This window comes from Styela clava, chromosome 9 (genome assembly GCF_964204865.1).
Source record: "Styela clava chromosome 9, kaStyClav1.hap1.2, whole genome shotgun sequence".
In the NCBI taxonomy this organism is placed as follows: Eukaryota; Metazoa; Chordata; class Ascidiacea; order Stolidobranchia; family Styelidae; genus Styela; species Styela clava.
The window spans coordinates 15,441,000-15,585,178 of record NC_135258.1 but is presented as its reverse complement, the minus strand read 5'-3'; the positions used below and the strand labels follow the sequence as shown (position 1 = coordinate 15,585,178).

Sequence of the window (144,179 nt, the reverse complement as noted above, 5' to 3'; positions counted from 1 at the left end):
CCACTAACCAAATACCTCCAAATATAACTTGTGGATTTATTCAAACTGGATTTCCGTGAAAGGCTGGTAAATGATTAACTATTCTCGTAAAATGCTTATATAAACCAACCTACCTTCATTTGGCAGTCAGATGTGAAATTGGATTCATTCAAGGCTAGTAGCAAGAACGTTTTACAACAGCTAGTTAAAGCCAAGAGAAGTCTCTGAATTTATATTCCGTCAAACTGCTTTATTAGTTAAATTAACCTGTGTTTTGATGATAAACCTATAGCGGATCGAAAATCACGGGATTGTCTCAAAATGTTTCACAGTTAGTAGAGGTATCACAGTCTGGTCTCTAGATTATTAAGACTTGCCAGTTGTCAGACTTACTTACCGTAGTCAAGCTGCGATGGTGTTGCCAATTGTATCTTACCACATTATTTGGTTTATCACTCTTATTTTGTCTCTTGCTTTCGTAGTTCAACTTTTAGAGTGCAATAAGTTTTAAACCAAAAATTAAATAGCTAATACTACAGTACACTGTTTTCACAGTGTCACAGGTGTGAGGTATCGACAAACAAAATGACTTGTGCTACTATAAGGACAATTTCCCCCGTATTATTCATCGCGTGCATGACGTCACTGTCAGGTAAGTAAACATATTGTCTTGAGATTGTTTGTTCACTCAAATACTTATCTGTAAGATCGTCAGAACTCACTTTTGGAAATATCAGCAGTGGTAAAAATGATGAGGTGTCACTATGACGGAGTAGGTTTCTTACTGCAGTAGGCCTTTCGGATATTTTATTTTTTATTTCGGGTATTTTCGGATATTATTTTTCTGAACAAACAATATATAATCAGAGTTAGTGACTTATTCGAAATACTGATGAAAAAATACCCACAAAAACAATAATGTCTCTAAAACTTTGCCCTCACATATTCACATATTTCAACCTTACATATTTTGGTTGTGAAGATTGGGCTGTAATTGAAAATTTCTAATCCCTGATTTCAGGCTAGTTCCAGGTTTTCCGAAACCTTTCAGTCAGTGTATTCGAAGTAAACACCTAAAAATGTATAATCTGAGGTATTTAATCTTACCGAATGCTAGGAACATATCTGAAAAATTCATCATGAAATCTAAAACTATAAAAAGAATTGTTGACGTACCTTGAAATCTAGGCGAGTGAAAACTTGTCTGACATAAGGGCTTATCAAATTCCAATTGTTACGTCATGTTTGACTTCTCGCTGCTTGCTGACCAGTCATAGTTATGTAAATATAAATCTATTCTCTGGAGAACCTTCAATCTATTTTTCTAATAACTATATATATATATTATATAAATGATATTTCATTTTATAATGGTAAATTTTCAGATGGATTCGGAAAGCCATCCTGCACAAACGATCTAAAATGCTGGACTTCGTGTGCATTGGGAAATTGTGGTTACAAGCCATCTGTAACCGCCTTTGTGAAATGTTCTTGGACTTTTGAATCACCAGCGATGCTGCATAAGTACAACTATACCTTGGTTTTGAGTCGTCAAGACAGAAAACAATGGTAAGTCTACTAATACTATTGGATATAAAGTGCACATATGGATCGTTTTAGTAAATTCTCGTTGTTGTTGTTGTTGTTGTTGTTGTTGTGGTTTAAGTAAAAATCGCCTTCTTCCGCTACTAATGGACCAATCGATTCCACATTTTTAGTACTTGAAAATATACGTTAATCATTATTTTTTGAATTTCTTCTTTTAACTTATGTGTTATGGGACCCGAATTTCATCCAAAATTTTAATGTTCAATCAATGGGGAACACTTTCATATTTTGCTACGCTTGACTCCCACCGTCATACTTGTCTCGGTGCAAACTCGCTGCTCTAGGGCCATTGCTCTCTTGTCATTGAACGAATAAATTTTGGTATTCTTATGGAATTACCACACTTCTGAAAAAAATATTTTATATTTTTTCGAAATATTTTATAACAGACTTTAGATTGGAATGGGTATACATTTCAAAAAATTGCACTGAATGAGCTATCGCCTTGGTATCTATACCACATTTTTAAAAACATACAAAACGTATTTCGTTCCGGTACGTCTGCATTCAAAAATACTCGTCAAGTAATGGGAAATTGTTGATTGGACCCGTAACATTACTTACTGGATTCATTGATTCATGTGGGTGCCTATATATCTCGTGATGCCTTCATTACCACAATTTCTACCATATTTTATTTTAAAAATCCTAAGAACGTGCATTCAATATGATATATATATATATATTAAAGTTGTAGTACCTTCACATTGTAAATTCACTTTTCTATATGAACTTATCAAAATAATACGAAATCATTTACGTCATGCAGCAAACCATCGGTTTCAAAGTGCGACGAAAAAACTGGCTCCTGTGTTTTAACATTCCATATGGTGGATTGCTCTGACGACTCCACATCTCATACAGATTCTATAAGCGCATGGCTAAGATTAAATGATGGCAAAGTACACAATTGTGAAAACATATTTTCCTTTCAAATATGTAATTATGGTGGGTATATGATTTGTAATAAGATATTGGACAAATTTCATTGATATTGTTTCATAAATTTAGGTATATTTTTTTTCGAAATGTCGGGTCTAATTTGACATTTATTCATTTAATAGGTCCTCTTGATTTTAACCAAACTTTTTAGTGAATGAGGTAATTGAAATCTGCACGGGTATCATTAAGCAATATATCCTACTTTTCCCATACAGCAAAGCCAGACCCAATCAAAATAACTGGGATCAGTTGGAGCAATTCTTCCAAGTTGAATATCGAAATTGAAAAACCATCTTGTGCGACATATCGGCTGAAATATGAATTCCAATATACTTGGACTAATGGGGCAAGTTTGAACCTTTTTTTATTCTTTTCAAATAAATTTTTTTTTTATTACTCAGTGATAGTCTTGTTTATTGGAAGTTTTTAGAAAAACCAAGAAGTTTACTTGAATAATTTATTTGAAATTCAAGTAAATAGGTTACGAAAAGGTCTTTTTATTTTAATTAAATAGCATGTCGGAAATATAGAAAAAGTAGGCATATACAGTGATACTCCGGTAGTCGAACATATTTCGTTCTGGATTGGTGTTCGAATACCGATTTGTTCGAGCACCAAAACTTTTTTGACATAAAAAACAATGGTAATTATAGCTGTATTTGGCTGTAGTTGAACTATGACATAGGACAGGAGTCGGCAACCCCTGGCACGCGTGCCAATTGTGGCACGCGAGAGGATTTCTCATGGCACGCCAAGCGATTTGAGCCATATTCAAATATTTGGTTTCGTAATGCGACAAACATTCTACAATTGAACAAAAAATAACAAATCGACAAATTCATTGAAAAAACATGCAGTATTTAACTACAATCGACAGGAGGCCGAAATCTGTACTCAAAATCGGTGTATATAAGCGTGTGCAGTCAATCATCCCCCTTCTTTCAAATTTTTTGAAAACTGAAAAAGTCGCAAATACCGCGTGCGATTGCTTTTTGCTAAAATTCCTGATTGTTCCGGAACCGCTTACTATTCAAATCAGGTCGAATGTGATGAATAAGAACTCCTGGTTGAAAATATTATTGAATGAATAGGATAGCACACTTTTTGCAAACTTAATAAACAAAGATCACTGAGTTAGATTAAGCCGGAATATTGAATGTAGCATTGGATTTTTTAAAATTCTAATAAATGTTATGCGGCATCGAAGATAATTATGGGCTATGGCACTTTCATTTAATAAATAAAAACCATGTGCTGCAATGTACCTAATTCCATTTATAAAAACGAAGAAGGAAAATAGCTCGGCATGGTATCGTATGCGGATGAATTTAAAGAGCCAATCTGACACTTTATTTCAAGACAATCTGCTCTTTGATATACATACACGTTAAACGAGCAATCATAAACCTGATATCATTTTGTCAACTTTCAAGTTTGGTTTATACGTGGTATTGGCGGCAAATCCGCTATTCAAGGCTATCTATCATCCATGGCCCTGTGTTAATAAAAACTCATCTTTAACGTATTTGCTAAAGGTATGGAATTACTGTTTTCCAAACAATTGTGGTTATAAATCGGAAGGTCAGAAAGGTTCAGATTCTATTTACAGCATAGGAACAGATTTTTACAAGTGTAAATGCATAAAACGTGTCGATGCTTGCTATGATTGGTTGGGTGTCGCAAGCAATTGCAGACTGGTTAACAATTAATCCGATGAATCAATCTCAGAGGTCATGATTTAGCATCAGATCCAGACTTCGATTCAAAAGCGACCACATCTCCTAATTTTGACCGTTTATCATGCTATTGGTATCCTGAATAGAATTTTACTGATGTATTCGTAATGACAATATGAGCCGCATTCGCAATAATGGTAATTTTAACGCTATAGGCTATAAAAATAGACCGATATTTTGAGCTTAATTAATTAATAAGATCTGGAATATGTTGTATATGTTGGTATACGGATATTGGCAACTGAAAATATTTTTATTGTCACATATTGAACATTGGTATTATACATTGATGTTAATTGCATATTATTAAAATATCGGTATCGCAATATCGGCAATATGAAATCTGCGTATCGGTATCGGGCGGCACTTTCTCGCTGGTATTGGGTAGTAATCGGTATCGACAAAAAAGTGATATTGGCACATCTCCAATGCGAAATTATTAATATTCGGATCTTTTGTCGTGGCTGTTTATATTACAAAAATACTTATCATGCTAATGAGTAAATTTGCAAATTTGTAATTGCAATCAGCAGTTTCTATTCCTTTGTACTGATGAATTTGCTCGAGTTGTATCGAGTATTGTTAGCTTGATTTTCAAAAGTTCTTCGTCTTTTTGAAATATCTTGAATTTTATGCTATACGGACGAAGAATTAGAAATATAAATACGGATCATATCATTAGCACAACTAGAAATCTCTATCTTCTTTCAGTGCCCAAGTCAGAGTTAAAGAAATAGAGAAAGAATTCTGTACGAATAAGACATATAATACCCCCGTGATACATTCTTGAATGCATGTAGGTTACTTATCTATTTGGAAATGAAAATATCCTTAACGATATTGCAGATAAGAAACGGAACGAAGACAATTTCTGTTCTAGAAAAGAAACCGGAAATATTGGGAAGAGAGGCAACAGAATACAACATCACCGTACGTGCAACTACACATTCAGAAAAGGTCTTCAGTTCTCCTGTAAGCGTTCATCACGTGACAAGTGAGTACAATCAATTTTACATTTTTATTCAACGTTATTAGGATTTATGTATTAGTTTGAAGAAAGCAAAATCTGACATCGGGTTTATCTGATTATTTTTCACAGAACCACGCAAAGCTTTAGACAAGAAAAGTCTTCGGTTCAGCTGTTCCAAATATCATAGAGATGGGAATAGTATGAATGTCTCCATATCATGGAAGGTCAGTAGAGTGAATTTTCCTTTGAAACATTTTACTTGTTCCTTAAAATATCGTTGTGAAATGTCACCGCACTTATTGTCAAATAAATTATCGTTTTGCTAATTTAACCATATAGCTCATTGTAAGATGGAATTCTGGTTAGGGTCGAGAATGATGTACCTAACAGCTATTCTTGAATTCCTAATCCATAATTTATTTTATAAATATGAGGAGATCATATTATTTTGAGCGAAAACCCTTTATTGACGTTTTATGACTTTTGTCTTGCTTAACGGTATGTTAATTAAATTTCTTGGCATGCTACCATTGTTAATCAAGAAACACTACAACATATTTATTATTCAACAAAAAGCCATGGAATATTGCTTAACAAATAACTCAGGTCAGTCAAGTCAATGTTGTTTTGGAAATAGCTCATCAGGTATAACAAAATTTCCTAAAAACCCTTGAGAGAAATTTCGTAGTCTTTTTATTATGATTCTAGTGCAATTCTGTTTTGTATTAATTTACATATTTCCAAATCACAAACGAATCCGCGATTATAAATATATGGAACTCCGTTCTTCTTCTAGAAAATGGGCATCATTGACTACTTTGAAATGAAAATGTTTGATGAACACAAAGAAAAATTTATCACGAATAAAACAATCATTCCGAAACGAGGAAATTCACATCACAATGTGCACATTCAGTCCCTTCAACCAACGAAGAAATATTATATAGAAATAACGGCTCACAACAGCGGTGGAGTGTCACAGGCGGCAAGATTTCACTTCGAAAAGGAAAAATGTAAACCGCCAGGTCAGATCCCCTCCTGCATTCTTATTTGTTTAACTTGCAAATGTCAATTGTAACAGATGGCGGCAGATGGCCGCATATTTTTTTACAATATTCTTGTTACTGTTATCGTCGCCGAATAATTCCGGGTATGGTATATATATGTAATTTACAATAAAGATGTCTTGCTGACCAACGATCTATTCGCAAAGCGGATTTTGGTTTACGACCCAATTTGCGACTGCAAATCATGCAAAGGGAAATAATGTAAAAACAATTTAGTGACATTTCTCAATTTAAATATCATGAAACTGTAGATATACATTTCATTTTTTCGAGTCTTGTGTCAATTATCATATTCTGGCGCGTAATGCACCAGTTTAGGGTCGCCCGTAACTTTGCTGAGGGATGAGTCTTCCTTACTTCTAGATGAGTGCGCGTGACCTACTGCATTGGTCAAACTTTCTCAAAATTTTCTCAATCCAAATGTATATCTAAATGTTCCAATTCATATTCTACTCAAAATCCACTTCAAATGCAATATGCTGATTTCATTATAAATTGCAGAATTTCACAGGTGGTAAAATTTTTATCCGATAAATTTTATTGCAATTTATCTACATGAGTAAAAATCATTGATGTCAATTTAACAATTCGATCCAAATACATGCTGCCATATTATTCACAATATTTTAAATTAAAGAATAAACGTATTGACATACATATGTAACAAGTGTTTACATTCGTCGTTATAATTTATCGTAAAGATGTCATACATATGATAATCTATGGTGGGCAATGTACACAACGTTTGAATTCTACTAGATACTAAATTTTCCAATGGAATGTGGACAAAAATGTGGGAGGAGCCCAATGACCTCACCCATCGCGCGGGTGAAATTAGTTTTGTTACCATACGCTGGCGGCGAAAGTTGTTACTAGTATAGTATGGCTTAGATATGGACAAATATACATACCATAGTTCATAGTGAATTACTGCAGCCTTTGTAACAACCAAAGAAACTATCCGGTCACTCCCCTACCACCTTAATGAAATGAACTAAAGTATTAAACAACATAAATTTATAGCAATCAGGACCATTTTTTCTACACTAGTTCTCTGGTCTCCTTCATTTGATTACTTGTATTTCAGAATAAGTTGGAACAAGTAAGGGGAAACTGCCTGCCCTAGCTTATTTGAACTTATCCTAAGATAAGCATAATCGAAGAAAATAGAAAAGAAATGAGTGATGGGAGCGTGAGGCAATAACAGAGTATCCCTAATTAAGGCCAATTTATCAAAAAAAGGGACGTGTGATAGCTCGACCCACACACGTTTTTAGTGGCAAGTTCATAAACATATAATCTATATTTTGTTAACAAGATTTGCAAAATAACTATCGGTAAAACCCTTCGTCCTTTCATACCACCCTGTCGCGACAACAAACTTATTACGGTTCTATTGAAAACGAGTCACAGAAGACTAAAATTTATTCGAGATACCCAAGCAACCTACTCGTAATATACTTAACTTGCGATATTCTATGAGATTTGTTCGCATTCATTTTAGTGTGCAATCGATTTGGGTTTCACAATTTCAATAACTCGAACCTATTTATCTTCAGCGCGAAATATTTTGAATTCATTTGTTACCTTTTTAATCATTTTTATTCTATTTATCAAATTTAATATTTGGCCAAATACATCGTTGCTAACGGTATAAAGTGACACTTTGACCTTTCAACCTTTATATTAATTGTCGCTTTACACCGCGCAGGTGTGGAAATAACAAATTAAGAAAAATCCTTAAGACCAACTCGGAGCTTTAATTCATACATAAAGTTTATTTAGTCACGTTGCTGACATATGTGTCTCACAAATGACCACTCGAAAATATAATTATTTTTAATATTTATTGGACTTATTGTTGCTGTACAAAAATTACTGGTATTTCACAGTTATCAAATTTTATACACGCGCGTTATACGTTGAATGAGTAAGATATGCGTATTACGGCTCACCTGGTTACATACCTGCAGATCTTTCGAACACTCCTATTATAGGATCTAAACTACAAAAACGTAGGGTTTCTTTTTAAATATACTGAAACTTTTAACAGTATGAGGACTGAAGCTTACACACAAACTTTTATTTGTCGAATATCCAATGGAGAGCATTACAAATACCGGAAAAGCTATATCTTATCTCATTGCTCTTAACTACACATGCCAAAGAGAGTTATTGCTGTAAAAATGAACGACCATTATATATAAAACAATATTTCATTGTTATATTTTGAACCTATCATATTGCGAGAATGCAAATATTAATTTAAATTGTATATTCGTAAGATGCCTAGTGTTATACAGTCAATAAATTATTTGGTACTCTCGTAGTATATGTACCAGGTTAGGGTTAGGCTATAATTTTATTTCGATTTTCCTTATTTTCGTTATATTACGAGTTCGGGGACTGCCCATAGGTTTCAGTCCATTTATACAACTTGATGTGGAGAAGGCGAAGGCGCTTACACTTTTGAAGCGCCAATTATTTTTGTTGGGACATTTTTCAATGCCAATAGTTTTTTTTTTACCTTATCAAACACGGTGATATAAATACATGGTCTCGGAATTACTTAGCCTATACGAATAGCTAAGAATAGCGAGAATTTTTTTTTTTAAATGAATTGGTAGATAAAATATTTGTTCTCAATGGTCTAATCAAAAATTTCTACTGTTTTTGTTCATATTTTTAGAACCCGGAAAACGCCTATATATATATATGCGTTCTAATGGCTGTGTGCAATTTAAACCCAGACATTATATTACATATATTATATCCGGGTGGGAGTATATCCGGACTCATACCCCCCTTCAAAATCCCTTCACCAATTGGCTACTTGATCCAATTCCAGTTGGTCATCAAACCCGGGTGGTACCATTCTCAAGTTCAACGTATCAGATCCAGGATGTGAATTCTCCGTCTTCATGCGTTTCCGCATAATAAAGTAATTCGATAACAAAATCAATTACCATGAAATCCCATTATTTATTCTATTGGAGACGATTTCACTCCAATAATATTGACATACGCAATATTTCCAGGCACCAAAGGCGCTGGGCATGATGAAGCCACTCGGCCTGGCGCCATATGGTACATAGTGAAAATTTTCAATTTTTTCTTCTAAAAACACAATTAAATCCTATACAATTATAAAATACATGTACATTGCCCATGCCTACCGGAAATTCACAATCAGCCAATTTTGACCCCTCGCCTTCAGTGGGCACATGATCGTGGTCTTTTTGGCCTGGTATTTGGCTTATCATGTTATCACTCAGAAAAACATATATTTGCTTTATTTTATGTTGTTTAAATTTGGTTTCTTATCAGCCAAGCATTGCACACAAGGAATCCTTTCCAACGCCAGTCGATTCTGATAATCATTTCAAGGTTATAGTTTGTATGCTGTTGTTTTGATTTTCTCCGATCAGTCGTTCACAAAGAGCTTGACTTACAGATGCGTGATTGTAAATAAGAGCTAATACACCCAATATCGTAGGAATAACATAAATATTTTCATTGTAATGATCGCAATCTGATATTATATATATTTTTTATTATCACGTTAACGTTTCTTTTATTAAATATAGGAGTGGAATCCATCCATGTTCCTCTACTGAACAGCTGTATCCATTATTTTTTTTTATGACAGCTGAATGCTGTACCTCTTTTGCTGGCTGTTTCATGTTTTACTATGTCATTTTTTGCCAACTTCTCATGTGCAATTTATATAGTGCATTCCGGTACTTCACCTTACTGTGACGGAAACTCGTCGTCGTCTACTTTCCACATATAATAGCTATCAAATGGCAACCCAGTTGCTTGGGACGCTACTTCAGTCCTTTTTAGTGCTGGGTCGTATGACTCAGCATTATTTTATGTTTTGAATTCATCGATGCGCATCTTAAACACCAGATGTCGCTAATGAGCCTTCTTCTGAATGAATCGTACTGGCGGTTCTTGTAGTGTGGTTATTTACAATTAAATTTATTTCGAATCTATTGTCTTTCCATGATTTGTGCATTTTATTTCGGATCTATTGTTGTCTTTCCATGATTTTTGTATTTTTGAAGATAATTTTTCCTTTTTTGTTGTCGAATCCACTGTTGTCTTTCCATGATTTGTGTATTTTATTTCGAATCTATTGTTGTATTTCAATGATTTGTGTATTTCTGAAGATAAATTTTCGTTTTTTTGTTGTTCTATATGCTTCATTGCTATATTTGCTGCTTTAATACAGCACCAAGGTGTCGCTGACTAGATGACTCATTGAGTCTATTCGCGACCCCGCGTCAATTGCAATGAATCAATGTTTTTCGTTTTTTCAATTTACTGTGTTTTCTTTTGCTTCATATTGATTCTTGCATGACGAAATAAAATATCTGAATCTGAATCTGGAAATTTAATAACACTCTTCATTCAAAACAAGTTCTTCTATTAAAAAATCCTAAATAAAATTCTATTCAATGTATCTTTTTTGTAAGTGTTTTTTGTGAATTCCAATTTTTATAATGCATTTTTAATCGCCAATAAGCAGGACGATTATAAAGCTATACAATAACTAGCCACAACTTTGAGAGCCGAGACACCTCCATCCCATTTCAAAAATTCTTTTATTCGGAGTATAGGCTTGGAAAACCCACACAAAAAAAGAAAAATATCTTCTTTGGTACATATAGAAATATCAAACCATATTCAATGTATCTTTCTTGTATGTTTTTTTCGTGAGCCATAATTTTTATAGGGCGTTTATTTAACCCCAATGGCCGTAGTGATAGCCAATACGACCCCAGTTCAAAAATTCCCTTATTCCGAGTAAAGGGGTGAAACCCGCTAATAAAAAAGAGAAATATTTTTTAGAACACATAATTATATATCTCCATTCATGACGCGCCCCTCGTGTAAACGCAAAATTACTTTATTACAACTAGTTGTTATCATATTTTGTTTTATTATTCTAGCTCAGCCACGTTGCTCTTCGTCTACAGAAGGGAAATCATGGATCGAAGTTCAATGGGATGTTGATGACGTAGACGACTTGTATAATTATGACGTCAAACTACAGCACCATGATAACGTCATTGACAGAATACAGAATTTAGAGCCAAGTACGAGGAAATTGAACCTGACAAGACTCAAGGTAGAAAACATATATTGATTCGAATATTATTTTGATCTAACGTTTAAACTGGTGTTTCTCATCTCAAACTTTCATGAATACTTTCAAAGACTTTTAACACTCCGTGTCCAGATGCTTTTCAATAAAAGCACTATTTGCTTTCAACAAGTTTCCATCAATTATTTTTTGCGCCACATTGCGCCAAATAATAAATGCAATGTAGTCAAAGATATAAAGAACTCACAGGTAAATTATTTTGAATTAATGCAGTTCTCCCGAATGTTCACTAGAGAAATACTTTGCTCATAGTCATCTAAAATCGCTCCGTGGATTAGAAAGAAGTCCGAGGGCCCAGAGATACTCAAATTTGAACTAATGGGCTTCTATCACGTATAGTGAATATTCCACTATATACGGTGTTGTCAGCGGCTTCATTATTGAGGAAGAAGTGGGCCATTCCCAAGCCACAAGAAGTTCAAATTTGAAAACTTTTATTTAAAGGAAATTTGAAATAGTCTTTATTATTTAAAACGGAATCTTAAACAGATTTATGTTCCTTTTTGGTGATAGTTTTTATTTTTCGATTTGAGCGCAATCTAAAAAATTCCACACGCAAATATCGTTGGCGACCTAAAGAGGAAGTATTGACGAGACGCTTGAACACAAATCCCCTTTAATATAGAAACAGAGAAAAATATTACGCAACAATCTCTAAACAATCGCATGTAAGTATTTTGTAAATACTGAGCCAAACACATAAATTGAAAATCGTAGTAATCTTTGCGCCATTTATTGGTAGGATCAAATTTATCGTTTTATCGTTTAGAAATAACAAAGAGATTCACGTGTTTTTATTTACTTAAACTGCGATGACGCATTTTTCTGATGTGATTCAAGTCATAAAATATGATACGACGCATCAAGTGGGTATCGGTCGTTGACATTATAATTAAATCGAGTTTAAATGTGATTATACACAAAAGTATAGGAATAATTATTGAGGAGCACGATGTGTAAGTATGGATCATTTTGGTAATTATTGTTATTGGGGGGTTTGTGGATGTTGTTGGAAAAATGGCTGTTGTCCGCAATTTATGCACCAATTTATTTCTGGCGCAAATATATTGAAGAAATCGTCAACATACTAGTTGTGTTTTCAATTGCCCACGAGTTTATAAAACTCGAAATTTTACCCCAAAATTGGAACATATTGGAAAACCCCTTTTCGGAGAACTTTGCAGAAAACTTAATGATCAACTAAAATTCTACTGGTATCGGGGTTCTACTATATTTGACTTATATGTACAGTTATATGTATAGTTAAATGAAAACAATAACATTAGTCGTTTCAAAATTTGAAACAAATCGTCAACGAAGAATTTGCCAAAATTGTAAAATGGAAAATTATGTCAATATATTTGGACCATCAAAAAAGGGATGAACTTTATTACTACGAGAAAACCAGTTTGCTTGTAGAAACAGAGATTCCAATCATTCAATCATAGAATTATTTGAGACTTCATTTCGACCATACTACTTCAATTGGCCAACAATACATTTTATTGTTGATATCAATGAAAAAGTTTTTATATATTTACACAATTTCTGGAGAATGAAAGTGTTATTGACGTTCCCATGACCTTATCTTTCATTTGTTTGCTAGTCGTCTTGGTGAATGTTATTGGTGACGTTGGCAACCTTATTTATTTTCTATCGTTTGTGATATTCTTGTAATTCTGATTTTATGGCAAAATTAATATCAGTGCTTAACAGAACAGGACATACGCACATAACAGCTCAACGAGAGAGCATGCTTAAACATATGGGCATTGCAATATCAGCTAGATTTTTAGCGAATTTTCCATCTTTAAGAACTGATAATTCAAAAAATGACTTTATGACCAAAATAACACCAGCAAGAACAACAACAACAATAAAGCATAACGATCCATAGGTTACATTTCGTGTCCAATAAAAAAGTTAGGAAAATCTTCAATGTCACCTTCAGGATTCAGAACTTCTCAAAATTCAAAATATTATCATTTGCTTATTTATGTTCAGGAATGTATTTTGTACAAGATCACAGTATGTTCTACAATTTATAGTGTTGAACAAAGCTGTTGTTTTGTCAGTTCTTTCACAAGTGGGTCAGGTAAATACTAATATAATAGTAGTATTCATAATTAAAGTGATATGATTTGCTTTCATAATATGGAGTAAAATTCTTCGGAATTGCGTTTTTCAAAGAACACTCAATTTTAAGACTAGGCATGATTCTTGAAAGCATTGACTTTCATTTTCTAGAATTTTAGTTTTGAGTAAAGGGCATAGCAAGATATAAAACAAGTGTAAAATTATAAATATGAGCAAAATGTGAAACGTAACAATAGGCCCGTTTAATTGGCTACACTGCTATAAAACATATCTGCTTCTGACGTTAATTGTTTGCGTAATGGCGACCAGGTTTGCATAAAGTATGCGGTTTTCTTAGTAAATATTTGTTCGAAATATTTTGTATGATTTATGACGACAGATGGAACTAATACCCAACAAAGTATATTTAGGTAGCAAATCCAAAATGAAATATAACACTAGAATGATATTTTCATGTCTCCATGTTTTATAATCTGCCAAATAGGGTAAACAACATGAGGCCAATGAGCTCTCCTTGGCTGAATCTAATAGGACTACGTTTCACGTATACGAAGCTCCCAATGCCATTACACATTGCGGGTGTATTTTTTGTACAATCAATTTGTTTAACATATCACAGTTCCTAAATCACCACCGTTATATCAGTTCAAGAAAATTACATCAAGAAGTATTACCATGCAAGTGACATATGAAGGAATTAAAGACAAGCTTTCTTGTGGAAGAATACAATATTATACAATCGAATACCAGAAGCTTGAATATTTGAACCACAGCAAAAAGCATAAAAGTAAGTACCAAGGGAAAATACAGGTAAACCTGCTGTCACACGATTTCTCGTACTCATTACAAAATTTGAACTGGTAGAGAAAAATTGAAAATATGATTCACACCATACGGTGGTATTGGTTTGAGTGACACCAACTGCAATTAGTAGATTTCGATATCTCCGGTCAGTAAAAATAGACGGTTTATACACTCGAATACAAGGCGCAAAAAAAGACTATATATATAGAAAAGGTTGGCTCGAATTAACGACTACGGAATAGGTAAAACTATATGCATGGTAAAACCAAGTATGTTAGGCTACCGTATCCACTATGCCAATGTGGTAGACTTGAGTGTCTCGTATGTCACGATGATTTCTATCTTTTTACTTTTAGTTAGAAAATTCAACACAAGAAGCAGAATAATATCCCTGACTGATTTGACTCCTAACACTAGATATGCTATAAAGGTGGCAATGACAAATGAGGCAGGCATTGGAATGCAAAAAGAAATATATGTGAAAACGCTTCAAGATGGTAAGAAATAGTGTTGCTTTCAAACATCAGAACAGCGAATACCCGATCCATAATTTATGCCATGGCATGATGTTATGGATCCACATTCCATCTTCATCAGTTCCATGTTTCCCCAGAAATTGGGTTACTTTTCAAAGCTGGCTTTGGCACGAAAAATCATATAAATATAAAGTCCCCAAGCGGACTCAAAAGTTGTGAAAATTCATTAAATGATATAATCTTTGGCAAAAAAACTAATAGTTTACAAAAATAATAACGTAGTTGTTTTTAAAATATTTTGCATGCTTTACGAAAGCTCAATTCTGAAGCAATAAATCTTTGTAAGATCTATATGTTTTATATGAAAACTAAATTGTGGCAGAAATTGCCAATGTTAGCTGGATTTTCACCAGTTCTAGCTATATATTTTAAACTATAAATTGCGACACACTCGTAAGGGCGTATGTATGGAGAGTATTTTAAACAAACAATTGAGTGGTGGAATTGTTTTAGCACCTGATGATTCCCCGGAAATACGATCTGTGACAAGGACATCAAGTGAAGATATAAACGTTTCATGGAAACCACCAAGAAAGCCAAATGGGGAAATTGAAGTTTATAAAGTTTTAATCAAAACCAGGTAGTTTTGTAAACATTTTTAATAGAGCAATACAGAAAAACTATTTTTTGACATGATTCTTCTTCTTTTCACATCTCCAATCCGTGCAAAGCTCTGTACAGGCGGCCGGCCATTGATACGTAAAAAAATAATACTGTTGTAATAATCGTCTGTCCCTAAAAATTCTTCGATCTTAAAACTGCCATATATGATGGATATGTAGCCTATAACGTTAAGAAAATGGAAATTGAAATCTTTTCCAGACTCACATTCGATGAACTTCAACATATTAATGATAACTGTATTGCAAAAGATAACGATATTTCATGCAGTTACAATGGTACAAATACCTCAGTCCTAATCAAAACTGGATACGCAGGAATTATTCATGTGCGAGCGTGTACAAGTAAGATATTTTTTACTGGGCTAACTGCAACATTTGATGAAATGCAAAATTCAATTAAAATGATATATTATTCACCTTTTTCAGAGAATGAAACCGGACTAATGTGTTCTGATTGGTCAGATGCGAAGGAAATTGGAGTGTTTGGTGAGTTTATCATGTGATTTGTATTATACTACTTTGTGTACAACATATTCTCGAGAGAACATGAATTTTGTGCATAGCGTCCTAGATTACTGAAACTTTTGGGTACAGTCGCATACAAACAGAGATTCAAACTTGGTATATTTATATATATAGACTCACCTTACGAAGTTATGGGAAAGCTAGAACGTTGGAAAATAATTCTTCTTCATATTCGATTTTAATTATTCAATTAAAATGCAATCCGTGGGCTAGTCATTCTAGCAAATTTTATTGGGCACGAATGGGTCATATGAATTGTTTTGAAAGAAAGTTGCTGTTGTTGGTCGATAGTTGTTGTTATCCAGCAATCGCTTGTCTCCAAGTCCAAAACTATTCAATTTCAAATTTTCAGTCGCTAGAAGGGTATTACTGTTTTCCAAAATTAATCCGAGTTTCTCTCAAACTCTTATTTCGCCGTTTTATTCTAATTAATAGGAACGCTGTTTTTATTCCTGGCTTTAGTGATCGCGCCACATGACTGTTCTCTGCTCAGCCAGCCACATGTCCATTTGAGTCGCATAGGCCACCGATTCTGCAGTTAGTTATTAGATCTTCAAGCCCATATAGTTGAGCTATGCTCTCTTGTTATTTTATTTTGCGAGACCTTTATCTATTAATTGTACTTTTGTATAGTAATTGTTTTTATTTTCAGAAGAGACTGGATCTCTGCTGCTAATAATTCTCTGTGTCATATGTGGAATTTTGATGGTGATCGTCATTATAGTTGGGACAATTTATAGATGCAGGTAATGTGTTTGCTTATTTGTTACTTTTAATACGCTGACCACGGTGTAGCACATTATCGATATTTGGCAATAATACAATTTTTTAGGAATTTTATTATCAAACTCAGGGTCTCTCATACATTTACACCAAATGCATTTGCCTTCACAGGGAACAAGGGCCAAAACCTGCAAAGCCATGGATGCATCCAGTAATTTTGAGTGAATTTGAAAAAGATTTGTTAAGTAACAAAGAAAAACAAGAGGCAGGCAATGTGAAAAAACATAGCAAAGGATGACAATAAAGCCTGACTAAATGACACAATTTATTTGGTCACTGGTACCCAAAACAAAGCATGCCGGAGCAGCGCACTTGCCCTCACGTTTCTAAAACAAAAAAATAGGAAAACGTTTCAATCTAACTATCGTTGCATTAGCGTGGGTTACCAGATCGATGAAACGGAAACGTTTGCATCCTAAGCAAAGATCGTTATCATAAATCATTTCACTTGTTGAACGTGTATGGAACTTGGGTAGTCCCGTAGAATGTGCACCAAGATGGCGCACAACCTGAACATAGTATGTGTACCAGGTTAGAGTTATCAGGTTGTGTGCCATCTTTGTGCACAAACTACGGGAGCGCCAGGATTTGCATAATTGCAGGTAGTTCATCCGAATTTGGATATATTCAGATGCTTTTTTGCCGTTTTCCGCTACAAGAGAATGCTAAAAGCCTAATTACTTTTATTGGTAAGACAACGAAATTAATAGTTTTATACCTTTGAATAATTAATAACCCAAAACTACAATCTGATCCACAGAAATGTCTGTCAACCCTTTTTTATAGATATGTCATTGTATGTTGTATTTCATTATATACTTCAATAATCTTATTCTGTGTCTGATATTTTAACACGTTACTGTACTTATGTTATCGATATTATAAAAAAATATATTCTGCTTCCCAGTCAATGCCTAATTGCCTTTTTCTCAAACTGTTAAACAATTGATCAGTGGGATAAAATAGTTTTCCTGTACAAACTTCCCAAACCCACTTCGGTCAACCCCGAACTCGAAATAACTTTTAACGGAAAACTATAGTGATTGAATTCACCAACCAGTACATATATATTGACAATTTCCGAATCATTTTTATATGGTCTACTGCTAATACTACTTTTTCTATGTTTTTTTTTCCTTTAATGTGTGTGTAAGCGATTTCTATTTTTGAACGTATTTGCGCGATTTCATTTTCAAATAAATTTCGTACTCGTTTTTATTATTATTATTGAGTTTTTTTAGAAAAAAAGTGAAATTTTGCCTAAACTCACTGAAGAAAATCGAAAATGATATTTTCCAATAGGTAGCCTAATAGAGAAGTAGGTAAGTTAGGCAAATGTGTGTGTTAAATAATTATGTTGAATAAGTTTTCGAGTAAATATGTTAGTAAATAAGTATAGGTATGTAAGTATTTGCATGTTATGCAAAATGTTTACGGATAATATTATAATTACCTATCCTATCTTAATTAAAATTTACCACTTTACTAATATATATCTTGACATACAAAGCAGCCAATAGTATTACGTTTATGATGTTTTGTTAGATAAACGCTCTTTTTATATTCTTGAGAATTGTTTATTCCAAAATTTAAAAGGTTCCATGCTATATTTAAATGAAAATATCGCAATGGATAATTTGTACATCAATAAGATTTTAAACATTTAACTTTTTGACATGTTGTATCTTCTTTGGAGACAGCAATTCGCTTATCTTTTCGGGTTCGAGATCAATCGCTCTCGAAATGACAAGAGACAATAATGGAGGTGTCTCATAGAAAGCGTTTTATCGAGTTATCTTTTAAACACCTGCTCCACCAGTTACTTCTAGGCAAGCTCCGTTAACGTATGAACTCTCATCCGATGCCAGGAATAAACATGCATTTGCAATTTCCTCAGGTTTGCCTATTCGACCCATAGGTATTGTTTTTCTCACTTGTTCCAATAATTCAGGGTTGATTGAGCTAATCATCGGGGTATCTATTGCCCCAGGAAGCACAGCATTACACCGGATTTTATGTAATGGATATTCAGCAGCGATCGTTTTTGTTATACCTAGAACACCGTGTTTGGAAGCACAATAACTACCTTGCCCAAAATACGACATTTTCCCGACGAGGCTAGAAATATTGACAATGCTCCCATTTGAATCTTTCACATTTTCCAGTGATTTTAAAAATTCCCTCGACGTAAGAAATGATCCTCTCAGATTAACCCGAATGACATCATCAAAGTCATCATCTTTCATGTTGACGAATGAATCGCCACGTAATATTCCAGCACAATTTATAAGAATAGTGCATGTTTTTGACAATTCCTTCTGTGACTTCAAAAATGCCTCTCTAACATTTTCAACCGATGACACATCTGTTTCGATAAAACAATGTGTGTTTTGGTGGTTTGTTAACAGCAGTTTAACGGTCTCGGACGCATGTTGGCCGTTGATATCAAGAACGGCAACGCTAGCCCCTTCTCTTGCAAATACTTCACAAACTGCTCTACCTATTCCGCTTCCACCACCGGTAACAATTGCTGCCTTTCCAGTAAGTCTTCCGGGAGCCATTAATATAATATTTATTTGCTACTGAAAAGTTCTAATGAAACGCATATGTATTGAATAATTTATAATGATTTAAATAAAAACTGCCGTCCATATCGTTAATACGAGATTCATACGATTGATTCATTCACAGCCTGTAGGCCTACATTATACCTTGCACCGTTCAAATTCAGAGTGATTTTGATATTATAATTATAAATTTGTATTATAATTATGTTATTCTTTCCGTTGTCCTTCCGCATTAATTTTTCAAGCAATCTAGGTTTTGGACTATCTACGAATTAGTAGGTTGGGGTAATCCAGGTCATATCCCTGGAATATGAAGGACAGGCAAAGTAAAATCCTTCTAATAGCGACACCTTGCGCTTTTTCATTGCTTAAAACGTGTCGCGTGATAGAGCGACATATTGTGAAAGAACAAGATTTCACTTGCGACACATTTCATATTCAACTCAAAAGCATTAACATTGCTAAGTTATCGATATAATAAAAAAATGATGTTTTTCTGACGTACATACTATTTAATATATATACCTGAAAAATGTTCTGTTTAGATTGAATTGTGAGAGCCCTAATCCTGAGACATCTGGGCGTTGATGAGATCTTATGATACACCATCAGGATTTTTTGCTGTTTGTCCATCTCGCCCAGAAAATGTCTAACTTATTCCGAGAATTTTTAGCTATAAATCGCGCGTAACCTCCAATTTATTGCCATAGCAACAATGGTCAAATGTAGCAAAACAGCTACGGGGTGGGTGCATAAATCATACGTAGAACGAGTTAACCAAAACAATTTGTTAACGTGTTTGACTTCCCGCAAACCACTATATCATATATACAAAAAATTTGATGAATCGATCATACCTTATTTTGCTAGACCGCATTTAAATTGAAAACTCAAACAAGGTTTCTGTCGTCTATTATCCTCACCGACAACATACTTTCATTATTCAAAATGGCGTGGGCTGAATAGCTTCGATGTACGTTTTCAATGCGTAATTGACTGCGATACTGAGACGTTCAGTCAAGATCTGAAAAATATGCAGATTACTCTCTAAACTCGAAACGGTGTCTCTTGATTGCTAAACGTCAACATACAAAATGCATAACGCCAATAATTACGCTAGTCGTCAGCTGCCGTGCACGTAACCCATTTGCTGAGGTCATCTAACGTTTAAAACAAATAAACAAGAACGGTTTCGTTGATTATCAATAGTATTCCAAAAACTAATTTGAGCGAAACCCCTGCATCCCACCCCACAAATGCAAAATCTGCAAATTCTGATATATAATACATAATTATATCTGACCTACATCAGGTATCTGCTTCGATCGAACGTCCTCCGGCCGATATCGTCTGATGCCCAAAGTATTATAAAGTAAATAGTAATGAAACTGCCTTTTTCCTCATAGTTTACACCGTTTACTTTTTTGAAATCACGCCAAAATGAAAAGTTCTGTTGAAACGCATATGTATTGAATAATTTAAAATGATTCAAATAAAAACTGCCGTCCATATCGTTAATACGAGATTCATACGATTGATTCATTCACAGCATGTAGGCCCACATTATACCTTGCACCGTTCAAATTCAGAGTGATTTTGATATTATAATTATAAATTTATATTATAATTATGTTATTCTTTCCGTTGTCCTTCCGCATTATTTTTCTAAGCAATCTAGGTTTTGGACTATCTACGAATTAGTAGGTTGGGATAATCCAGGTCATATCCCTGGAATATGAAGGACAGGCAAAGTAAAATCCTTTTAATAGCGACACCTTGCGCTTTTTCATCGCTTAAAACGTGTCGCGTGATAGAGCGACATATTGTGAAAGAACAAGATTTCACTTGCGACACATTTCATATTCAACTCAAAAGCATTAGCATTGATAAGTTATCGATATAATAAAAAAATGATGTTTTTCTGACGTACATACTATTTAATATACCTGAAAAATGTTCTGTTTAAATTGAATTGTGAGAGCCCTAATCCTGAGACATCTGGGCGTTGATGAGATCTTACGATACACCATCAGGCTTATTTTGCTATTTGTCCATCTCGCCCAGAATATGTCTAACTTATTCCGAGAATTTTTAGCTATAAATCGCGCGTAACCTCCAATTTATTGCCATAGCAACAATGGTCAAATGTAGCAAAACAGCTACGGGGTGGGTGCATAAATCATACGTAGAACGAGTTAACCAAAACAATTTGTTAACGTGTTTGACTTCCCGCAAACCACTATATCATATATACAAAAAATTTGATGAATCGATCATACCTTATTTTGCTAGACCGCATTTAAATTGAAAACTCAAACAAGGTTTCTGTCGTCTATTATCCTCACCGACAACATACTTTCATTATTCAAAATGGCGTGGGCTGAATAGCTTCGATGTACGTTTTCAATGCGTTATTGACTGCGATACTGAGACGTTCAGTCAAGATCTGAAAAATATGCAGATTACTCTCTAAACTCGAAACGGCGTCTTTTGATTGCTAAACGTCAACATACAAAATGCATAACGCCAATAATTACGCTAGTCGTCAGCTGCCGTGCACGTAACCCATTTGCTGAGGTCATCTAACGTTTAAAACAAATAAACAAGAACGGTTTCGTTGATTATCAATAGTATTCCAAAAACTAATTTGAGCGAAACCCCTGCATCCCACCCCACAAATGCAAAATCTGCAAATTCTGATATATAATGCATAATTATATCTGACCTACATCAGGTATCTGCTTCGATCGAATGTCCTTCGGCCGATATGGTCTGATGCCCAAAGTATTATAAAGTAAATAGTAATGAAACTGCCTTTTTCCTCATAGTTTACACCGTTTACTTTTTTGAAATCACGCCAAAATGAAAAGTTCTAATGAAACGCATATGTATTGAATAATTTATAATGATTCAAATAAAAACTGCCGTCCATATCGTTAATATGAGATTCATACGATTGATTCATTCACAGCCTGTAGGCCTACATTATACCTTGCACCGTTCAAATTCAGAGTGATTTTGATATTATAATTATAAATTTATATTATAATTATGTTATTCTTTCCGTTGTCCTTCCGCATTATTTTTTCAAGCAATCTAGGTTTTGGACTATCTACGAATTAGTAGGTTGGGGTAATCCAGGTCATATCCCTGGAATATGAAGGACAGGCAAAGTAAAATCCTTCTAATAGCGACACCTTGCGCTTTTTCATCGCTTAAAACGTGTCGCGTGATAGAGCGACATATTGTGAAAGAACAAGATTTCACTTGCGACACATTTCATATTCAACTCAAAAGCATTAGCATTGATAAGTCATCGATATAATAAAAAAATGATGTTTTTCTGACGTACATACTATTTAATATACCTGAAAAATGTTCTGTTTAAATTGAATTGTGAGAGCCCTAATCCTGAGACATCTGGGCGTTGATGAGATCTTATGATACACCATCAGGATTATTTTGCTGTTTGTCCATCTCGCCCAGAAAATGTCTAACTTATTCCGAGAATTTTTAGCTATAAATCGCGCGTGACCTCCAATTTATTGCCATAGCAACACTGGTCAAATGTAGCAAAACAGCTACGGGGTGGGTGCATGAATCATACGTAGAACGAGTTAACCAAAACAATTTGTTAACGTGTTTGACTTCCCGCAAACCACTATATCATATATACAAAAAATTTGATGAATCGATCATACCTTATTTTGCTAGACCGCATTTAAATTGAAAACTCAAACAAGGTTTCTGTCGTCTTTTATCCTCACCGACAACATACTTTCATTATTCAAAATGGCGTGGGCTGAATAGCTTCGATGTACGTTTTCAATGCGTTATTGACTGCGATACTGAGACGTTCAGTCAAGATCTGAAAAATATGCAGATTACTCTCTAAACTCGAAACGGCGTCTTTTGATTGCTAAACGTCAGCATACAAAATGCATAACGCCAATAATTACGCTAGTCGTCAGCTGCCGTGCACGTAACCCATTTGCTGAGGTCATCTAACGTTCAAAACAAATAAACAAGAACGGTTTCGTTGATTATCCGGTTTCGATTAACGGTTTCGCATCCCACCCCACAAATGCAAAATCTGCAAATTCTGATATATAATGCATAATTATATCTGACCTACATCAGGTATCTGCTTCGATCGAACGTCCTCCGGCCGATATGGTCTGATGCCCAAAGTATTATAAGGTAAATAGTAATGAAACTGCCTTTTTCCTCATAGTTTACACCGTTTACTTTTTTAAAATCACGCCAAAATGGCTTCGTCCATAATTTTCCATTTATGGCTTCGCATGAAACTTTTACAGAAGGAGGCGCTTTTTGTTCTTTAACTTTGATTTGTCTAGGATTATGATACAAAGCGCTATTCAGGTCTTAGATTATATTTTGTCAAATTTTTCAAACTGATATTGCTAATCAGAATTTATTACGTAATTTCATTTCTAATAATATGTCAGCAGCATTATAAGATTGAAACTCGCTGTAGGTACTTGAACGGAGTTGTTTTGATATTTAGCATTTTGTCCATAGAGTCATGTTTGGTTAGTGCTGGTTTCTAATCTGAAAGTACCATAATACTAATCGTCGAATGCATTCATTTACCCGAATCCATGCTTGTTTTTCATTGTCTTCTAAACCAAGTCAAAATATCGTTTTAATGTTTTTATTTAATTCGTGTGAACACTCGTAAATGACGTCAGGTACACGATGTCATATGGCAGGGGTCGGCATTCGACAACCTTTTGTCGCTCGCGGGACAAAATTAAGGGTTGCAACCATTTTTCTGAGTTTTGTTGCCATTTGACTAATTATCATTAAATTATAGGCTCATTAAACGAGTAATTGTGAATTATATACTTATGAAGTCATAGTATAATTTATTTTACACGTGTCTCACAATAAACTATGTTACGTAGAGAATATATTCGTCAAAACAGCAGTTTTGGGGTCTCATGTACTTTCTTACCTGAATAACTTCTAGTGGGCGTGGCGTAACAATTTTTGGATATATGATTCCTGACCCCCCCCTGATGACGTCATCCAAAAATTACGTCACTGCTACGTCACAATAACGAAATACAACTTGCCAAAGTTTAGCGACGGTCACCCGTAATGGCGTCTACGAGTATGTCAACAAACTCAATACGTCACCGACCTCTCTCTTATCGGGGTCGTTGTGCAGAGCTCAAATAAACAAGCATCACAAGCGACTAAATTGTCGCCAAGGAACGTTCACGATATCCCATTCTGACCAATTTCTGTCCAGAAATAGAGCGTTATACGATACAGCTCTAACCAAGGCTTTAGACAAGCAGAAAACACATGTTATTTTACGCTATGGTTGAAGTTGGGTACCACACACATAAAGACTTGTTATTTTTTGTCCAGCTCCAGCAAAAGCTCATGTATTGTGCTACGATCTATCAATAGGGGGGTATACGATACCGCTCTACGCAAGGCTTTAGACAAACAGAAAGAACATTTAATTCACGCAATGATTGAGGTTGGGTACCGCATACATAAATACTTGTTATTTAATATCCAGAGACTGATCATGTATTGTGCCACATTTTATTAATAGGACGTGGAACGCTTTCACTCTATGCACGGCTTTAGATAAGCAGAAACCGACATATTAATTTGCCTTAGCGCAATGGATGTAGTTTCTTACCTCAATAACTTATACTTATCTTAGCGTAACAATTATTGCATATAATAGTCCTGACCCTCACCTGACTTCATGTTCCAAAAATTACGTCAATGCGACTTCACAATAACGAAATAGTGCTTGCCTAATAAAAGCGACCATAATGCAATCGTGATAAATACGCCTGTGTGTCCGGTATGGGTGTAGTTTCGTACCTCAATAAATTCTAGTTAACTTAGCGTAACAATTTTTGCACGTAATATTCCTGACCCTCACCTGATTTGATCATCAAAAAATTACGTCAATACGACGTCACAATAACGAAATAACGCTTGCCCAATATTAGCGACGATTACTAGTAATGACACCTATGGATGTAGTTTTTTACCTCAATAACTTATACTCATCTTAGCGTAACAATTTTTGCATATATCATTCCTGACCCTCACCTGACTTCGTCATCTAAAAATTACGTCAATGCGAATTCACAATAACGAAATAGAGCTTGCTCAATAATAGCGACGATTACTATTAATGCCACCTATGGATGTAGTTTCTTACCTCAATAACTTATACTTATCTTAGCGTAACAATTATTGCATATAATATTCATGACCTTCACCTGACTTCATGTTCCAAAAATTACGTCAATGCGACTTCACAATAACGAAATAGAGCTTGCCTAATAATAGCGACCATAATGCAATCGTGATAAATACGTCTGTGTGTCCGCTATGGATGTAGTTTCTTACCTCAATAACTTCTAGTTAACTTAGCGTAACAATTTTTGCATATAATATTCATGACCTTCACCTGACTTCGTCATCCAAAAATTACGTCACTGCAACGTCACAATAACGAAATAGAGCTTGCTCAATAATAGCGACGATTACTATTAATGCCACCTATGGATGTAGTTTCTTACCTCAATAACTTATTCTTATCTTAGCGTAACAATTATTGTATATAATATTCCTGACCCTCACCTGACTTCATGTTCCAAAAATGACGTCAATGCGACTTCACAATAACGAAATAGAGCTTGCCTAATAATAGCGACCATAATGCAATCGTGATAAATACGTCTGTGTGTCCGCTATGGATGTAGTTATTTACCTCAATAACTTCTAGTTAACTTAGCGTAACAATTTTTGCATATAATATTCATGACCTTCACCTGACTTCGTCATCCAAAAATTACGTCACGGCAACGTCACAATAACGAAATAGAGCTTGCTCAATAATAGCGACGATTACTATTAATGCCACCTATGGATGTAGTTCCTTACCTCAATAACTTATTCTTATCTTAGCGTAACAATTATTGCATATAATATTTCTGACCCTCACCTGACTTCATGTTTCAAAAATTACGTCAATGCGACTTCACAATAACGAAATAGAGCTTGCCTAATAATAGCGACCATAATGCAATCGTGATAAATACGTCTGTGTGTCCGCTATGGATGTAGTTTCTTACCTCAATAACTTCTAGTTAACTTAGCGTAACAATTTTTGCACGTAATATTCCTGACCGTCACCTGATTTAATCATCAAAAAATTACGTCAATACGACGTCACAATAACAAAATAGAGCTTGCCTAATAATAGCGACGATTACTGGTAATGCCACCTATGGATGTAGTTTCTTACCTCAATAACTTTTAATTATCTAGCGTAACAATTTTTGCATATAATATTTCTGACCCTCACCTGACTTCATCATCCAAAAATTACGTCAATGCGACTTCACAATAACGAAATAGAGCTTGCCTAATAATAGCGACCATAATGCAATCGTGTTAAATACGCCTGTCTGTCCGCTATTGGTGTAGTTTCATACCTCAATACCTTCTATTAGGCTTAGCGTAACAATTTTTGTATATATGATTCCTGACCCTCACCTGACTTCGTCATCCAAAAATTACGTCACTGCAACGTCACAATCACGAAACAACGCTTGCCCAATAATAGCGACGATTACTAGTAATGCCACCTATGAATGTAGTTTCTTACCTCAACAACTTATACTTATCTTAGCGTAACAATTTTTGCATATAATATTCCTGACCCTCACCTGACTTCGTCATCCAAAAATTATGTCACTGCGACTTCACAATAACGAAATAGAGCTTGCCTAATAATAGCGACCATAATGCAATTGTGATAAATACGCCTGTCTGTCCGCTATGGGTGTAGTTTCGTACCTCAATAACTTCTATTAGGCTTAGCGTAACAATTTTTGTATATAATATTCCTGACCCTCACCCGACTTCGTCATCCAATAATTACGTCACTGCAACGTCACAATAACGAAATAGAGCTTGCCCAATAATAGCGACGTTATTCGTAATGGCACCTATGGATGTAGTTTCTTACCTCAATAACTTCTAGTTAACTTAGCGTAACAGTTTTCGCATATAATATTCCTGACCCTCACCTGATTTCGTCATCAAAAAATTACGTCAATGCGAATTCACAATAATGAAATAGAGCTTGCCCAATAATAGCGACGATATTCGTAATGACACCTACGGATGTAGTTTTGTACCTCAATTACCTATAGTTAACTTAGCGTAACAATTTTCGCATATAATATTCCTGACCCTCACCTGACTTCGTCATCCAAAAATTACGTCACTGCAACGCCACAATAACGAAATAGAGCTTGCCCAATAATAGCGACGGTATTCGTAATGGCACCTATGGATGTAGTTTCCTACCTCAATAACTTCTAGTTAACTTAGCGTAACAATTTTGCTGACTTCGTCATCCAAAAATTACGTCAATGCGACTTCACAATAACGAAATAGAACTTGCCTGATAATAGCGACAATAAAGAACTCGTAATAATTACGCCTGTGTGTACGCTATGGGTGTAGTTTCGTACCTCAATAACTTCTATTAGGCTTAGCGTAACTATTTTTGCATATATCATTCCTGACCCTCACCTGACTTCGTCATCCAAAAAGTACGTCAAAGAAACGTCACAATCACGAAATACGGCTTGCACAATAATAGCGACGATATTCGTAATGGCTGCAAACTCCACACCCATGTAGAAATGATGGGCAATGACCCCAAGATGAATAATCACAAATAAAAAAAACTTTATGTCTGAAATCAAACTTGGGCCAAAAAGGTCCCCTTATCTGCCGGACTAAGACTTTGGATGGACTTTGGATAATGAGAAACAGGCATATTAATTTACGGTCCCCCAATGAGTGTAGTGCCACATATACAAAGGCAAATATTTTACGGATCTTGACATTCTATCCCTATAGTCGGATTCGGAAGACTTTTGGCACAGGGTACTCAGATTCTCAAAAAGGACAATGAAAATATTTGAGACAGACGTGTGAATAATTATGCACTACTTTAATGTGTGCTGTATTTGTGATTTCCATTTTATTCCCCTTTCTCTGCGCGACTATGACATAGGCATTTTACTTGTTCTGATTAAAATTTGGCTTTGTTTGGTGCCTATTTCAATTTTGAAAAGCGCTATAATTTTATAGAACACCCACGTTCTACCGAAGGACAAACGTTTAGACATATTGGGTTCCTATACATAGCCGTTGCTATCATTGTATTTAAAGTTTTCTTATTTCGGAAGTTTGTCAGAAGATGCTTCTGTGCTGAGGAAATTGAATAGATCATTTTATAAACATTAAAAACGAAATTGACAATTACTAATATAATTTACCTATTGAGCTCATTGATCATTACAATCATCCAATATGATTATAAGTTCTATTTAAAACGTAACGACAGATAGATGAGAGATGCATCCTGGAAATTAACTCAGGATTGTGAACGAATGCTTAATTATCGATTGCGCTTGAAGTCGAATCCATTCCAAGTTTCAACAGTTAGAAAATTGAAGAGCCTATAAATATGCTCTTCTTTCATCCTTTTTCACATTTCCCCTGAATTACTTGGAGATCAAATACTATACCACTTCCTCCACTATGTCAAATTTCTGTTAACCAATTTTAGCGAGCGAGTGTTCAAAGATCGGTATGAGAACAGAAATCATTTTTCTTAATATTTCGCTGTTAGTGAACCGCAAGATGAAAAAGGTCTGTAAACATTGTAGTGGTATTAACATTTGAAGGATCTTAAGCCGATGGTTTTTGTTGTAAACGGGTACATCAAAGAAATGGATTTAGATATAGTCTATCTGGCGATCATCAGACCTAATTGGTACTTTTTCTGGGTTGATTTACCGTATTATTCTTCAGTTTATTAATACAGACTGCTAAATTAAATATAGAATGACGGGATTTCAACATTGCTTTTATTGCGAAATCAACTTGAAAATATAAATAGTTTTTGGGACAATAAAAAATATACGGTAATCCCACTACGTGTTAGAAAATGACTCTAACAGAGATGTATCAGAGAACTAGCAGGCGATAGTGCATGCAGGAAGGATCTTTAAATGAGGCGGGGTTAAAATTCGAAATTTCCGAATCAATCTCCGTGATTACATGCTTGTCCTACACTTGCACAGTGTGTCCCACATTCGAGACGATTGTCTTACTTCCCGAACATTAAAAGAGTTGACTTTTCAGCGTATAACGATTTATCTGTCTAGTAAAATTTAGTTGTGTTCAACGTAACTCGAAATTGTATCGACTTACGGCAAAATGAAGTTATGGACATAGGAAACTACACGGACAACGTGAACTTAAATCAATATGTCCGCTTCTGCTTGTTTAAAGACTTGCTTGGAGTGATATCGTATACCGCCCTATGTGTAGATTGTAGCACATTACATAACCTATCGCTGGGCATAAAATAACAAATCTTTATGTGTGTGGTATCCAACTTCAACCATTGCGTGAATTAATATGTTCTTTCTGCTTGTCTAAAGCCTTACATAGAGTAGTATCGTAAAACGCCCTAATAATAACTAACAGCACAATGCATAACCTGTTGCTGGATATAAAATACCAAATCTTTAGGTGTGTGTGGTCGTGAGGTGGCGGGCCTCATTGAGTTTGTTAACATAATCGCCGACGCTATTGAGGGTGATCAGCTCTATTTCGTTATTGTGACGTCGCAGTGAGGTAATTTTTGGATGACGAAGTCAGGTGAGGGTCAGGAATGATATATGCACAAATTGTTACGCTAAGTTGAATAGAAGTCATTAAGATACGAAACTACACCCATAACGTTAGATCAGATTAATATATATGTCCGATTCTGCTTGTATAAAGCCTTGCTTGGAGTGAAAATGTTTAACGTCGTATGAATAGAGGTAGGACGAATACATGACGTACGGCAGGACATCAAATAACAAGGCTTTAGTTGTGTGGTACAAAAATACACTCATAGCGTACTCGCAAGCGCCATTATTACGGCTTTATTATCGTCGCTATTGTTAGGCAAGCTCTAGTTCGTGATTGGGAGGATGCAGTGACGTAATTTTTGGATGACGAAGTCAGGTGAGGGTCAGGAATCATATATACAAAAATTGTTACGCTAAGCCTAATAGAAGGTATTGAGGTATGAAACTACACCCATAGCGGACAGACAGGCGTATTTAACACGATTGCATTATGGTCGCTATTATTAAGCAAGCTCTATTTCGTTATTGTGAATTCGCATTGACGTAATTCTTTGATGACGAAGTCAGGGCGGGGTCAGGAATGATATATGCAAAAATTGTTACGCTAAGTTAACTAGAAGTTATTGAGGTAGGAAACTACATCCATAGGTGCTTTTACGAATAACGTCGCTATTATTGAGCAAGCTCTATTTCGTTATTGTGACGTTGCCGTGACGTAATTTTTGGATGACGAAGTCAGGTGAAGGTCATGAATATTATATGCAAAAATTGTTACGCTAAGTTAACTAGAAGTTATTGAGGTAAGAAACTACATCCATAGCGGACACACAGACGTATTTATCACGATTGCATTATGGTCGCTATTGTTAGGCAAGCTCTATTTCGTTATTGTGAAGTCGCATTGACGTAATTTTTGGAACATGAAGTCAGGTGAGGGTCAGGAATATTATATGCAATAATTGTTACGCTAAGATAAGTATAATTTATTGAGGTAAGAAACTACATCCATAGGTGGCATTAATAGTAATCGTCGCTATTATTGAGCAAGCTCTATTTCGTTATTGTGACGTTGCCGTGACGTAATTTTTGAATGACAAAGTCAGGTGAAGGTCATGAATATCATATGCAAAAATTGTTATGCCAAGTTAACTAGAAGTTATTGAGGTATGAAACTACATCCATAGCGGACACACAGACGTATTTATCACGATTGCATTATGGTTGCTATTATTAGGCAAGCTCTATTTCGTTATTGTGAACTCGCATTGACGTAATTTATGGAACATGAAGTCAGGTGAGGGTCAGGAATATTATATGCAATAATTGTTACGCTAAGATAAGTATAAGTTATTGAGGTAAGAAACTACATCCATAGGTGGCATTAATAGTAATCGTCGCTATTATTGAGCAAGCTCTATTTCGTTATTGTGACGTTGCCGTGACGTAATTTTTGGATGACGAAGTCAGGTGAAGGTCATGAATATTATATGCAAAAAATTGTTACGCTAAGTTAACTAGAAGTTATTGAGGTAAAAAACTACATCCATAGCGGACACACAGACGTGTATATCACGATTGCATTATGGTCGCTATTATTAGGCAAGCTCTATTTCGTTATTGTGAAGTCGCATTGACGTAATTTTTGAAACATGAAGTAAGGTGAGGGTCAGGAATATTATATGCAATAATTGTTACGCTAAGATAAGTATAAGTTATTGAGGTAAGAAACTACATCCATAGGTGGCATTAATAGTAATCGTCGTTATTATTGAGCAAGCTCTATTTCGTTATTGTGACGTTGCCGTGACGTAAATTTTGGATGACGAAGTCAGGTGAAGGTCATGAATATTATATGCAAAAATTGTTACGCTAAGTTAACTAGAAGGTATTGAGGTAAGAAACTACATCCATAGCGGACACACAGACGTATTTATCACGATTGCATTATGGTCGCTATTATTAGGCAAGCTCTATTTCGTTATTGTGAATTCGCATTGACGTAATTTTTAGATGACGAAGTCAGGGCAAGGTCAGGAATGATATATGCAAAAATTGTTACGCTAAGATAAGTATAAGTTATTGAGGTAAAAAACTACATCCATAGGTGTCATTACTAGTAATCGTCGCTAATATTGGGCAAGCGTTATTTCGTTATTGTGACGTCGTATTGACGTAATTTTTTGATAATTAAATCAGGTGAGGGTCAGGAATATTACGTGCAAAAATTGTTACGCTAAGTTAACTAGAAGTTATTGAGGTACGAAACTACACCCATACCGGACACACATGCGTATTTATCACGATTGCATTATGGTCGCTTTTATTAGGCAAGCACTATTTCGTTATTGCGAAGTCGCATTGACGTAATTTTTGGAACATGAAGTCAGGTGAGGGTCAGGACTATTATATGCAATAATTGTTACGCTAAGATAAGTATAAGTTATTGAGGTAAGAAACTACATCCATTGCGCTAAGGCAAATTAATATGTCGGTTTCTGCTTGTCTAAAGCCGTGCATAGAGTGAAAGCGTTCCACGTCCTATTAATAAAATGTGGCACAAGACATGATCAGTCTCTGGATATTAAATAACAAGTCTTTATGTCTGCGGTACCCAACCTCAATCATTGCGTGAATTAAATGTTCTTTCTGTTTGTCTAAAGCCTTGCTTAGAGCGGTATCGTATACCCCCCTATTAATAGATCGTAGCACAATACATGAGCTATTAATGGAGCTGGACAAAAAATAACAAGTCTTTATGTGTGTGGTACCCAACTTCAACCATAGCGTAAAATAACATGTGTTTTCTGCTTGTCTAAAGCCTTGGTTAGAGCTGTATCGTATAACGCTCTATTTCTGGACAGAAATTGGTCAGAATGGGATATCGTGAACGTTCCTTGGCGACAATTTAGTCGCTTGCGATGCTTGTTTATTTTGAGCTCTTCACAACGACCCCGATAAAAGAGAGGTCGGTGACGTATTGAGTTTGTTGACATACTCGTAGGCGCCATTACGGGTGACCGTCGCTAAACTTTGGCAAGCTGTATTCCGTTATTGTGACGTAGCAGTGACGTAATTTTTGGATGACGTCATCAGGGGGGGGGGGTCAGGAATCATATATCCAAAAATTGTTACGCCACGCCCACTAGAAGTTATTCAGGTAAGAAAGTACATGAGACCCGTCACGGTACAATTATTTCAACATTTGCCGGAATTTTGCTGACATTACAGTATTTGAGCATAGCTCTCGTTTTTGATGTTCATATAGGTTTATGTTTTCCGTATGGACCTAACGATCTGCGGTTAGAATGGAAATGAGTAAGTAATCAACTGAATGTCAAAATCGAAATACCCATGAATATAGTAGAAATTGTTATTCTCATTTTTTATTTCACGATTCATTTTCTTTCTGTTCGATTCCCATAAACTGACTAAACAAGAAAAAGATAACCCACAAATGATCGAATCAATATTTAAAGAGAAATCACATTGGATGAGACAGATATGAGCAGTTGTTCTGAGGAAAAGCGTTTCAACAGGCAAGCACATCAATCCGATGCATGTGCTATAATAATAAAGATATAATAATGAGGTTTCACCTAGCACTTTCATTCCTGGATTATCAACATTCAAAAACGGTAGAACAAAAGATCTTGGATTTGTTCTTAAGAAATTTACGACGACTACTGGTACAATATATATATATATATAGTTGTTATAGATATAAATTTGCGTTGAAACTAACGAGTCGTCGGCTAAGATATAGACATGTATTATCTGCGCCTGTAAATAATGTGGAAAACGAGCCACCTATATCTAAAACTCATCCAAGATGACCCGATTGCTACAGTATGCTGTTTATTATATAAACCTTAATCTAGGTTTGCGTGGGAAGCGCAATTTGAATTCCGAATGACGTTTTTAACAAGAAATCGAGAGACGTATTTTTAAAACAATATTCAACTGCCTTCTTAATTCGTAATGAAGGGTCTCCGGTGTTCAAAAAATATAACATCACGAGACCTTTTTTTTTAACAAAACATATAAAGGACTTTTGCCAACAATTTACGACACAAGAGCTTAAAATCAGGGCAGCAGATACGATTATAAAGCTTACTTCACTTCATAGCCCACTAACTAAGTAACTGGACCCCCTCAGGAAAGTGATTTCACACACCTGCTGGGGTAAGATAAACTACGCCGATCCTCTTAGTTCGGACCACCAACCTGTCAAGATATAAGCAATAAAAATTGATTCCCATAATCTAATCTCAATCCTTGTACACATAATATTATTCCATACATATTACGGTCTTAAACCGCTATTTGTAACCGCCATGTAATCAATAGAATTGCAGTCTTATAAAACGTAGTGAAAATATTGAGGTTTGTTGGAGCTTAGTGCACACGATTTTCGAGAGGAAAGTAGTACTAATGTTTATTGTTAATTGAATTCTGATTATTAAAAGGGCAATACTGTATAGATATTTACTAATTTCACACGACACAGATAGCCAACGGCAATATATGGAAGAGTAGAATGTACCTAAAAGTTTGTTTCAAGAATCGAATTTGATTGGGCAATAGGCTATATTTCATGCATTATAAGTGCTTTGTTTGAAGTATATATCTAAATAGTAAAATTGACCCCGCTAGTTATTAGGGAGTCTTTGTGGAAAATATTTGTGGAAAATATAATTATCTCAATTGTTTTTCTATTTATTTTTCATTGTAGCACTTACATAAGGCGACGTTAGATCTAGATTACAAGAATTAATGATTCCAGCCGAGTTTGAGCTAAAATGAAATGCAAGTTTTCCGTCTTCCACAGATTATCTGGCTGAGACACTCCATGCCAGAGTTATGAGAATGAATTTATCTTCATTAATATATATGATGACGATATGATAGCTCCATGGTAACAATAATCCGTCAGTTATGAGATATATATTTTCTATTTTCACCGGCTTTATATTTGGCTATGGGTTTGAAAATATACCATTGGCAATGGCAGTTGATTGAGCACAAGAGGAATTACATTTTGAAAGTGAATGTAGCTTAAGCCAAGTTTGTACAAGCCAAGCCAATCCAAGTTACAAAAATTTCACTATCCCCACCATTTTATAACTACCGGTACCCGCGAGTTACAGTGATATTAGCGTCTCAACTATTAATTGTACCGTTGGTTTTGTGCGCACGTGTTAGTAATGTACTTGTTATGCAAAGGCAACGTAATGACAGAATGAAACTTTCGTTGGCACGTTAGTCTGTTAATTGGGTGTTATTGATGTTGTACCTTTATGCAGAAAAAAAACAACTATATACAGATATATATAGTCACCAGCATGTCCAGATGTCTGTAGTATCTTGCAATCTCTGACTCGCATCAGTCCCTTCAATTTTTGATTTACAAATATTAAGCATGATGACGCTTTGATCTCGGCCAATAAACTCCTCTGTTATATCTATAAGCCACATTTTAAAATTGAGGGGACATGAGAAAATACCAGATGTCTGATTGCACTGCAGTATTCAGGTATTGGCAATACATATCAGAATACCTATGTTTATAGTATATGTAGGTATTTATAAGCGCGGCGGTGTGGCTCAACGGGCTAAGCGTTAGGAATTCGCTCGCCATCCCATCTTTAATTACTCTGCATGGGTTCGCAGGTTCGAATCCCATGCAGGGATGGTTATGTGCGAGAGGATTGCTAGACTCCTCGCCGTCGTTGGGTGGTTCACGTAACCGCTGGTCGGTTACGGCTTCCTCCACCACCAAGTCCATGCTTCCGAAAACAAACAATATAACTAATCCCATACCCGACATGGAATGGTAACCGGACGAGAGGCCGTGGTTCGCCATATGGATAAGTCGTCTTATCGGCTTTCCTTTCCCCCAGGATAAATATGTAAATCCTATCCTAAGTATATAATACACCTGTATGCAATGTAGTTCTGTGGGCTTTTCATTGTTTACCACACTTTTATCAATGATGCTACTTACTGATTTAGCTGTAATTCTAATCAATTTTTATATTTGTACTAAAAATTTCAGTTATAAAATGTCAGCTAATGACAAAAAATTGAATGGTTTTAATCAAATTGAAGTTGATGAAGATGTGGGTAGTGAATTCAGTGGGTTTGACCCAAAAGATTGGCAATTGTGGATGATCTCTACTCCAAAGGATTTTCCAGAAAGCAAATTGCAGAGTATAACTTTAGATGCCAAAAAGAGCTCAGAATTGGAAGTCTTGGATAACAATGGAAAACAAACAAACTATGTGTTTGATGGCATCAAACGCGATAAAAAATCATCAAAAGCTATTATAATTCATGGGGATGTTTCTACCTCATCGTATCAGTGTATACAAGTGACTAATACCATACGTGCAAGAGAAAACATTCCATCTTCACAAAATCCCAAAGTTAAGAAATTTCTACCACGTCCGCCTGCGCCGAATATGTCTGAAGATTTATGTGAGAGATGGAAGCCAGTAGGATGGGGCTAATTCACGACGATCTGGCATTGTCAGTACTTCAATGAACAGAATATTTATGACATCCCTCGATGTGGAAAAGAAAGTTCAATGGTTTTGTTTGGATAGCTGGTTATTTGTGATAATCCACGTTGAAGATAAATTTGAACTAGATAAAAATGAATACCACTATTTGGAAATGCTGGTATTTGTTCATTTGGAGTGGGTTCTTTACGAAGACAAATTGGTACCACTCATAACTGAAATTATAATAAATGATATATTTTCCTGAAAATCATCATTCCCTTTCGAGTTTTTCAGACTGATATACATCTGTCAGAGTCGGACCTTTATGAAGCTTGTTTTAACAGACTTCCCTAAATAGTGAATCTAAGTTCAATTTCACCAATTTTTGTTTTATGATTTGAATATAAGACAGTATTCAGAAATTATGCATCATGACTCCATTTTTGAGTTAAAAGGTAACCATTTTGAAAATCTCCAATATGTTTTCAGAATCTAAAAAAACTTCTCACCTCTGCAGCTTTTGAAATTACCAAATGTTTGGTCCTAGTTAGATTTGTCTGACAAATTTTTCAGAATACTAGTTGGTTGTTACCAAGGTTCAGCTTTACATGGCAATTAGGTTCATGATAATGTGGTGTTTCAATGGTTTATCAATAGTATAACTGTTAAAACTGTTAATATGCTATAGGCCTATGCATATTATCAAGTTATCCGGTCCAAAGTTAAGTGGTTGAATAATATTTTTTCAATATCGATTGTCCCTAATAATCCCTTGTTCTGGAATAATCATTTTATTTTTCACAAGATTGCAAAGCAAGAAGGCTAGACTTCAAACTGTTTGTTTATCACTGAAATAGCCAGCTCATCATGTTTGCTTAGTTAATCATTCACATAAGTGGCTCTGTAGAGTTGCTAACAGAGCAGATAATACACCCTTAACATAGTTTCAAATAGGTTACTGCAAGTAGTATTGCTGCTGTTGATTTGCTCAAAGCATTTATCAGCTCAATACTCTTAGGATTCTTGTGGAGTACAATATTTACAAACATTACAAACAGGACTCTGGGTTTATGTTGCACAAATTTATGTGATTTTTATTTAATTTTCTAAACGCTTAGATTGTAGTTGTAGTCCATCAAAATTATGGCGCAGTTGCTCAATGGAAAATCAATTTCTGCTGATATTCGAAAATCATTGTCTCAGAAAGTGAAAGACTTAGCAGAGAAGTGTGCAGGGTTCCGTCCAGGACTGGCCATTGTCCAGGTTGGCCACCGGGAAGACTCCAATGTGTATATTCGTATGAAACTTAAAGCTGCACAAGAGATTGGAATTCATGCTCAACATGTTCAATTACCCGGATCAACAAATTTATCCAATCTTTTGAATAAAATTAATGCACTAAATGCGGATCCTGATGTTCATGGAATAATTGTTCAACTACCTCTTGAGACTGACCAACCAATTGACGCCGATGTTGCAACAAATGCTATAGCTCCAGAAAAAGATGTTGATGGTCTCACTGTTCACAATGCTGGATTACTCAGTCGGGGTGATGTTGGAAAAGGCTGCAATATTCCTTGTACACCAAGAGGTTGCCTTGAATTAATAAAAACCACAGGCATATCCATTTCCGGAAAAAATGCAGTTGTGCTTGGTCGTAGCAAAATAGTTGGTGCTCCCATGTCAGAATTATTGCGTTTGAATAATGCTACTGTTACTGTCTGTCATTCCAGGACTGTAAATACGGAAGCAATTACAAAAAATGCTGATATTCTTGTTGTCGCAATAAGACAACAAGAAATGGTCAAAGCTTCATGGGTTAAACCTGGAGCTGTTGTGATTGACTGTGGAATCAATGCAATACCAGATTCTTCTAAAAAAAGTGGTCAAAGGCTTGTAGGAGACGTCGACTTCAAGGAAGTTTCAACTGTGGCTGGTTGGATTACTCCAGTTCCAGGTGGTGTTGGTCCTATGACTGTAGCAATGTTGATGCAAAATACTGTGGAATGTGCTGCTGGGGATCTGGATAAGCGACTCAATAAGAAGTGGAATATTTCTTATCTCCCCTTAGATCTCAAAACTCCTGTCCCCACAGATATTGCAATCGCTACAGCACAAACACCTAAGAACATAAGAGATTTGGCGGCAGAAGTTGGCCTTTTGCCGAGTGAAGTTAGTGCTTATGGCAATGTAAAAGCTAAAGTGTCTCTGTCAACTTTGTCAAGGCTACAGGATGTTAAGGACGGGAAATATGTTGTTATAACTGGCATCACACCAACACCGCTTGGAGAAGGAAAAAGTACAACAACAATTGGATTAGCTCAGGCACTGGGAGCTCATTTGAATAAAAACATCTTTGCTTGTGTGCGACAGCCTTCACAAGGTCCAACTTTTGGCATAAAAGGTGGTGCTGCTGGAGGTGGATACTCGCAAGTCATTCCAATGGACGAATTTAATCTTCATTTAACAGGGGATATACATGCCATCACTGCTGCAAACAATTTGCTTGCTGCTGCAATTGATGCTAGAATGTTTCATGAAAAATGCCAATCTGATAAAGCTTTATTCAATCGTCTTGTGCCAAAGAAGCAGGGTAAACGATCCTTTTGTGATATTCAAAAACGAAGATTGCAGCGCCTTGGAATCGAAAAAGATAATCCAGATGAACTCACAGAAGAAGAGATTAAGAAGTTTGCAAGGTTAGACATAGACCCTGAAACTATCACTTGGCAAAGAGTCATTGATACAAATGATCGATACCTTCGCAAGATAACAATTGGATTATCACCAACAGAGAAAGGTTATTCTCGAGACTCTCAATTTGATATAACAGTAGCAAGTGAGATAATGGCAGTATTGGCTCTGACAACTGACGTTACTGATATGTCCAAACGTCTTGGAAATATGGTTATTGGTAGTAGCAAGAGTGGAGATCCAGTCAGTGCTGATGATCTCGGCATCACTGGTGCTTTGGCAGTTCTGATGAAGGATGCTATTCAGCCAAACTTGATGCAAACTCTGGAAGGCACTCCTGTTTTTGTTCACGCTGGACCATTTGCAAATATTGCTCATGGTAATTCATCTATCCTTGCAGATAAAATTGCTTTAAAATTGGTAGGACCTGAAGGTATTGTTGTTACAGAAGCTGGGTTTGGAGCAGATATTGGCATGGAAAAGTTTTTCAACATAAAGTGCAGACAATCTGGCCTTCGACCTCATGTTGTTGTGCTGGTAGCTACAATTAGAGCAATTAAGATGCATGGGGGAGGACCAAATGTCACAGCTGGAATGCCACTGCCAAAAGAATATTTTGAAGAGAAATGTGACTTGGTTGAAAAGGGATTCTCAAATGTTCGGAAGCAAATTGAAAATGCCAAGTATTTTGGTGTGTCTGTTGTTTTTGCTTTAAATCAATTTGTATTTGACACACAGAATGAGGTTGAACTAGCATTGAGGCTTGCACGCGAGGCAGGTGCTTTTGATGCAGTTTCATGCACACATTGGGCGCTTGGGGGTAAAGGTGCCACTGACCTGGCTCGTGCTGTAGTGGCTGCAGCAGATGCACCAACAGATTTCAAATTTTTATATGATGTTAATTTGCCTATTGTGGAAAAGATTGAAATTATTGCGAGGAAAATTTATGGAGCTGATGGGGTTGAACTGTCACCAGAAGCAGAGCAAAAGGTAGAGCAATATACCAAACAGGGTTTCGCAAATTTACCAATATGCATGGCAAAGACTCATCTATCTCTTTCTCATAAGCCAGAGTTGAAAGGTTCACCAACAGGTTTTACATTACCAGTGCGAGACATTCGCGCAAGCGTCGGAGCTGGATTTCTTTACCCACTCATCGGGACTATGTCAACGATGCCAGGGCTTCCAACTAGACCATGCTTTTATGATATTTCATTGGACCCAGAAACAATGGAAATTAAAGGACTGTTCTAAAATTAAAAGGTTTTTCAATAAATAACTATGGAGTAATTGCCTAATCAATCAAGTTGCAATCTCATTTTCTTTACAAACTTAGCAATCAGGAAAAATATAAACCATTCATGGCTATTATTAATGCCGATTCCAGTGATAAAAAGCAATATGCATCAAGACCGTTGCTAAGTGAATAATTGCCAAGACGGGGATATGTTGATAATTCTTTTTCTTGATTTCTAATCATTCCGTCTGCCTTCTTACTTCCTAGCTGAAAATAAATGTTTAACAAAAGCGTGTGGCATTATCGTTAATATCTTGACCAAGGATCACCTTCGTTGTACATTCAACATCGCACCCCTGAGATCTAGAAGATATAAAATACTATTGTTCAGACTACAAACAGGCCACTGTCGTCTGAACTTTCATCTTCATAAAATTGGACTACACGAAAATGGATTTTGCGACACCTGCACGGAAAACGAAACCGTCGAACATTTAATATTAAATTGTCCCCGTTATAACTTCCCAAGATCAATTTTACTTAATCATTGCAAAGAACTGAATATAGGCCCCGTGAATATTATCAATTTGCTACCAAATCCCAGAATTATATCATTTGTTATAGAATACGTCCTCGTAACGGGTCGAAGCATTTGAGCACCAAACGCTCAATATCACAGTCCGGGTGCACAAAACTAAGCCAGTTATACGCACCATTAAAATAATAAACCCCGGAGTTTCAATTTGCTAACCATTGTTGATCGGCAGGTAATCACGCGAGAACTACTGTATAAGATGAATGTGTGTAGTCGATTACATATAAGATGACCAGTGCGTATTGTTGCCATGGTAATGGGCCGTCCCGTTGACCTTCCACGAAAGCCCACGTGTCTGTCTTGCCATAATGCATGACTAAATACCCGTTCAGTATCTTTAATTACAAATCACAGCGCCAATCTTTATACTAAAAGCGAGAGTTCACTCAACGAGGTGGTAGCAAGCCGCAGTATGTTCCCTTGATTTTTATTTTAGGGAGGGTGGTAGATATTTTGTTATAGTAATGTAACTTTTAAAATGTTCATCTTCACCGGCCTATGAGCCATTTTTTTAATTATACAAACACATTTTTATTTACGTTATAAATTAAAGTATGGTGTCACACCTGAAAATTATGGTAAATTTTAGGGGGGGATCACTGTAGCAACACATGGAACCGCTGACGCATTTTGAATTTGTTACATGACCGTCTCATCGAAACGTGATATATCCCGCGCTTAATCTTTCATCCGAGCAAGAAGACTTTCCCTTTCTTCATATTTATATTAACATCTACGGAGGAAGTTACTCATTTACAAAAGTAAGAATTATATCCTCTCATCACTGGCATGTTTTCTTCATTGAATTCAAATTGAAAGTCAGATTTTGTTCGGCACGATGCCTCCTAAAAACGGGTCTAATATTTTTCATTTGGATATCTTTGGAAAGTACAAATGTCCTTAACTAGTACTAGTGATGCTTGGCGCAGCAAAAATGAGCTTCTTGTTCTCTGCTAAACGTGCAAACCCAATGCCCATCTTTTGCCGCCGTTCAAATATTCATAATTTCCAGCAAGAGTTTATTTACACTACTCCTCCTTATTGCAATTGAACAAAGAATTTTATACGATTTTACGGAATCAATGGGTATATAATTCACCAGTCATATCAAAGCACGTTTCCAATGACCACTGGAATAAGCTTCTCTAACACAAGCTTTGGCGTCGATTCACATTTGACAGAAGTCGCTAAAGCAGGGCGAGATGCCGCATGAACATCATGCAGGACAGGTAGACCAATTTCACCAACAACCACTGGAAAACTTGCCCTAACACAAGCATTGGCATTTCTACATATTGGAGTGTAATGTTATACTGCTTATCAAAAACTCGCCTTATGAGATATCATAATCATATTATTCACAAATATATTTTGAGGAGAACTTATCAGAAAAGAAAACAAGTTAAAGCAAGTCAAACATCACAAGTCTGATTAGATATTGGATGCCCAGAAAATGATGAATAGTATTGTGTGATATATCAAAACGTACATATCAAAACTAATAACTAATTTATTCAGCCTGGCAACAATTTAAAATGTATAATTGTGGTTGTAGACTCCTGTGGCACTTGGCCTTACTGATTGCTGTGCCATAAGCCAATCTCTTTCCCAATCGCCAGGAGGAGGCACCATGCCTTCTATTATTTCAGCTGGAGCATAGTCTTTACTTATCAAAGGTTCGTCATTAGCTCTTCGTTTTTCTATCCATGCATGTGCTTCCCGAGCCTTCCATTTCCTATCATTGCCCCTGTGAGTAATAAAAAATCAAGTTTAACGACACTATTCATGCCAGAATAATTTGGTTTGCTTATTCAGGTATGTTAAATTCAAACAAGTCTTAGTCTTTATTAAAGCACAGTCTTTGGCCTGGCAAGCAATTAAAATTAAAAATTTAAAGCAGTGGTTCTCAAACGATATTGCGTGCACAGAAGCATAGACAATATTTTGAGGGGACGGAATAAAACTATTTGTTAGATTTGATCTTGCCCACCTTATTTGTTTTTAAAACTTTTCATTTATTTCATTATTTACGTTCCATCCACGTATTTTCAACGTTTTTTTTTATAAACATATTTTTACCTTACTATCTGTTAGTTGTATCTTGTTGTTAGATAGTTATTTTTGAGGCGGGGCACGAGACTTGACAAATTCGAAAAAGAAAGTTCGAATACCACCGATTTTAAGGTCTACTACAAGCCAATTTACGGAATAATGATTCACTGCTTTCTTTTAAATTGGGTCAGAGATGAAAGTTGATGCACTTGCCTAACCAATACTACTAAATGAAAATTAAAGCAGGAAAGTAAACCAGCCTTAACTCATAACTACTGGCTCAAATGTCCAGTGAGTAAGTGTGAGAATATGGTAGCATTTCTCATCATTTCATAGTGATTGAAAAACTGTTCATTTCGCCTTTTCACTCGAGCATGAAGAATGAATGAAATAATTACCGTAGTAAAGAGTATCACACAATTACGAAGTCTTACCTCCACATCGGTGTATAGGATAACACAGGAAAGAGGAACATGAGTGTCAAAGACCATAGAATCAACCAAAAAGAATGGTATTGCATTTTGTCAACATATGGTTGATCTTTATAAAATCCATAAAACTTTTCTTCAGGCTAGAATACAAAAATGAAATTGTGACACCATCATTAAGTTGCATGAGTTATTACATCAAAATGTAGATATGCCAATCTGAATCAATGAAATTAATAAAACAATGTCTATTGCGATACTTTTAAAACACTATCACAAACATTCAACATTTTTCATTAATTTGCTTAAGCTGACTCAATTACATGGCAGGCAAAGGCAAAAATTGTCAGAAAATACAGTAATCATACATCTTTCTTTTTCAGCCTTTCTAGTTCAATCTCATATGGTGTTTTTTCTGAAACAGTCACTGGTGCTGACGCTCCCTTTTTGCTTGAAGATGCCACTCTCCGTATCCCCAAATAGATGACTGGAGAGTTTTTACCAGCTAAAGTTATTAGGTTTGGTTTGCATCGCCTCACCATTTGAGGCAACCCATGTCTCAGTAAAGATGCCATGGGTCGATGGCAAGTGCACTGAAAAGACATAATATTACACAAGATTGATAACAAATTTACTCAGTCACAAATTATATTTATATAAGAGTATATAAGCCATAGAAGGGCCACATCCATATTGCCTGCTTGTTTTTTTCCCTATATTTACTGAAAGCAGACTGTTACGGGAAAAAACTTTTGTTTGAACATAGATAACATTCTCATTAATATTGGAAAAATAATTGACAAATTTTTCACGAATGACATCATTCCCATGTTCATTTATATGTAGTAACACAAAAACCACATTTCAAATAAACTTATATAAGATGAAAGTATGGCAGAGCATAATGAATAATTAAATCACAAAGCAAATATTATACAACATATATCATTTACATACAACATACAGTTAGTTATGAAATACAGTATTAGCAATTGTGAAATTTGAAAGCCAATTTTAATGTCCGTTATATTTACCAATGACTCAATATTCAAACACAAATATTAAAATATATATTTCAATATGCATGGGGTCCAATATAAATAGCATTTTGCCCACACCAAAATTTTTTTTTGCCAAACCAGTAATTAAAGACGAGGGGTCACATTTTTCTGTATGCATTAATATCTTGTACTCAAACACATCTAACATCAAATGAATAAAACTCGTAAATTAAGCAACAATTCTGCATTTTCGAAGCAAGATCTTCAACAATTCAAAATTGGCTCTTTGGAAATTACGGTATATCAAAAGATGATTAGAAATATTACATATTACACTGAAACCAAAGAAATGAGGCATGGAAAATGTGATCGCTATGCCTATAAGCACCAGTCTCTGAAGAAAATACATAAGAAACATTGATGATTTATTAGCTGTTATTATAATATATTAGCGATTAGCAAAACAGAACCTATGCATTGACATTCATTTGTAATGAGGAATTGACTGTTTGTGAATCACAAGTTATTATATTACCCAATTACATATTCACATTTTGATGACTCCAATTGTAAAGCAGTCACTGAATAATAGACATGAGGATTTGAACGAATTATAACATGGAACAATGGGGTGAATACTGCTGGATATTATTTACAATTACGGCAGTCAAACTGATCGAATACACTAAAAGCATATAACTATATGTTAAGCTGACTTAAATTAGAGCAATAAATTCAGTGATATTGATTAACCAATGTGTTTCCAAATCTAGTAAGAGAATGAATGTTATATGCCATCTTAATATTCTATTTTCTAGAAAATGGATATTGGACGAACTGTGCTATATTACTCAGCACACGCCAGACAAAAAAAAATTACCTATTATGTCAGACTGAAAAAAATGTTAGTTTTTTAATAAAACTGAAGACCAATCAGTTTCCACACAGCTAATCAAAGAGTATGTGAAAATTATTTAGAAGGATTAATTTAAGCAATTATCAAAAAATTAGTTGGTTTTTGTAGCAAACAAACACAAAGAATGTTGAATTCGACTAGGATTTTTTCATTGTCTCATCCTAAACACAAGAGAGAATGAAGCCTTCATAAGATTATACTTTAGAAAATCTCCTATTAAGAAGTACCATGTCCAACCTTGCTCATTCCTTGTCTAATATATACAATGCAAAAAAATTGACAAATAAAATCAAAATTCAACAAGAGAAACAACTAATACCTCTCATATAACAAGGTATACATTTACACATTGAGTTATATAGCCTGCAATGCAACAAAAGTGATTATCAAGATATGATTATTGGCTTTTTCATAAATAACCACTTAAGCTGAATTTCTCCAGCAAGTACCTGTACACGGGATGGAAATAAATTATCCTGTGATAAAAACGAAAGATGCTTTAAAATGTCAGGGTTGGAACCAGGGGTTGAGAAAATCAGATTATAATATGACTTCAATAATCAAATTAAATATTTGTATCACCTACATCTAGTTTTTTAAAGTGTAACTGGCGTTTCATTATAAAATTCAATTTAGACCTGCAGACATTTACGAAGATACAAGAATACTGTTAATTTGGTTATTTATGATACAAGTAATTTCATTAAAATTGTCATGTATGTCATGTCATAGATTGATAATAAAAATATGGTGTATTAGATTTCTTGTTCAGAATTCAATCCGCCTTAGAAATATTTGACCAACCCTAGTTGGAGCCAATATCAACTCCAAAGTAGAAATCAAATCTCAATAAAATTAGTCTGTTTGAGTCATATCACTAAATTGATCAGAAATATTCCAATTCCAACCCTGACATAATACAATTAAGCTACAGTAATTATTTACAAAACAAATGATATAGTAAATTATTTCTGATTGCAGAATAAGATATATATCATGTGGTTGCAGGGATTATGTTAATACAACAAAATATCAATCCAATCAATTTTTAAATACAATATTAACGAGATAGTAGCCTTTCAATTGCTGCATTAACATTTCCGCCTGTTGCTATTAAAGCCTGAATATTGGCTTCTCTATTCATAAATCCCATAGCTGTCAATTGCTCAAGTTCGGTTCGAAATCTTTCTTCAGGGGGTTGAGTGTTCGCAGATGGGTTCGTGGCTGCCAGTGACATCATTATCCGTGACAAAGCCTCGGGATCACTCGCAAGAGGATTAGTTGACTGCTGTGATGGGGTTGTCGATGTCGTGGAAGATGGTGTCGAAGTCGTTTGTGCTCGAGGCATCATTGGCATGGATGTCATTCCTGACAACAGTTGTGGTGCCTCACGTGATAATACATCCATGCCTTGTTGAATTTGAGTCATTGCTTGCAATACTCTAGGATTTTGCATTGCTGCTTGAAACTCCGGATTCTGCATTTGTTGAATCATTGTTGGAATCATTGACTGGAGTTGGGGATTATTGGCAATCATGGGATTGTTTTGCATTGCTGCAGCAGTCATCTGCGGATTTTGTGCCATCATATTCATCGCACTTTGCATGTATGGACTTGACATAAGATTTTGCATTGCGCTAGGGTTTTGCATCATATCCTGCATCATGTTTTGTATTCCACCGACACCAGGGGCAGCAGAAGATGACGTGTTGGTAGAACTACCTGTTGTTGGAGTGGTCGTAGTCGCTGCGGTTGATCTAGTGCCAGAACCTCCCCATGGATTTGGCAGTGGTTCTGTGTTTTCAACACCTCTTTGTGCATTGTTATCACCACTTGAATTATTGCTGTTCTGAATGAGACTAGCAAAAGGATTTCCGCCAAATTGCTCTTGGGCAGCATTCAACATTGGTTCCTGAACATCTGTGTACATTCTACGCAATGCATTGTAACCTCCAGGAATACTTTCTAGGTTGCTCAAGGCTCGATCTTGATTCCTCATCACTTCTTGTAACATTGCTGGGTTTCTTGTATATTCCAATGCTTGGCGCATCAACTCTGGATTGTTCAGTAAATGGCCGACTTCGGGGTTTTGTTCTATCAAAGCCTGCATTTGAGGGTTGGCCCTCATCAATTGTCCCATTACTTCAGGATTTGACAGCATGTTTTCAACCATTGGATTTCCCATTATTTGCTGCATTAGATCAGGATTACGCATCATTTCTTGTTGCATTTGCTGTTGCATGTCCATCAAATTTGTTGAATTAAATCCTGGCATTCGGGGAGGTTGATTCGGACGACTTTCAGTTGCGGTTGCTGTTGATGCAGATGATTGAGAAGATGTCGCGCTCTGACCTGATGTACTAGATTGAGCTTGTGGAAGACTCTTGATTACAAGATGAATTGTCTGTCCATCTTTGAGCTTGTGCGTTTCAACGCTTTCATTGTCCTTTAAAATTTTTCCCGCAAATATTAGAACGACTTTTTCTGGCGATGACGCAAATTTTTCCGCAACCTTTTCACGTAATTCTTTCACAGTTCCTTTTCCGCTAATCTCAACATCTTTTTTTTCTTTTGGCGTCTTAATCGAAATTTTAATTAGTTCTGAGTTTTCCGAATCCGCCATAGCGATGAAATTATTTTATATTTCCCAAAATTGCGCGTTGCTTCCTTGTAACGTGTCCAATTATAAAGACTAAACTAGAAATGAGTAGGATGATACCACAAAAAGTTAACAAGCTTCCAGATTTCAGAAGCGTGCGAAACTTCAGCACTGTAATATCAGTTAGATCCTATACGCAAAATAGTAGGTGTACATCCTAATATCATCATACGATACAATGTATGGATATAGAAATTTTAGTATTGGAATTCCAGTTTATATTGAAGATTGAAATGTTTGTATAATGGCATTGACTTAGACTATTATCATTATTATTGAGCTTTTTCATAAATTACGTTAAAATATTTTTATATCGTAAACTTAAATAATTTACTTCAGTTTTATTGACCATAAAAATGTATTTTTTGTTTTTATTGGTTGTATTTATCTGAAGTTAGACTGTTACATACTGTTCTTCAAAAATAATTGAAATTATTAATGCAGTACTGTTAACAAAAGTCATGACGTTTTTGTTTAGCACTCAAATAACTTATTATGAAACTGCATTATGTTGTTGATACATAAATGAAAAGGAACATGAATTTTGCGTGTGGGATTTATTTAAAAAACTCTGGCAAATTTTCATTGTGCTTTGTAGCTGACATCTAACGGCTTCTCGAACATTCCACTATTGCCAATATTTTACGTGCAGTAAGCGAAATCTATATTTAAGTACACGTGAAGTTATAGATTTATTGGACACGAAATGGATCGTTTAAATATTATGTTGTTGTTAGAATTCTTTGTCATGTTCTTGTTGTTATGAAAAAAATCGGGACAACACTAAAAGGCTAAATAAAAGAAGAAACGGATGAAGTGAATGAATTCCGGAGGTTGAAGTGTTCCCAGATGAGAAATATTTAAAAATGCTAAGAGGCTGAACACTAAAAAGAACAAGAGAGTTATGATCAAATATATTATGGACACGTAGCGCTACCTAATGGCAATAATTTTGACGACGTCATAGCAAAAAAAGAGTAAAGGCTTCTGAAGAAAATTTTTATCTTTCACCACTGAAAATTTCAAAGCAATTGGTCCAGTAATCAAAGAGAAAAGCGACTTTTTAAAAACGTGTCAAAGAACAAGAACAACAACATAATATTGAAACGATCGCTATGTCCACTACGTGTCCAAAAAGTGGAGGAAATTTCTTCCGACAGGTGGTGAGGTGGTTGAAGTCACTAAAAAGCTAAACAGTAATAGGAAGAAGTGAATGATATTTCTTTCGAAGGGTGGTGGGGTGGTTGAAATCAGTATAAAGCTGAACACTAAAAGGAAGAAGTGGATGAAATTTCTTCCGACGGGTGGTAGGGTAGTTGAAAACACTAAAAAACTGAACACTAAAAGGAAGAAGTGGATTGAATTTTTTCCGACGAATAATGAGGTGGTTGAAAACACTAAAAATCTGAACATTAAATAAAAGAAGTTGGTGAAATTTCTTCCGACGAATAGTGAGGTGGTTGAAGTCACTACAAAGTTGAACACTAAAAGGAAAAAAATGGATACAATTTCTTGCGACCGGTGGTGAGGTTGTTGAAAACACTAAAAAGCTGGACACTCAATGGAAGAAGTGGACAAAATTTCTTCCGAAAGATAATGAGGTGGTTGAAAACACTAAAAAGCTGAACACTAAAAGGAAGAAGTGAATGAAATTTCTTCCGACGGGTGGTGAGGTGGTTGAAGTCACTAAAAAGCTGAAGACTATAAGAAAGAAGCGGATGAAATTTCTTCCGACGGGTGGTGAGGTGGCTGAAGTCACTAAAAAGCTAAACAGTAATAGGAAGAATTGGATGAAATTTCTTCCGACGGGTGGTGAGGTGGCTGAAGTCACTAAAAAGCCGTACACTAAAAGGAAGAATTGGATGAAATTTCTTCCGACGAATAATGAGGTTGTTGAAAACACTAAAAAGCTGAACACTAAAAGGAAGAAGTGGATGAAATTTCTTCCGACATTTAATGAGCTGGTTGAAGTTACTTAAAATCTGAACACTAAAAGGAAGAAGTGGATAAAATTTTTTTGACATTTATTGAGTGTCTGAAGTCACTAAAAGCTGAACATTAAAAGAAAGAAGTGGATGAAATTTCTCCCTACATTTAATGAGGTTGTTGAAGTCACTAAATAGCTGAACACTAAAAGGAAGAAGTGGATGAAATTTTTTCCGACGAATAAGGAGGGTGTCGAAGTCACTAAAAAGTTGAACCTTAGGAGGACGAATTGACGAAATATCCCGATAGGAGTAACGTGGATGAGGTCACCGAAGACCGAGTAATGTGATTGAAAGCACTACAGATGGATGTAAAAGCTGTTTCTAAAAATAAGCTGAAGATTTTTTATGAGATTTGGCAGGTAGTGTCACTATGATTTCCCGGGAAGCGACTGTTTTTTTGTTTTGTTTTATACTCGATATAAGTGATGCTGAATTTTACTTTTATGGGGAATGACTGACTTGCAGGTGCCGAAGTGGCAGGGGCCTATGACTCCTGGATATCCAATTCGAATTCATAAGCAAATATCGCGACCTTCGTTTTTTGTGTTTATAAGAATACCGAATATCGCGCACACGTCCTAGCGTTAATGTCCACGTTTTGATAAAAACGATTATTTTATTTTTTATCATATTCGAAGACAGCAGGCCTGGGCGGCGCGGCAATAAATTACAGCCAAAATCAGTGGATTTCAATTAGCACCGACTTGAAGTTTTAATAACTCTTCGAAATTGTTTTTGATTGAAATTATTTTACAATTAGCATCGTATATTCCAATTTCCATTTTTTTCACGTTGCACAAGACGCATAAATCATCATTGTTACAGGATCTGTTGAAGCTAGGGCAGTCCGGGTAACGATACTGGTGATTTACGATGGTCCACAGTTTCAGCTTCGTCCAAGATATGATTTTTGGGGAAATTGTGAGTAAAATATTTTGTTTCGGCTTTCGTGTTCATGTATTTGAGTATTGCTTCCTTATTGGACACTTGGTGGACATAATGATCGTTTCAACATTATGTTATTGTTTTTGTTTTTCTTCTCCGTTGTCATAATAAAATTGCTCTTCGAATACAGGACAAATTGCTTTGAAATTTTCAGTGGTTAAAGATTGCTTTGCCAGAAGACTATCACTTTCACTTATTTTAAAAATTTCTGTGAACCTCAAGAGCTTTCTTTTCTTGTGTGCAATATGTGTTGCAATAAAAAATAGCGACAACTTGTGGCGTTTCCATATATTTGAGCATAGCTCTCTTGTTTTTTATTATTATAATATGTAAGTATATCAAATCGAGGTCGTGAGCACTGAACTAAAATGACAAAATGAGCATGGACAGTGCACTAGCTAGCAGGCGTCTCTAACCAGAGACAATGCATAACAATGCGATGTGACATTCATGCTCTGATGAGGTATAACTACGTTTATCTCTGTGGAAGGTATGCCAGCAAACATCACGGGCGTAATAAAAATAGAAAAAATTAAATATAAGCTTAGTGATTGTCGAGAAACTTGATTAACAACAAATTTAATCAGTACAATTGAAGTTTTGGGAACAAATTTTGGCTCTGAAATTTTGTTCACACCTATGCATAATCGGGAGTTTGATGGTGTCTATATTAGATTGACAGAAGGCATTTTTGAAGAAAATAGAAGTAGCACACATTTTTATTCTATATGATAAAAAAATATAACTGAAGACATCTGAAATGGAAAAGTGCTTGAACAAGAATTATACTAAGACGCACTAACCACGTATTTTACTTCGAAATATCAGTGTAATACATCGACAGACTGGTCTTGTAATTGTGAAAACAAAAAGAATGCTTATGTACGTTTCCATTTAAAATTTATTTAAAAAAAACCCGCATACAAAATTGAATCACGGTCTTGGATTAATTGGCATAAAAAGCGAAATGGCAAAGAAGAAGCATCAGTATAATATACCGTCTAATTACCTTTACAGTATTCGTCTAAGGTGGATCCGAATTACAAAAATTGCACTACATTCGCCATTTTCTACCCTCTCATTTTTTTTCATAATACGTCATCTCAGCCAACGTCGCCATTCAGCTTCTTCTTTGCCTTTTGTTAGGTAAAGTAAATGTTCTGTTTTAATTGCTCGGCGGTGTTTCGCGCTGAGCGTTAGGAATACGCTCGCTACCGCACCTGCGTGGGTTAGCTGGTTCGAATCCCGCGCGGGATGAGAATTACCGTGTTTCCTCGAAAATAAGACCTAGCCCGAGTTTTAAAGATAAGACCTAGTCGATAGTGCGAATTTGTTTTCCTGGCATAGTCGATGGCAAGGAATCTCTCCTATACGTTTCAATAAATAAATAAATGAAAATTTTAATAAAAACGTGTTATTAATAAGTAAATGGATATCGGTTGTTGTCATATTTTGTATATTCGAAAAATCTCGTAATTCTCCACTTTGTAATTTTGTTTTTGATAAATGATAATAAAAGACATTCCCCAAAATAAGCCCAAGTGTTATTTTTCGGAAGAAAGTTAAAATAAGACACTGTCTTATTTTCGGGGGAACACGGTATATGCGAGGCGAGGCGCCGCCGCAGGCTGGTTCAAATAACCGCTGGTCAGTTACGACTTTCTCAACCATCAAGTCCATGTATCTGAAACAAATAACTTGTTATTAACTAATCTCATACCCTACATGGACCGGTAACCGGACAAGTGACCGTGTTCCGCAAGATGTTTGAGCCGTCTAATCGGCTTTCATCTCCCCGGGATAAATATAGAAATGTACTGATATCGGCATTTATTTCGGTATTGGTATATGTTCGGTATCGGCTAATAATATGCTTCCGATTCTGCTGTTCAATGAGATCCAGAATGTTTTTAAAATGAGTTGGCATCCGAATGTTGATATCTGAAACAATTTTTTTTTTGTGGAAGGACCATGTTCGCGGCCAACCTGCTGCACTGGAAACGGGTATTATAACGTCACAATATCTGATACTATGATGTTTTATCATCATTTGAACTTGTTTTTAGATTCCAATTATTATATACTAAATATAAATATAATCACTAACAACAGAATTTTATGAAATATATATATTAAGAAATGTGACCTTATGTATACTGAAGTTTTCACACACTGTACACATATGTACACGGAATTTATTAAGAACGCCCTCAATTCTTACTCGTTTTGAGCTATTCCTCATCCAAACTACCTTCCCAATTAATTTATCTATTTTCGCTACTAAAATTGTGTTATTTAAATATTTGACAATAAAGAAGAAAAATATCAATCAAATATCACAGTGAATTTCCTCGTTGTGTGAAAATAAAATTTGACATAAAATTGTCACAAAATTCTGCGTACGCCACTATGGGTATTGGTTTAATAAAAGTGGTAAACATTTATCGAATATACCATTACGGTAGACAACTTGGTATGAGTTTAAAACACCGCTATTCCCAGCGCCCGTGCAAAACGAAACGTCTGCAGACACCTATATTAATATGTAAAAGAAGTGTCGAGTCCATATTTGCATACGTGCAGATTTACAAGGCAATTTACGATGCAATTAATTAAAGTAAGCTATTTTGATATGCCTTCAGTAATGAGTCAAGTGACACTCCATTTATGCGTCTAAATATTTTTTATTTGTGTTTCAAGCTGAAACTCAAGAACATGCGTTAATTATTGTTACATATTATCGGTGATGTCGACACCTTGAAATTTATCTGGTCTTTTTCATAGTTTGCTTATCCCTTAAAACTATTTTGTTCTAGTATATCTGAACTTATACCTTTGTCTGGGGTAGACAAATAATTGTTTGAAAGCTGGTATCGTTTTAGCAACAATAATATACTTTTTTAAAATCAATCGCGAAAATATACGAGATAAATGTTGGGGTACAATTTATCGTGATAGGCACAGCAGATCTTGACGCAAGATACGATGAAGTGTGATGGAGAATTGTCCATCGATCCCATACCGCGACGATAATATACTGAAAAGCCAGTCAGCCAATCGTTTATTTGTCATCACCAACGACTACCGGTAAATAACTGCGCAGAAATTCATGCATCAAATAAATATACTGATACTCTTATTTGTGTGACCGGAGTCGAGAGGGTCCTCGAGATGTCTTCAAGCAGCGACACCTACATCGCTAGTACAGGTTGGTGTAAACTCTAAAGTCTAAGGAGTACAAATTTTGACTATGCAGTAGTTGTGATAGTGAACATATTCTCAGAAGAACAACCTGGTTATTGGAAATAAATAATAATGTCATTCCTAGTGAAACAATTTTTGCGAAACAAATAAAAAAATGAAAAGTAAGGGAGTCAAATTGACAAAATTAACATAAAAGATTTTAGAAGTAAGTTTTATATAATGATTAACACTTTACTAATTTATCGGATATCCTCTAGACGCGACTGTTTGTATCGTGAACAACCACAATATCGTATTTTAATAATTTTACATTTGAAAGAAATTTATTTAGACGCAGCAAATCATCACAGCAGACCGAAATTTTCTTCTCAAAAATCATGGATTTCATTGAAATTATTTCTTAGGTCGAAATTAGAAAAATGGGATAAAATCTTCTTATATCGGTATTAATTTTTTTTTTTGGGGTCCTAACCACAGTGTGACCTTTTTTGAAATATGAGTACAGAGAATAGTTACAACACTAGGAGCGATAGCGAGGCTCGCCGAAAATTTTTCGCCCGCTTCCAGATTTATAGGCCGGCCTTACCTCAGGCTTCCGTGTTCGGCGGGATTTTGGCGCATTGGATTTAAATTCAAACGTGATGTCGGTATTATTGTATATATACATATATATTCAAACATAGCTTAAATATGTTAAAAGTTTTAGTTTGATCTATACTGGCAATGAGGTACTTGTAATGCCCGATTCTGCGATTCGAACTTGTGATTTTAACGTTCTGCAGGTCTGACGTTAGTAAAACATTGTCAGATTGGTTAGTCAGTTAGTGGATGTGTAAAATCTGATAATAGGATACCTATACCGCAACAATCAGTTGTGGATTCCTGTGTTCGAAATACCTGAATACAGCACTTAAATAGCCTAGGATTTGTAATAGGCAGATAGGTGTCAATATTTGCTAATCATACAGTCGTATTGTTGTACTGTATCTAGTCAGGTAGGTATAAAAAATAGTCAGTTGTCTTAGGTACTAGCATAGAACAGTAGAATTACCATGGTCTAGCTCAGTAAAGAAGTAATAGTAGTAGAGTAGAAAAATCTGGATGTTGTGTTTAAAAAATATAGTAACTTAATTTTTTTTCAGGATTTTGTGTTTATTTAATTTGGATTAAAACATTGCTTTATTATTCTGAAGTTTTATATTGATTTAATGTAAGTTAAAAATAAATTACATATAACATCAACATTCAAAGGCAAAGAAAAAATGAACATATTTTAAAACAAATTGTTATTAGAAGTCATTTATTGAAAACTGCTTTTTTTGCTTGAAATCAATTTAATGGGAGTAATGGATTCAAGCATTGACATTGACACATTTCTTCGATCATTACGTGCTACCAAGCCACCATGGGAGTGTCCGAAATGTCAGAAGATTTATAAAAGTTACTCTGGAATGGAATATCATATGCTTAAATTTGATCATGATGCAGCTCCAATGACCCCAAGCCAGAAACCCACACCGTCAAATTCAAATCGAAAAGGACCTCGCTCAAAGTTTGCCATGAAAAAGAAAGGAGGACGAATGAGTGCTAATACACCTAGACGCTCTCCATCTCCTATTGGTTTTGCATCACCAGCCCGAGAGACTCTGACTTGGGCCGAAGCTCAAAGAATGGTTGAAGTTGAATCAGAAGGAAAAATTTATAGGTATATAACTTAAGCTTTTGCTGTGCTGAATTCACTTTAAAACAAAATGAAAAATGTAATCTATATATTTTGTTTCAACTTCAATGGAGTAAGATTCCACAAATTGAAAACATTTTTATGTATTAGACTGATGATTTACCTACCTTGAGTCTTGATTAAAAACTAAGATGTCTAGAAAAGATTTTATATCATGTATATTTTTTCTATTGCTTTTCGCTAGATTGGACATAAATGAAAAACTAGACGTCATCTCGGATTCTGATGTTGATAAAGATGATGACAGTAACAGCGGAAATTCATCAGACGGAAGTTCAGATACTCAAAATCAAGAAGACTCAAAGAAAAACATAACTAAAGAGGATGGAGGAAACAGTGGACCGGCAGGGAAGAATGGAAAAAGCAAAACGGGAGGGAAACCCGCGGTCAACAGCAAAGACTTGAAAAGTGTGACTCTTCCTATTCAACGAGATGGAAATTCAGCAGAATCAAAGCCAGTTGAACCAAAGCTTCCTGTACCATCGTTTCGCGTCGTCTCTGCGTATGGAACTGAAGCAGCTGATGCTCCAGAACGTCGTATGGCTTATTATCGATATATTGAAAGACCAGTTGAAGAATTGGCAGAGGAGGTAATTCATGTTTATTGTAATATCACCTTTATTATTGAAGAAAAGAAAGGATAGATTTGAGCACGAGTGTGCAATAGGCGGCCCACTGCCCACAACCCAGCCCTTGTCAACACTCATGATTTTCCCCAACCAGCATAAAATCTATTCCGACAATTAATGTTTCAAAATGTGCTCACAGATAAAATATGTAAGCATTAGGCGCTCCTCTTCTCTTGCCTTTCCCCGCTAAATTTTTTGTCTGTAACAGTGTGACCCGACTAGATCTCTGAAGTTAGTTATATGGCCCACTGACGAAAAGTGTTACACACCACTGGTATAAAGTATTTGTGACCATTCGAAATTTAACTATTTTTGAGAATCACTGGATGTGGTGCAGTTTGTTTGGTTGACCCGTATTTCATTATAACACGAATATTTATTCCTTGCTCCCGTGTCGTAATATGGTTGAATTCAGTCATGATAATATTGTTTGAAGCCCATCTATATTATGATAGTATGGTTTACTTTAATAATCTCCCTGACGCATTTTAATTTGGACTATTCTCTAATTTCTTTCAATTTTTGTTCATTCTAGGTTGAATATGATATGGATGAAGAAGACTCTGTTTGGCTCGAACTTTTGAATGAAAACCGAAAAAAAGAGTCATTGCAAATCGTTTCCGCTGATCAATTTGAACTTTTGATGGACAGATTTGAAAAAGAATCCTATTTTGAACAAGCAAAAAATGGGGATCATCATCGTGCACAACAAATGATTGACGAGGACGCCGTATGTTGTGTGTGTAATGACGGCGAATGTCAAAACTCAAATGTCATCTTATTTTGCGACATGTGCAATCTTGCAGTCCACCAGGAGTGCTATGGGGTCCCTTACATTCCTGAAGGACAATGGTTATGTAGGAGATGCTTGCAATCTCCGTCTTGCCCAGTTGATTGCTGCTTGTGCCCAAACAGAGGTGGAGCATTCAAACAGACCGATGATGGTAGATGGGCACATGTGGTTAGTAGTTAGAATATTGGTGTTAGAATAATCAAGAATTCAACATAATTCAAACTTTTGTTATTCAGATAAATGTTTGAATTTGGCACAATCATAAGTTTTACTGCACTGATGATTATGTGCATATATAATGTTAATTAACAATAACAAACTGCTCGAAACAGATTTTTGTATTGCCAAATTTTATTGATATGTATTTCTTTTAAAGCCAATTTATGGAATACTGTCCTAATATATGATTGATACTCGATGCAGTGTTTGCACATGAATATAATATACATTCATAAGTAAAGTAACCTTTAAAATCCTCTTATTGCCTATTTCGATTATTTTTGGACCTTATATTTGATCTCAGGTCTGTGCACTTTGGGTTCCTGAGGTGACATTTGCCAACACTGTGTTCTTGGAACCTATCGACGGATTGAAAAGAATTCCAGCTGCAAGATGGAAACTTTCTTGTTATATTTGTAAACAGAGAAATTCTGGAGCTTGCATACAATGTCACAGAACAAATTGTTACACTGCGTTTCATGTCACATGTGCTCAGCAGGTACTTTTCAAGGCTTTCGTGTGCTAGGAAAACTTCGTTTTTAATCACCTGGACTTTGTGATTTTTTTAATTTTTCTTTTCAATCATTACGCATATAATAGTATAGAAAGTGGATGGTTAGTAACCAGCTACTCTGGCATAACAATAATCTAATTTTCAAACGATTTTCCAAGGTATCTTCCACACCACCACTTATGAGCAGACACTCCAATATAGTCCTCGGCGCTATGGAGTCAAGCCAGAGTTTGGTATTTTAATCAATAGTTTATTTTCATGGGAATAGGTAGTTTGATTGAAAGTTCCCAGCTGATGCAGCACAATGCCTACAAGCTCAAGTGTTTTTATATAGTAAGAAACTGGAACGGGGGTTGATTTTTCGAATCCATGATTTGTGAGCTGGAGGCAGAACGAGAATTATAGTCAATTCTTACTGGACAAGTCAAGCGGGACATTTCTCAGAAATCACAGCCCTGTTATTGTTATATTGTTAATTACTATAGTCTGTGAAAACAGGGTCTTGAAAATTTCACTGATTTTATGGCCATGAATGAATTAACTTCATCATAAATCTGATATAGTTCGGGAGTTTTTCAACGTGCACAAATTTTTACTCTTTTGCGTGACTTGTTCTTTGTCATTTTACCTTTGACTATAGATTGCTTCCTCTATTTAGGCTGGTCTATATATGAAAATGGATCCAGTTCGGGAAACTGGAAAAAATGGAGTAACAGTCACAGTGCGAAAGGCAGCATTCTGCGATGTTCATCGGCCTGCAAATGCGACTCCTACTAAACCACTTCGAAATACATTCGAGTTTGAAGAAATGGATAAAGAAAGAGAAAAACAAGCTTTGTCTGATTCAAGAGAAAAAATGAAAAAGGCACGGAAGATTCTTGCAGAGAAGCGACAAGAAATGCCTCATATTGCCATTCCTTATATTCCAAGAGCTAAGTAAGTGAAGTTTTTCTATTCAGCCTATTATAATTTTTACTGCAGAAACATGTAGTTTTTGTGTATTAATAAAATATGGAAAGAGATCAGAACAAGCAGCGTGAACGTCAGTTCAATGCTTTCTGAATGTACGTGGATGCTGGGCAGGGGAGTCTGAGTTATGTATGTTTTCATTGTAGTCGGAGCTGGAGTTATTTTTTAAACTTCCCGGGAGTCTGGAGTTTAAAAGGAACCCAGAAATTTTTAGGTTTATTAGGACATCTTAATGGTTTATTGAAAGACACTTGCATATGCCATCAAATTTTTTCGTATCAAAATTTGATTTTCTTGGAGTTCGGAACTGGAGTCAGAATCAGATTTTTTACAACGAGGAGTCAATCTAGAGCCAAGTCTGAATTTTTCATGAATCAACAACCTAGGGATGACAATTGACATTGATAAAACGCTTACTTGAACCACCCTATGACAGGAAGGAGTCCAGCAATCCTGTCGCACATATCTATCTCTCATGGGATTCGAACCTGCCAACTCGTGCTGGGTAATCAGAGGCGCGGCGGCAAACATATTCCTAACGCTGAGAACGAACGCCGAGCCTGATTAAAACTTGAAATCTTTATTATGTGATGCAAAGTTAAGACAATTACACACATTTACGCAAGGTATTCTTTTCTCTTCAGAATGGCGTCTATTAGTAAAATTGTAACACTGCAGAAACGTGGAAGTTTTATGCAGAGATTGTTGAGTTATTGGACATTGAAGAGACAATCAAGAAATGGTGTACCTTTGTTAAGACGATTACAGTCGAACCTACAATCTCAAAAGAATCCAGATTCTGTAAGTATTAAATCCTAATAACGGTTTGTTCAAATTACAGACTTTTTTTAGAAATATCTATGTTATATAGTAGTATTGGAGTAAAAACAGCACATTTTCTACCTTAGCATTAGTATGATTTTTTTTAAATGTGTGAACGATAGTGACTTCATTAATTAAGTCATGGCTATTATTTCTCATCACATATCGAATCCATAAAATTTTTAACCATTTATAAAATTTATCCCTGGGCATTTTTGTTTATTATGCAGTGCACTGGTACACCTGAACAAAATGAACTTTTGAAGCAACTCAAGTATTGGCAGAGATTACGACATGATCTTGAACGAGCAAGACTTCTGATTGAACTTATAAGAAAACGAGAGAAATTAAAAAGAGAGCAAATCAAAATAAGTCAGGTACACGATATCAAATGCTTTTCATCTTATTTTGAAATTTCGACAGAATATCTGTTTTTATTCCCTACTATGATATCAAAGACAATTTCAATATACTCTAGTTTGTGTAGGTAATGTAATTCACTTGATTTTGGGAATAAAACAGTCCTAATTTTATTATAAATTTTTTAAATACTATTAGCCATAATTAGTAATTGGTATTGACAGAGACCTTATTTTTAATACTTAAAAACTATATTTTTTTTGTGTCTTTCTGTTATTTAATTGGAGAGGCCACAAACTTTGTAAGGACTGAAGTTTTTGTGTTCATTGTCAACCCAATATATTACTCTTACACCCTGAGAGAAAATGTTGGCACAGGATTTGGACTCATGCTTTTTGAACCATGATGCCATGTTAAGGTTGACCAACACTCTAAACCACTGAGCCATCGTTTCCACATATCTTTCTTATCAAAGCTTATTTTACTACTTTTTTCTTCCAGGCTGTCTCTGATCTTCAATTATCACCCTGGCTTAATCATTTGCATCACACTTTGGATCGCCTCAGAACATTAGACACAGCAAATGTGTTCGCTTTACCAGTAAATGTGAGAGATGCACCAGAATATGACAAAATTATTAAACATCCGATGGATTTCTCAACCATGGAGAAAAAAATCGATGGATTTAAGTATAAGTATGTTTTTTGCAATTTCAACTTCAAAAGTTTTTAAAAGATTTATAACTGCAATTATTCAGGCAATTCGGACCAAAATATTTCTGATATGGTGTTCCCAATTTCCACCCTTTATTCCACCTTGCGAGAGATGATGGATGTGAGATTCGAACTTGAGATAGTTAATCTGCGTATTAACACAGTTTGCTTTAACTTTGGCAAAGTTTGTTGTTTATTTGTTGATTCAATTAACGAGTGAATATCACCCCAAATACATCCTATTAACTAATGGCATTCATGTAATTACACATTTAATTTTCAGGTCTATGGATGACTTTGAGACTGATGTCAATTTGATTGTCAACAACTGCATGCTGTATAACACAAGAGATACAATATTCTTCAGACTTGCACTTAAACTACGAGATCAGGCAAGGATTTTTAATAGTAATACATTGATACCTTGGCAGTCGAACATAATTTGTTCAGGATTATTGTTCCACTACCGATGTGTATGAGTACCGAAACTTTTTGCCATATTGAAAGAATGGTAATTATTTTAATTTGTTCTGACGCATTCTAAAATACCCAAAATATAAACAAAACGTGTACAAAATTTTGTATTCGTTACTGTACGATTGAGCAAATTTCTGTGGGTTCTATGGGATTCGTCTGTTGTGTGCAATGACGTCATCGAAATTGCGCACCTTGTAGAGTTTCCGCCCAGCGATAGTCGTGAAGATTGCCATTCTGGTAGTCTACTTGCATATCTGTACGACCGTAATACATTTTAGCCGTTGTGTCCATATATTTGAGTATCACTCTAGTGTTGATTGGTCAAGAGGCAGCCTAGATGCGCGGTTCAGGTGATGTCATCTCACTCTGCGCCGCGCTCGGGTGTTCGAGCACCAAATTTCCGTTGACTAGAATTTATTGATCGACTACTGTATTATCGAAAATATCAACTTGTTCGACTATCAAGGTATCACTGTATTAATTTTTCCAACCTTTGCATAATCAGGGATCAGTAAAGCAGTTGATGCAGAAATGTCTAAATCAGAAGAGTTTTGTTTTTAATATTTTTGCCGTGCTTTAAATTCCTGTTTGCACTGACTTGAATTTCTTCAAAGTCAATCGGCTTATGCAAATATGCACCATCATAAATCTTTTTGTAACATAGGGAGGCACTGTCATCAGAAATGCAAAAAGAGACTCAGATAAAATTGGATTTGATCCAGAAACAGGATTTTTACTCAATGAAGCTCCTCAAGTCAACGAGGAATCGCCTGGTAAAATATTGACAGAAAGTAAGTTTAAATTGCTGTGTTTTATTTGTACATGACTTACATATATTTGCAATATTTTTATTATAAAAGTGTTCTTAAAAACAAATATACTACCTGAAAAATATTTAGCGTTGTTAGAAATTATGTGAAATGCAACAACCGAGAGTGGGGTTTGTGCTTATAATTGACACTAAGGGATTTCCTGCTGTATCAAAATAACAAAGGCAGTTTTGTAACTGGGGCTGCTCATTTGTAAAAAGATTTACACACTCCTTGCCATCGAAGGCAGGTTGGGTAACAATTGTTAAACCTAATCAATAAAATAAGAACCTCCAATTGGTTATTTATTTTCATACTAAACCAGGGCCAAAGGAAAACTTGTGGTTTTATTAGTTTGTCTTATTGTTTTGCTTTTTAATTATGTTAGTCTATCTTGACGTTTGCCAGACTCTTTGTTTGGCATGATGGTTCATGTATTTGTTATATCTCCCCCTGTTCATTATGTCTTTGCAGCTGTAACTTAAAACTAATTATCTATTCATGTGTCATGCTTGTGTAGATCAACAGCCAAATGGTACATTTCCTCTGAATCTGGCATACTATCATCACGTTGATATGTCGTTTTAAATATTACATTTGATAGTTTAATCATGCAATAATAATCTTAGGACATGAAAAAGAAATGTTGGAAGAAGGTATGACTTATAGCATCGCTGCTTGTTGTGTTTTTTCACAATTTATCTGGCAGATTAGGCGATAAAATTGCATATTGCTTGCCTCAGCAATTGCATATTAAGCTTTTGGTGTTATTTACCCTCATAGTTGTCGGGAAGAGTCATTTTATGTAACTCAAATTATTTGAATATTTTTGTACTGCGTACTGGCATCGGACCATGTCTGATTAGTTTTTGCTTTCAGAATGCTGTTTGTAATTCATTCCTATTTGAATTATCCAAAATATCCTGCGTAGAGTATAATACATATATGGCATATGTGTAGAAAAAATGATACTAAGATCATGATATCGCGACAAAAAGAGTAAATTGTGTGAAAACGTTAAAAATCATCATTTCTGATATCTCGTTTTGCGATAAATTTTCAGGGCTTATCTGTTGCAATCAACTTTTTAAATTTTTGATTCACTATAAATAATAAGTAGTAAATTTCAGTGGATATTATATGTAATTTTAGATTCATGAACAAGATTTGCTATTTTCTCAATTTATTCATCGCTGCATGTTTTATACATACAAGACAAGCTATAATACTACTAGTAACATGATGAACAGCTAAGAGCTAACATATAAAAATGTGCCATATTCATTATTAACAAATGAATATGTGATGCTATTGCATGTACACTTTGTATATCAAAGTTGGTGTGAAGCAAAATATTATAAATAATCTGGTGAATCCTTTATCTTGCATAGTCATGCATAGCCTAAAACTATCCAGAATGTGGCTTCAAACAGTATAGTCATATGATGTATCATATTACTTTTCCATTCTGTGGCAGAGGAAGGCCAATATGGCAATTTAATTATATAATAAACTATCTCTTCTTGTTTGATTACTATACCAAATTGGGCAATAGAAAACCATTGAATAAAGTCATTCCATTGCATGAACTTTGGATTGTAGAAGAATGAACCTCCATATGCTGGTGGAGGGACCGGCAATGCTCTTGCACATAATTATTTCTCATATGATTATAAGGTGTCAACACATTCAGAGTATTTACCATTCGGAATGACAAGCAAACTCTTTATTCTTAGTATTATGAGATACATCTCAAGCTTTAGAAAATAATCTTGCTTGACTTCTGTTTAGTACTAATTCATTCTGATATCTGTCGCATAAAATATTTTTGGCGATCATTACTGTGATTCTGGAATGATATTGAATAAAAAGTCAATAAGGTATATGGTGAACCATGGTCTTTCATCTGGTTCCAAATCCAGGTCTGGTATTAGCTTACCGGGCCTAGTAATCCTTGCACATTTGAAATCCTTTGTGGACATGAAAATTTAAAGGGGTGATCATCAGTACTAATGCATGACGTGGTGTGCAAACAATCAAGCCCTAACAGTTCTGATGGGAATTTGTTCAATGCAAGCATTCTCATATTTGATCTTACCCTGGGGTGTAAAATGGATCTCTGTGTCGCATCAAAATAGTTATCTTTTTTTAAATTTGTTTACATATCTTGGAAAGATGTTTTCATTATATTTATGATGCTTTCAGGTTACGCGACATTTATATCATTTCTGCTTTACTATTTCAGTTGACAGACTAATTGATGGTCATGATCGAACTGATCTATCATATGAAGACCAACTTAAAAACTTATTCGACAAACTTGATTTTACAATGACCTTGAAAAATGGAGTCGGAAAAGCTTACAAAGCGAAAAAACTTCGAGCACAAATTTTGAAGTTGAGAAGGTTAAATTTTTGCCCTTTATTTAGTTTCACTATTTATATCAAACTTACATTGCGAAGTCTTTATTTACATGTGGTTTGATGATTTATTATCTTAGATACGATGCTGATTGAGTGATAATCCTATTATAGATAATGTTCAGTCTTATGTTTTCTTGGTTTATCAGTATGTCTATCTGTTGCTTATCTCAGGACTTATCTTGCACTTTTTGTCATTTACATGTTGTTTGGTGATATTATGTCTTGATGGACGATATGGTATTATTGTCTTGGTTTTTACTCATTACCAATTTGTCTCCATGGATAAGAAAACACATTTACTGAATATTCTAGCACTGCAGTATAATATTAAGATTTGTCAAATCATCATCGTCACTGGTGATACACATTTCTTATATTTAAAGGATTATTAATCGCACAGATTTAGTGTTGACAAAGAGAAGTATTTCTCTGCCTTCCCCTACACGCTTTGGCATTTCGTATTCATATATATCCATATCATACTATATATACGGTATGATATCGTGTATTTGGTTTTATATAAGGCATTATATCTTGGAACGGCCTCACTCAATATCGCATTCAATTTTTTCTAGGAGAATGTCTCAAGCAAAAAAGAATGCAGAAGAAGCTGGTAGTTCACCTGATAAACCATCTACAGCTGAAAAAGTTACAGATGTCAAATCTGAAAATGAAAGATTGTCAGACCACTCCAAATCATTTAACAAACCTGGGAGGAAAAAAAGTACAAGTGGACAAAACAAAAAAGAGAAAGAAAACAGTCATTCTCCCAACCTTTCACCAAGTTTTTCAAGATCCATGAGCTCGCCGGATGGGCCCAAAAAGAAGCCACGTTTCAGAAAGAGAAGGTGGTCTAATCTTTCCGAAAATATGAGCGAAAATGAATCAAAGCGTCCGCGCCGCAGGTCGGTGGACGCTTTTGCTCTGCCACATAAAGGTATTAAACGCAGTGCGAGTACAATGGTGGAGTCTTCAATCGTGGATGACGTTGGTGTAGATTCCGCTAACGAATTCAGACCAGAAAGTGTTAACCGCCGTTCGGCCGTACTTTTTAATAAAAAACGCAAACGAAACTCAAATCCAGTATCGCGACAAAACTCTGATGAAAACACTAAAAGTTCAAACTATGAAAAAGAAGACAGCAGCAGGCCTTTGTCTGATTCAGCAGTTGTTAGTCGGCCCTTGCCAAATTCTTGCCGAAACTCTCGTAGGTCTCCGAGTCCTGAGGTAATGCCACTTCGGAAGACAAGATCAAGTGATTCCTGTAATTCAAATGCCAGTTCAGATTCTGGAGAGAAAATTACCAGATCTAGGAGAAAGTCACTAACAAATGGTTTCTTGCCAAGTCCTGGTGAATATTACGATTTACTTGCATTTTTGAGTTATTGTAGATGATTTTTTTACATTGGAAGCTCACTCGAATGGCTTTTGCTGTAACAAGCATATGACCATAATTTCATACATATGAATTAGTAATATAAAATGTGTTATATATGCCCAGAGAAGTATTCTCACATACCTCAATGTAGACTAGTTTTTCACTCAAAGTCACCTCTATAAATTGTTCATCATGTTATTAGGGAGAAAAGGAAGCAAACCTGAAAGTTTTCTAGTTTATCGGGAAGAATCAAGACGCCAACGTACAAGTTCAGACACTGATACAACTTCGTCCAGTAGCAGTAATGATAACAGGTTTGTGTGTTTTGCTGTATTACATATTCCACAATACACGACAAGTAGATCAAACGAAAAAACAGTGCAAACTATCTGTAACAATTCGTCTTGATTGGAATTGGGTGGAAAGTAACAACAGTACCTTTATATATAGGTAATAATAAGATGATACTGTATACTGTATAAATTCCTGATGATATGTATAAACAAAAAAGCACAAAATTTGGAATTGCTGACCTACTGATTAAAGCGCTACCCTTAAACATGATAGTATCACAGATTGCACATCACCAATTCAATCTTCATGCCCCAAACCTCAACCAGAGTGTAATTAATTGGGTTGGCAATGCCTGGACCAGCAAGGTCCTTCCAAATAATAATTGTTTACATATCGTTATCGTGGTCGCTTGTATATTGCCTTATTTGGAGCGAAAAACGCATTATATAAAAAAAATCCATTTTTTATTATCTACTTATTCATTAGAAGAAAATCTAAGAAAAGATCATCCATCACCAGCGCTAAATTAATCTCTCGTCGATCATCTTGCTCTGTTATGGAAAATAGAAGAAGAATGAATCGCCGTAGCAATAGCCCTTCTTCCAATGGTGACTCTGACGATACAGACAAAATGAAACCTTCTGGTAAGTGGAAATGTACAATTTGGGGATTGATAATTTATTGCAAAACGCACCATCTCTCTCTCCAAACTTATTTCTACTGAACCTGGTATGGGAAATAATAGAAACTTTAAAGTGATGTTGTTGTACCATTATGAATATCAATTCCATGACATACTTGGTTAATTACCCTCAGTGAGTACAAAAAACTGAAGGTCATTATTAATAAAATGCTCTTTTCGTATGCTTGAAATTACAATGCTCTCAAAATTTAAAATTATACTGTTGTGATAATAATCTAACTCTGTTTTCATGATTGATTTTAAAATAAATTTCCGCATTTTACGTCAAACATTATAGTGAATCCATTCAGAGTATTCAAAATCAAATTGAATTGCATCTAAAACAATTCGAATTATCGGAATAGTACTTCTCGGCTTTCAAAATTATTTCATTAATTCATTTATGCAGTGGTCCGCAAACGAAGACGTACAACAGGAAGTTCATCGACAGAGGAAGAACAAGCATCTGATTCATGCAATCTCGAAGCTCTTGATTTAGTTTGGGCTAAATGCAGAGGTTACCCTTCTTATCCTGCATTGGTAAGTCTATATTTAGATAAGTAAGATGCCAAATAAAGCCTGGGTGCTAGGTTTCTGCAGATGTACACTTATCCGTGCCAGAGTATTTAATGTGATATAAACATTTTTCGACTATCCAGAAGTGTGTGTACCAATATGGAGGTAACTAATTTTGTTCGCCTTCTTTACATCAAATTGTGTGAAGGGACTGATATCTATGGACAGGGGGTATATTCACTTGGCTAACACAGATAGTCCCCGAACGCGTAATAAAACTAAAATAAAGAAAATCGGAATAAAATTATGGCCTAACCCTAACCTGGAACACACACTACGGGAGTACCTATAATTTTCATTGACAGGCCTGCACTTGGCTTGATACACTGAATATTGTCTGAAAGTTTTATCCTCCATAATTATGTCGGTTTATTAAACGTCTGTACAAACTAATGTGAATAAATTCTCATTCGATTGTATCAAAATGCTTCTCAATATTTAACAAGCCATTTTTGTTGATCTAATTGTAAAATTAGTTGATTCTTGGAGGGCATTTATTTTCATTCAAAAATTATTTTTGCCAGATTATTGATCCAAATATGCCAAGGAACGGTTATTTTCACAATGGGGTACCTATTCCTGTCCCTCCATTTGATGTCCTAAAAGTTGGTGAATCAAAATTGGAGTCCAATCATAAACACAATCATCTTTATCTTGTCTTGTTTTTTGACAACAAAAGAACATGGTATGTTGAAATTATTTATAAGTAAGAATAAGTGAATGAATCTCATTTCTCAGTACTGTTATTTTTATTTGTAAATTAAAAAATGTCTGATATATATTTTGCAAGTTTACATATTTGTTTTGATTATAGGATAACTATCAATTTCCTCATTGAAATTAATTTTGACACAAGGCATTATTTTTATGAACAAATTATATTTATTTTGATTCTCTTTTAGCTATTATGGCAAAAAAATACTCTTTTAAAGCAAGGTTACGAGAAACCACTCACATGACATGCATGCTTTCTTGAAGAAATCTCGGCCATGTCAGATTCTCTGTCATTCTATACTAAATGTTTATTTTGACCGTTTATTTCAAATTTACAACACAGGCAATGGTTACCAGCATCTAAACTCAAACCACTCGGCCTCGATGAAAAATCTGACAGGTTGAAATTGTACGAAGGAAAACGTCCTGGTATAAGACGCAGCGTAACGCAGGCCTACCAACGCGCAATCATTCACAGAAGAAAAGTATCAGGAGAAATTCCTGATAGCGATGATGAAATTCACGATGACGGTAACTTCGCTGAAGAAGAAGATAGCAGTGATTCCGTAAATTAAATTGATTTTTATCTATCATAGGATACACTTGAAACACTGCTTCTATCACGTAATTGGTATATAAGAATACTACACTACTACTATTTCAAGGGCAACTGCTTTCATAATTTGCTGAGTTCGCAAGGATTAAATTCTATCTAGTAAGCAGCAACTTGGATTGATCAGAACAAGTCAAATATACTTACATATACTTGTATGTTTGTCTTGATGTGTCTTTGTATTGTGGTCACCGTACTTCGCAACCTAAGATAAATTTTGCGTTGTTTTGAAGTTGGTATTTTGCCTTGCACAGGTAAATCCCCAGGAATATACCGAGTCATGCCCACACTACACCTATTAATCAAAATATATCTAGTATGATTGAATTTTTAATATAAATTTATCAACTTTGAGCAAGCACATTTTGCTTCAATTAGTAGCTGGAATGTTGTAAAGTAAACCGAAAGTTTTATTAAATTTGGTGAAATGAATTCATTGCTCATCACTGAAATTGAAAAACTTGCGCAGCCAAATCTTGATTATATAAAATGTAGTGAATTAAAATTGCATTGCAAAAGATTAGTATTATTTGTATTTGTTTAATATTATAAATTTTGTTACGAAAAATAAATGTGTAGCTAGTTGAAATAACCAGTTAGTAGAATAGTTTCTATTCTAGGATACTTACTGGCTTGCAATCAATATAGATGTCAAATATTCACGGTGGATTTCTTCATCCACAAAACCAAATTTTACTCTTTACACGAGTCATGATTGCTTTACTGAAATAGAAATACAGATATTTAATAGTAATGCAGCAATTTTGATTATATGAAGTCGTTTAAAACAACTATTTCATGCGGCAAATGTTACTAGTTGAAGCTGCTAATGTTATGTCCTGGTGATACAAAATTTTGGCTTGTAGCAGGTAGAAGATGTGGATTATAGTTATTTGTATCTACAATGATTGACTTTAAGTTGCACAATATGTTTGATAAATTTTTTATTCTTTCCTGTTGATACATTTATATTTTAGTTCTTTTCCATGATTTTTGTATTTATGTGTCATTTTAAATATGGTAAATACCATATTTTTTCAGAATATAGGATGAATTTCAAAGTTTGACACGAATAATATCAACATGTAATGTGTTAAAATATAAGGAAAGGGAAAAATTTGAATGCATTTATTTTCTTTTCCAAAGGAAACCCCCCTTTTTCACGTATGAAAGATTTCATAGGCATTTTTTTTTTTGAAATTATGTAGTTCTTTCCTATTATTATCTCGGTATTAATATTCTATATTAAACTCCCCATTCAAGATTATATCTCAAAGATGTATTTACAAGGTAATTTGTATATGAATTTATACATGGATTTAAGTTCACAATGCCTAATTTGCCTTCATTATAGTAATAGTGCCTGTTCTGTTGTTCAGTGGTCAAGTTCCCCCGTATGCCTGTTATTTGTATATACTATTTATTTTGCTTTTTGTCATTCCAATTGCTATTTATTGAACAGTTTTAATGCTGTTTAACACATCTGGGGCTGGGGAAGAAGATAGAATCCTTCACTAGTCAGTTTGAATGGCTTACCCCGAGAATGATAATCAGTGAAGGAGTTACACCTGTCTAACAACTCAAATTATCATGGATTTGAGAACTTGGTCGACAAAGTTGTTTTATCAGCAAGTCCGAGACATATTTAGAAGCTATTTACGTAGCTTGGATTCTGCATACTTGTTTTCGAATCACACAACGCGTTTTCCCTGTACAATATCGGCATAAATTTTTTATTCTTGTATCAACTCTATACTATTGATATTGAGTTTTGTGATGTGGCACACTATGTATATTTTCTAGATGTACTTACATATGAAATTCAGGAACGTATTTGTATGTTGTTATCGCTGTCGTGTTGTCCCATTTATTTGTTGTTTATTCATCACAAACACATTTTCGTAAAATAAATTTATGCAAAATTGCGAACAGAGTTGGTTTTATTGCAGAGAATTGGAATTATCAAGCCTAGTATAAGTATGCGGTCAGGGTGGTTTTAATTTCCACAAATGTGTGATTATTGTCAGATCAGGTCCAGCTAGCTGTGGAAATGCTTTACGCCTGATGAAATCTCCGCGAATTTAGATTATCCCTGCCGACCGAAGGCAATTCTCGTAGAAACGACCATGGACCAAGATTATAGTTGCTATCACAGGTCAGTGTTGTAGATTCTTGGACATGGCTTTGACAGAAGATTGACAAAAATAAACCCAACTTTGGTGATACACACAGATATACATCACTGTTGGCCAGATTACTAATTTTCATGAGTTGGAACGAGTGCAGATTGAAATCGGGTTCGAAGGCTAAGAAAGCTCCGTCTAAGTTGCAGTCACTGAATTATTTTACCAACATCGCCATCAATATTCTGCATCTACAGTTGAAAACACCAGTCTTGACTTACTATAAGCAGTTTATTATCAAATATAAAGTAACATACTTTATTATATCAGCTATTGCACAGAAATGCGGCTACAGGCTAGCTAAAATGATAAATCTTGAATAAAATCCAATATGATTACAGATCATGATATCAAGTCCACAATTACATATGGGTAACGTTATTGATGAGATTTGAGAATGATGGCCGTGTGGTTCACAAATTTTTTCTGTTAAAACCAATCTAGGAAATTAGGTCTTTTCTTTGCCCTCAACACCAAATAAAAGAGAAAAAATCTCATGACTGTCATGTTTCTTAAGAAAAGCAGCAAATTGTCCAAGATCCATGTGATAATCTCTGCCACCATGAACCCCAAAGTCTTTCTCCGCAACAACATCTGGAAACTTCCTCTGAAAGCTAGAAGATGCAGAGTCAATACTTAACACCCCATCTTCTTTATGTGCCAGACTTAACCTCTTCCAAGTTTGTCGTTTCATTCTGTAAGAAAGAAACATATTCACTTTTTCACCTTTACCCCACTCTTGGCAACATTTAGAATCAAGTATATTCTATCAACCTTCACATACTATCAATATTAACACAGTTGTTCCATGTTTATTGTTTGGCAAAGATTTTGCAAATTTTTCCATGCCAAATAGCACAGTAATATTATAACATAGGGGGATCGTTCTACATTAACTTTAAAAAATGCTTTCCGTCAAATGTGATGGGAAAATTCATATGCAAGAGAATTGTTGAACTCACTAAAAATAAATAACTTGACTATTCAAATACCTGGTAACCATGGTTTGCCATATGAATGGCAATAAGCATCTTATCTTCTCCCCTCTCCAGGCAAAATACAGAAAATCCTAACCTATATTATTGTGCTGGATGAATATGATGAAGAACTCAAGTTGGAAGTGTAGCTGGACTTAGTTTAATCTCCATATGCTAAAATGAACTTTAATTACCTTTCACTTTTCTGGCAACCTTCCTTCTACTCCAAATAAATGAACAAATGCATTTCCACAGCCATGATCATTAATATACTGAAACAATGCCCCCATATTCATATGATTTCCTCTGTTTCCATGAACTTCAAAACTGACTTCCATCATTTCCTTGAACTTTCTGTTGCAACTATTCATCTCATCGCCATCCTCTCTGCGTCGCACTTCAATATGCTTCCAGTTTAACCTCCTTATCCTGATGAAATAAATATCATTCTCACTAAAATATTCTTTACTTCAGTAATCTCTCCTAATATAAAGTGGCATATGCTGAAATTCATATTTTTCATTTAGGCTGATATTTGAAGTTCACTCCTTTTGCTAACAGACAATGTTTGTTTGGGGATATTTGCTACAGAGGAGAAATTTAAAGCATTCATTTTTAAGCAGGATATCATATTTATACTATTAGGAGGGGGAGACAAGATGGCCTAATGAATCTCGTTTCTGCTAGAATACCAGCCCAAGCAGCATAGAGTTGATGGTGTGGGTATTGAACAAATTAGAAAAATAAATACAAATCAGCCCAATAGCAGCGGTTCCCAACCGGGGCCTCCATAGAGCAGTTGGTGAGAAGCCACCAGGCTATGCGATGCTGATTTTACTCCGCGTTCTTCCTATTTTTATTGCTTGAGAAGTTTTTTCGCAAGGGTGTTTTCACTTTGTGAAACATAATGGGATTTGAAATCTACCAATCAAAATAACCTAAATACCACTGGAATGATAAACAGGGGGGACATGAGTGATGAAATCATTCGGGAGGGGGCCACGAGCCATAATAGGTTGGAAACCACTATATAGGATTTAACATTGGATCAATTTGCCAACAATTTATGTCCAAATCAAATGAGATAACATGAAATTTTATTACCTCTGCCAAAATTCTTCACAATTATTCATTGGTCCTTCTACACACACAATACCAGGTTTTCCTGGCATACTGAATCCAGTTAGTTGAAGTTCTTTTGACCATTCTAATATGTTTTTCCTTTTTGTTTTACTGTATATGTGATGACTATAAATCCAATATCGCGAAAATTGTTGGCAAACATTATCTGATTGATTTGTTTCCACACCAGCTTCTTTAGATTGATTGCTTTCTCGTGTAATATAGTTTTCAGTATTTTCATTCAGCCATTCTATAATCTTGAAAAATAAAGTTCAATTAGGTGAGGGCTTGAGAGTATGATGCAATTAAATGCTGCTACCAGATTTAGTATTATAGATAGTGCACAACCGGGATCTAGTCATATCAATTATACAAAGTGCAAAAACAATTGAACAAACTGACCTTAATAATGTCATAAATATGATAGATCTCAAACAAGTAAGTTTGCAAAAACAATACCATTGATGAAATGTGGCTCCTGCTAGCTTTTTAATATATATTATAATTAACCTAGTTTATTTGGATTTTTTGCTCTCATCCCCCAAATAAGTATTTGTTGTTTCACATATTTAGATGCTTGTTCTTATTCATTTCATTTATTGTCAATATCCAAACCGGCTGCTAAATCTTTTTTAACCTCAATATTTTCATAATTTCCCGCCAAAATATCTGTTTTCATGGCAGAATTGATTTCAATTTGTTCATATTAAACGGCATCTATTGGCATTTCTATCATCCAAGTGAATATATATATAGCTCTTAGCATATTACTGTATTAGGGTCTTCACAACTCTTTTATCTTAACTATACAAATTTAGTTGACTCACTTGAAATATACATAAATCACCCACACCAATTTCATCAATAAGTTTTTTCATTTCTTCGTTAATATCTTTGTATTGTAATTTGGACATTTTCTGGCATCTAGGTACAAAAAAAGATGAAAATAAAGTCACAAACGGAGTAGTAAATTATTCAATGATATTGAAGAATTTTTCAAGTTTAAAAAACAAATTCCAATTTAAAAATAAAAAGTCTGAATGTTGACAATTGCCGATAACAGTTGCAGATTTCACAGACATAGACTAGAGATATCTTAAAAAATTCCTACCTAACTTGAACGGATATATTCTCCTCTGAAGGGTAATTTACAGGAAGCATGAATTCCACCCTTAAAATACAGCTGATCGCGTCCTTCAATTCATATTTCAGAGTGAATTTTAGGGTTTTGTTTGGGTCATCACCATCATTTCCGAGGTAATTTTTCATTTGATCTATAACTACTTCATCATCAAACACAACTTCATCCTTCCCTGGAAACATACTCTGCAGCATTTCAACTTCGGAAAGTTGCAGTTCGACATTTTCCAATCGCGTGCTCATTATCAGAGTTCGTAATAGTAATACTGTAATATGATCACATGTATTAAATATCAAGCGTCATCGATAGTTCAGATCCACGGCTTAGTTTTTGTAACTGTATATAATTTGATTTATTGCTGCAGTGCAAATTGTGAAAGAAATTCAGATACATCTGTACATCAGTACCGGCACATGGGATAACATAAAAAGTTGGCGCAACTGTCTCCGATTCTAGCTAGTTTTACTTAGAATCTTGGTATGGTTTCGATTGTTGCAAATATGACAAGTATCTTACGGTATAACAAATGAGTAAAGGGATTAAATTCATCTGTTACAGCGTCTTCAGCCCATGTAAGGCACCGGCCCACAACGGAAATAAAACAAACATGGAACGGCGAAAGTGTAAACATTTATTCCACTTGGGCACCCTCTCGGGAATGTAACAGAAAAAGGGGGGGGGGGGTGGAATAATCAAGTTGGGAGCATCGTGTCTAAATACATATTTTTAATCAAGTTAATAACGACAAATGAAATTTAACGTAAATCGAACGGATTATTGAAAACACGTTTCGTTTGCTGCAACACGATTGTATGCAAAGAATGCAGAGGTCGAAATGAAATAACATTCATTATCAATGAGCGAGAGTGCTAAGCGGGGGTTTAGTCCGGAAGCGTGATTATGAAGACCACATCCTCCTATTTGTTGTTACATCTTTTTGCGTTTACATTGATGGTGATCACTAGTTATGGAAAATTCTGTAAAAAAATAAATTCATGCAAGTAAGTCTCTATGCACTCATGATTTTCTTTTATTTGTATCGTCATTTTACTACAACGAAGACGGTAAGGATCAATGAGGCGCGCAACCTTTTCCAGTAAATACCATACCATATTTCGATAATCAAAAGAGCTGGTTACCACTTTCGTTCATGAACAAAGCATTTACAAATCGCAGGCTCTGATACCAACATATTTCGATTGCTATTGTAGTCAGGGGTATGTAAAACTTTTCAGCTGCCTGGGGCGGATTTCTGATAATGATTCTCCCTACTTAAAATTTGGGGGATAAACAAATTATAGATGTTGTTATACATTAAAATAAATAAATTAAAGGTCAAGTGAGAGTCAAATATTTGTATTATTATTACTTAAATCATCAAACTAAGCAACAAACTCACCCCTATAAGATGCTGTCTGGGGTGGATGCCCCTATGGCCCCCCTCTACTCTAGACACCATTGTAGTATGGGATATTTTTGTTTCAGATGTGAAATGGATGATGGTTCTGGGATAATCAATTTACGATCGTTAGCTCATCCCGGAAATCTTCCAAAGTGGACATTGAGTGGTGGCGATGGGTGGATGTACAAATATAATCCCTGTTTGGGATATTCACTGGGAATAAATTCTGATCTTGCCGTAAGTTAACTGATTTTTAGTATATCGGGCCTCGAGCACCCACCCGAAGGTAAAAAATCAGTAGTATAGGAGTCGCAGGTAACCTTATAGTTTTTAGAACCAATGACAGTAGAAGATTAGATACAAGTCATAAATCTTTACAAGCCAAAGTAGTTGCTAAAATGAAGTAATAATCATAATTTTGTTCATTCCCACACCTTTTCACCAACACTTGTGGAATAAATATACGCTATGAATATATTGAAGTTTTTTACTATATCATTCCACAACAACAATATTTTCCATATCAGGTGGGACAAGCGAGCACATCAGGATCAGCGTATGACCTGGGTATTCAATCATCTGCCGGATATAATGTTACAGATGATGGCAAAGTTATGATAATATATTCAGCGAAAGATGGGAAAAGGTAGCAAAAATACTGAAATTGTTGAGTATATTCCCAAGAATAATATTTACCAAATGCAAAGAATGTAAGGCACAGATGATTTATACAACTTTGCCTTTATCTCACCTATACATTATATATATATATATATATATATCTAAATAGGCACTTTGATTTATTTGATTGAATGTTAAGATTGGGGGATGTTGATTTTTCAAAAAGGGAGATTGGATGAAAATTTAACAAAGTATTTATTATCATTTTTTTCAATAGTGTAATATTTTACATGTTAACTTGCCGAATAGATCACTTATGCATGAGTTTATTCTTACCATTTCAAAATAACCCAATTCAGATCATCTCGAATTATATTGGAATGTGATCGTGAAACAAGATTCGATAGACTAGAGTTTATTGGAGAAATAAAAATAACAGAATATGTGAGTTAGAATTTTTTTAAGTAGGCATATAGAACTAGGACAGACAAAAATTATCTTGGTGTTTTACTTTGTATTATGGGTTGTGACAATTGTTTGAAGACTTTTTTATGCCTCCTCTCATCCCAGTCTGACTCAGCTATTTAATGATGATTTTTTTTAATTTCGAAGTTCTCAACTTGCTGATTAATTTGATGTTTTCTTCATTTCAGGATATGATGCTTAGTAGTCCATGTGCTTGTCCAGGATATTGTGATAATTATGGACTTTATGAAAATGTTGCCAAGAATATGAGTGGATACTGGGAAAATACATATGGTGGGAAAAGAGTTATTCCAGGTACTCTTTTTATTATGTCGGTATCAATTTCAATAGGGGTTGTATTTCACATGGATTTGAATATGAATTTCATATGTAATTTTTTTCACACTTCCTAAACCTATGTGTGGAACCTTAATGTCAGTATATTTATGAATTGCTTCCTTGTAATTTCTAATGAGATCTTTTCTTCCCTTTTTCTACCATGGTTACCTCTTGTTGTTTCAGATACTCCACAACAAGCTAAATATCCATGGTCAGATGTTGGTACATCCATGGTAGCTTTGCTATTGCATGACATTTTGCTGATTGTCCTAATCGCATCCTGTATCATTGTTTTCGGTCGTTTCAAACGTATTTGCCGGGGAAATAATCATATGAGCCAGCAGAATACACAGCATCATTGTAGATATGTAAAAGAACGAGATGACAGCATTGAATCTGGATCTTCAAAAACAAGTGAATATCATAAAGAAGCAAGGTTTGAAAAGGCATGTATTCGAAAAATATTATAGAACTTTGACTGTTTTTGATGGCTGAAAGAATTGCAGACAATTCCTCGCTTTTTCAAATAATGTCTGTAATAGCCCATGCAACTATTTAACTACCTGACATGGACTATTAACTGGATGAGAGGCCATGGGCTACATCTGATTAAGCTTATATTATCGGCTTTTCTTCCCGGAATAGATGTGAAAATTTATCCTATCCTAACCCTAAAAAGTTGTGCAACAAAAATTAGACCATTATGCTAGTGACGGATGCAGTTATGCTTAGTGAACTCTGAATATCAATAGTTCGCGATTGGAAAGAAATGATTCAATTATGTCAAAAAACTGGTCAGATGTTCCAAAGGATCGAAATAAACTCTCCATATTTTTGTGCATTAGCAGAAATAAATAATTGGCAGATCTGACGAAACAGGAGTAGAAAAATTCTAAGGTACATGCCCTAGAGACAACCATAGATTACAACAAATGTTAAAGATCTTAGCTAAATCAGGTATATTTGCTGTCACTGACTGACACATTTATGGTATTCAGCAAGCTATTTATTTGAAAGTTTCACATAAGACATTTTGTACACAGGTAGGTATAGATAGAATTTCTATGCTGTTGCCAGCAAAATTTGTGCTTTCAAATAATTAATACGGTAAGTGTATCAAAGCTTTCCTGATCTTTCCATTAAAATGACATCATTTTGAATACAGGCTGCATCGAAAACAAGCTTTCATCAGGAAAATGAAGATGATTGTGAAAATGCGTCACAACAGAAGCTTATTGTAAAGGTGGAATAAAAGATCGAATTCAGTTCAGCAAAAGTTAACTTATATTTTCTATATACAAGATTAAGTCATTCTTGTTCTTAAAATATGTCATTTTCTTTCCCTGTCAATAATTTGGTATTCACTGAATTTGCATTCTTCATACTCCTATCTAGTACTTAGAAATAATTTTATTTACCATGACATCAATCTCAATTATTGTTTATGTATATTTGTTTGTGCCTTTTTTATATTTATCAGCACTGTTTGCTACATTTACATTAGTAGAACAGATATTAATGTACAATCATATATTCCAGTGTGTAATTTGTTTTACAATTTTTAAAGGTTTGGCTATAGGAAAACGCAACAATCACCAATTAATGGCACAGGTATATTTCAATATAATTTAGGATTTTTAAGAAATTATAGCTGCAACTTGTGTAGTGTTACCAGAAGAATTTTGGAATGACTGGATAGTATGGTAAAATAGTACTGTTCCATTTCCATCAATAGTTATTTTTATGTTCGGAATATCTTTATCTTATGTGTCTGTAGCTGTTTTGCACAGTTGTGTATTTGTAATATTTGCACTAACTACTGGTACCATCTTATTTTTAAAGATAAGGTTCATGTGAAATATTTTTAGCACTTTTCAGTAATTAAAAAAGCAACATTACTTACTATGCATATCAGTATGAATAATATAAATAATCATGAGATTAAATAATTAATGCTAATAATTCTTCCATCTATTTAATTTTTTTGCTCAGGCATGCAATTGTATCATTTTTAATTTATATTAATATTATGTTTGTAATTTTTATTATATCAAAATTGGGACCAATACTGCCTTATAATATTTAAATTTCTGGATGGGATGATATGAAATGGTTGGAGCTGCTGGTTGTCTTGAAATGGGTAGGAGAATTGTCATTTACCACCGTTTAATTAATTCATCTATTCCCAGGATGAGGTGTTAAGTGTTATCCCCTGAAATCAAGTTTTTCCAGCGTTTAATTTGCTGATTTCGTCATCTCTGTTTTATAATTTCAAATACTACGATTTGATATATAATTAACAACTTGTTCTGTCCATTGTACAGCATTATACGGATATATACTAATCCGCTTCTGCCTTATTCCTTTTTCAATACAAACCATGACGTGCTTACATATTAAATTCGGTCTCCAAACTTACACTTACAAGCGGATCACCGAGATCAAATTGTTATTGTCCGGTCAAAATATATATATATTTCGTCGTCTGGCTATCGGCTACTGGACAAAAAGTGAAATATATTGATAAACCTTAATTCAAAGAACTTGAGCTGAACCTGATTTATAACTAAAAATAATGTTTTGTCAGAATTCTCAAATTTCAATCAACCTAATATGGGTGTTCCGGCAATTTAAATTCGTGCAGGCTGCTATATATCTTTTTTTTTGTAGCTGATAAAAATTAAATCTCACTTTCTCTCGCACATTGTAGTCGTCATTATATCGTGTTTACATCTCCAAGTACTAAATATATTTCCGGTAATACTAATACACGTACAGCAGAATACCACCCGTTTTTTTCACTTCATTCGTTTTTATTATTAGAAGAGTAAAAGAAGTATATTCTTCTATCTGTAGAAACATGCACATGTTATTGAGGCAATTAACATTTTAAATCGACATTGAGGTAGGTAAGAAGCATTATTCACAAAAAGCCATACAAAGCGTTTGTCAATGTCACAGATGTGAGACATATATAAATACAATACCTAGATCGTTCGATATATATTTTGTCTATGAAATCCCTATAAATATTTTTAATTGCGTAAACGAATATTCATCAGTGTTTGTGCAATCGATAATTGTTGTTGGTGGGACTGAATTAAATACTTTCAATACGCTCATTTTATAAACCTAAGATTCATGTTAAACCAATGACTGCAGTCGTTCTTGCAGGGACTTGCGTAAAACTCCAAATTAGGAGGGAAAATTGAAATTTTTTTTATGTATTTTAGTATTAATAAAAAGCCCAATTTATGAATATTCCTATTTTAACCTTCGTATAAATAATGGGCTGAACGAAAACACATTTCGCTATGCAAATGTCGAATGTGTAAAACTAGAAACTGATCGAATAGTGTATATTGCATACTCCGATGTATGTTTTATAACAAAAAAATATTTCCCTGCTAAGAACTGCGACACATTTAGATGTTAATTGGCATTTATTTGACAGGCGAACGTTGAGTAGTAAGTATCGAAGTCTAGTCAAAAAGTAAAGCTTTCGGCTACAATGATGAAATTCATGCGAATAGTCAGTCGCCTTCGTCATTCAAAAATTGATCAAAAAATTTGGTGTAATTTCAGGTAGTGGATGAACTAATTGCAGAAGGTCTCTGACGAATGCTACGTCGTTTGCGAGCGTCATGTTCCTTTCTTACGTTCGTCATCAAATTCGCATGAGCTTCTATCGCTCTCAACATGGAATTGACGTTATCAGTTTCGCTCATGCGTGACAACGACACGGACCTATCGCTGCTTTGAGCGGGATTGTTCTTCAGCGGCGACGCGTTGGCTTTACCCGCCTGAAAGTAGTTGCCGTTCGGAGACCGCTGCGTTTTTGGGGAGCACAAACTTGAACCTTCTTCAGATATCCTAGAAAGAGATCGTCCTCTGGACTTTTTACGTTTCTTCGTAGATTTGGGAGATCTTAGTTCCACATCGAGATTAACTGTACCGTCTTCCTCGGCAATATCAGGCAATATGCCCACGTTGGGATCCGAGGGTTTTCTTACCCTGTTAATAGGTAAGAGGTTTTTTCTAGATAGCCTATATTACACGTGTCTAATTTATTCACATATTCATTTTTTTTCTTAATATCATAAGTGCAAGCAATCTGACCCCAGAAAGTTAGCAAGAATTCCATTTATAGACGACAAATTCCAGTAGGGCAGGCTGACAGGTTTCAAATATTCGTTTCTGTACGATAATAAGTATATGTTTATTTAGACTCCATAATCAGCAAAACAATAAAATGAATGGTAAAAATAAATAAATAAAAACTGATTATGAAATCAGGAGAGCGAACAAAACCTTAGATAAGGTTAAAAACGTACAGAATGTATATAAGATGGAAGGTTTTGCCAAGAAGATATGGTACGTGTTCACTCACCTAAAATAATTGAAATATTTCACACACGCACCCACACACACAACCATATAGAAGTTATTAAGTAAAGGGAACATGAAAAAACATATTGAACATGTACCGGTTTAAAAGTAATCTGCTTTATAGTGTGCTTGCTGTGTTAGTTTTAAATGGGGTTTGAGAAAAACTCTATTACAAACTAACATGTTCTATGGATATAAACACAAAGTCAGGCATACATAGTTATCATGCCCTACCTAAGTTACCTTAAAGATCCTCTTCTGATTTCCATTTCGAATTCTTCATCAGCATTTCGTACTTCTGTGATCAGTGATTTGCAGTCCTTGTCTGACATACCGGCTGGAGTTTTACCAATAGATATTTTCCTTATTGATGTCTTTCCTGGATAGGGAGAATCCAAAATATTTTCGTTACGTGAAATTCGCTGGGGTACATCAGCACGAGAGTCTTTATTGAATCCTAACCCTTCGCCTTCTACGGCACAACCTCCGACAGACATGTCGGAAAAACGGCTAGAGGTTTCTGAGTCTTTTCGTTTGCTTGAAAGACTGCGCGGACCGGCGTTAAATTGGTCTACAAGGCTTCTTCTTTTGCCACTAGTTGGCTCGGAATAAAATTCAAACAGACTATTTGAGCTCAGTCGTTTCGGTTTCTTGTTTAAATCTTCAGAATACATTGAAGATTTTGAATGGACACTGGGCGACGACGATTTTCCAGATTTATCTGAAACGGATCCGCTCAGTTTCCTTGTTACGCTTATCTTGCGATTTCCCGAAACCATAGTGACGACTTGAGGCAAATCGGAGTAATTTGATGATCTTATGGATTCTGCTCTGTGATTGCTTGAGTGAACACGTTTTTGAGTGAATGTGTTTTGTTCCTTAGTCCGTGGCTCCGACATGTTTTGTGCTTTCTCGCTTTCAGGCGTACTTGAATGCTGAAACATCGAATTTGATAATTGTAATGGAAAATCAGCAACAGATAAAATTAGGATTTATAGTTAAGAACTTAAACGCTCCCGTATGTAGTGTTTCGTCGATCATACTTACGCTATATTCCAAATCTGGTGTTGGACATCCTTGACTACTTCCATCACACTCTAAAACACCCGATTCACTGTCTTCCTGATTTTTTTGAAAGTTCGGACTACCTGCAATTTTTAAAAAGAATCTCAGTGTTTCACGTTAGTGTAAATCATGCTAGTGCCTTATGTTTGAAACATCAGATTTATTTTATTCCATATCTTATATAATATAAAGCTTAAAACAACTGTTTATAACCGACAAACCGCGGTTTCACTTTCCACACCAAAGCTGAGTAAATAAATATAAATATATATATATATATTTTACAACACAGCTAACAAGATGATTTCTTACCTAGCTTGTCGTATCTTCCTTCCGTCTGGGTTTTGTGGAAACTCTTACAACTATCTGTAACTCGGTTTTGTTTCACACCAGGAGGTCTGGAAAAATATGATTTCAAATATCTATTATATCTAAATACGAGATTTATCGCAAACGATAACAACACCAAGTCGAAGGTTCGATGTTTTCTATATTCATACTACATTAGATTACACACGCACATGTTTCCAACTCATATCCAATAAATTGCCTCGAATGTTGTTGCCGACTGAGGCATAGGGCCTGCAATATCAATACGCTGATAGAATCGAGCGCCCCTAACGATTATCAATAAATACAGAAACACCAATTTGAATTTAATTGAAAACTATAGACCATACGGAGATAGTCTAACCTCAAAGCTATATCAACGTACCTACACTTTTTCCACAAGATAAAAACGGCAAGAGCGGCAAGTAACAGTGCTCCAAGAACAGCACCAGCTACGATCGGACCAAGGAAGTGGCTAACTTCTTCTTTGTCGTCCAATTCTCCGAAAAGGCTTTCCATCGATACTGCAGAAAAGGTTTTCTTTGATAGTTGCTTGTATGGAATTTGTTGTGAACGTTCTTTTTTTTGGGAGAAGGTTGTTTTGAATTTGTTGGGAAACTATTTTAAATTGATTCATTGGCAAAGAAATACTGTAAATTGGTGAGGAAATTAATCCGAAGTTCGTGCTATTTTCACATCGTGTCGAATGTGGAAAATATGATATTTGATACCTTCACATTCTTTTCCTGTGTAGTTTGCGGCGCATTGGCAAGTGTACGATTCTCTATCGGCATTATCTATACAGATACCGTCGTTTTTACACGGTGTGAAAAAACATGGTGGTTGTTTCAGTTCACAGTGTGATCCGACGTAACCGTGTATGCAAATACATCTGAAAAAGTCACATTCAGATGCAGACATAGAAAACGTATATGAAGGAACTGTATTAGAAGCATATAACAACCACTACAAGTGTGAAACAAAATTCCTCTACGTTTACTGCGTAGTACTTGAAACAAGTTTTAGTGCCAACTTTTTTTCATGCATGGTAAAAGTTTATTACAAAAATGATGTAGTTCACAAAATATTGCATTCATGTCATTAATGAAATAAAGTTACATTTTGACATAACACCATCTTATTTAATAAAATATGTATACCGTATTTATTCGATTATAACGCGCAAAATTTTGAACTGAATTTTAGGCAAAAATCAATGCTGCGCGTTATACACGAGGTCTGAGAAATGCGGTATTGAAAATGTGGTTTTAAACATCTGAAACGTGCGTGCGCTCGCGCATGCACATTCCAATGCAGGACGATTTCGTGCAAGCACACGCACATGCGACAGCTCAGCGTGCGTTTGACATTCCCGCTGCGTTGAGAATATTTATTTGCCATTATCGTACTGTACTGTAGATACCCATTATATATTACCCATTATCTATTATAGCAAGACAAAAACGTTCTGCATATAGGGCTGCATTCAAACTGGAGGTTGTTGATTAAACCCAAACAGAAATCGAACAGTTGTTTGGTGAATCAGAGACTGAATCCGATTTTGAAGAGTTTTGAATTACTGTGTGCTTTTAATAAATTTTTGTTCATGCTGTGAGTTGTTACCTTATGTGCTTACCAGTAGTTAGTAGAGAAAAAATAAAAAAAAAGAATTTTATACCAATTTTCATTCAAAATTTAAAGGTGCGCGTTATACACGAGTGCGCGTTATAATTGAATAAATACGGTAATTTTATTACTTAAAATAATTATGGTATACATACTGAAATTTCGTGTTGCTAGAAGTTTTTTGAATTGTGTACGTCTTTCCTGTAACTGACTGGTTACCCACGAATGTTTATTACACGTCACCACCATACGTGAGAAATTGGGCATTTAATGTCTGAGCATTAACTTAAAAATAATTGTGAATAATTTACTTTTAACTTACTTGTATATACTTGCTTCTTGTTCACATGAGCCATTATTTTTGCATGGGTTCTGTGCACAAAGTGTACCCTTGTTGCAACGTTCACCTTCCCAACCTCTCGAGCAGCCATTTGTACATATTCCCCTTTCTCCTTCGCATCTTATTTCATCATTTGTTTTGAGACAGTTGCCACATTTTAAAGTGCAGTTGAGCCCGTAGGTTCCAGGTGGACATAATTCCTGGCAACTAAGCGATAAAACGAATATTTTTATGCCATACACATAAGAGCGGAATGGATATCATCTTTTGTTTTTTTTGGAACATCGTTTGATTATAGCAGTGTTTCCCAACCCGAGTCCGCGGTCTTAAATGAGTCCGCGGAGCGTTTGAATGAGTCCGCGAGACTAGTATCAACCACGTTACGATTTATGTTAGAATATACATAAAACATAAAAAGCAAGTTTAGTCACATAACATTAATCGAGTCAATAATTACTGGTTACTGAGTAGGGCTGGGCATATATTCGAATAGTAAACTATTAGAATAGCATGTTACTACTGGAAAATTTGGTAACAGGTAGCGCGACAGGTCACTTGCGCTTAATCAGACGATTGAATTTCACAACTCACTTGCGGATTTCCGACGAAAACACGAGTCTGCACACGGTTCGATAGATACCTCAGTGGTGTTTCTCGCGAGTTCGAACAACGAGGAATAATTTTTTTTTTCTGGTAGATGTCAATGGTGGCCAAGCAAATATTTTAAATTGAAAAGCGGCAATACAAAATAATAAAAATAAAAGGGAGAACACCATGAGTTTTGTTTTATGATGGTCCGCGACCGATTAAAAGCGCTTTTTTAGACATTGCAAATCCGCAATTTCGGATGCTACCGTACCAGGACATTTTCCCTTAGGATTCTTTGTTTACTTTCCTTTAGGATTCTTTCTTTACTGCCTCCACATTGGTACGTACACTACTGCCGTGGGTGTTGTACGAACAGCTCAGAATTGTCGAATTCACAAAAATGCGAATCAAAACAAAATATAATCGGGCCCTTTACCACGCATTTTTGCGTTCACGGATTGTCATCATATTTTCAGAGTAGTAAAATATTGCTTTTATTTCGTTAACACAACCGCAGATTAAAAAGCTCACAATTAAATTAATAATAAAGCAAGGCAATGAATATGTATGTTTGATTTACTAGTATACTTTAAATATATTTTTTATAAGTACTGAATCAAGTTGTACTTTCTGGAAATTTATAAGAGATACTAGGATTTTTCTAACGGCGATAACAAATTCGCAAGATCGCAAAAAATATGTATCAAAACTAAATATATATGATCGGGCAATATATTCTCACATTATTATGTTCGCAGATCGCCGTTGCATTTTAGAGAATGAATGCTTTCATCTTGTCGTCGACGCAACCGCGAGTTACCATGAACACAATTAAATTAAAATAGAAAGACATTTTAAATTCTCGTCGTTTTCGTCGATTGAATTTTGTTCGACAGAAAAGGCCATTGTTGAAATTCGTTAAAATTCAGTTTTTTTTGCTTTTATTGCTCCTTCACACAGAGTACGGTTGCAATAAACGCACCTTGAGTCCGCAAAGGTTTTCGCCGATGAGAAAATAGTCCGCGACCAAAAAAGGTTGGGAAATGCTGGATTATAGCGATAGCGATTTTGACTACCATCATTTTGCTACATTCCATTCAATAGAATAAATAATAATCATGCCTGATTCAGATTGAAACGCATTGTATTACCTACTATATAAATAATGTACATGGGAAATGCTACGATGCGTTATACGCAACACTTACCCTAATCCAGTGTACCCTGGCGCACAATATCCACTGCATGATCCGTCAACTGGTTGACACATTGTACCATTAGCACAGTTGCAGTTCACTGAGCAGTTGAATCCAAATTTCCCTTCTTGACAGAAATTAGTACAATTCGGTGCAACATATCCTGGCTCACATAGTTCATCTTTCAAACCGGGTTCGTCACAGGCTCCGGATATATGATGACATGCGGAGTTATTAGCACAGCGTCCACAAGATTCCTCACAATTGAATCCAAATGTTCCACTTCCACATGTTTCATCGCATGTATCTCCCCTCCACCCAGGAGCGCATCCGCTTTCTGAGGACGAAGTAGAAGGACATTTTCCCGTGATAGCATTGCACCCAACTCCATCTAAGCAATGACATTCTTTCAAACAATCTCTCCCCCATGTTTCATCTTGACAGAATTCTTTGCAATCGGGAGGCTTATACCTCAGATCGCAATAATATGTCTTGTCTTCCTCCACATCATCTGACATCCCGCTTCCTTCCTCAGCTTCTGTTGAGTTTGCTCCAGGGCAAACCCCAGTTACTCCATTGCAGGATAGGTCGCCGTAGCATGAACCACAAATTATAGCGCAATCTGGTCCATGTTTGTATGGCGGGCAATGTTCTTGACAATTTTCTCCTGTCCATCCAGATGAACAACCAGTATGCCTTTCTTTTCCACACTTCCCAGTGAACAAGTCACAATCCTTGTTGTTCATACAATGACATTCTTGTTCGCAATTCACACCATACTTTCCTTCCGAACAAGCTGTTGAAACATTTTAAATTTGTTTAATTTTGATGCTCTCATGTTTTAGGGCAGTGATGGCTTATACATATAAACAATCGTTCTAATCCTTGATAGTTTGACTTCATTATCGTTAGTATACGCATGGAATAACAAATTAAAGCTCTTACGATAATTGCACATCAGTCCAATGAATCCGGTTGCACAGGAACAGCCATACGGATCGGGGAGACAAAACTGTTTTCCCAGGCAACCTCTTTCAGTTCCGTTAATCTTACATTCATGTTGGCACTCTGCTCCAAACTTATTATATCCGCATACTGCAATTTTGCCAAGATAAACAAATGAATAAAAAAGAGGAGTTAATAGTAATAAATCTAAAATACATTAATGTCGCTGGCAAACATAACGTAAAATATACATCTGAAATGTGGGCTGAAAACTCCATATTCTTGATTATATGTATTCTTTTCTTCACAACAATGACAAGTAAACCAACTGACGGAATAGTTTTCACCACACTGTTAAAAAAATTAGTAAATATACTAATTTTTCTAGTAAATTTTTACTAATTTTTCGTTGAATTTTACTTTCTACAAGAGTATTTTATTGAAATCACGTGACTTGCTTAGCTGAGCCAATCAGGGTGCTTGTTTGTTAATAGTTTACTAATGAATAGTAATTTCACTGATCAGTAATTAATATAACAGAAAAATAGTAAAAAGATTAGTATACTTGGAAGAGGTAAAAAACATCTAAGATCCTCTAATTTACGAGTAATTATTCTTTCCAATAAACGAATTTATCTACCTACGCATGCGATATAGTCACGAAGCAAATTTAAATACTCCTTTTCCGGAAGTAAGCGGAACTATTTGTTCAAATATTCATCCGCAAAAACTCCACGAGGCAGGTTGCGTGCGCAGCATTTTTTATTTCGAGGTTCCTTGTGCCGCCCATCTCGGCTGGGACGCTAAGCTGTTTGGGAGCTCAGCATCGGTTGCGTGCGCATGAAAACTGAATGCGGTACGTATGTTAAGTATGCAATAGCGCGAGTCTGAGTTTGATGATTGTGTTAGCAACGGTCTGTACGGTAGGTGCGGATTTACCACGGGTAGTGGTCTGATTATTGAGGTACCCGGTACTGGTACTTTTTGCAGAGATCAAAGTTTCCTATATTTTAATCCTTCTCTTTACCGTCATAGGTCATTTAGTACCGGTAATGTGCCAATTATGACATCACTCAAAATGTCACGTGCCTGTAGCCCGCGCTTTTTTTGGTTCAGGAATTAGGACTCGGTAAGCGAGGCTCTTTGTCGTTAGTGGATGTTTATTTTAGGCGGTTGGTTTTTGTAGCTTTTCATGCGTTAATTGAGCATGTTTGTGTTACAGTAGTAGACTTGTAGTTGGTAGACCAAAATATGCTTTAAATACCGTGTACATCAGGTAACACGGTAGCGACTGCTGAGACTTTTTACGTCATCGCTGAACGAGAAGTGGTGTGTTCCTGTAGATCGTTTTCTGAAGCGGTAGCTTTTCAATTTGCTTCGTTCTATGTTTTCAACATATAATATCCAAAGAAGGCCTTGCTGACGTTTGATTTTATTCGGAGGTAAGAAAAAATGTGCTAGTCTACAGTGCTGATATAATTCTTGCTGTTGGCACAATGTACACGTTGTTGACGAATTACCTGTTACTTCTGTCATGTAGTGTTATTTGATGACATACAATACAAAAAATGGGTTGTGAAAAGGAAATATGTGACTGGACTTGCACAATTTCATGGTGTCCATACCCTGGGGACTGGGCCATAAGTAGGGCTGGGAATAATTTAATTAGTTAAACAGTTTTTAGGTGGTTAATAATAGCCATGATTTATTTTACCCATTCATCGGTACGGTACCGATTAATGATTAAAATAAATCATGACTGACTGGCCGTACCACACGTTTCCTCCTAATCTAATACGTTTTACATCCATATGTGAAAAATGAACTCACAACAATCCTATTTTAGTGAACTTCAATTTCAAACAATGTCACTGTGCTCTCCATTTTGTAGCAGGAAATTTTTGCATTTGCAATCGAATGTCAACGAGCGGATGAGCCTATTGCGATTTGCGACAACTGAGGGCTAGGAGGATCTGGAGCTTTCTGGTTTGGCAATTGCATTCCTGGCCCACTGACAGTTTTTTGTTTATCCCTTGGCAAGGCACGATACATTATAACTACCTGACATTTTTACTATTTTTGTCCAGTGTTTGTGTTTTTACTATTTTGGTGGTGAGATGACAGGGCGTTTTCCAAATTTCATATGTGAAACCTATTCGCCATTTAAGTTCGGCCTTTTTTCAGGTTCTTCGGTGACATAAACCCCAGAGGCACTAAGTCGAAAAAAAGTAAAGGCAAAGACGTTCATGCAAAAGTAATCGGCCTTGCAAGAAGAGTGAATCTATCACAGGCGTTATATGTGCCGTTGTTAGAAATTGATGTTTAAGTAAACTTTGGTGGTGTTACTGCAGCTTACATCACTTTTGACCAGGGGTGAAAACTCCATCAAATTTTCACATGCCTTTGAGTTTCTCAAGTTCGAGTTCATTACCCTGGTCAGGGGTTTGAGTTCATGTATTTGATAGAGTTTTTCGAAGTTCGAGTTCACAGCCCTACTTTTCGCTGATCGATTAATTTGATAAAAAATGATTTAGCTGTGTGTTGGGTGTGAAGTCTGGATAATTTTAAACAAACTCTGCTCCGTGATCTTCTTCAACCACAAAATTTCTGGCTTCCACTCATGACTATCAACTCCCACATTTGCAAATATATGACTCCGTCTCCTGCTCAAGACTCCTTCAAAATATGAATTAAAACTCTTGACTCCCTGATCTTTTAAGATTTGACTGCTGCTATGCTAACTGCTTTAGTGTAACTTTATGTCCATGTTTAATCAATTTTAACATTTTCGAATTTGCAACTTCTGCTCCTAGCTCATGAGCTTTAAAAATGTCCAGTCAAACTCTATTCATCAGTGTGGATAAACTCCGACTATGATTAACTCTATAGACTCTGCAAGCTTCAAAATTTAGAACTCCCACTCATGCTCCTACTAAAATCCTCAAACTCCCGCTCTTCGACTTCACGCCCCTTGAAATCTTATCTTGCATAATTAACTTTAGAATTTGTCATCTTTAAAACTCTTGCCATAGCTACAAAATAGGTTGCATGATATTTCCCAAAATTTTCATTTTGAAACATTATAATTAGAGTAAAGTGCAAAAAATCGTGAAATTCTTACAATAGTCTCGTTATTATGTCACGTTTGCCAGCGTCTCATATCCTGGTATCCAGAAATTTGATTTCAAAATAAGTTTGTCAACTAAATTACCCAGTCCTAAAACGTTTTCTTGTTTGACTTTATTTGAATCTATTGAGATAAATAAATAGACCTCGAAATGTATAGACCAGATTCCTAACAAGTGCCGATAGAAACTCAATTTTGATCCATTACATACAGAATTCCTATGTCCTACAAGAACTTGTGCCCTCATTTTATTGTATGGATAGCCTTCAACGTCTCCTAATAGGTGTTTAAATTTGACTGTAGACCATATATTTTCTGAAATTTCTTTCGAAACTGTTTTACAAGCCTTAAAGGCATTCAGTGTGTATTTATGGTTTTATAAAAATATCAATTGTAATAAAATGATTTTCGTTTCCAGAATCTCGTTTTTTTTAATTTTAACTGTTATATTCTGTGTGTTTACTGTTGTGTCGTGCCAGTAAATAGCTTTGCTACTCTCGTAGTGGTTCGGTCATCGCGAGTGAGAAATTACCATCATGCTAGTATTGTATGGTACTACTGTCGGGTAAGGTAGCTGCCATCGAGATAGTAATTTTATTTACTATTTTAAGGTAAAAAATATTACTACTAGTGGGTAGGTTTACTGCCGTCAAAAAAGTAGTATTTTTTACAGTTTTATAGTAATTTTTGCTACCATCAATCTCTGTAAATTTACTGAAAATACTGTTCATAATACTACTGATAGGGCCTGTAAATTTTTTTACATGGGCCAGTACTTTTGCTGCCATTTTTTTTTAGTAAATTTGGAAAAAAATTTTTAACAGTGCATGCAAATATGTATTTCATTATTTTCATATTCCAATTTTTTTCTAAAACCCAATTCAAAATAAACGTTAAATAATTTACGTTTTTCGCACGTTGGACCACCAAACCCAGGAGGACAAATACATGATCCATCTTTCAAGTCGCATATTCCGCCGTTCTTACATTGAGTACAGTCATATTGGCACGAATCGCCATACCTTTTTTCATCACAAGCTGAAATATAGATAGTTGTAAATAAAACAAGTTCAATCAAAAATGAGTTATTTAATGAACATAACAAAAAGAATTAAAATCTTGAAACATTTCTTACGTCTCACGATTATCCTAAATAATCCTTGTTTGTAAAGTCTGCGAGTCAAATCTCTTAATGGAAACGAAACTATATAAACTCCAGCTAGATCGACGTCCACTTCTGGTACATTTACCTCGAGCCTACCAGAAGTAAATTGCCGTGGTCTTCCAGCTAAAGAAATAGTGATATAATTACTCATATTTGGTTTGACCAATGGACGTCGTCGCATCCCGCCTGTGAAGGACTATGCCGTTTTCCCTGCTCTCATACAAGACTCACACTAGAAATCGAAAGGTGGTGATGAATCAATCGCCATGGTCCTTTATATGACCGATCTCTTTTGCTTTCAATTGGGAGATATAAAAACCCCTATCGAATTTTAATGTTATAACATCTCAGTCTTTTCTTAAATTTCGCAATAAGATTAATTGCCGCTTGACTAAAAACAATCTAATAAACTTTTGTCGATGTTATGTGGAGAGACATAAAAAAAATTACGAGTAATTTAATCGAAATGAAATTTGATGATGTCATTTCATTATACTGTAATCTTCTCCTCCGAAACAAGACCCTGTATGTGGCTGAAAATCGCCACGTTCATTCAGAGATTCGAAGGATTTATTAAATGAATGCCAAGTTTACCTTCTATATATAAATATAATTTGTCTTCATTAAGAAACTTACGTGCTAAACGGACCCACATCAAATCTTTGTAGGGAGCCGGTTTTGGTTGAATCATTTTTAAATCCAGTGATTGTCCGACAGAAGTTGTGTAAATGAAACGCGAAGGAAATGATTGGGCTGTCAAGAAAAATCCATTTATCTATTATAGTAGTGGCGGGCCGCCAGTGTTTTCAAAGAATTCCGGAACTGAACTTCTAAATATTTGAGTCAGCTGCTATTGATAATTCATTTTTGTTTATAAAAAGGAGCGTTAAATTATTTAAAATATGTAAGAATATGCCATCCTGTTCACATCCCCTACTTGGGCGGACATATTTCGCAGGTTTTATTACGTTGTCGTGTTATTGTTTTGTGAGTAAGTCTTCGTCTTTCGCAGCTCTTTTGACCTCGTATTTTGTGATTATCTCTGAGTTGAGGAACAGTGTATGGCAAATAATAAAAGGAATGGATAAATGTCAAAACCATTTTCAAAATGAACTTTTCGAGTAAAGTTGGACATTTTCAAATTGCGATTGGTATTCACTCGCAAAGCAATGACGTTTAAACCCTTCATGAATAAGCTTTAATCGAGATAATATCTTTTGCCTAAGCTAATTCAAGAAGGGAGAAGACCTCCGTTGGTGAAGCACAGATAAAATCCTCATTAGGTAACGCTTTTTCTATGAAGAATACTTACCTGACGAAGGCAATATGGTTCCTACCACCTTTGTTGTGACATTCGTGTTATTTTTTTCAGTTGCCGAGCAGTAGAATATCCCATATCTTTTGACTCCCGAATCTCTTGACATCGTTGCCTGAATACCAGGCCAATCTTCTGGTTCGATTCTATGTATAATATGAGGTTCCATTATCTTTGAACCCATGTACATTTGCACCCGTAAACTGCACCCGACATTTGCACCCATATATTTCCACTCATAGATTGTAGCACCTGCATTTGGATTGCACCCGCGGACATTTGAACCCATGTACATTTGCACCCGCGCACATTTGATTTGAACCCATGTATATTTGCACCCGCGGACATTTGAACCCATGTATATTTGCACCCACGAACATTTGCATCCATGGACGTTTGCACCCAAGTACATTTGCACCCATGAACATTTGAACCCACGGACATTTGCACCCACGTACATTTGCACCTATGAATATTTTCACCCACAGATATTCGCATCTATGGACACCGGCACCCATAGAATTTTGCACCCGTAAACATGTACGGGTGCAAATATACGTGGGTTCAAATGTGCTGTCGCCATATTGTGAATATCAGGTGTGTTTTCTACAATAATAAAACTGTACGGGTACAGTCTTGTCAGGTTTGAGAAAAGTAAATGTCTAAATTATTTTGTTGGTAGTCAATCACGTGATAGTAACTAATCGATCACAATATTTCGAAAGCATGAATCGATTAGACTGATTATTGTGTATCGAAATTAATATTAAAGATTTATTTACCCGAAAGGGGAAAGTTAGTCTCATCAACGCGGAAGATTAATACCACAGTTCAACACAAAACAAAGACCATGTCAATTGTACCTTGATTTTAATTTTTCAATGTCTAAGCTAGACTTGAAAAACACCTATATATTACCCTAAACTATTTTAATTTGTGGACAAATTAAAATTACCTACCCGTCTGCAATACTTTCCTCGGGTATTGAATCACCAGCCCCAACATCAACTTCAACACCAAGTTCAGCGTCATAACTGTCATTCGCAACGCACTTAATCTGACTTTGAACTTGCACAGATGATATTGACTGGGGAATAACCATTGTTACATCTACTGCAGAATCTTAAAAATAAGACAAAATATCTATATAATAAATATTACTACTAATCACTCCTGAAGTTTTCCACTGAAGATCGTAACCGATGTTCCGATACGATCAAAACTTTATGGGAACTTGAACAAACTCAAAACGAAAAGGATAAATAAAGTGTTCTTAAGTAGTTGTAAGTATAAAATTCTTTGAATAAATGTCTATAATACCCCGTTGAAAAGCAATGTTGCACTTGCGAAACCATAGATTTGTTCTAGGGCAGGGGTTCCCAAACCAGGGGTCGCGACCCAAAATTGGGTCGGAGTGATAAGTAGGTAGGGTCGCAAACAGGTCATGGGGTCGCTGAGGTATGGTAGAGGATGGGTGTACACATTCTCTAAGATTTGACAAACCATGTTAAATTTAGCAGTTTGTACCAGGGCTTACTATAAAACGGGCCCATAAGCATCGCTCTATGCTTATGCTATAGAAAATGTTGGTGCTTATTGTGACATCACTATTTGGTTTTAGCTTATTACCAGCACATGACCAAACTCAAAAATCCAGTGAAAGAAGCTCTAAAGTTTCATGAAAAATATATATATTGACCTGGGGTCGCACTGGACAATTGAAAGTTGTCATTGGGGTCGTCCTGAAAAAAGCTTGGGAACCCTTGTTCTGGGGGTTATTACGTTCTTACGCCTATATCTTGGATTGAAGGTTAATCATTTGAATGATTTGATAGTTGAACTCACCTACGGCAGCTATCCATTGAATTATCAGACAAATAATAGAACACAGAATTCTCGACTGCATAGTCATTTTCAATGCCATCCGTTTTGAAGTTTGATGCACGGTGCTATCCAAGCTACATGATTAGATCGAAAATGTTGAACTTGCGTAAAGTTGAGAAAATCTTTTACAACATTGGTGGATATGTTACAACATTGGTGGATATGTGAATAATTGGATAAAATAAATTTTGTAACTGTTAATTAACAAATAACTTAAATACAAACTTTATTATACATATATATGTAAGTAGAAATGCCATGCTTTTTCCACAAAATCATGCTACAAGTTTCAACGGCAACATCTTAATCCACCAAAACAATATGTGTTTCGGTAATTTGAGGTTACCCAACATCATTATCACATTCATTTTTGCAACCTCAACATCTTCAGATCCGAGCTACTCCAGCTGTTCTCTAATTTATCAACTGAGGCTCGTATTTCATAACCTTGTAAAAATTAAGTTCACTCTCAAATAATCTCTCCCCCAAATTTCAAAATTACTCCGATTCCCATCAAGCTTAAATCTTGGCTTCAGATACCTTCATTTTCCCATTTTTTGTTTCATTTGTGACATATTTCACTTTCTGCCCGTCATGTTTTCCATGATATATATTACTATCGCACTAATATGATATTGCTAGTAAAAAAACACAGTACTATGGATTTGAAGTAGGACCACTTAACAATCTTTACCAATCTGAATATTACCATTTTTGTTTTTGCTTGTTGCAATGAGTGTTAATTAATGCCAATTACGGGTCAAATCAATATTAGTCACCACAAAATTTAATAGCACTTGAAAAATATTCGGTTGGCAACAAACACAAGTATGACGACCAGAGTGGACATACGTCTACTTGAAATTATTCGAAAATATTTTACAAAGCTAATGTTTTTTTGATCTCTGTAATTAACATGATGTTAGTTTGCAGTCGCCTGCTTTGGTGCCGGCGCATATTCAACTGTTAAGTATACTTTCCTTTGCAAAAGTTTATCCCAAAAGAATGCGCTGTTTCTCGTTCAATATTTATCGCCATGTATGCCAGAAAATACTACATATATACTATTTTATCTTTTCACGCATATATTTGTCTGTGCCACTACTTTTTGGTAATCAAGCAGTGCAAATGAAACTTGCAAAGTAAAGAGATGCTTGATATACGGGTAAAATTTTGACATGTTTTGAATATGCTGATTGGAAATATGTATGGTTTTACAGTGTAGTCAACACAGTAATGGCAAATGATCCTAATAAAGCAGTAAAGATTTGAAATTATTCGTAGGGTGATGTCTCAATCTTTTGGCTTTTTGGGGTTCACATCGCTAATTCCTAAAACATTTTGCTTGTGTCTTTATAATGCTTATCTAATTTACGAACACTTGTGGGATCATTTGTATGTTCGTATAAATATTAGTCATCACCAATCACCATAGTCTTCTTTATTTGAACTAAAGTCAAAGCCACCAATTAGAATACTATTGCAAGGTATGTCGGAAGCCTGTCCACGTAGTGATAAACTTGGAAAGATTTGAGGTCTATGATAGATTATTTAATTTGCTTGTATTTCAGGATAGAAGGAATCTCCGGAGAAGCCTCCATGTCAACTTGATGATGTTTTATTTTCTGATTTAGTTTTATAATCTATGCTAAATCATATTACAAAAATATGCACTTTCGATTTCTTTTCTTATTCTATCATTCATCTGAAGCAGTTGTTTTATTAGGGTTATATGATCGATATCTAAACTCGGAGCCGAGATCGACGAGACTGAATGTTAAATTAAAAATCCATTCATGAATATTACTGTAATACTTATTCATTGAAGTACAGTATAGATCGGGAGTTATCAAATTGTGATTTTTTTTGTTATGGGTGTTATAATAATTATATATCTGACTTTTATTAATTATGTACTGACCTATGGTTTTGATGAATAACGTTGTCAGTATGTTTTATGATCAATTTCTGAAAATGTAAGTATCAGAGACATCGTCAGGGTTGATCAATCCCAACTAGGAGAACATTGTATATATGTTAGTACAAAATCATTTAATGGGACATGGTGAAAATTACGTATTCAGGAACAATTGGCTTTTCAACGCATTTCCACTGGTTATGTGACAATATTTATGATATTAGGTTGTTACTTTACAGCCACTAATCAGAGGCACAAAATGCCCAATCCTTTCGTAAAAATATATATTTTTAAAAATGTCGTCCAGTATCCGAATTTGGTATTGCTTCATTTTCTTTATATACATATTCATTACTATTGGTGTATCAACGAACCATACATGTTCTGTAATGCCCATGATTGTCACCAGTATTGTGCGTCTATTGACCGACACTGTCATCTGTTGGTAACGAACAAAACTAAGCCCATATCAGCATAATCACTTAATCGCCTAAATATTACAAAAATGAACGAATACTTCTTAGCACATAGAACCATAATTTCAATTAAATTTTGCACTTTTGCTGATAAGTCCTCGTATTATTACTAATAATTTATCGCTTGTTTTGTGTCATTTTTGTTGTTCCCAAACTTTTAGTTTGTTGGTATTTATGATGAAAAATTATTAGCAGTAGTTGCATCAGATTTTGGGATGATCTTAATCTGTTTATATAAAGAATACTTTTTCGGTAGCAGTATTTTTTATGAGGTATTTAGCTGCCTCGAGCAATTGGCGACTGTTGATGTTTGAATTTGAAACAATGCTCCTTTTTGTTTCCGTCGAAAATGACATTTGTTCCATGAAAATAACTGCTTCCTTTTAAAGACCAAACGACAGGTTGAAATTGTTGTCTGCGAATACATTTTGATACAAACTACTCTCGTCTGTTTACGTAGTGACATTTCTGTTTTATTCACGATGCAAATGGATCAGTTGAACGCTTCAACATGTGTATTAAAATGGGTTTGTAAACGGGAATGAAGGCTGGTTGGCTGTTCAATGCAGCTATAACAAATATTTCAATTAATTTTAGATCTTTGCCTCATCCTAACAAATTTGTCTTCAGCTGATCTTGTGATCGGAAGATAGTTATTGTCTCCATTTGACTCTTTAAAACCAATGGAAGAAATGGAGCTCAAAAATGAGTTTATTAAATTGTATTGTATTGTACTGCGAAACTAAATGACAACTAAAAGTTATTATTATGACAAATATAATTTTTGAGAATCCCATATAGCCTACAGTAATTTTCAATAAGGGGAATATGTGTAAATCACCAACTAACTATCTTAAAATTCGCCGAAGTGAGAATTGGAGTGGATCCGAGGAACTAAACATTCTACCATTTTATTTTATTCTAATTTATCTCAGAGTGCAAAAATATTATGACTGGTTGTATTATATTAGGCTTAGCATATACCTGTGAACTCAATTCATATGAAAAATATTGAAGATTTGATAATTGAGATCTTAGTTCGTTATTATGACATTTGAACTTTTGTAAATATCAACTAGCTCGAACGAATTCGAAAACAATATTAGACGAGTCATGTTCTTTCTGTTCCATACTTACACTCTATCATTGTAGCAAATCACCATTCTGCAAATTTCTTGTCTGTTGTCACAAGTTCGTGCCAAAACATTGCTGTTTGTCCTTTCTATTGAACATGCTACGTGTCGATTGGGATCCCGCAAGATATAACGACGTATAGGGAGATCCCGCAAGATATAACGACGTATAGGGAGCAACAATGTTGTTTCCTGAACTTGCTTCCCAACTGTACCCGACCTTGTTCACAACAAACTCAATCTAATAACGACGTGGAGATAACGTCATTTATGTCGAATTTCACAACAAAATACCATTTTATAACCAGTAATGTGTATTTCGAAACTTTCTAATCACAAATTACCCGAGAATATTACAACAATGACCCAGTTGAAATATACAAACATTGAATGGAGAACAGTTTGAGGGCGGCTGTACATACAGAAGGAAGACTAGATCTGAAAATTGGTATTACAGTAGGTCGCCGATAGAAAATATATCCAGAGAAGATTTGTCCTACCAATAATTATAACACTTATTAACGGGCCAGAAATTCAAGTTAAATCAAAGACAATTTCCAGCATCTTTTATAATGATAAGGTTTGACAGAACAATTTAAAACAATTGTTAGATATGAAATGAAGGAAAAGGTTGTGACACTAAAGTACAGTATGTAAGATATAGAATTTATTGAATTGAACTCAAAAGTCTGCGTACCCTACGTAAAATTTAATTTACAATATTCATGACGAACCATTATTTATGAATTTTAATCAATAACTCAATCAAAATATTACGAAATATATATATACATAAACAATATTTTGAAACGAGGGATATAATTCGGGATATTTTAACAATCAATAAAAATCGAAAAAAAAAACGCAGTGTTGATTCGCAGCAACGAAGGTGAGATTGTTAGCGAACAATGCTCTAATATCATTGCGATTTATCTCCAGAAAATCTCGTGCTATCAGAGGTGATTCAAAGTTTATAGCATTCCAAAAATAAATCGGAGATAAAGATTTTATAAAGTTCAAAAAAAAAACGCAATAAATCTAAATACCGCATTACACAAAAACAACACACCTTGGCGGTCAATTCTTAAAGTTGAAATGAAAACTATTTGCAACACAAATAACACGATATATCATATTATAAGAAAAATAAAGCACGCCAAGGCCACTTTCGTATTTGAGACCTAAATAGCACAGGGCCGGTCTTCGAGACTTACTAGATATGCCTTTTAGGATAAGAGAAAGGCGATGGTGAAAAGTGAAATCGGCGTTCTTTCAAAGAATGACCTCTATGGAAGGTAATATTATCTCTCATGAAGATTCCTATTTAAAACTTAGTTGCAACCCCACATATTATCGCAGGCACATTTGGCACTTTTACATCAAATCATAAGTATTAATTCATTATATACATATCCGTTCGAAAATTGACAGCGACTTATCTCTCCTGGTGTTACACAAAGAATCAGTCAATAGGAAAAACGTCGCGTGAGCGCAAATATCGCAAAGAATTTACGTATGATTTCGCAAGGTAAGAAAATATATTGTTATGTTATACTTCTGCATTAAATCTGGCCCGATTACTGTGGATGGTTCAGAATTCTGTTCAAGAAATATGGCAGAGAGTAATGTCCACCAAGTACGGGATCCGGAAGATTCATCCTGTAGTTGTGTATAGTATGTGAAAAGATCGCAAATATGTTTTAACGTAGCTGGCAATTTCAAGATGGCCCCAAGTGCGTTTCAACTGAACCCAATTGTTTTGAAACAATACCGGACATCCGACATGCCACAGCGGTTACCAAAGCTGCTCCTTTGCCGCTTCCGTCGTGGGACATTCTGAAAGTCACTCTGGTGTCAACGGGCAACAAGTCCCGGACCTTGCTTTCCAACAGTCGTCGAAAACTGAAATGGAGAAAAAAATACGACATGATTCACAAGAAGCGACACTTGTGTATAGTTATATGACATAACATAAACGTTACCATATGCACAATACATTATGACGTCACTAAGTTCGTCAGTGATGTCATTTTAGTTCACAAAAAACGTGGATTGATATAATGAAATGAGCAACTTTGTTTCGAAAAATACCGGAAGTACATAGTACGCCATACGTCACAATTCGTTATAGAAATTATATAACATTCCGTTAGGAGGATTGCAAACAAGGGTTATATAGCGGTAAAAATTGTAATAACAAATATTTTTGAACATAGAATGGTAAGATATGAACTTACTGTGGGTGTTTCTTATAAACTGTTCCGTCAACTCCGACAGTCATATTTCTTGCGTCGATTACGCCGCTTGATTCTCTATTTTTCATAATCCTTTCAAGCAACGCTGCCACTCCAGAAGCGCATAGATGCGCCGCCCTGGTGCTCACCGCCTGAAGTAAAATAGGTCGAATAAATAAAATTAGAAGAATGTATTACACAAAATAGCAATTACCTAAAAAGCTTGTATATTTCATTTTAATAAGTTCGTGCGAGGTATAATGTTTCTCTGGTATTCGTGAGGTTTCATTTAAATTTCAAAGGGATTGTTAAAAGCGACGAACAGTTCAAATATGTTAAGAGCCCGAATTGGGCGGCTCTTCCACTGGCAACAGTTTTTCCTGCGCCATGATGCCTATTTCTGCGGAATTCTTCATTTTTATTTGCAAAGTGTCACATTGTACAAATACTGTACACTGTTATGTTAGTAAATATTCGTTATAGATACTCATCATAAAAATGAGTCTCGAAAAAGCTAAAAATTTAACGAAATAACTGTTTGGATACAATAAAAACCACGTTTTTGTTTGTAAATACATGTAGTATATTGTGTGTTCAACTTTGTATATTAAGCTAAGAGGAGCATCAATTTTTACACCAAATTATGCCGTCATCTTTACAATTATACCACATACCTCGCAAACTTCCCGTACGGCCTGTCTATCGGCGAGCGTGCAGTTTTCGGGATAATTATGGCCTGGTGGTTTCTGTATATTTAGATCTTCGGAATCGTACCCGAGATGACGTAAAACTTGTGCAGCCATTCTCAATTTAGGTGAGTGGTCTCTGAATAAAACAAATTCAGTGCATGTTTAGCAAAATGTGGATGTGATATGTTAAATAATATCTGTTGTTGTTCGGTGGTTACTTCCACCGAATATTAAATATAATATTATTTAGTTTTCCTTATTCTAAATCTAACTTACAATTCGATTTGTGTGACAAAAGCCGTTTCGAAATCGCCAAATGTGTTGAGTTTTTCAGTCAAATGTCCTCCAAGAATTGAGCCTGATTGTACGAGATCGACCAATATATTTCTCACGACTTCTCCCATGTACATTCCGCTGATCATCTTCTCGTATCTAAAGTTAAACGTCAGGTATTTTATGAACATAGTCATCCACCAAGTATACTATCTAAAGCTACTTGACTAGAACATTTCAGTACTAGCAAAATATATCTTTATTCTGATAGCCCACTTTGTAAAAATTTCATGGTCATTAATTTCAAATTGGGATAACGTAAAATCGATTTTTAGTGATTGGGTTTGGGTTTTTATGTGTGTATCGCGAACTTAGATTATACATGATGTTTTGGATTAGTTGTGCATAGCGGAAAACAGCCATCGGGTAAGGTGCGTGTCGTTTTCATTCCCGGTTAAACTCCGATTGAAAATACGCCGGCGAAAACAACAACATCCCTGAGTCACGCCGAACTAATCGGTTAGAAATGAGTCATCCGTAAAGCATGCACCCATGGAACTCGTGATAAAACGTTTCAGGATAAGTCAATGACCGAATGTTATCCATGTACGAAAATGGCTTCAGCACCATTCTTCAAATTTCGTATTTAGTTAGATGGTCGAGAATTCGTGAAATTAATATTTGTTTGGATCGGTCAAAACAAAATTTTTTCCTCGAAATTTTTCTTTCGTAAAAATAATTGATTACTTTGCAATAAAACGTCATTTATTGTGCGATTTCGGCGTAAACAAATACGTAGCGGACGAATGTCATGTTTTCAGAACTAGTGCGACGCCGAATTACGCCGGCGGGCGAACAACGTGAAATTGTCTGCTGTCTAGAAAAACAATTACGAATGCAATGGACTCGGTCTAAACTTGATTATTAGAAGGTTCTACTATGGATTGAAACAAATACGCCAAAGCCAATTTAAATTCAGCCGTGAACTGTGTATAAAGTGTAAATGAGGGCGGTGGAGGACGGTGAAAAATAATGCAGAAATGAATTCAGAACCTAAATTGTTAAGACAACCATTCCCCCTTTTCGACGTGAATAATGAACTGAGCAATGTTATTTCGCAATTAACTTGAACAGCTTGCATTCAAATAGGGAATTTGAGGCTGTTGCAAATCGAGTATCAAGGATTCGTCTGCTGTTACTAACCACATAGATTACAAAACTAACCAGGGCTAATTGCCAGCCACACTCATTCCCAGTGGAATTGCATCTGTAACAAGCGTATTTCATCAGAATATACATGTACGACGTGTTGGATACCTATTTTAGTTTGAACTCGACTGACCGATTAATTATCTGCGATCAATTCTATGATGGAACACAACCAATTCACGAAAAAATCAGACTTTTGGCACGAGTCATACCTCATTTTAGTATACCTATATGACAGCTGCAGTCACAAGAAACCTTTGAAATTCTGACAAAATTGTGACTAGCACCATCTCTGATGCACGCTTGAATAGAAAGCATTTTCTAAGAATACTGTTGCACGATTTTTGCGTTGGGAAAGTGGTTAACTATCCCAAAAGAAATCATTCAATTTTTCGCGGACCTGATTCATCGGTGGGCGTTCGTTTTATGGACCACGGTTCATTGAATGTGAATAGAGTATAAGATGGAAAATGGTCGATAACGCACAAACAAAAGCATTGGGTCACGAGTGCTCCTGTTACTTATACCTCGTTTTTAAGCATAAAATTGCAATAATCCACCGGGTCAAATTAAGATATCTATATTGTACTTTTGACTAAACAATTAGAAAATAAATAGTTTCAGAGTAACTCAGCTTATATGCTCTTATTTGGCAAGTTGGTGGAATGCTAGTACCTCTTTGAAACTTTCATTAATAAATTTTGTCTTACATCATACATCCTGGATTTATAGATCTCTGATCAACTGCTCTGTCATATTCTGTAACAATGTCTTCTAATTCCCCTCTTTCGCCAAAAGCTCCCCATTCCGTGTTTATACACATTTGTCCCTCTCCATCTCCTCTATCTTCTTCACTTAATGCTTCGACGTTTCCCGTTTTTTCCATGTAACAAGCATTTGTTCCCGTTCCTAAAAAAAACATTGTCGTTGTGATTGGGATATTTTGAAAAAGCAGAATACACAATACTGACAATGATTCTATTTTAAAATTGTTTTTTGGCGATTGAATGGTTGTTTTTTCTTACTAAAAGATTTAGTTACAATGGGAGAAATTATTTGCAATAAAACGTTGTTTACTACCTCGCGTCACAGGTAATGCGATTCTTCGGCACGATGGAAATATATTTTTTTTACACTTGAATTTGATTAAACTTGACGTCACAATTCTTCTATCTGTATTTGCAATGTAAACCGATTTTTGACACTGCCAGTTATCATTACATTACCATGTAATTATATGTTTTTGTTTTTTCTTAAAAATATTATTTAAATTTCGTGTATTAAAAATAACTAATATTGTGAAAATAATAAATGGTTTCATATCTAATACACCCAAAATAAACATGCGTATAAAATTGGAAAAACAACAACTGATTGAGTTTACTTCCTGCTTCAATGAAAAATATATTCCAGACGTCTTAATTTATTTTTTTTTCCCTACTTGCCTTTAGTCACACATATATATATATATATACATTTTCAGCACATATCAATTTTTTTGCAAAACTACCAGTTGTGGTATATTTTATTTAACTATAGTTCTCATTTACTAGTGTTTTTGCAGCAACATGCAAGATTCATTAATATTTTATGAAATCATTCAACTGCACGATATATTTTTTATCAACGAACAATTATCGATAATATTTCTATTTAGTACCACGAGAATATTGCGCAAGGTATTTCAACTTCGGTGAACTTGTAACGTGTTTGCTGCTGTTTTCGCAGCTAATTTTCTGTTTACAGAGACTACCGATACGAGGACAAGCTTAGTTCCAAGAACGACCGAGGTATGGTGGTTCCATAGTTTGTGCACGCTGTCAGCGCGTGGTCTTGTTCATTCATTGCTGCTTCAATCAAAACGTTATATAACATGATCCCGACTCAAGTACGAACTGTGCAATGAGCGGTGTAAGGACGCGCGAGACATTGTTGCCATTCAGGGCTGGGAAACGCATAAACATGCGTGAATTTAAATGGTCTCGTGAGTCGTGACCCTCGTACACAGTCTGTATGAAAAACACATAAGCAATTCACAGATGACTTGGATGAGTAGCGGAGCGGAAAACGAAACGTGAAAAAGAGCAATGAGGAGAAATATGTTAAAAAACAAACCTATCATTTCAATTTTCGCATAATTTTCAAAAATCCATGTATTTCTTTCAGTTTCAATAGCGGAAATAGTTCTTTCATCCTCAGATACCGACGCTAAATGGTTCTAACTAAAGTGACCATCAATGCGATATATATACTATATATACTGTTTCAGATGGATATCATACTAACTTTAGCTTTATATTAAAAGTAAGCGAGACAATTACACTTTTGTTATTACGGCGATTACGGCCATCTTAACTTTCTCCAATTCTCATTTAAAATCAAGACTTTGTTTCAGCCGAACCAAACAAATATAACTTACCAACAATCATTCCAATAACGCAATCATGATCTTCATGTCCACAAGACATCATTGTTCCAACTGTATCGTTTACCAAGGCTACAACTTCTAATTCATATTCTTCCTCCATTCTTCCTACTGCTTCTTGCAAAAGTTGAACAACATCATTTCCGACAACTCCCGAAGCACTGAAACCCTTTGTCCAACGCAAAAGTGAACCCTGATAACAAAATAAGGTATAACAACTCATTAAGTTCGTCCATAGCACTAAATCTTGTTGTTGCTTAATAATATAAATCGGAAATAAAAAGTTATTAGAGATTATTTCAGCAGGAGCACAAAAGACACCACTTACTGTTATACATTTACATGACTAACAGTAGAAATTTTTTAATTCAAGACAAGGAAATATTTAGAAAGCGATAAAATTCTTATGGAAATATTTATTTTCAATCCTCAGTTAATGTACTTTTCCTACGACTTCAGTGGTGTTTAAACTTAAGAGATTTTGCCATATGTATTGAAATGTACGTACGACAATACTTCAAGAAATCTCATAAAAGGTGGGCTGTAAATGACTTCATACCGAAATTAATCATATGCAAGCAAATTTCACGGAAAGAAAAGTATTTGGCGTGTATCTCGAATAATATGCGCTGCCGAACGTAATAAAATGACATTGAAGGGCGTTTCGTTTACCTTCATCTCTTAAACAAGCAAGAAGACCATCTCCGAAATAAATTGTTTTATCCCAAGAATTTTCCATCGCAAGATAATATGAATTCTTTTTTTTCATAATATTTGTTTTTAGACGTGTGTCATCGCGGCAAGCAACGCGGGTTTTTATCAAGTGAAAGGGCTAGCGAACAGCGGCGAATCCGGACAGCGAATGGAAAATTACAGCGAGACACGCCCCGGTCACGCCCATGTCGTCGCGTTGTTATGTAAGCTTGACTTATAGAAGGCTTTTTAAATTACAAGTCGGTTAGCGTTTGAGGGCAATAGTTGATGGTAATTCTGTAACATCCATGACCGAGCTTTAACAAATGATACAAGCTAGGCCTATATAGTTTCGAATATATGTTATCCAAGTTGAAAACTACCTAACGTATTATTAAGTTGGATAATATTTGGTAAAAGAAGACATATAAGATAAAATAAGTGGTGGTTTTATTTCGGCCATGCAGAGTTTTTCCTACAACACATTATACGGGAAAATCCGGTTAAATCCGCCTACATATTCTAAGCGTTTTTATTGGCTGATAGATTTAGACGCTGTACATCCGCTTCGAGCGCGAGGCAACGACACATCCGTACACAGTATTGAGCGGTATAGCGTTGAATCTAGTTTCGTCGCGATTGGATATTACTCATTCTAATACTATGCGTTCAGCTCAAGAACTCGGTACACTACCGCCAATTCAACAGTTTCTGAATTGGTTTATCTTTGGTAAATTGACGTGGTCGATCATTGTTTTAAAATAAATTCTGATTGCTCCATTAATACAATGTACTAGGTACTGGTTATCGCTTGAGAATTATATAAAATTTAAATCCATCATAATTTTGATGTCGTCAAATATTTCGTGTATCATGTCCTTTTTCACTTTAAAATCAACCCAATGATTTGCAGGTTGAGGTCACTTACTCGCTAACTAGGTGAGCAAGCAAGAAAATTAACTAAGTCATAAATGTAAAACCACGTGACAGGTTTCTGAGAAAAGGCATGTCAGTATTGTGTGTATATGGTGCGTAGAAAAACAACTCTTCAATGGTATTCTATTCATCCCTACATTGTGATAGAAATCATGAAAAGAGTCAAAAGAGTCTTCAATCATAGGGAACAATTGACCAACATTAGAAAACAAATGTCATTCGCAAGATGTGCGAAGGTAGTTTTTATTTTCTCTATAGCCGAAAACGTCTCAAAATATGAATATTTAAAAAATATATCAATACCAAAAAAACGTTCATTAAACCCCATGATCAATGAAATAGACGGCAACGATTAATTTAGTTAATATTATGATCGTTTGCTTGCTGTGACCGCAATATGGAATTTTATTGTAAAAATAAAATCTTTATTATATTTGACATAGGTCACATGTGAATAAGCAAGCACCGTGCGACAAATATTACAAATGACCACAACTACACGAACAAACAGGCTCAAAATTTAATCAGATAAACCAATCGAAGCACATGGAATCTATCACGTCAAAAATGCTAGTCATCGTTTAATAAAACAAGATAGTCATGCTCAAATATATTGACACAAAACGGTAATAGCTATCTAGCGAAAAATACAATCTTTAACCAATGAAAATTTCCAAGCAATTGGTTCAGTAGTTGAAGAGAAAAGCGATTTATTTCATAATGATGAAAAGAAAAATACCAAGAGGAAGAACAACAACAACATAATAACAATATGATCCATAGGTCCATTTCGTGTCCAAAAAAATACCTGTAAATTCTCCATTAATTGTCTATGATATCGCAGCTAATTGTTAGGTGATCAAACTAATTTTAATTCCAATCTTACCCGGTCCAATCCCTCTTGTACGCATGGAAATGAAAAAGTGAATCCAAGAGGCAATTTGACATTCTTCAAATCATAGACTTCCAAGAAATTTCCTATCGATTCAGCAATGTAGTCAAACAACTGTATAAGATAAAAAGGCCATGAGCCATGGATAAACTAGAAAAATTTCCCACTTGAGACATGAAATGAAAATTATCAACTTTAGATTCCAATAATGGCAATCCCAGGTATACTTGCATTTATCGGCATATTCTGAATGTTGAGTTGAATTCATTTGAATTTTAAAGTATCAAATTGCCATCGGCCAATTAGCACACCGCAAACTGACGTGTTTTACTTTTACAATTCAAAAATCTGATAAATACTGAACATATTATTGGCGAGGGACCCAATGTTTATACCTGGGGCTATGTTACATATTTTAACGTGGCCAAGTTCTTGTAAAACAGGACGATGAACTTCTAGAAAAACTGCCTTTACAACATTCACAGAATTCGGTTTTACCGTGGGAGGTATTAAAAATCTCAATAACAAAATATTAAGAAACTTGTATTAGGGAGAAGAATTGTTCAAAAATGCTGCTAGACGTCTAAATCGAATAACAATCAACGTCATAGCTTTTTTTGCCTACCTCTTCTCCGGACCCGGTCATGACATCTTGAGGCATTTTATATACTTGGTTATCCATGTGAACTTTGCCCTCATCTTCTTTATCTATTTGTACACGTAAAACCCGGAAGTTTGTTCCGCCAAGATCAAGCGCAAGAAAGTCACCACCCTCTGTTAATACAAAATATGTTTGTTCAAGTAAAATATAAGAATATTATAGATATACGAATGTCACAGAAGGAACATGAATGCTAATAGATTTGATTTGAAGCTTCCAGCCTGTAATAGCACTCTTCGAGAGGGTTGGTTGTTAGAATTGTTTACAAGTCAGATAGACGGTGGACTCGCCTAGAAATTGCCAACGTGTATATGTGTTTTTATTTCTCGGCGCAGAAGATAACCATAATTTTTTATTTCTCGGCGCAGAAGATAACCATAATATAATAATTTAAAAATATCCGTCTCGCGGTAACTCGTTAAATGACGAAGGTCTTCTGGCGAATCCAATAGGCCGAAGCCGTGTGGGCGTGCACGTAGCCGACCTAAATCGATATTAACTCTTGACATTCTGATCGATTACTACGACGATTTGGACTTTCGTTTATTTTCTTTTGGTGGCTATGATGTCGTTCAATGTCAAATTCGTGAATCCAGACCTTAAGTTAAGTTTGAACAAGAATAAATGAAGCTTGAATAGCGGTACACGATTCAAAAACGCTTGTATGACGCACGAAAGAAACGCCTGTGGGATTAAATGAAACCCCCCCAGAGTCGGTTGCTGAATTTATTAATTTGTGGCTATGATGAATGAAATTGTAGTTCCTGGACGGATAGGAAATGAGGAAATGTTTTGACTATTTTTTTAAATCGTAAAACAGGTCGTAGTCTAATTTTACATTTTCAAGTTTAACGTGTATATTCATTATTTTGAAATAAAAAATAATTAAAGCAAACATTATGAGCAAAAATTTTGGTAATCCTGCAGGTTAGGATTAGGTCATAATTTCATCCCTATTTTCCATATTTTAGTTCTACTATGAGTTCGGGGACTGTCTGTGTTAGCCAAGTGAATATACCCCTTGCCTATAGGCTTCCGTCCCTTTACACAACTTGATGTAAAGTAGGCGAACAAAATTAGTTACCTTCATATTGATACACACACTTCTGGAGCGCCAAAAATGTAAGTGATGACTGGAAAAGCCCCACGATACTACCACACTAACGCCACCAAAACGAAATACTGTTCTAAAATAGCAATTCGCGAATCACTGATAAACAAAAGTAAAACAATAATTTGTTCCTATTTTGATACCCACAACCTCCCATGATGAATCCGCAGAGCGTTATTTTTACAACCTACTGATATCTAACGATCAAATTTCATATTAATTCCAAGAAAACTTACGATATGTAGATCAGAAACAATCGCAGATATCAATTTCATTGGACAAAAAGCCAATTCGTAGAACTGGACAACACCTTAATCTCGACAAATGAAATGAATTCGCACAATATCAAGCAGAGTATAGTTCTATTAGGTACATTAATACGTGGGTTATTACGGGTCCATACCTAAGTACAAGTAATTCAAGCAGCGTCCGGTGGCCAACTGATCACACCATAAAGTGGAAACTCAAGCTGAACCAGTTACCACACTTATGCAACATCACCCGAAGGTGTGGCTAAGGGTGGGCAACCAATCAGGTTGCGATAAACTACCAAAAATCCCGCCCATTACATACCACGGTATTTTCATCTATACTTAATTAAACCACTGTATCCGGAGTTACCTCTCAACCAATTTTACTAAAATGAAATAGCAAGTTTCCAAATGACAAAGGTTTCAAACAATAATGGGAATTTCTAAGCTACTAGCTGATGCCGAATTTAAAGGATATTAAAAAAATCAAAGACTAGATTTACGTTGAAGTTCCCACCGGATTGTTGAATATTTACATATGATAAAATGTAATACAAGGAACATTTTAGCGCAATAAAAATAAATTCACGATTACATATTCCCAAATCAACGAATTTATTTTTAATTCGGCGAAATATTAGCCTTTCATCTTTGTCTTATACTCGAGAAATGGTCCACCATATACTCCGGCCATAGATGTTAAAATCAAAAAGATTCTTTGGCTAATAGTAAATAAAGACGTTCGGTGGGTCAATAAACAGTTGAAACAAGCGTTTGGGAAAAGTTTTTGAAGATTTTATGTGGCTATGTGTTCGCTTCGGGGTATGACGGGTTTCGCGGACGAAAACGTACGTGCAAATGCCCACGGCAAAATTAGATTAGAAATACCTGCATACTTGAGTTTAAGATAAATACCTAGAAAATAAAACTGTACTTTGTATCCATGAGAGGATTAACATTATTAGTCTACTATTTTCTCGTTTTAGTTTTTCATATAAATCTTAGAAATGAATGGAACATGACGTGAATCTAAACATGGAACCGGTTTGACTCATTAACCAGCTACGCTGGCTTTGAGGCTTTAAACGACATCCAATTACATCAACCGTTAACCCGGTGACACGGTTCCGGCAGACAATGCTCTTCTTTCATTGGCTAAATATATGATGGGCTGGTTCGGAAAGTTCACGTTGCAAGGTGTCATGCTGCGATAACAGGCATTGATTATGCGCAAAATAAATACACGGCAGCGTCCGGTCGCTTCGCATGCGAATTTTTCTTCTTAAATCAGAACACTACTTCTTTGGAACATTATTTTTTCAAGTCATGGATTTTGTAGATCAGCTTACACTGGCTGATGAATTTCATAACACCATTCAATTGATCATTTTACTCTAGGCCTACATCTTCGAGGCTTCGAATGAGTTTTTTCCGTGTCGGGTTTGAGTTTGTGTTTTTATGAGGGGATCTGTCTTTGAAATGGTCAAAAACTCGGGGATTGGTTTTCTGTTGAATAAATACATTGAAGATCAGATTTATCCTCCACTCCAATAGATAGAGCAATTGCAAAATTTTAAATCAAAACATAAAACCAATATAAGAAAGCTATCGACAAACTCCTATTTTCGTATCGTGAATTTTGAACAGGGTTATGAATGATTAAGCTCTGTTGTATCACAACCACGAAATAAAATGACTTCGAGAAACGAAATTATTCAAATTCATACAAATCATCCCGTTTTAACATCTAAAACCTGACATCAAGTAGTGACATAAAGTGACATCATATATGAAGTCATTTTAGAGCAGAAAAATGTTTTACACAATTATAATGTCATAAGTCATAATATCTGTTGCAATAAAAAATGTAATGCGAGTAATGAGTGTCAAAATCAATATTATTTTATGCACAATACTATCATTTCTACTATGTGACTCATCAACTTGAGAATAGGAGGATAGAATTCACATATTTATCCCGATGGAGACGAAAACCCGATAAGACGGCTTAATCCCATGGCGAACCACGGCCTCTCGTCCGGTTACCAGTCTATGTCGGTATGGGATTAGTTAGCCAGTTATTTGTTTCAGATGCATTGCTTGGTTACTTCATGTCAATCAAAACTGCCCTAATTGTTATTGACACGTGACACCCCATTTTACTAGAATTATTTATAAATCATAAACATGGGACAAATGTCGCGTTAATTATTTTTCCGCGTGTCAAAGCGTCAAGATAAAGCAAGTACATATGCAGTGTTTACAACATCGTTACTACTTGGCGTGTCATTCGTGATACACATCAATTTTAAACATAAGTATTAATACTGATCCGCGTTTTGATGTATTATTATGATGTTGTTATTTTTATAAGCCAGCGTTTCTTACCTGTACCGTCGGGTGTATCCCTAACGTAAGTAGGCAGCATTTTTAATGAAGAATCATTGTTGTATTCTTTAGTAAGACCCTTTGAAAGTGCTTCCGAAACTCTTCCTTTGACAACATGAAGGGTTTCATCTGAAAGTGTGAGTGTGGCCAGCGCCGATTTGAGATCCTGGAATGGTAAAAAAGAGTTGTTATTGTGTAGGCTACAAGCAAGGTAATATTTGTTATTGAAGCCGAATTACTATGCGCTAGTAAGTTGTCGAATCTCCTGTTTTGACGATTTGCCTAAGAAATTCAAATGAAGCTTAGTTATGGATCGCCTGCTGCGTATGAAACGGTGAATTTGAAGAAAGGTGGATCGGGACCAAATTTTGTTATATTCCCTCTTATACCACCGTAAGCTCAAAGATCTATTGTGAATTGTGACAGACAATCGCAGGGGGAGGCAATTTGACAAAAGCACATCTAAGATAGTTCTGTTCGTAATAACAATATAAAACTTCCGCTCACATAACAGAGGTAAATACTCCCATTACATACCCACGAAAGAGAAACGTCAATAATAGAAGCTTAGAAATAGCGCCAATTAATTAAATGGGGCTTATACACTACTAACATTGAGTCGTAAATATCAAAGTGTACACCGCTGAATACCTTAGCCTAGCAAAGCGTAATTTTTATCGTTTATCCATCTAAATTTGCTTTCTTAAAAGCAAAGGTATAAATCAATACAACGTTGGGAAGTATGCGAAAATAACCAAAATGATCTGCCGCTTAATTTGTTAACCGGGAAACGTTTTTTGGAGGTTGAATATGGATTTACCTAATTTGCTTATTAGTTATTATCACTTGAACAGTTCACTATATGCCGCCGAGATCTCGAGATTGGAGTAATTATCGAAATTGTTAGACGGTAGGGGCGACAAAACAAATAGAAGTCTATCTTACTAAGCTAGCACTTGTGTGATTTGAGGCAATAAATAGGCGTTGAGCACGTCAACAGTATCGGGAAATCGCATTAATCTCATCATGTTATATTACGTTTTAATAGACATTTTAGGTTTTCGAAGTAGTGTGCGCACGTTTGGTTAGCGTTACTCAATGTTGGCATATTTAATTATTTGAAAGATTGATTAACTTTCACAATTAAACATTGATAAAACCTATCATAATAATAAAGATGCCCACACTTTAAAAGGCATAAGCTAACAGCTTTCAGACTCGTTTCCTTCGACACAGAAGCTTGTAAACAACTAGTATACCATCTTACAATAGGTTCATTAGTTGAAACTAAATTTTGCTTCAATAATAATCATAATATCGTTTTGAGGAATTAAACTCTACAAAAACACAAATCTCTGAAAACATATCAATATTAGTAGGGCTAGCTGAGTATAATAACACAGCTTCTTAACTTTGCCTACGTTATGTTGTACGTCTTTATGAGTTATACCTACTTTAAAATGGATAATAATTTAATCCGATAATGAGTCATTAGACAATATATATTAGTGTACTTACGAGGTGTTTTTGTTGTTGATCAACTGTCGCCATTTTAGTTTGATTTATTCCTTTTTGGAAATGAAGTTAATTGTCGAATCTTGAAATATCGCTGCAAGCGACTGATGTGACTTCTGAATATGTGCGGCTTAGACTGGCAGCACAAGAAGGCTTGAATCTTCTTTAATAGTTCGTACACGCAAAGAAACGGTTATAACTCTCTTTAATAAAATTAGACAATGCGTTTTGCTGTAAACGGAGAAAAACGAATGTTAGCTCTCGTTTGAACGGCTGCGGTATATCAGCAACTATAATCTGCAATCGAGCTAACGTATCACTCGCAGGTCTTCGACTAAGTCCCACACTCTTCCGTTACGCTTGACTCGCACCTAATATGCTCCAGGCTGTTGACTGCGAGAGAACGAACGCACTATGACTGAAGATTCTTTATAAATACCAGCCGTTCTAACGAATTTGGCGTGAAAGGAGATCATCGGCGACCCCGCTGTTCTTGGAATTTTATTCAATCAGAACAAATCCAGTAGCGTGAATTACGTGCGCATCCGCACAGAACACGCACGACTCGCACGCCTCTGTTCTACCCTCTTTCGCCACCTGAAGCTTTTGTGATTCATCGGTCGTTGACCGTGTATGTGCTATTTGAAAAATGTGCATGTGTTAATTCATAATACAATCCGATTTTTTTTTAAATTATAACTAAATCCATTTTGCTTGTTCAAAATAGAAGAATCAGATGTATTGAGTCAAATTTGGTTAAAGAATAAACGCGAATACTTATCGATCGAAACTGCGGTTTCGATTCATGACTCTATAGTGACACCGCGTTTCCGATCACTAATTAATTAATAACTCGCTAATTATAGGACATAATTCATCCAAAATCAATAGGCTTCTGATCCGAGATATGATGAATGCACATGCAAAATTTGGAGCAGATTCGTGAGATCGCCTTCATCTAACAGACAAACAAACAAACAGACAAATACCTATCAACATACTTACCGATCTCAAGATCGATAAGTAACAAGAGAGGAATTCGCTACGGTAGGGCTTTAGTTGGAGCACCGGGTTAGCCGAAAAGATCGGTGTTCACCTTAAAAAATAAAAGTTTTATATCGACTGCAAATTATTTGAAATCAGTTGGTCAACCAGTTGTGAAGAAAAGTTGCGATTTTACAGCAACAACTAGAATCTAGCCGAACGATACATATGTACATTTCGTGTCCACTAAGTAATTTATGAATATTGTATAGCGTTCAAACCCAAAACATTTCTAAAATTGATTATTGAATTGAATCATATTTACATTTATTTATATATGAATTGGTGGGAATATACCTGAATTGTAAAAAAGATTCGTGTAACTTTTGAGTTCTTACTTTATGTCGATACAATATTATAACCGGCCTGTCCCACGGAATGTACACTTCATTTCAAGAAATCTAATAAGTATATTGTATTATCGATTCATATGTGGGAGGTACACCTGTATGTCTAGTTTTTGTACATCGAACACCAATCACGGTGGTCGCTCTGAGAGGCGTCTTTGCCTAACGACAATTAATTTGACCAATTGTTATACTCCTTCCTCGCAATCGATTAATTCCTGGCGAATCGGATTGTGTCAGAGTGTATATTTTAATATCTCTCAAGGTAAGTTAATAACTATTTGATGTTATTAAATATTAGGATGCGGATATTACAGCAATATACACATGTATTTAGGAAATCCTAAAAAAGAGGAGGAACTTATTTGAAGTAAAATTCCATGAATTGTGCTTTCGGTGAAATCTGGTATAATATTTAAGTTATTCCAAAACATTTTAAAGATACTCGAAGACTTCTACGAGACTTTACTACAAGATAGATCACTTGTATACTGGATATATCAAAAGTATGTTAACAGTTACTAAGTTGATCAACCTATTATAAATAAATGTTAATCTACATTTTTGTCACCCTCTATATTATTTCAAACATCCGATGCTGAATTTGATTGATCTAATGATTTGAAGATGAAGTTAGTTTCGAACCAATTTTATTTGATATATTTTTTTTTAATTTTTCCGAGACATGGTAACACAGATAATCAAGGTGGGCGTTTATGTTTATTTTATCAGATTTCGAAAGGGTTGTATTTGTATAGCATTTCAAACTGTAAGATTCTATTTAGAGTTTTAAAAGTTGAAATACATTTCACAGAGGAGAGGATTAAGCAGAAAATAAATACGAGAACTTGTCTGACAAGTTTAGTGAGAAGCAGATTTATCAGTAAAACGAAGCAGTGACCTTAATTTCCTAGAATCAACACAAGTTCAAGTTTTTGGTCTTGCTAAACATTGCCGCAGAGATTGTAGCCTGCTTGAATGTCTTAAATTAATTCTGGATAAAAAATACATCAGTAGACCAAATTGTGATGATGAAATGGAAAGCCAAGTTAACCGGTTCTACTTGAAAAGCAAAATTCAAGATTTAAAACAAGAATTTAATCATGTAAACACACTATATTTTTGTATCAATAATCAAAGTAGCCATAATCACCTTTAAAGTTATTTATGCGAATGATAGCTACGTCAACGATGTACTCAAGGACACAATAAACACGTGGAGTTTTTCTTACATAACGACAACATGTGCGCTGATCACGCATGTAGCTCGTGAAATATATGTGATCAGAAAGCGATGATCTCTTGTTGCTGCAAATGTAACATAAACCACAAAAAGTTGTAACGGCAGCTTAACACGAGTGATTGAATACACTTTGGGAAAAAGTAGTGAAGTTGATTGCTATTTACAGTATCTCTACAAATTTGTCGGTAGGCTGCATGCTTCTTCGGCAATCGTTTTTCAGGGTGAAATCTTCTTTGCATAAAATAACATTTGCCAATTTGTTAAACATGACCACAAAATGTTTTTAACTTCGAAATATAATTAATTTTATGCATTAATTATAAAAGTACAGGTTATCAGTATGCCACATGATACTTTTCAGTTATATCACGCTTTAGGCACGCGCGAAATCCTACCAAATATTGTATTGTGTCTCTTGACAAGCTATTGTTTCAGAGAATTCATTTAGAAGACTACCTCAAATTGTGCTATATTTAGCATGTTATGAAGCCCACGTTATATAAATGAAATTATATAGAACACAATTGACAAAAGCATCTCGGCACTGGGGTTACATTGGAATGAAATAGAGCTCGATTTCATTGTGGTCAAGCCCACGTTACACCTATGCGTTTCGACTTATTTTATAACGCCAGAGTGGTATACTCCCGCAAACTTAACGGGAAATTCTAAACGACTCCAGAAAGTTCATTTAATGGGAAACTCGATGCTCCAGGTTGAAATCCAATACAAAATGTGCATGGAACAAATCAGTGTGCTTATGTATATCGTAGTGTTTTACTCACGAAGCAAAATAGTAATGGGAAGAGGCTAATGAAGTTTTTACTCGTTCAAACAATACACACATGCTGCTGTGATCGTTTTATCTTCAGGTATAAATTATGATAACATGAGAACAATGGAATTCAATGGGAAGGTGAGAGGCAAGTGCGTCATAATACTGAAGTTGCGAAGTTGAATTATGTTCTTAACTTTGCTGGCATGTCATCAATCAGTGAAATCTGGGCTCGGACGTTGGTGTAGGAGTTGTCTTAAAGCGAGAGTCAAAATGTCGCCACTCGCAAACCGGAATAGTATTTTTAATTTCTTGCGTGCACTTCGACTTTCGTTCAGCACGTGAATTTTTAATTTGCAACAGATGGCAGAAGGCAAGATTCGACTTCTTCATTATACTTTTGCATTTAAATAAAAAATAAAGCATATTAACAGAACTGGCGGTATCGATGCTCACTTAGAACGATTATGAGCTACCGTTTCCGTAAAGAGAGAAAGGCATTGCAGCAAGAAAAACAACGCAGAATACATGTAAGTGACATCGTCATTGGCAATACCGATAATGTATGTATTTTTGAAAAGCGATTTTGTGGCATTAGCAGTGAGACATAAACTACTGCGTCTTTATCTTCAGCGTTTTTTTTTTAAATTCGCGTTTCTAAGATTTTCTATTTTCTTTGTCTGTTTATTGTAGTGCAGTTTATTTAGGTAATCGAAATTAAATTGAACATATATGTAACTGAGTGAATATTGACTTTGATGATCAAATATTTACAATATTATTTTCCATTGTATTCATTTTTTCTGTTAACATAAATATCAGCGCTCTCTCTATTACCTTGTATTGTTACAACGAATGACCTTGTAGGGGTGGTGGCTGCACATGTATTTAGTTGGATGTTATGAATATTTATTATAGTACGCCCAGTACCACCTTCTAGTACGCACACACGCGCTCACGTCGAAATAATAATGAAAAAAAAGATAGAAAATGCAACATAGATACACGGGTACAAAAAGTCATAAAATGTAATTACGCATCAAACACCGGCAGATCCATGTCTTGGTGCATAATATCGCTTTAAGTTCATGTCCACGCTGGATTCCAACAGTTGTCATTTTAATATCAACAAATCCGGCATTTACAAGTGCATTGGTATAAATCTCTGGTGTTGAATTAACAGCATATTTCAAAATAGTAGAACTTCTTTTAGATGATTCTATGGCTCCAAAGTTGACAACTGTTGCCATATTACCACAACTTTTCATTACTCGATATATTTCAGCACAAGATTTATCAATGTCAGACCAGTAAAGATGGGAATTTATGTGGAAGACTTTATCAATCGTGTTATCTGGAATAGACATTGTTGATACATCTTCATTTAAAATTGACATTCTACCTTTGTCTATTTCATCACAAAACCTCTTTTGAACTTCCTCACACATCCTTGATGAAAAATCAACTCCATATATTCTTCCAGAAGGATTCCCATGGCCAGTAGTATCCAGAGTTAATTTAAGTCCCTCCCCTGGCCCAAAGCCAATTTCTAGAATATTGTGATGAGACTGTAGCTGAATAACATAATTACCAAAGGTAAAGGTGACTTATATTCAAATGATTTGAAAATAACATAGAAAAAATACAAATAAGAAGGGTTCAATTTAAATTTCAAAGCGTACCAAAACCAAATCAAATAAAAAGTCTTCCTATTAATTGAAATTACAGAGTAAAATTTTGCTAAAATATCGGGTGGGACTCCTAACACTTTGAAAAAAAAATGAAAAATAAGAGGTAAAAGTAATAGCCTTTTAGCGTCTTTAACCATCTACGATACCATCTCGTATAAGTACCAAAAATTTGAAATCGGTTGTGTATTAGAAGCAGGGAAACAATAAAAACAAAATTACAGAACTCAATAAATAGAATATACAGATTTTCTTATTGTTCAAATAAACTATTCATTTAAACCGGACAAACAAACTAATTTCATTGACAAATTGCACCAAGTGGGATAACTACAACATCCCATTTTTCTTTGCGTCGGGTAAACTTTGTAGTAGCTCGCAGGATTATCTCATTACAATTGTCTGGTGCTAACCAGAGATTATTATTACGGTACTATTTATCACCCTATCGTATCTATGAGGTCAAATCATAATGAAGTTTACTAGTTTTTATATCAAATATAATCACAGAATCCTACCTGTAACAATTCGATAACTTTTCTATTTTTCTGTTCATTGCGAGTGATTAAAAAGTGTTTGATAATAAATCCATACAAATCATTGGATGGCCTACGAAGGTTTCTTGCAATGCTTTCTTCGAATCTTTGTTTGATGATAATGCACATTTTTTAATATGTAAATTGATTTATGGCAATCAAGATTACAAAACCTGTAGGCCTACTTGAAAAGATAAGATATTGAAATAAAACATTGTTACATTATAATAAAGCAAAATATATCTATATATCAGCTTTACAATTACCTTTCCTATTTCTATGTTGACCTATGTATACAGATCAGTTTTTAGTATACGTCTTAAATTGGCTGTAGGCTACACGGATCACTTTGCCAACACTATTTTTTCTACCTGCTTTGTAATCATGGCTGTACATTGCACAATAACGCTATGTTGATTTGATCTGCATTAACGTGCCTCTTCTCCGCTTTTACACTTTTCGAGTGCAGTATATATAACATCATTATTGTGTCACAGCTCAATAAGACTCATAGTTTTCGGTGACTTTTTGTAAATAAATTACGTCCATTTTATTCTCACGTGGTGATGTAATAAATAATATTTATTGACACAATGAAAGTAGTTAATGCAAACGATATAGCCTCATAACATTATCGAACAATAATAACAATTTTTTTATGTAAAACGATAAACTTGAACCGATTTAACTAAATTATATCATAGGAATGACTTTGGTAGCGAAGCGTAGTTTGAAGCAGACGATGCATCACCGATTATACCTTATCCTTAGGCTACTTACTGCCTTACGTCGAGGGTCATGATTTTTCTGAAATTGTCACTTGCTAGGCTTAACGCAAGGGAGCTGTTCAAAAAAAAAATACATCAATCACTTTTAGTGACCTATGATGACATTACGCAACATCGCATATCACCTCTTTTAAGAATCGATATTTCAGTATTTATAGTAAATGTCATGTTCTTTGCTTTATCGATAGAAATTGAAACTACTTCTTTCCGCGACGTTTTGGCGATTTCAACTACTGTGCCACATCGAGAAAAAAACATCTACTTAATCATTCTCATCAGTTCCGCACTAGGTGCTGTGAATAATGTCTAACATATAACCCGTTATATATGAATGTACATGATTGAAATATCGCTGAAACTCATCGAGGCTTTTGACTCGTTGCACTCCACTGTTTTTGAGAATTCATTACAGTGGTTCCTAAACATTTTGTTCGTACGTCGCCATATTATCACGAAAAAACTCACGGCGCACATACATGAAAAAAAATTGCTGCCTTTAATTGAAACTCAATTTTGTGATCGTTAATATGTACTTTCTGCATTTCAAAGTTTGTAAACATGTATGCCTAAAATATGAAGTAAAAAGGTTAACGCTTCTTTTTCATATCTGCCTGCCTTAAAAATACTAAAAAATCCCTCATGTTCGCTAAACTCGGTTCAGCAGATAAATACTGCAGCTCACGAGATTGCAGCAAGTAACAGTTACGTAACAATAGATGCGGACATTACGTAACAAAAAGTAAACAACATAGAAAGGTAAAATGAATTTAATGATTTATAAGCACAACATTTAAAATGAGAAACAATGAAACATTTATAATAAATACAATATGTAAAATATCCAATCATAAATGTGTTATGTTTAACACAATTCTGTTAGTTTTCGAGGCGTACTTACGAAATCGCATAGTGCGCCGCGGCGCCTCTTTCTAGAAAAATGAGGATCGATGTTTTCAACAGATGCATTGAAAAAAATCGCTTATATTCAAAAGTACAAAATTGAAACCCTATGGCCTACGCCTGCAACATTATTCGGGACAATTGCCCTATGAAATAGTTTAATTTTCAAAGGCCTGCGTTTTGTCTCGTCAATCTTTCACTTTATAGGTTAAATAAATTTTATTTTGTTACGTTTTCTATATTATCACTTATAAGAGAATCTATAGCATTGTGTGGTAACTGACTCAGATGATGGTATATGGTCGTATCGTTATCACTCAATTATATACCGAAAACTGCATTATGTGTTGTTTATTATTATATATGTGTTATTGTATCATCATTATGTTTTCTGGTTTGACGAAAAAATAAATTTTCTCTCTCTCTATAACATCATTTTAAGTTGCATTGCAAATATCTTCCAACCATTTATGTCGTTTCAAACGATTCAATAGAATTGAAAAAATTATTGCAATTAATTACAAAAGTTCAGCATCTTTATTATTATTATTGAATAAAAAATAAAATCTATTCTTATTGTATCATTGTGGTTAGTTGAGACAATTCAATATATATATATATTATAATCAGGCAATCTTTTTCGCAATGACAATAACTTCTTGAAAAATTTCTAATGAACAAAACGGAAAATTTTTGATAAAATAATAATTCCAAGACCCTAGACATTTGTAGCCATAGGCATTTCAACCACGTACATTTGCACGTATGCACATTTCTACGTACGTACATTTACACAGTATTAGTTTACAATACGAATATAAAAGTAATATTTCACAATGAACTTATTCCAACTTTCATTCGATTTGTGTTACTCTAAATCAGGGGTCACCAAACTTTTTTGACCGCGGGCCGGGTATGACTCAAACTGTGTTGAAACGGGCCGGGTGAATATTTTTGTCAATGCAATACAATAAATTCACAAAAGTTGGGAAATCAATTCAACAATATATCTTCTACATTTCCGAAGACTTGATTTAAATTCTATTTATATCGCAGAATATAGATCAGGAACATCCTAGGAAAACAAATATGAAGGATTTCAATATCTAAACAACTATCCTGAGTTTAGCTGTTATCAAAACGTTTCTGTCGTGAATTAGGAATTTTCAAAATCCGCTTGTTCGCGCCAAAAAATGTACGCATCACGTCTGCTAAGTACCGTTATGCAGTGTTAGAAACCCGCTCATAAAAACGACTACGGACTGCTTGCTGTAGCTTAGAATTCCATGAAATTTTGACATAATTTAGATAAAATAAACAACTATTATCTGGTATTTGATTTTTTTTATTAGCTCATAAATTTCCCAACATTCGACGCTTTTAAAAATTACGCTCCAGTTATACGTAGTGCAAATTAATGATATTGTCTATGGACACCAATAAAATTTATATGTACGTGTGTATTTCTTTCCTAATTTGATACTTACCAATTTTTATGAAGTTTGCACAATCAGAACATCGTTAAATATTACCCACAATGAACCACTGTTAAACTATCATGCACAACTCCAGCGTTTATTTGTGACGATCTTTCGGCGGTGTCAATGACCGTTGCCAGAATAAAATCCTGAAATAGTCTCAATATTCCATAGATGTGACGCACGTCGAAATATTAGTAATTGATATGTGTTCTTTTTTCATATTTATTACAATTCTTATCAAAAAGTAATACAATCCTTATGAAAAAAATTGGCCTGTCGGGTTGGTACCAAAGTTCCGATATCTTCGTTATTTCTTGACCGTTTTTTATAAACTTGGTATTGTTTTCTATTTTCACTCAGATCTATCCACTGACGCAGTTTTTATTTATATCGGAGTTAGTGTGACTTGTGAAATTGGAGCAGTACGCGAGGGATTACAGTACTGTTAGCGCAAAATGCACATTCGACGTTTATTTTAGCACAAGAAACGTAAACAGTTTCGTCGAGAGCACGCGATACGAGTGTACAAGTGCATTTTTCTCAGAAAACGTTGCGTACCGGTAGAGCATTTTAGCCTATTATGTCACAGCTATTCCTAGGCTAATTTTTCCTTACTACTATTAAAACTAAAACTGCTAAGGACGCAAATGATAATCAACTTATTTGATTCATACTTAAATTTCCGAAACACAACCAAAAACTAACGAATAGCATTTAAAGTCGCAAAAACGAAATATTGTTTACAACCACGACTGAAAATCTATCAGGGTGCAAAAAGTGTCTGAGTGGAAGCGGAAAGGCTTATTATTACGTCACGTTTTTGCATCTTGCTGATTGGCCAATGTTACGAATTAAACAAGGAAGACGATGCTCGGGAAAATCTCCCTTGGAAAAATATTTAGCAATTTTTGCGTGTTATTGCGGGCCGGATAAAGTGACGCCGCGGGTCGTAGTTTGGTGACCCCTGCTCTAAATCTCCATTTTTGTTATGTTTGAGTATTTTTTCTTTATTCAATTTCAATTATCTTTTGTTATCTCTGATAATGCCAATTCTTTTACCAATTTTACATTTATATAAATGAAATCGGCCAGCAAGAAAGACACAAGTACAAATCTGGTAAAATAAATTTCCATACGACCCTCCCTGATGAAAAGCGACACCTTGCGAAGCACTTGGCACAAAGCAAAATCGTCAACAGTCCGGGAGATTCAAAACAACCGTTGTTTTGTGGCTCGCATTGGTCTTCTACATTTCCCACTATTATTTTGTTATTTGAGTCTTGAATTTTACGCAGCAGCAGACACGGATGATTTTCTGTTAGCTTAAGTCGAAGCAAAGTGTAATTCAATTACAGCTTAAGTATCGACTTGGGATTTTGACGTGAATAAAATTAGTGACATGAAAAATCGATAATTTCCCCGTTGGACTGTTTTAAGCCGTTGAAACTTTCGTGATCGCATAGGTTCTTAGATACTATATATACTATCAATACTATTTACAAGATTATTTAAGGAACTAAAAGTGGAATTGTAGGCTTATGTATACTGGCATAAAAAGCACGTGGGTAAGTTACCGTAGTACGGTACTGCAGTACTGCGGTATGAATGCAGAATGAATAAATTACATAATTATGGGAACAATACTGCAAAAAGAATGAAAAAACAGAATCTGGCAGTGGAAAGTGAGAAGGAGAGTGACAATATTGGTATTGAAATCTGTCATTTTCAACTGAATGGATTGTTTGAATGCATCACAAATAGTATTACAGCAGTTCAGTGATAATTTTTAATACTGTGATATGCATTTAACTGTTAGGTCAGTAGGTATATAATTTAAATATCATCAATTTCAAAAAGTCAGTTAACCTTGTTAAATTGTGTATCAGAATATAGCAAAAAGGTATTATTGGAGCATTGTATTGGGAAACAAATCAAGAATTGGATAAATTGAATAGCAAAATGGCTACAAATATGGTGAGTTAGATAGGAATTTTTAAACAAATTTTGCTGTTCCCATTTTGATTCTTTTTTGAATTTTTTTCGTTCTATTTATATCAGGAGGATCCTACATTAGAGAGGGAGTATAAAGGACACAGAGACACTGTTACAAGCTGTGATTTTAATCCAAATATGAAACAATTAGGTAAAATCAATATATCTATTATTATTTATTCTCAGTATCATTTTAAGAGGTTCCACATCTTTTTTATCACAATTTCTAGATTTTTGTATTTTTTATTATAGTAGCCATTGTGGTATCTTTTCTTGTTTATTTCAAGTATTAGGGCCAAGTCTCTGATATCTTGAGTTAGTGTTATCTGTACAAGTTTTGTGCATCCTGTCATTGAATTTATCTCTCTGATCAGGATTTGATATCGAGTACAATTATTCTCATACTTTGTTAGCAAATCTATATTTTTCCAATGTCAAACAAAATGAGTTTTTATTATTTTCCTTTTAACGATTATTTCAGATTACAAATATTTTTTTATTACAAAGTCAAAAGTGGCTCAGAAGTTGGCTTCAAATTGACTTAAAATTCGCTGCCCCTCCGTACTCCCAATGATTTACATGATAAAATGAAGTTGCTTGTTACTATATGTCATAGGTTCTCAAAGTCTTCCATGCAGAGCCTCAGGGCTTCGTGAGAGAAACCTGGGGGCTCAGCGAACTGTTCGTTTACTTATTAAAACTGAATCCAATATACAACATTGTGTTTTTTTATTTTTATAAATTTATTTTGGAGCTTCTTGAATAATATTCAACTTTTTCTTAGGTTCCATAACTCCAAAAGTTTGAGAACCCCTGCTATATGTAACCATAGGCTACATAGTTCAATAATTTTATTTTTTAACAATTGACCTTCCTAGATATTTTTATTTATTTATAGATAGAATAGTTATATTGTTGATATAAACACAACTTTTTATTTTTCAATTCTCAGCAACTGGTTCAATGGACACATGTCTCATGGTTTGGAATTTTAAACCCAAAATGAGATCATATAGATTTGTTGGTCACAAAGACGCAGTCCTTTCTGTACAGTTTTCACCATCCGGACATTTAGTTGCATCTGCTTCAAGAGATAAAACAGTACGACTCTGGATTCCTAGTGTGTGAGTTTTTACACTTGTTGGGTTTTAACTTAATGAATGCAATGAAAGTTGGCACAGGCATGGTGACGGCCTCGTGGTGAAGGCATTTGACTAAACTGTGTTGGCATCGTAGATTTCACATCTCACATTTCATTTCCATGCACGTCATCCGCACCCAGGGTGTAATAAATTGGGTAGCAATGCTGAACCTGAAGTTTCTGGTCTTTTCACGGTAGTGTGAGCTTCTCACATAATATAAGATATGTGACTGCTTGTACAGGGCCTTGTTCAGAGTGAATGGCACTAAAGAGCACCATATAAAAAGCAATTAGGACAATAGGATGTTTCTTTTTCTCCTTATTTACTGTATAATTCTGTGTCTGATTTTGAATAATATTCTTAGTGCTAAAATAATATATATATATTGTATTTCTACAAAATAATGTATGTTACATTAGATTGGTGGTTCCCAACTTATTTCAATACATTCTTCTCTTCGGCTATTTCAGATGTCTTTATTTCTGTCTCATTATGTATAAGAATCATTTTATTTGTTCAATCTTTGATGTATACTTATTTAGTGTTACCCGCAGCTTTTACTCAGTTTGAATAGTTTATTATATGTGTATAAATAAGAATTGTGTTAGTGTGCAGCAAGACTATTGAATTAAATAAATTAACAATATTAATAAAACTATGCCAAATACAGGATAATTTTTCTCCCCCATGTCATCGAAACGAGTCCCAGGGGAGAAATTTTTCCTCAGTCGAGAAAGGCGGCCAGACTGTTATTGCCTAATCTTTTCATCCATGCAAATATACAAATGTAATTATTGATTTTAATTTTATTGTAAGCTGCAATGAATTGCCAAAACTTTTGTTTTGGAGGGATTGGAATTTGATATTTTCTCTGATATTAGTTGAACAACCTAAACTGATTTTGAGTGGCTTTAACTTCTGTTTTCTTTTAAAAAATTTAACTTCCAAGTCTGATTGATCAATCTTTTCACAGAAAAGGAGAGTCAACTGTATTCAAAGCACATACAGCAACAGTTCGAAGTGTGCATTTTTCAAGTGATGGACTTTCTCTTTTAACAGCATCTGATGATAAAACAATAAAAATGTGGACAGTTCATCGACAAAAATTTCAATTTTCACTTAATCAACATATGAACTGGGTTCGATCTGCCAGGTATTTAATGTTTTTTCATTATACTACCGGTAATGTTTGATGTCTATTGGGTTATGTTTGAGTGGTCAAGTTCATAAGCTCAAGGATTGGCCATCGTACATCATATCATTCCTTGTGTGGTATAATTATGTTCACTGAAATCACAAAGACATTCTTGACTGCTTAGCGCCACAGGATGGCTAATTTGAACGCTGTCAGTTAAGACTTCTCGATCACCAAAGTCCTTGAACATGGAACAATTGACAGGTTAAACTATTCCCATGGCCATACCCAACCTGGACTGAAAACCGTACTGGAGGAGGCTATGGTTTGCCGTATGCTTAGCTGATCTTATCAGCTTTCCTCTCCTGCAGAATAAATATGAAGATCCTTTTTACCTACCACAATCATAACTAACCAAATTCCTACTAAATATACAAAGTCCATTAAATCATTGTTACTTTGTGTTTGTTCCAGATTTTCTCCAGATAACAGATTGATTGTATCAGGAAGTGATGATAAAACAGTGAAATTATGGGACAGGTAAGAACATTTAAATAATATATTGTTATTTACTGCTCAATTCAATTTGTCTCGTAAAGAAATCAGCCAAGAACTTGTTGAAAAATGGTACTCTTTGTTATTATTGACCTGTTTGAATATAAATTTTTATACCAAGTTGAACATTGAACATTTTAGACAGTGCTCAAGACAAGTGTCACTCGCAAAAAACAGTGAATTTGTCAGAATCGAAATATATTGTACAATTACAAGCGGTTAGTGGATTGGTTAGTTACCATTGCACCCGTGACTATCCTGCACAGTTTGAATTTTTGGTGATAATTATGTGCTGCACCACTCGCTGGACTGGGTGGTTCACGTAACCGCTGGTCGGTAGCGGTTTCCTCCACAATAAATACCATACTCGACATATACTGATAAACGAGCGAGACGCCATGATTACACCATATTATGGGCTTCACTCTACCTTGTGATAAATATGAAAATCATATCCTATTTATGTTTCAAGTTATTTATTTCTTATTCAACAGGAATAGTAAAGAATGTATTCACACATTTTTTGAACATGGTGGATTTGTGAATCAAGTAGAATTTCATCCTAGCGGAACATGTATTGCTGCTGCAAGTACAGATTCAACTGTTAAAGTGTGGGATATCAGAACGAATAAATTATTACAACATTATCAAGGTAAGAACATAGGGCATTACCTAGTGGTTAGATCGCAAGTTTTGGCATTTGGCATCACTCATGTAGTCTATTCTATCAGTTCTATTCTTTTCCTGTCTTCATTTACATATTATTACAAAACTATTTCAGGATGTATTCGGAATAGTACATTATTCAATTTTGGTCATCCCTGCCCCTGTGTTTATGCTAATTCAATTACCCTTGATATTCCTGTGAAGGCAGTTTATGATATTATTAAATTCTGATTGCCTTATATCGTCACAGTAAACCAAATTAGTCGCATGTCCCATTTTTGGATTGTGAGAAAATTTACATAATTTTTGTAATAGTTTGATTCTAACAGCCAAGCCTAAAAATGGACATAAGGCACTACTTAAAAACAACTACAGCCTTGAAACCGAAACCAAAAAATGACCCCTTGTCCAATATAGTCGTGTTAAGGATATATCTTAACTTTTATTTACTTGTTGAATTACAGTTCACAGCGGTGCAGTAAATTCTATATCGTTCCATCCAACTGGTAATTATCTTATATCTGCATCAAACGATTCAACATTGAAAATATTAGATCTTCTCGAAGGAAGACTTTTTTACACTTTACATGGTCATCAGGTACAATTGTGGATTCTTTTATAAGAATAGAATTTGTTACTCAAATTTACTTTTCATACTATTAATAATTTCCCAATTTCATATGCTAGCTTCTTTTGTTAAAGCGATTTCATATTTCAAGTATTCTATACTTCATATTATATATTTTTTTGGCAAAGTTGAATGACGCTCCCACTAGGCAATTCCCTTTGCGACTAATTTTGAATAATACAATTTGATCAATTTTGCCTAAAACCATCAACAAAAATTTATAGAAGTCATGAATAACTATGAAAAGCATTAGTTTGATTATCAGGAATCATCAATTAGACAATTGAATTCTGTTAATTAAATTATTTTTCTTCGCAAAAGCAAAATTTGGATTGAAGTAATAATCCCCAAAGAATTATTTGCCCATGTTTGTAATCACTATCCTTCAATATCCATACTCCATATGGTATATCCCTATTTCATTCAGGGTCCAGTAACATCGACAGTATTTTCAAGAAACGGGGAATATTTTGCGTCTGGAGGATCTGATGAACAGGTAAGATATAGGATGATCCCGAGATAACAGAACTTGTAAATTTCTTAATTACCTCCATGGAGAAAAGTTATTCGACACTTGAACCTAAGTTTGTGCATGATTGTTCCCAAAAGTTTAAGTAATCTAGGATGCTTTGCCCAAAATGTTTTCGCTTGAACAGTGGTTCCCATACATTTTAAGCCACGTCCCTTTTTTAGAATTTGTCAAGTCATGCGCCCCCCACCTCAAAAAATGAAAAGTTTTAAAAGAAATATTGCGGGCAAGACCAAATCTAACAAATATTTTTATTTTTAATCAGCTTCACTGATGATGATCAATAATCCTCATCAAACAGTTAATATATTAACCTGGTGCCTAGCCTAACCGATAATCAAATATTTATGTAATTGTTCATGTGCAGTCTAAATCTAGAATGGAGCCTTTATTTAATGTGGAATATCGATTCATAAGGATTTAAAGTAGTGAAAATATGGCAACTCTCGGACTTGAAATCTAATAAAAATATTCTTCTCTCACTTATTTTTCTGGGAGAGTACACTCTATTATTGATTTCTCATTGTGTTTGACGTGATTTCAATTCTATTTCTAGTTTTGAATAAGTAATTTAATTTGATTTCACTCTTAAATTTTCATCTAATTGGATTTTGTTGAAATTTTATAAAGGTTTGTGGTTTGATATGCTCAGTTTAAGGGTGAAAAAAATGACTTTTTTTGCAATTGTCTTCAGAGTGATATCTAAAAAGGATAGCGACTCCAAACTTTTTATTCGTCAGTGATTTAAAACTTATTATTCAATTTACTGGGCTTTATTTTTCTGTACTATGGAATGGAAACTTTTTGTTATCCTATGGGTTTCAGCCTCAGCGTGAGATGGGTAAAAATTTATTAGTGGTATCACTGATATTTGTGACTTTCCCATGTATTATTTTAATACCCATAATTAATACTGCTTATATGTAGGATAGCCCACCTGCCGTTCATTATTTTTTATGACAAGCATTTTGGGAATCTGACAGTGTCTTATTATCATTACATAGAATTCTGTTTACGTTTAATAAATTATTTCAATATTCAGTTGCTCATTGAATTTCTAGAAATATCATATATCTCAGGTTATTTTTTCTGACTTAAATTGCACTTAAATTTTATACTTCTTACAAAAATTATTATTTTGGGAGCTGTGGACTAGTGGTCCAATCGTTATACTCAACTATGATGACATCGTAGGTTAAAACCTCCAGTTCAAATCCCATGCCCATCGTTTTACTCAGGGTGTAATAAATTTGGTAGGCAATGCTGAAACTGTAAGATTCCGGTCCTTTCAAATTCTAGTAATTCCCTACCTAACAGTGATTGCTTGTACAGATCCTTGTTTTGAGCATTATTCATGAGTATAGATTTTGTTAGTCACGCCTGTCATTCTTCCATATTATGTTTCTCTGTCATTAGTGGCATTAGTGTTCATATTGATTTCCTGTTATTCATCTTGATGTAATTGGATTCAGGTAATTGTATGGAAAACAAACTTTGATCAAGCTGATTTCGCGGAGAAATTACAAGCCAATCAGAAAAAGCAAACCAGACGAATTCAGTCACATACAGATCCTGATTCAACTGCAGTTCCTGTTCATCGGCCGCATTCATCTACAGAAAGAAATGGACCTTTTTCTCACAGCACTAAGCAAAAAACGATAGATTCTTCCACAGCATTAAGGAATACACATCAAAATAATGACACAGATGTGATGGATATCGGTCCTGCAATGTTCTCAGAACCAGTGGTATGAATTCATAAATTGTGATAAATAACATTGAATAGTTAGTTACTCAAACATATTGTTATCAATTTCACTGACATCTGCTCTGTGTTTTCTCACATAAAAATTAAAAAAGTATCCGCGAATTTTGTAGGGGATATTTATGTGCAAGAGGATTGCTGAACACCTTGCCGGTAGTTTTGTAACCGCTGGCCCTTTTTGACTTCCTCTTGAAGAGGTGTAAAATGTGTAAATGCGTTGCCACAGAACCAATACGCCAACCTCTATGATTAGAGCATCTGATATAAACCAAAGCAATTGAAATTTGTCCAAAAAATAATAATCTGGTTTCATTTTTGTACATGATAGCGGGGAATGGAGGACTTTCATGCGTCGCCTGCTGATCGATCCTTGAGATCACAACAAGGAAGAAGACAAAAACAACATCAAGAGAATCATCAACAACAAGATGAACCAAAGTATTCATCGAGCATTACAGCACCTCTCGAAGAACAAACGATTCCTCCAAAAATTACAGCGACATTAGAACAAATTGTCGGTCAATTGGATATGTTAACACAGGTGTGTGATGATAATTTTATTATTATTACCTTACTTATGCTCCGAAAGTTGCAAATAAGCGTACAGAAACATCTTGCTTAAAACACAATGACATGTGTCGTCATTTTTTTTCATCATAAAGTTTTTGTCCTGAAATGATATTATTTTTAAGTGTGGAATCTTTTCTGCTCTTTTGTGAGTCCATAAATACTTGCAGATACAATATTTGGGGGTAAGTACCTTGAAACCTGAATAGAAATACAATGATATGTGATTTCCATACAGACAATGACTATACTGGAACAGAGAATGACAATGGCAGAAGATAAATTGAAAGAATGTCTTGATAATCAACAAAAGATTACATTACAAGTTCGACCATCTGACTAAATGCAAAATGCGGCGAAATAAAACTTGCATCCAGTCTGTGAACCTTCATTGCAGTCAAAGATCGGGGAGGGCATCGTCATATAAATAGATACATCTGTAAATAAGAAAACGTTATAAGAAATATTAGGAGACTTTGTTACGATAAAAACTTTTTCTCCTTTTTTTGTTTAGCGCTCGTAATTCCCGTATTTGTTTATCAATTTTGAGACATAGGTTTTCATGTTACTGAGGCATGGTTCATGTGTATGAATGCAATTCTCATTGTTTTGAGTGTCTCTCCTTTATAAATGCTATTTCATCTTCAAGTATCAGGACACAAATGAGCTTGTCAGCAATGTGGGCGTGGCTTGAAGATTTTAGTCTAATTTTCTTGACGGGAAGAATGAATTAATGTAGTATTCTTGGAAATGTTGTTATTATTTATTAAAGGTGACTGAGAATTATTTATTTGTCAAATTACTTCATTTCTAAACTGATAGAAAAACAGATTTTCTATCCCAATTACACAAAATAATAATGGAGTAATAAATACTGGGTAAAAATATGTATACTTTGTGATCGATGCTCCATTTTCTCCAGTTTATCATTATGTTCTGTTATGTAAATGTTAATGACTAAATTGTATTATTTACAATTGTACATTTTTGTTTGTCTTCACGAATGTTCCATCCATATTTCTTTGAGTTGCTCATATATATTATGACAATTTTGCATTAACTGAAAGTAGAGGTGGGGTGATGGCATTCACCTGAAAATTACAATTTTTTCAGTTTCATGTTAAACTATTACGCAATATTTGGAGGGGAAATGTGCCACATCCAACTTTTGTTCAATATTGTTTTGGTACAATCACTTTGGAAAATATAAATTCTCTCAATAAATACCAATCCATTTTATTGTAACCCTTGCCGAACTTGAAAGATTCTATTCATTCCAAAAGAGGTTGCTTCTGGTGTATCGGGATAGGACGTGGTCAATGCTAGGCCTACACTAAAATTCATTCTAAATTTGTAATTATTAATTGGAATATGTTTGTAAAACTCCATCTAACACCATTGGTTCAAAGCAATCTTCCCTATTTACCCCTTTTGGATCGGCCTATGTCTCCTCTGTCTTCAATATGTACAAGACCTTTTGTTATACTTACATTGTTATGCTGCTATTATTAGATTAGCTTATTCGAATTAGTGTTTAGTATTTTGATCTTTTTTATTTTCATCATTTGTGTGATGTGCTCAACTCTATATATATTTTATACAAATAAATGGCTGTTCGTTTATAGGAGCTAGTGGGGTAGAATGGTAGGATGGGAAGCTGTGGTACAGTCAGCTGTCTCTTGTGTATCTGAATTTTGAAATAAGTGTTACCAGACTCGCTATTGAACACTATCTTTCAACATGTGGACCGAGTAAAAAAATCGCAATGCGCGATCAACCTGTCACAACTATTGAAACAGTGTTTGGACTAATTTAATAAGCAAGAGAACAATAAAATATCAGTTGAAGGTAATTTATTTTGGACTCTGTGGCGCAAGAACAATACAATTCACAAGACTGAAATTTTGCTAAGTTGCCAAAAGCTACTAATGAGGTTTAAAACAAAATGTAAATGCGCTACAAGGGCAGTCTCACTATATGGCTTAAATAAATAGTAAAAAAAACACGGTAGTCTTCGATCAGCCTCGACGCGTGCGATAATAAATTGCATTAGAGACACATATAAGCAGTAGCATTGGGTATACAGAAATACCGCTAAGTATTGAATTCGGACACATGTTTGACTGGGCTTTTTAGGTTGTATGTATTGTAGGTTGTACATGATTTTCAAAATCAAAATGAAACATCGCATCAAATTTGATTTCAAATCTAAATGTATCATCCTGTTGGAATATTGAATATAACTGTTTAAACTTTTTTTTGCAATGGAAGGGGAATCATATGGAGTGAGCTTCGCAAGAAGATGATTGCCTCGCATTAACTTCTACTGGTAACGGTCGTGTTTTCAAGCAAATGAAGTTATTGTATCTGACCACTTGAGGGAGATAAACGACCATATAAGTTGTCACGCTTAACGTCAGAATTAATAAAAGTTGTCATATTTTCCCAAATTAAGTCATAAATAGGTTCGAGTGAGGTTCAGCACTAAAATACGACATAAATGTCATTCAAATGTCGATTGGAAATATTCTTCGGACTAGCCGGCTAGTAGATCAATTTGTCGCGTAAAAATTTGGCACATTTTGACTTGTCAATAAATATTTATGAAAAAAACTTTGTTAAAACCGATGGCATTTTACAGAAAAAAAAACTCATTTGAATCTGGCTACTGTTAACTTAAGAAAGAAGTAAAAAACTTAAACGTTTACCAGATGACTAACTTGGGGACTTAAATAATGCTTACCTGTGATATTTGAACTGGGTCATATAATATTGTTTTGGTACTGTTTCAATTTTTGCAACAGTGCTTATTTGCAGTTTTTGAATGCACGAACTATATTAATAGTTTAGTCTGTAATACTTCGCCATGCTTTATTCTCAACACGCTCATGAAACCGGAAATTAATATGCATTAGGGCAAGGTTTTAATCCTTTAAAAGTAACAATTAGCTCATTGAAACGGTTTCTGCGAAATTCGCCATACAATTATAACCAGCATAAGTTGGTAGTATCAGTAAAACTAAAGAAAGTATGTTTAGTCTAGCCTAGGCTAAGAAGAAGTCACAGTAACAGGATTTCGTCAGATAATAACTATGGGACGGTTATAGGGAGCGCGATCAACCCTAGGAATGGAATAGAATAAAAACGTTGGACATCCTGCACAATTTGAATACGGATTTGGGCGATTTGTCCTGGAATTAAAGGTAACTATCTATCATACAAACCAACATTTTCTGTGATATTATATAACACGTTATCTGAGAGGCCACATCGCCCAGAGGTATCATGTTTCCTTGACATTATTATGTAACAATATAACCTCTAGTGTAAAGACAAAAAAATTATTTTATTTCAAACAGACATATCTCTAAAAAAGGATTTGGTATTAACCCATAATTCTGAAGTATTCGTAACCAAATGTTTATTTAAAAACCACCTGTCGCCTACATGGAAGAGAATCTTTTTTTGTGTGGGTGGATGTTATCACTGGATAAATTTGGAGTTTAGTGTCTAGTTGCAAATTCTCCATATATGTGATTCAGGACCTTGTGTCGGGTAATTTATTTGTCTTGTGGTTATAATATTCATTTGTTCATAATCAGACGACTATTGACACAGCACTTTAAATGAGGAATAGAAGAGAATTTATTTTTTGCTGGTTTACTTGGTGTCGCGTTCTCGCGTGGGTTTTGTAAAATGAATTTGTCTTTGTCAGACTACTCATTTAAATATTCGTGAAAACATACCTAGGCTTGAAGTAGAAGTCATTTCTTGCTACTAAAAGTAAGTGCTGATTACTGCGATATTTGTAAGTTTGATGACGACGACGACGAATTAGATGTATCGGAAATATGCTGGCAAAGTCGCTGAGTCAATCATATATACCCGTTATTGGGATGGTAGAATTTGATGATAATAAATTCACAATATTTATTGCATTGAAATTAAAAATCATATTAATTCATCTCAGTTTGGCGATCAATAAATGAGGTTGAGTTTTTGTGCACTTTCGTCTCGCTATTTGATAAGTTCATATCTTGTGTGACCCGAACTGACGGCAAAATCGTTTTTTTCGTGTTAGCCAGGCGAGATAATAATTGTACAAAATATAAAAAATATTTACCTTCGTAATGCTTTCTTTTGTATCGTTGTGTCACTTGGGGGTTATCGTTTTAGTATTGTGTCACTGTATTTCTCCATGGCTGAGAAATACCTCAAAAGAGAAAAATGTATTTTGTTGGGATCAAGAACGAAAAATTGCAATAATACGCTATGCATAGATGGTATCATTTCTATCTTTTTAACAGCTCGTCATCATATCATTCGGTCGAGAATGTTTTTGAACATAAAACCTTATTTGGTACGACGTTGTTTACCTTTGTTTCTTTCAATCAAACAGTTTGATTGGTGATTATTAGCTGGCTAAAAAATACTTCAAAAACAAAAACATGTACGGTATGATTTTGTAATCGCTACAAATTGATAATAGTCGCGAATTTCTTTTAGTGGGTTAAGAGACAAAAATTCACATTTCCCCGAACAAAACTAACTATCGATCACATCCGAGGTGTGAAAATATATGCCCCGTGGATTAATTACTAACACCGATTTCCTGTAGCTTTTTAAAAGCTTATCGGGCGATAATAACGAGAACCAGCGCGGTAAACAGTCAGTAACAACCTTATAATATCCGAATTCTTTATCTCTGTTTCCCGGTGTTTCTTTAAATTACTTTTGAAATCCGCTCGTACGAAGAGAGGCTCTAGACGTTTCTTGTTTCTTTATTATCTCAGCGGGGACGATAGATAAACGAGACATTAGTCACCGGCTCACTCCTCATTTCTCTTTACGTTACTTCCTACTAACTCAGTTTTCCTTTTTCTTTTTTAGCGCAAGGAATGTTATAGTCGCTTGTAACGACCAACCTTTTTCACATCCTGTAAGTTGATTTGCCGGGAGAAAGAGTGAGACGAAAAAGTTGGAGTAAACGAGCATGGCGCACTTCCTTGATTCATATATTACGCAGAGAAGGCTCGATACCTTTTCATTCATAAATGCTCTTTGCAGCGCCAGTTTGCCGTTCAGGTTTTAGTTTGGTTCGTCGCATTGTTTTTTCCATAATATACTTTGGATGTTACGATTTGTAATGTCACCATCAATCTGATTGTGAGGTATCTTCAGTTTTACAAAAATTAATATACGGTAATGGCATACCATGTGCCTAACCGGACATATCAAGTAGGCACTTGAGTGTGGAAGAATAGCAGAAATAGTTCGCGAGCCACTGTCAAAGGCACTCAAGTGGCGAATACTGAGAAAAGCAACAGCAGCTAGTTAGTCAGTCATAAGTTTTCAGTGATTCTCATATTTTTGACATCTATTTTCAGATTACATTCTAATTAGTTACATGCTGATAGTCGACTTATAAAAGCGAATAGCATAAATATGCATTTGACAACTTCGGCGAAATCTAATAATCTGTGTTACAAAGGGACTGAGAGCTTGAGGGACGAACTTTACCGGGGAGACGACGTGCTTTTACTGGATTGTAGGGGCAACGAAGAGTACCGCAGTGGCCACATCAAGGGAGCATATAATATTATACTTCCCCAACTTATGCTTCGCAGGCTCAAGGCCAACAAGTTACCTCTGAAAAATTTAGTTCCGCCAACACTCAAACAAGAAAAGGAAGCATTTTTAGCTAAAACTTCGACACATCTTGTGATAATTTACGACCAATATTCGAACGAAGTAAACAGCAACGAATCTGACTTGCCGATTTTACTTCACAACAGAATGTCTCACGAAGGCTGCCGAGTTGCCATTTTGAAAGGTAATTTACGTTTATTGGTGACTATCTAATCAGCGATACTACTTGGATTTCGTTGACTTTTCTAGGACTGGAGTATAAACCTGTGCTATGATCTAATTATACAAATTAAAAGTTTCCCAATCCTAGTTAACATGTGTCACGTTATCCCATATTTGTCACAGCATACCGCCGCTTGTTTGTGCCAAAATGTGACGTGCATTTCACGCAAAGTGATCAGCACTAATATGAGAGTGCGTTACTGCATTGAGTTAATTTTAATACATCTAATTCATTCACAATTAATATCAATAAGAAACTGATTATGATCTGATGCGTAATGCCATGAAACGAATTATGCGCCAAAAGGAAGCTACATGCGGATGTCGTGAACTGGAACTTATACATTCGGAAGAAGCCTAATTGATTTAATTTTAAAAACGTATTTTCTACATTAGCCTTGTCATCGTACTAGTGGAATTTATTGCCTTCACTCGTCGATTGTAAGGCTGATATCTTTTTAGTCGTCTTTTAGTTACTGAATCATACACTCTCATTACCAAAGTCCTTAAGCAGCCAGCCAACCGTAATCTTACGGAGCGTGCTTTTTTAAGTTTTTTCTATTTATGTCTCGTAAATTAAAAAATCAGGGTTTTACACACCGGTAATAAATAGCCCAAAAGGCGTATATCCACCGATGATTCACCTACTCTTTTTATTCAGCAAATTTAACTGTTCAAATTTAAATTAAACATTAAAATTGGAGGTAAATAGAGTTCGAAAAGAAATAAATAAAAAAGCGGATGATAGCGATCGCTATGTAAAGACCGAGTGATTCATAAAATTTACTCAAGCGCGTTATCATACAAAGCCTTGTCACGCGATGCACAATGTAAAATAACCCGTACAGAACAAGCAGAAATATTCGCGAAAACATATTTGATCGAGCATGGATTCGTTATATATCAAAAATTCTTGGACAACACAATGCGTTTTATATAATTATATTAATTTAAGTTTAATTGTTGGACAATACAATATGCTAAACACGGAAAAATTTCGATTTGTACGTGTATTGAAGACAAAACGACCATGACATTTATGTTACAGGTTGTATGTAGATATATAGATTTAATTACAATCACGCCCCCACAATTTTGCGGTAAAGATATTATAGTCTGTTTTGTGTATGCGTACCTTCAGCTGTTCCCGTTTGTTAGTTGCGTAATTGTTTGTTATTTCGCCGCGGAATTCGCATTTATTCCCCTGTGCATTGAAGTTAAAGATCGTTTTGTTATAATACACGGGATACGAAAATAACTTGCAACGAGTGACGTTATCAAAGAATAACTCGTTATTGACCTTGTTGAAAATGCGACCTCACTGGAAGCATGTCAAAACTTTATATCATATATAAATATAATATATAAGTACTGATTTTTAATAGTGGTTTTGTTGAAAGTTAAATCCAATAAAAAGTGAAATAAATTTTCTTGACTGGGAAGCATTATTTATTTACTCAATGGCGCCCATTTTCACCTTTGAATTGTACCGATATAACGACGTCAGTAAAATTGACATTTCAAGGCCTGAAGCAACATGACCCTGTCGTACGGCTGCTGTAATTAAAAAGCCCGACAAGCGCTGTAAGATGATTTTCGGAGATTAATTCCAACGAAAACATTTACAAACGCCCTTATTCAGCAATAATTTAACAAAGACTTGCTTCATGAATACATTACATTTTGTTTTATTTATAGGTGGTTATTCCAGATTTCATGCTGATCATCCAGAATTCTGTTCGAATGTGAACGAATCCCAAATAAACGATGATGCTGACGACGAAGACGGAAACAGCAGCAGCGGGTCTCACAGTGGCGACGATAGTTCACAAAGATCACCCACAAATGGACGGTGTCAACCCCCAGTTTTGGGACTTGGAGCATTGCGATTATGTGACCCAAGTCCACCACAGCCCATCGCAGTTGCTTCGCCAAAACTTGCCAATATTGAAGGCGGTGGATTATTAGCAAGAAGATCCCGTCGTAATGGTCGCAAAATTCCAGCCCCTCTTACAATCAATAGCGAAGGAGAATCGGAAAACACAAACAGCACTGCTTCTTCGGCGTCAGAAGTCGCGCCCTCAAACACTCCTTTGTCATCATCATGTCCCGAGCAAAAGCCATGCCATAAGTTTCTTACTAAGCTGCCAAATACGAACTCATCCACGTCACCATCATCGTTTCCAACCTACGGTAACGCGACCGCTCCCGTGGAAATACTACCATCCCTATTTCTTGGGTGTGCCCGGGACTCGGCCAGTGCCGAAATATTGGCAGAGTACAATATCACTTATATTTTGAACGTGACTCCTAATTTGCCGAACGTTTTCGAGAAAGATCCAAATTATCATTACAAGCAAATCGCAATATCGGATCATTGGAGTCAAAATTTGTCTCAATTCTTCCCAGAGGCTATCAGTTTTATTGGTAAGTACAAGTTTTATAATTTTCTATTTGTTCGAATTTCCTGAATGTCTCTAGTATGTTGTCATGCACTTGTTCTTCAGTACTCCGAATTGGCAATGCCAATGAATCATTTTACGCATCGCGCACTGTGCGAGACACACTCAATCTACATCCGGCAAGCGCTACTTCAATATACGAGGGTTGCCAAACCGCTTGCATATAATAATTTCGTTAAACTTTGGTGTGAACCATAAGTCATCATCGCCAATAATGGTTTATTTAAAACTCGAGTTAAAATTAATGGTACTAAAATTTCGCCCACGTGCTTTAATTGTTATTTCATGCAGCGCTTGAAAAGCATACTTAACCTTCTGGAAAATGCCCGATGCCTCTGAATGTCGTATTAATAACTTGTAGTCTAATAATAATAATATAGGTGTGATTTTGTATGACCTGACGTCACAAAGCTTTTTGTTTTGATATTGAAATATTGTGTTGAAAGTCGACGTCGCGTTGTTGTCATAGCGTTATGCTGTGTTTGGCTAAACTCCCTGAATCTGCTATGATTTTGACATCATTAGAATTTTAATCGTACAATCAGTCAAAAAGATAAGGAAATCTAATTTAGAATTGGAGAGAGAATTTTACTATTGTTCTCATATCCGTGGAATTACCGTTATAAATTTCGAACAATGCGCGCGCTTCCTCTGCGATAGGAAACGGATTAAAAAACAAAAGCATAACGGGAGACGCGCTCTTTGTTTGGTTCCCATACCGATCATTTGTGAGCTAATCTCGACTCCCGCCAAGGTGGCGTATTCAATAGAATTCGATTTTCTTTTTATTTCAATTTACCATCTGCCGTCTGCGACCTAGGTACCATTCACCATATTTTTGTTAAGACGTTACATACGGAACAACGCGTTACATACACCAGAGCACTAAGCTATTTTCGCTATAACAACAGGCCTATTCATTAAAGTAAACGCCCTAGGGCGTCTTCCGCGGATTATCACAAGCAGGTTTACTTTACTGTCATGTATAACTGTAGGAGTCAATTCATGAAATTCTTTTTAGCCAAAGATTTAATGAATAGTTGTTTACAAGTTTTCTATCGTGAACTTTGAGTCTTTACAACGATGAAAAAACATTAATTAAAATCTAATCTAAATAACGCAAAAATGTGAAATATTGGTGCTCTTGAATCTAACGAGAGGCATTCGATTTTACGATTTTACAAATTTCAGTATTCAACTATGACGCGACAATACTTTCTTATCAACTGTTATGGTGACGTTATATGTATGTCATTTTACATTCCCCAGTCTCAAACATGACATAGTCATCTTATTTAATGTTTTGAACACATTTATCATTTCCTTGAGAGAAAAGAACTTATGACCAAATCATGTTTTAACACACATTTTACGACTTAAAATGACCCCTGAAATAGTTACATCAGCGACACGGGGACGCGATTTTGTTGTTTCTTACTTAATCTGATTTTAGTTTCGGGATACGTGACCGAAATTTCAGTCTTCTTTCTACTGTTTCTAGCGCCGGATATGAAAACGTCCACGACTGAAATAGGCGGAACGTGTCGTCGTCGCAATACCTGAACGATGAAATATATTTCGTTCACAATGAGAATAGCACGTACTAAACATGTTATTGTGATACTTTTGGTTTCAAAACAGCATCAAAACAAGTTAACCCTTGTCAGAAGGGTAAAATTTGAACCAAATATATCGATCACCGACATTATACATTTTGGGACATATTAGAATTTTAACTCCGTCGTGTACGAACTTGCTTATTAATTTGTTGCTTATCCTAAGCTGGTTGGCGGGTCAATATATATCCTTGCGACTCGGCAGTTCCGGTAGTATTCAAATTAACCAGTCATTTAATGGACTATTCATTTTGATATTAACGTCAAAATATTTTTGTCCTCATCAATCGTTTAGATCATTAATTTTAACACGCTTAGACTGGATTGGAAATGTTGTTGTTGGCATTTAAAACATGATGAACATCACGATCCTTCACGTAACGTAACATAAAATCAATTTTTTGGCCGTTTCCGGAAGCTTCTATTTCCGTTCCATTTTCAGTGGAATTTTATAAAATGATATTATTCAAACTCGTATCATTCAGACATGTAATTAATCCAACTCCTTCCCATGAATGCATCTTTATAAAGATTCTGACAGTATTGAACTTGGTATTATAAGAGTGCGCAGTTGACTGAGGCACTTAATTGTATAACGACACTTTTGCATACGCATTTCAAAATAATTGATTACGTTGGTTATGCTGTCATACCATACACATATATGAATAATATTAATATATATATATGCAAATAAAGGAAGCGGATGTCACAAAATTTTGTAATTAAATATGAACTTTTTGCGTGTATAGCAGATTATATATATCGTACTTATCGATACATGCCTGTTCCTTACAAGTCGTTTTCACTAATTCCCGACGTGTCGAGTATGCAAGCTGGTACATTATTATTATTTTTACTAAATTTTTTGGAATGTGTTTTTGTTCCGATTTTTTAATAGTTAACTTGGACTGTCAAATAAATTGTTGTTTACGGCTTTTTAATGTAGCGACGCGGACATATAGCACGTTTGTCATAATTTAGTCGTTGAACAACGGATGTCAGTAATCGGTTATTTATTGAGTAATGAACACGTATATGACTTATTACCAAACAATCCAAATTCAAGGATATCCTCATATTCAGCTATACTTTCCAAGCTGGGACAAATTCATCACGATGCGAGTTTTTTTTATTGTGATGGGTTGTAAGCAAAATCAATTTTACATTTCTGTTCACTATCAAATTCCACATTCCTACATTGTGTAGGTTTATGTGTGTAAATATACTCGAGCATCGTGTCGCGTGACAATGCCTTATCCTGTAAAGCCAAAAATGGCAACGCCAGTGTTTATCTGTAAATTTGATGCATTGTCGAAATTGGCCTTCGTGTGCTCGAGGTAAGATCGCTTTCCGCGCGACAATACTGTTATTTGTTTGGAGTGTAAGCCCGCGGTAAAGCTGAAATAAGTGTAACTTTACTTCACTGCTATATTCGGCAGTGAGCCTTCTCCAATTGTCTATAAACTAAAAACCCTCAGTTGTCTTGAGTCGACGTTTCGCACGGCTATCGTGCCTAGAGACCGTAACAGTAATCCATGAAATCCGAAAACATTCTCACACCAATTAACCCCTTTTTGACAATTGTCATTGGAATTAGTGTTGGTAATTTACAAAATTGCGCTGAAAGGGTCAAAAGCGCTGTCTCAATCGGCGAAACCGGATCCTTTTCTCTCTGTTTACAATCGCATCACGGATCATTGCACACGACCCAGGGACGCCAAAGTTATCCTGAATTATAGTTCGGCGCGTAAAATTGTCATGTTATCAGAAACTCGAATAGAGACACTTGAAATTGGGCATTACAAACCAGTGCATAATACACTATATTTGGATGTTCAACCAAGTACCGTGACTTGAATCTATCGTAATTATTATGGTGGAATTCAAATGATGTATGCGTCGACTGCTAAAACCCGATAAGGTGGCAACGTCTCTGGTATGCTAATTAGTTAGCATTTGAAGCTTTCGCTGACCGCAAGACATTTCCTTTCTGCGCTAATACATCCTTTTCGTAGTCTGCTTACGTGTGCAGCCTTGTTTGTAGAGCAAAGAGCAAACGCTCATACACTCCCTTATCTATTTCAAATAAGTAGCGTCAGCATGCTTATTATTTCTAATATATATATATTTTATTGAAAGAAACGATCCGAGAATTTGGTTTAATATTTAACCGTATAAAGTATGCGCAACATGAAATATGTCAGTGATTGTTTAATTATTCGAACACCTATTTTAGAGATTGTGACGTAAGTTTTTCATTGTTGAAATATTTTCTACATTTACCCTAATTTATCGTTGCCAGAATTTCATATATATTATTGCTCAAAT

At 35.1% G+C, this 144,179-nt stretch overlaps 12 protein-coding genes, 1 long non-coding RNA gene and 1 pseudogene across 16 annotated transcripts in view; 7 read left to right on the top strand and 7 right to left on the bottom strand.

Moving 5' to 3' along the window:
• Positions 1–137: 137 nt before the first annotated feature.
• Positions 138–17,990, top strand: LOC120339469 (tyrosine-protein phosphatase Lar-like). The gene is made up of 16 exons (XM_039407601.2): positions 138–631; positions 1,365–1,548; positions 2,357–2,535; positions 2,745–2,875; positions 5,112–5,259; positions 5,365–5,459; positions 6,032–6,260; positions 11,261–11,439; positions 13,480–13,570; positions 14,192–14,359; positions 14,733–14,873; positions 15,366–15,492; positions 15,735–15,877; positions 15,962–16,021; positions 16,713–16,806; positions 16,955–17,990. Exons 1-16 carry the CDS (start codon positions 565–567, stop codon positions 17,079–17,081), a joined length of 2,163 nt encoding a protein of 720 aa, XP_039263535.2. The 5' UTR covers positions 138–564; the 3' UTR covers positions 17,082–17,990.
• Positions 17,991–18,031: 41 nt separating this feature from the next.
• LOC120339379 ((3R)-3-hydroxyacyl-CoA dehydrogenase pseudogene) lies at positions 18,032–19,530 on the bottom strand (annotated as a pseudogene).
• An 18,262-nt stretch (positions 19,531–37,792) lies between these two features.
• Positions 37,793–40,875, top strand: LOC120339367 (C-1-tetrahydrofolate synthase, cytoplasmic-like). The gene has a single exon (XM_039407476.2). It carries the CDS (start codon positions 37,793–37,795, stop codon positions 40,595–40,597), a length of 2,805 nt encoding a protein of 934 aa, XP_039263410.2. The 3' UTR covers positions 40,598–40,875.
• A 1,649-nt stretch (positions 40,876–42,524) lies between these two features.
• Positions 42,525–45,494, bottom strand: LOC120339369 (uncharacterized). The gene is made up of 3 exons (XM_039407477.2): positions 44,024–45,494; positions 43,662–43,798; positions 42,525–42,922 (listed from the first exon to the last, which is right to left on the bottom strand). Exons 1-3 carry the CDS (start codon positions 44,258–44,260, stop codon positions 42,706–42,708), a joined length of 591 nt encoding a protein of 196 aa, XP_039263411.2. The 5' UTR covers positions 44,261–45,494; the 3' UTR covers positions 42,525–42,705.
• On the bottom strand, positions 44,249–48,341 carry LOC144411614 (ubiquilin-1-like). The gene has a single exon (XM_078116034.1). It carries the CDS (start codon positions 48,193–48,195, stop codon positions 46,633–46,635), a length of 1,563 nt encoding a protein of 520 aa, XP_077972160.1. The 5' UTR covers positions 48,196–48,341; the 3' UTR covers positions 44,249–46,632.
• Positions 48,342–55,545: 7,204 nt separating this feature from the next.
• On the top strand, positions 55,546–71,023 carry LOC120338857 (peregrin-like). Of its 2 annotated transcripts, XM_078115955.1 has the most exons (18): positions 55,546–56,073; positions 56,294–56,699; positions 57,274–57,699; positions 58,055–58,249; positions 58,923–59,200; positions 59,878–60,034; positions 60,286–60,432; positions 60,917–61,110; positions 61,412–61,520; positions 62,270–62,396; positions 63,044–63,070; positions 64,660–64,819; positions 65,413–66,188; positions 66,418–66,529; positions 66,996–67,153; positions 67,601–67,731; positions 68,292–68,452; positions 68,825–71,023. In XM_078115955.1, the coding sequence occupies exons 1-18, from the start codon at positions 55,706–55,708 to the stop codon at positions 69,054–69,056; spliced, it is 4,164 nt and encodes a 1,387-aa protein (XP_077972081.1). In that variant the 5' UTR covers positions 55,546–55,705; the 3' UTR covers positions 69,057–71,023. The 2 variants fall into 2 exon arrangements, with proteins under 2 accessions (XP_077972081.1, XP_039262766.2); XM_039406832.2 differs by lacking the exon at positions 63,044–63,070.
• A 466-nt stretch (positions 71,024–71,489) lies between these two features.
• LOC120339675 (RWD domain-containing protein 2B-like) lies at positions 71,490–75,169 on the bottom strand. Of its 3 annotated transcripts, none has more exons than XM_039407844.2 (6): positions 75,034–75,169; positions 74,488–74,782; positions 74,204–74,300; positions 73,359–73,633; positions 72,587–72,683; positions 71,786–71,972 (listed from the first exon to the last, which is right to left on the bottom strand). In XM_039407844.2, exons 1-6 carry the CDS (start codon positions 75,146–75,148, stop codon positions 71,931–71,933), a joined length of 921 nt encoding a protein of 306 aa, XP_039263778.2. In that variant the 5' UTR covers positions 75,149–75,169; the 3' UTR covers positions 71,786–71,930. The 3 variants fall into 3 exon arrangements, with proteins under 3 accessions (XP_039263776.2, XP_039263778.2, XP_039263777.2); XM_039407843.2 differs by having other exon boundaries at positions 71,835–71,972; positions 72,449–72,683; XM_039407842.2 differs by lacking the exon at positions 72,587–72,683 and having other exon boundaries at positions 71,490–71,972; positions 75,034–75,168.
• A 78-nt stretch (positions 75,170–75,247) lies between these two features.
• On the top strand, positions 75,248–79,410 carry LOC120339676 (uncharacterized). The gene is made up of 7 exons (XM_039407845.2): positions 75,248–75,518; positions 76,003–76,156; positions 76,447–76,565; positions 76,900–76,984; positions 77,194–77,320; positions 77,528–77,790; positions 78,510–79,410. Exons 1-7 carry the CDS (start codon positions 75,418–75,420, stop codon positions 78,594–78,596), a joined length of 936 nt encoding a protein of 311 aa, XP_039263779.2. The 5' UTR covers positions 75,248–75,417; the 3' UTR covers positions 78,597–79,410.
• A 741-nt stretch (positions 79,411–80,151) lies between these two features.
• LOC144427337 (uncharacterized) lies at positions 80,152–95,382 on the bottom strand. The gene is made up of 15 exons (XM_078116406.1): positions 95,276–95,382; positions 94,390–94,552; positions 93,428–93,576; positions 92,752–92,868; positions 92,086–92,238; positions 91,857–91,988; positions 87,824–87,973; positions 86,891–87,674; positions 85,077–85,301; positions 83,860–84,020; positions 83,514–83,652; positions 83,111–83,196; positions 82,781–82,881; positions 81,977–82,668; positions 80,152–81,358 (listed from the first exon to the last, which is right to left on the bottom strand). The coding sequence occupies exons 1-15, from the start codon at positions 95,352–95,354 to the stop codon at positions 80,926–80,928; spliced, it is 3,564 nt and encodes a 1,187-aa protein (XP_077972532.1). The 5' UTR covers positions 95,355–95,382; the 3' UTR covers positions 80,152–80,925.
• Positions 88,296–91,660, top strand: LOC144427251 (uncharacterized). The gene is made up of 2 exons (XR_013477823.1): positions 88,296–89,265; positions 90,008–91,660. It is a non-coding gene; the product is annotated as an uncharacterized LOC144427251 (long non-coding RNA).
• A 3,750-nt stretch (positions 95,383–99,132) lies between the features above and the next one.
• On the bottom strand, positions 99,133–114,395 carry LOC120338920 (hexokinase-4-like). Its single transcript, XM_039406917.2, has 10 exons — positions 114,122–114,395; positions 112,604–112,769; positions 108,818–108,966; positions 108,187–108,306; positions 105,666–105,864; positions 103,957–104,155; positions 102,041–102,196; positions 101,750–101,900; positions 101,079–101,227; positions 99,133–100,743 (listed from the first exon to the last, which is right to left on the bottom strand). The coding sequence occupies exons 1-10, from the start codon at positions 114,152–114,154 to the stop codon at positions 100,560–100,562; spliced, it is 1,506 nt and encodes a 501-aa protein (XP_039262851.2). The 5' UTR covers positions 114,155–114,395; the 3' UTR covers positions 99,133–100,559.
• A 3,608-nt stretch (positions 114,396–118,003) lies between these two features.
• LOC120339410 (putative methyltransferase YdaC) lies at positions 118,004–119,927 on the bottom strand. Its single transcript, XM_039407531.2, has 2 exons — positions 119,734–119,927; positions 118,004–119,101 (listed from the first exon to the last, which is right to left on the bottom strand). Exons 1-2 carry the CDS (start codon positions 119,878–119,880, stop codon positions 118,547–118,549), a joined length of 702 nt encoding a protein of 233 aa, XP_039263465.2. The 5' UTR covers positions 119,881–119,927; the 3' UTR covers positions 118,004–118,546.
• A 4,789-nt stretch (positions 119,928–124,716) lies between these two features.
• On the top strand, positions 124,717–133,524 carry LOC120339864 (uncharacterized). Its single transcript, XM_039408086.2, has 11 exons — positions 124,717–124,894; positions 124,979–125,063; positions 125,865–126,036; positions 127,028–127,207; positions 127,664–127,729; positions 128,239–128,396; positions 128,875–129,008; positions 129,466–129,534; positions 131,040–131,315; positions 131,661–131,873; positions 132,138–133,524. The coding sequence occupies exons 1-11, from the start codon at positions 124,880–124,882 to the stop codon at positions 132,240–132,242; spliced, it is 1,473 nt and encodes a 490-aa protein (XP_039264020.1). The 5' UTR covers positions 124,717–124,879; the 3' UTR covers positions 132,243–133,524.
• A 3,747-nt stretch (positions 133,525–137,271) lies between these two features.
• The window catches only part of LOC120339863 (dual specificity protein phosphatase 6-like), a 9,568-nt gene continuing 2,660 nt past the window's right edge, over positions 137,272–144,179 (top strand). The window contains exons 1-2 of the mRNA XM_039408085.2: positions 137,272–137,732; positions 139,469–140,197. Of these exons, the coding sequence (XP_039264019.2) occupies positions 137,345–137,732; positions 139,469–140,197 (1,117 nt within the window). The 5' untranslated portion in view covers positions 137,272–137,344. The remainder of the gene's footprint in view (positions 137,733–139,468; positions 140,198–144,179) is intronic.

Excerpts from the sequence above, each read along its gene's own strand:
- LOC120339864 (XM_039408086.2), top strand. Across the intron at positions 126,037-127,027 it reads CGACTCTGGATTCCTAGTGT|AAAAGGAGAGTCAACTGTAT; the intron begins GTGAGTTTTTAC and ends ATCTTTTCACAG. Across the intron at positions 131,316-131,660 it reads CAATGTTCTCAGAACCAGTG|CGGGGAATGGAGGACTTTCA; the intron begins GTATGAATTCAT and ends TGTACATGATAG.
- LOC120338920 (XM_039406917.2), bottom strand. The coding sequence starts at position 114,154 with ATGGCGACAGTTGATCAACAACAAAAACACCTC. Across the intron at positions 104,156-105,665 it reads CGTTATTGGAATGATTGTTG|GAACGGGAACAAATGCTTGT; the intron begins GTAAGTTATATT and ends TGTTTTTTTTAG. Across the intron at positions 102,197-103,956 it reads ATAAATCCAGGATGTATGAT|ATACGAGAAGATGATCAGCG; the intron begins GTAAGACAAAAT and ends GTTTAACTTTAG.
- LOC120338857 (XM_078115955.1), top strand. The coding sequence starts at position 55,706 with ATGGGAGTAATGGATTCAAGCATTGACATTGACACATTTCTTCGATCA. Across the intron at positions 62,397-63,043 it reads TGGTAAAATATTGACAGAAA|GACATGAAAAAGAAATGTTG; the intron begins GTAAGTTTAAAT and ends TAATAATCTTAG. Across the intron at positions 64,820-65,412 it reads CAAATTTTGAAGTTGAGAAG|GAGAATGTCTCAAGCAAAAA; the intron begins GTTAAATTTTTG and ends AATTTTTTCTAG.
- LOC120339469 (XM_039407601.2), top strand. The coding sequence starts at position 565 with ATGACTTGTGCTACTATAAGGACAATTTCCCCCGTATTATTCATCGCG. Across the intron at positions 2,876-5,111 it reads AATATACTTGGACTAATGGG|ATAAGAAACGGAACGAAGAC; the intron begins GCAAGTTTGAAC and ends ACGATATTGCAG. Across the intron at positions 6,261-11,260 it reads GGAAAAATGTAAACCGCCAG|CTCAGCCACGTTGCTCTTCG; the intron begins GTCAGATCCCCT and ends TTATTATTCTAG.
- LOC144427337 (XM_078116406.1), bottom strand. The coding sequence starts at position 95,354 with ATGGCATTGAAAATGACTATGCAGTCGAGAATTCTGTGTTCTATTATT. Across the intron at positions 92,239-92,751 it reads GATGTGGGTCCGTTTAGCAC|CTGGAAGACCACGGCAATTT; the intron begins GTAAGTTTCTTA and ends CTATTTCTTTAG. Across the intron at positions 82,669-82,780 it reads CACCAGATTTGGAATATAGC|CATTCAAGTACGCCTGAAAG; the intron begins GTAAGTATGATC and ends TCGATGTTTCAG.
- LOC120339410 (XM_039407531.2), bottom strand. The coding sequence starts at position 119,880 with ATGTGCATTATCATCAAACAAAGATTCGAAGAAAGCATTGCAAGAAAC. Across the intron at positions 119,102-119,733 it reads AAGTTATCGAATTGTTACAG|CTACAGTCTCATCACAATAT; the intron begins GTAGGATTCTGT and ends TATGTTATTCAG.
- LOC120339675 (XM_039407842.2), bottom strand. The coding sequence starts at position 75,148 with ATGTTTACACTTTCGCCGTTCCATGTTTGTTTTATTTCCGTTGTGGGC. Across the intron at positions 74,301-74,487 it reads AATATATCCGTTCAAGTTAG|ATGCCAGAAAATGTCCAAAT; the intron begins GTAGGAATTTTT and ends TTTTGTACCTAG. Across the intron at positions 71,973-73,358 it reads TGTGAAGAATTTTGGCAGAG|AATGAAACGACAAACTTGGA; the intron begins GTAATAAAATTT and ends TCTTTCTTACAG.
- LOC120339676 (XM_039407845.2), top strand. The coding sequence starts at position 75,418 with ATGAAGACCACATCCTCCTATTTGTTGTTACATCTTTTTGCGTTTACA. Across the intron at positions 77,321-77,527 it reads TGGGAAAAGAGTTATTCCAG|ATACTCCACAACAAGCTAAA; the intron begins GTACTCTTTTTA and ends TTGTTGTTTCAG. Across the intron at positions 77,791-78,509 it reads AAGAAGCAAGGTTTGAAAAG|GCTGCATCGAAAACAAGCTT; the intron begins GCATGTATTCGA and ends TTTTGAATACAG.
- LOC144411614 (XM_078116034.1), bottom strand. The coding sequence starts at position 48,195 with ATGGCGGATTCGGAAAACTCAGAACTAATTAAAATTTCGATTAAGACG.
- LOC120339369 (XM_039407477.2), bottom strand. The coding sequence starts at position 44,260 with ATGTCTTTTCAGTGCACTTGCCATCGACCCATGGCATCTTTACTGAGA. Across the intron at positions 43,799-44,023 it reads AAAGGCTGAAAAAGAAAGAT|CCTGAAGAAAAGTTTTATGG; the intron begins GTATGATTACTG and ends TTTGTATTCTAG. Across the intron at positions 42,923-43,661 it reads TCCTATACACCGATGTGGAG|GGGCAATGATAGGAAATGGA; the intron begins GTAAGACTTCGT and ends TATTACTCACAG.
- LOC120339367 (XM_039407476.2), top strand. The coding sequence starts at position 37,793 with ATGGCGCAGTTGCTCAATGGAAAATCAATTTCTGCTGATATTCGAAAA.